Raw genomic sequence first — 144,179 nt, 5'->3', positions numbered from 1 at the left:
ATTTTCAGAGCCGGTGCTATTCAGAGAGGTTCAGAGAGGTAGTTGACTTTGAACCTGTTATTTGGTTACATTTTGGGCCTCTGTTGTAGTTTGGCTGTACTGTTTGTGCATTCTGTCGTTGTCTGGGGTACTGAGTTCCACCCCAGGCCAACAGGTGGCAGCAGTGGGGTCAAGTGTAGTTGGATATCTCTTCCCGGCAGCCATTCAGGAGGGTTGATCGCCTCGCTGTGCATGCTGCGAAGGGGTATTTTAACGGGAGACGCCTTTGGTTCGGGGTCGCTTTGTTCCCGCCCTTGAGCTGGGCATTCATCCCACCACCCCCATGTGTGGCCCTCCTGGCCGGGGTGTGTGCATGTGTGTGTGTGTCGCAGTGTTCCTGGCTCCGGAACCACATTGGCCCGGAGTGCATTCATCCAGATTGTGGATCCAGTGAGTCGACTTGGTCCCTAATTTGCCAGATGGTCTTGGGCTGTCGGCAATGGCGTCCCTATGGGGGGCCAGAGGGGGCCCTGGCCCCCCAACATTATGCTGTGCCCCCCCTCAAAAAAAATAGTATTTTGCTCGGGGCCACCGCTGGAGTAACACAGTCCCCAGAGCGTCCCCCCTCCCGCTGCTCGCTGACACTGAATAATGCGAGTGCTCACACAACCACAGCCGCCCGATCTGCTCCTTCCCCTGCATTCTCATTGGCACGGAGAAGAGCGAGTTGCAGGAAGGACTCCACTAGCACTGTGGGGGGGGGGGAAGCCTTCATCTCAGTCACTGAAAAGTTACCTTAGGGTAGGAGAACCAGCCTGTAAATTCCGAGAGTGGTGACTGCAAGCTGAGCCGAGTGTCAGTCTATGACACTCTTTCACAGCCCAGTCCAGCCACCCCCCCCCACTCTCCTTACATACGAGCAGGGAGGAATACAGCTTCGCCTTCTCCTTCCAGTCCACACTATCCCGGCATGCTGTATCTGAAGAGAGGGAATGTGTGGGCAGGAAATATGAAAATCAGCAGCATTCCTGGCTGTGTGTGAATGATGCCTGAGATTCTAGCTTGGATCGTGGGTAAGTGTGTGCACTGCCGACTGCAGTACACTGTAATCACTGAACTGCATTATCTCCATCCCTTCTCTCCCCCATCTGTCTCCCTCCCCCTCTCCTTTTCTTTCAAGACATTCACAATTTACTTTCACTTTCAGTTAGGCAGATAATATATACAGTGCAAATTTCTTTCCTGCATCCACAGATTGCAGGAAAGAAACTTGCATAATTCCCCCATCAACACAGACAGTGGTGACAGGGGAATATCCCTCCTGCCCAGCAATTGTATTCTTCAGACAAACAGTGATTATCACTAGTGGCTACAGCAACCACTAGTGATAATCATAAGAGAATCTGCTCATTAATGGTTCGAATCTCAGCCAGTTCCTGCTGAACCAGCTGAGATTTAAACTGTCTATGGTTGGTCTTAGTTCTTAGGCAGCCCGTACATTGATGATCAATGTATGAAAAAAAGTGATCAATGAATGATCACTTTTTTTCATTCAACTATTAGGTTGAATGAAAAAAAAAAAAGAATGATCTAATTCCCCCATCTACACATTATAGGTGGATGGGGGAATCCTCCCAGTGTGGACCAGTGCTGAAACAAGCAGAGTTGCTGTCCTGTCCCGGCTATTCACAGCGCTGGTCTTTGTCTCCACGGCAGCGGGGGCAGCACATTGGAACGCAGTGCTGGTTACTTTATGGGGCTGATGTACAGGAAGGCCAGCACAATTTGTCGTTAGAGATGGGCAGGGCATGTTCAAAATTCCACATGCCAGAGCCTGCCAGGAAGCCCACACTGCACAGCTCCAATCACAGGCAGTGAGACATTTCCCGGTTCCGCAGCTCTGCACAGATCAGGAAATGTCTCACTGGCTGTGATTAGCACTGTGGAGTGTTGGCTTCCTGGCGGGATCGGGCATGTGGGATTTCAAACACACCCGAGCCCATCTCTATTGGTTGTAGACAGTTGAGCTCCCTGTAGGTTGCTTAGCAGCAGTGGAGCCTTCTCTGACATGCTGATCGGGATGCAATCCAGGTGATGTTCCCAGTCAAATCCTAGTGTTAAATATCAGTGATTTTATTGATCAAAGCCCACACTTTACAGGCATAGAGCCCACATGGCTGCTGATCATACGGTTGATTATATATATATATATATATATATATATATATATATATGTGGTTGTATTCTTGATGCTAATAAATACTGTGTTTATTAGATCTGACTGGGAGCATCACCTGGATCACATCCCGATCAGCATGTCAGAGAAGATTATACAGCATTGTTGCTGCTAGGTGACCAGCTGGGGGCTTGGCTCTCTATAACCAATAGTGCCAGCCTTCCCCCTGCATGCACCCATAATGTCAACATTGGGAGTCACGTTGTCGCGGCTCCAGCCACTCACATGCATGTAAATGTGAGAATTCAAGCCTCTGCAGTGCTCCATCGATGTGAAGATGTAGTCTCTGAATACTCACCTACCAATCTCTTAATACTTCCTAGAATACTGATCTAATGTAAATATCCTAAATGGCTGGAGCCTATACCCAACCCCTATATAGTATACTGCAATACTATAATAGCAGACATACAGCAATGGTCTAATAGGTACAGATATGATAAGTAAAACAAACCTTTTACACCAGACTCTGGTAAAGATGAATCTTCCACTGTTCTGACGTCACTGTCACCATCAGTGTGTTCACCTATTTGTTTTTTCTAGGCTTGAATCACCAAACTTTAGTCTTCTCTTCTTGCACTTCCCTTTAAAAAAACAAACAAAAGGGTGTTGAAACATTTTGGGATGTGAATTACAAATGTGTTTGTACATGCTAGGGTACCTACACATTATCTTCTGTGCTGTCATCATTTTCTTCTTGCTCCAAAGAGGTATTTGGCAGATTAGTATGGCTTCTTGTTTGCATCTCTCTCTTTTTGGCTCTATACTTTAAATGTTGTCCTGTAATAAGAGGAAATAAAAGAGAGAAATGTTAAATTCCACAACAATTTAGAGGTCATACATGCATAGACACTATTATAACATTGCTTCCATCCATTGTTTTTACCTCGCATATCCCTAAAATAGATTCTTTTTTAAAGGGGTTGTAAAGCTTCGTGTTTTTTCACCTTATCCTACGCATTAAGGTGAAAAAACACCTTGCAGTCACCGCTGACACCCCCCCCCCCCCAGCCACCGTTTTACTTACCTGAGCCCCGAATCTCCTGCATTGTCCGAGGATGAAAGGCGTCCGTGATTGGCGGAACACTGAACACAGTGGGCCAGATTCAGATAGGAGATACGACGGCGTATCTCCTGATACACCGTCGTATCTCTAAGGCCGGCCGGTCGTATCTATGCGACTGATTCATAGAATCAGTTACGCATAGATATCCCTTAAGATCCGCCAGGTGTAAGTGACTTACACTGTCGGATCTTAGGCTGCAATTCCAGGACCGGCCGCTAGGTGGCGCTTCCGTGTCTTTTACGCGTCAAATATGCAAATGAGCATTTACGCCGATTCAGAAACGAACGACCGCCCGGCGCTTTTTTTTTTTACGTCGTTTGCGTTCGGCTTTTTCCGGCGGAAAGTTACCCCTGCTACAGCAGGGGTAAGTGCGGCGTATCCTATGTTAAGTATAGCTGTCGTTCCCGCGCCGAGTTTTGAATTTTTTACATCGTTTGCGTAAGTCGTTCGCAAATACGGCCGGACGTTATTTACGTTAACGTCGAAACCAATGACATCCTTGCGACGTCATTTTGAGCAATGCATGCTGGGAAAATTTGCGGACGGCGCATGCGCTGTTGGATTGGCGCGGGGACGCGCCTGATTTAAATAGTACACTCCCCCTAGCCGCGGAATTTGAATTCCGCCGGGGGATTTTTGATACGCCGCCGCAAGTTTTGAGGTAAGTGCTTTCTGAATTAAGCACTCGCCTCAAAAACTTGCGGCGGCGGATCGTAAATCAGATAGGTTACGCGGATCTAAAGATCCGCTAACCTATCTGAATCCGGCCCAGTGTCTGCTGGGAAACTGAGTCCGAGGATCAGAGAACGTCCGTGATAGGTGGAACTGTGTCTGCTGAGAAACGCCTATCACGGAAGGGACAAGGAGGAGACCGCGACTTTTAATCAATGGACGCCCGCAGCCTGTCAATAATTTCAGGTACACTGACTCGAGTATAAGCCTAAAAAAGGGGCTGAAAAACTTGGCTTATACTCGAGAATATATGGTATATGCATTTTTAACCTAATGTTTTATGTCATTTTTGAACTATATGTTTACAGTGTATGTCATATAAATAAAAACTGGTGATAAAGGATTTCCAAAGTAAATTGGGTTATGTAAAGAGATAGCGCAGCTTTAGCATCCTGTTTCCTGGCTTCCTTTGACAGAATTTTTAGACTGAACCATCTGATCAGGGGGGTGAGTCACTCAGATAAATCATTCCTCTTATGCTCTAATTTGCAATTTTAGCTACAAGATTTCCTACTCTCAAGAGTTTTACAGCAGACTGCTAGCATTCCCTTGAAAAATGAAAAGAGACTAAAGTTCCATCTGCTGGAACCAATGCAAAATATTAAATGCAATATCTAGCATTTACCCGATTAAAAGAAAAAAGAAAGACATTTTATAAAGTCAAAAGACTGGTAAAAAGACAGAGGAGAACAGGAGTTCCATTTACCACGGCCACAGATGCCTAAAAAACCATGGTGGGGCAATAAGCATATTGAGACCTTGACTCATATTGAGGTAAAATAAAAAGGAGTGATTTGCAGCACAAACCAGACCTCTGTTTTGGATGACTTCCTTCTGATAATTTCAAGGCTTGTGATTTACTGTTTTCTGGTCAGTTTGAACCCCATGGGGAGGGAGACTCACGGGGTGTGGATCTGGGTGTAAGGTGCATGCTCATATTTGTCTTACTAGGACCACCGCTTATCTTCAGAACTGTACTCCCAAAGTGTTATCCTTCTATCCCTAATATGATCAGACGGACCTATAAAAGTTGGTCAGGTTTAAAATGGACTGACAGGAGTGCTGCTACAGTATGGGATTTGCACAGTGCTTCAGGACAGGATTTTCCCCGACCATAATAATCTAACATGTTCAAAATCTCTATAGATTTGCTTTAACCACTTTAGCCCCGGAGGATTTGGCTGCCCAATGACCATTTTTTTGCGATTCGGCACTGTGTCGCTTTAAATGACAATTGCCCGGTAGTGCGACGTGGCACCCAAACAAAATGTACTTCCTTTTTTTCCCACCAATAGAGCTTTCCTTTGGTGGTATTTGATCACCTCTGCGATTATTATTTTTTGCTCTAAAAACAAAAAAAGAGCGAAAATGTGTAAAAAGCTATATTTTTTACTTAATGTTATAATAAATATCCTCAACAAATATATATATATATATATATATATATATATATATATATATATATAAATAAATAAATAAATGTCCTCAGTTTAGGCCGATATGTTTTCTTCTACATATATTATTGGTAACAAAAATCGCAATAAGCGTATATTGATTGGTTTATAGCGTCCACAAAATAGGGGATAGATTATGGCATTTTTATTAATATTGTTTTTTTACTAGTAATGGCGGCGATCTGCGTTTTTTTTTTTTTGCGTGACTGCAACATTATGATGGACACATCGGACACTTTTGACGCTATTTTGGGACCATTGTCATTTATACAGCGATCAGTGCTATACAATTGCACTGATTACTATGTAAATGACACTGGCAGGGAAGGGGTTAAACACTAGGGGCAAGAAAAGGGTTAAGTGTGTCCTAGGGAGCGATTTTAACTGTGGGGGATGGGCTACCAGTGACGACACGACAGTGATCACTGCTCCCGATGACAGGGAGCAGTAGATCACTGTCCTGTCACTAGGCAGAACAGGGAAATGCCTTGTTTACATAGGCATCTCCCCGTTCTGCTGCTCCGTGAGACAATCGCGGGCACCCGGCAGACATCAAGTCCACGGGACCCGTGGGCTAGGGTGACCACATTTCCAAACTACCTTTCAGGGACACCCCCCTTCCCAAAAAAAAGGAATGTGCTGTAACGAATCACAGCACGGTGATTGGACACAAGAGGCGGGATTCATGATTTCTCCAATCACAAGCAGAGGCGGGGACTGTGCTCCTCCATGCATTTCCGGACAGGACAAGTACTGTCAGTGAGTAAAGTGGTGATGTGACAGCCTTTTTTGGGGGCATTAGTTAGGCTTGGGGGGTGACTGTGTCAGTTTCATTCCGGGACACTGTATTGTCCTGGAATGAAGGTGCCCGGGACAGACCTGCAAAGTGCGGGACTGTCCCAGGCAATCCGGGACACGTGGTCACCCTACTGCGGGCATCAGGGGTCAAGTCCTGGGGAAAAAAGTGTGGGAACTCCCACCCAAGTTCCACTCCCCCACCAAAAAAAAAAAGTGATACGCTCATATGCATAATTACTAAACCACATGTTTTTTTTTTTTTTCGATCCACTGTACCTTAGTAATCCTTTATGTTACTGGCCGCTTCCTGTATATGGATTCATCGGGTAGTGTGCGGGTATTCCGTCACTTCCTCGATGCCGCAATGTCTCCTGGGAGCTTTTGTCATTGTTCCCAGGAGACATAGCGGAGGTCTGCCGCGAGTTATGGCGGGATTTAGAAAGAACTTGCTTCACTTGCCGCTTAGTGAAGATTTGGCTCAGGCGGCTCGGCTGCTCTAGTCCTGCAAAGGGAACCGAGTTCCTGCTGTGAAAAAAGTGCAGGAACTCCTTTCCCACACGTTCCCGTAGGACTTGAGCCCTGGCGGGCATGCTCACTGAGCATGCGGCAAGGGAGCAAATTTAAAGGTACGTCCCTTTGTGCAGCCTTCCATTCTGCCGACCTATATGTACTTGCGGCGGTCGGTAAGTGGTTAAGCCTCTCACAACTTCTTAAATTCTGATTCCTGTCATCTGACTGTTGGCTGGAGGGAGGAACTCAGCTCATTCTATAAACATCCCAGACATCAGATGGAAGTTAGATATTCTGGTAAAACCCAATCACCAAATATCATTAGTACAAAGACCTTCTAATGCTTTTCCTTGAAAGGAAATGAAACTCGCGAAATCAAAATAGTTTGAACTTCCATATGGCATGCTTGTCTTGGGCTAGAGAAGTCATGGTCAGGATCATACCAAAAAATGGTTATTTTTTGGTCACAGTTTTGCTAAATCTTAAACAGGTGGTACTTGACCCAAAACAAATGATCAAAGATTTACCCATCTGCATCTCTTACTTGTTGGAGGTGCGATGAACAAGTAGGTAATCTCTACCATACCCTATGGACCAGCAAAAACCTACTCAGTTTTTGGAACTCTGTATCCTCCTTCATAGCTACTATTTCCGGAAACTTAATAGAACTAACTCCCGCTATGGAATTATTGCGAATAAATCTCGAGATATACCCTACAAATATCAGAACAATTGTAGCACATACTCTAATAGCAGCAAGACTGGCTATGTCAAGCATGTGGAAATTTACAGATACTCCTAATCTAACAAATGTAATCACCAGACTGAACACCCAAGCACAATATGAACTTTTATTAGCGTATAAACTACTCTACAAATATTTTCAAAAATGAAACTTCTGCTTATTCAGTTCCTCCCCCCCTCCGGTGTCACATTTGGCACCTTTCAGGGGGAGGGGGGAGCATATACCTGTCTAATCCAGGTATTTGCCCCCACTTCCGGGGATAGATCGCCACGGAATCTGTGGCGATTTATGCCATGTCCAGCCCCTTCTCAGCCCCCCCCCCCCCCCCGCTGTCTTCTAGGAGACACACAGATCCCAGAAGACAGCAGGGACCAGTCAGGATGTGCAGCTAGACTCGCGCATGCGCATTAGGGAACCAGGCTGTGCAGCCGCAAGGCTTCCCTTACAGAAGATCCCGGCACCTCCACCTGAGGGACAGGTCAGCTTCGGGTGAAGACATTGCGGGCGCCCTGGACAGGTAAGTGTCCTTATGTTAACTGTCAGCAGCAGCAGTATGTGTAGCTGCTGACTTAAATTTTTTTTTTTTTTTGGGCGGACCGCCGCTTTAATCAAAAGTTTGAGTTACTAGCATACTATGTGTGGTAGAACTCCTCCTTTCTTCCTTAACGGTGGATATAAAAACTTTGGCGAGCAATCTCTGCCCACAGTTTGTTCCCATTAGGGGTGGGCAGAAATTGATTACCAAGAGCAATTATAATACCTTGTACTTAAAGCGGGATTCCGGGCATAGATTTTTTAATTTTTTTTTGCAATCCACAATACATTACATTCAATATTCTTTTACAATTTACATAAAACAGTGTAAACACTTACCTGATATCTGCTCAGCGATCTTGTGGTCGTTTTCATGTTAGCTGTGGGCATGAGAAGCCCAGTTCCTGTGTCTTTCTGGATTTCCCTAGAGAGGTGCATGCTGGGATTTTTAGGCACAGTAATGCCCAGAGACTCCTTTGAAAGGAGTGTCATCATTTCCCAGGAGGCAATGGGGTCTTACGACAGGAAGTTGAACCACCGCAGACTAGGAACTAGGCAGATTACGAAATATAATAGGAATATACTAGGAACTACAGACTAGGAACTAGCCATGTACATGTGAGTAAAAAATGTTTTTTTACAATTATTTTTTTTTTACATTAAAGGCAAGCTGTTAATAAAAAGTTTGGGCCAGATTCACAAATGAGATACGACGGCGTTTCTCCTGATACGCCGTCGTATCTCTGTTTCTATCTATGCGACCGATTCATAGAATCAGTTACGCATAGATATCCCTAAGATCCGACAGGTGTAATTGTTTTACACTGTCGGATCTTAGGATGCAGTACCGCGGCCGCCGCTGGGGGGAGTTTGCGTCGTAAACCAGCGTCGGGTATGCAAATTAGGAGTTACGGCGCATCCACAACGGTTTTTCGCGTTCGCTACGTCGCCGCTAGTCTAGTTTCCCGTTGCAAAGTTAGTCGTTTTTTTTGGTGCCCTAACTTTAGTCAGCAAGTGTATTGCTGTCTAAAGTATGGCCGTCGTTCCCGTGTCGAAATTCAAAATTTAACGTCGTTTGCGTAAGCCGTCCGGGAATACGGAAGTACGCTACGCGCATCGCCGTTCAAAAAAATGACGTCACGGCGCGCAAAGCACGGCGGGAGTTAAGAAACGGAGCATGCGCAGTAGGTCCGGCGCGGGAGCGTGCCTAATTTAAATGGCACACACCCATTTAAATTGGCCCGCCTTGCGCCGGCGTAGTTTTCATCGCAAGTGCTTGGTGAATCAGGCACTTGCGATGAAAAATTGTGGCGGTGTAACGTATCTACGATACGTTACGCCGCTGCGATTCTACGTGAATCTGGCCCATTGTTTTTAGGGTGGAACTCCGCTTTAATCACTTCTTTTTTTTTTTTTCAAATATATATTTTATTAAGAAAGCACACATGGAGAAATTCCAACATTACAACAGGGACATACATGTCCATAAAAAATAAGTACAGAGGGGTTATGTATACATTTCAATCAGCATTGCAGAGTGACACTATACCTAGACACACTTAAAGATGAGTCATATCGACATGCATGTTGCGAACTATATCAATATGAATAACATCAAAGAGCCAGAACCTCCCCGTGCTCAATTTTATCTTAGATAGAAGTAAAGGTGAGATCTAGTGTAGCAGAGAGAAAAGGAAGAGGAGGAATAGGAGAAAAAAGGGGGGGGGGGAAGGATGGAATGGGGGATACAGACAGGGCGAGGGTAGGGAGTAGATGACACCACTCCTGACCAATGCAAAATCAGGACCCTCGTAGGGATGCTCCCTCGTCTGAGAAAATAAAAACATTCCAGATACCCCAGACCTCAGTAAAGGCCTCATGTTTATGTTGCGCAGTCAGAATCAAATCCTCCATCTGTTTTGTTTCCTCCACCTTCCGCAACCAGCACCCAACCGACGGCGGGCACTGCTGCTTCCAGTGGAGGGGGATGCACGCCTTGGCGGCATTCACAAGGTGACATACTAACGATTTTTTGTAGGACTTAACCGACATCGTCGACAGGTGCAGTAAAAAGAACGACGCGTCGTCCGGGATCACATACTCCGTAAACGTCTGTGTGACACGGCGAACCTCCGCCCAGAAACTCGCCAGTTTTGGGCAGGACCAGAAAATGTGTAGTAATGAGCCCGCCTCCACCCCGCACCGCCAGCAGCGGTCCGACGTAGAGGGGAAACACTTGTGCAACCTGGTGGGCGTGAGGTACCATCTGGAGAAGAGTTTAAAGTTAGTTTCCTGAAGTCTGGTGCAGGAGGAGGACTTTATAGCTAAGGTGATGATGCGTTGCCTCTGCGCCACTGAGAACGTCCGGTTAAGGTCTGATTCCCATCTCTCTAGGCAGCGCAAGTTAGGTTGTGTGGGGGGTGAGTTTAGGAGCGAGTACATTTGTGAGAGGGTCTGTGATGCCGGTCCAGTCCCCGAGCAACATTCCTCAAAGGTCGTCAGTGGACGTGAGAACTTTTGCGGGTCAGGGATAGAGTGAAGGAAGTGGTGCAGCCGCACCGCGTTCCAAAAGGGGAGATTGTATCCACCCGTGGAGTCCGTCAATTCAGTCAACGAAGCCCAGCGTCCCAATGTCACAAACCTAGACGCCTGCTCCCAACCCTTCTCCCTCAAACCCGAATATTCCGCCAGGTGGAGACCCGGCAAGAAGTCCGGGTGACCGAGGATCGGGAAAAGCGGCGAGGACGCGGACGTCAGAAGCGCCCTCATGGTCACACGGGAGCTTAGTCTCAATGTGATACCTATCAGTGGGTGAGATTTCAGCCCCGGGGGGAGACCGCCAATGCACCACAGCGCGCTTTTAAAAGGGATCACGGTCTGGGATTGTTCAATTTGAGTCCAAAGTTTATGTGACACGTTTCGTCCCCAGTCTATTATTCTGCATAAATGGGCTGCTTGTTGGTACCGTCTGATGTCTGGCACAGCTAGGCCTCCGCTCTGCTTAGGCAGAGACATTTGGGTTTTGTTCAATCTGGGCTTTTTCTGAGCCCAGATAAAACGTGTAAAGAGGCCCTGTACTTGTTTTAGGAAGGAAGCAGGAATCTGGATGGGAAGTGCCTGGAACAGGTACAAGAATTTGTGGAGAATGCACATCTTTATGAGGTTACATCTGCCAAACCAAGAGTGTAGTCCTTTATGCCATTTGTCAAGCAGGGAGCGGGCCGTAACCAACAGTGGAGGGAAGTTAAGAGTAAATGTCTTTGACAAGTCAGCCGGGATTAACGTTCCTAAATATTTGAGGGCCGTGTCGGTCCACTGAAAGGGAAAACTCGCTTGTATAGCTGAGATACGCTGTGGGGTGATAGCCACCCCCATCGCCTCTGACTTGGAGTAGTTTATTTTGAGGTTCGAGATGGCTCCGTATGTGTGGAATTCTTTCAGTAAATTCGGCAGAGAGATTGTTGGGTTCGTCAGGGAAAAAAGGAGGTCATCAGCATAAGCATAGACCTTGCATTGCAAGGTCCCCGCTGAGAGACCTTGAATGTCGGGGTTCAATCTTATTCTGCACAAGAAGGGTTCTAGAGAGAGGGCAAATAGAAGAGGGGACAGCGGGCAACCCTGTCTCGTGCCGTTCATGATAGGGAATGGGTCCGACAAAAGTCTGTTCACTTTTACTTGGGCCGTCGGGTTGGAGTATATCCCCCTATCCAGGACATCATCCTCCCCCCCAACCCAATGTGTCGGAGGACAGAGAACATGAATTTCCAGTTGACTCTGTCAGTACCGAGGCCGAAAAGGCATTTGACAAAAACACAAGGGATGTGGTGTGTGTTTGCCAGGTGGACCAGGTTGAGGACCTTGATGGTGTTGTCTCTGGCTTCCCTTGTGGGGATGAAACCCACCTGATCGAGATGAGACAGGGACTGGAGATGGTGCGCCAAGCGGGTGGAGAGGATTTTGGTGAATAACTTCAAATCGGTATTCAAGAGGGAGATGGGCCTATAACTCCCACAGGAACCTGCGTCTTTACCCTCCTTATGAATCAATGTGATATGAGCTTTTAGGGTGTCCCTAGGAAACTGCGAACCCCCACCTATTACATTAAAGGAGACCATACGCGGGCCTAGAATCGGGAGAAGGGATTTGTAGTACTGGACAGTGAAGCCGTCCGGGCCTGGGGCCTTATTCGGCTTCATAGATCCCAGAGCAAGCTGGAGTTCTTCCAGCGTGATCGGGGCCTCAAGGTCCTCCAGGGCCTCCGGGGAAAGGGACGGCATTTGTGAAGTCAATATTTATTCGTCTATGTCCGCTTGTGGCGGGTCTCTGTTTGGCAGGTTATAAAGTGAGTGGTAAAAGTCCCTGAACTCTCGGGAAATGTGTTGCGGCAGTGTAACCCTACCTCCCCCCTGGCCAGCAATGTGGGGGATATAGGCCGCCGATTTTTGTTCCTTGACCGATTTGGCCAATACCCTGCCGCATTTGTTGCCCGACTCATAGCCTATTTTCCGGCAGATCTGTACCGCCGCTTTCGCCCTATAGAGGAGAAGGTCCGTAATTTGTTTGCGTAGGGCCCCCAATTCTGTCTCCCGCTCAGGCGTGGGCCTATGTTTGTGTAGCGATTCCGCTGCATGAAGTTTAGAAAGCAATGCAGCGAGTTGGGCATTGCGTTCTCTCTTGATGCGTGCACCATGTCTGATGAGGACACCTCGTATCACAGACTTGTGGGCCTCCCAGAGCGAACCAGGGTCGCAATCTTGGGTATCGTTTTCCCGGAAATACAGGGGAAGCTCGCTCGAGACATCCGCCAGGACCTCCGGGGTCTGGAGGAGGCTCTCATTGAGACGCCAGAACCTAGGTCTAGTTGAGGCGCCTACATCTAAGGTGTACGTTAGGTAAATGGGTGCGTGGTCCGACCAGGTAATGTGGCCAATCGACGATTCGGACACCGCGTGGAGCTGGTTGTGTGGGATCAGGAAGAAGTCAATTCTGGAGTACAATTTATGGGGTGCGGAGTAATACGTGTAATCCCGTTCCGTGGGGTGCTGCAGACGCCAAACATCTATTTGGCGCGCTTTGTGTAGGGCAGTGGCTATCCTTTTTCTTTGCGCCGGGGGTATCGTCGAGCTTCCAGATGAGGTGTCAGAGGGAGGAATCAAGGGGGCGTTAAAATCTCCGCCGAGAATCAACTGGCCCTCCATGAAGTCCGATAATTTATCTAGGGTGGAAGAGATAAATTTGGCCTGTTGGTCATTCGGGGCATAAATTGTCGCTAGAGTGAGTAATGTGGTGCCCACCAGGCCCTTCAGGAAGACGAACCGTCCTCCGGGGTCTATCAGTTACGCCTGGCATTTCCATGGCACTTTGTTAGAAATCAGAATGGTAGCACCCTTGGATTTAGCTGTGGGGTTGGTGGAGTGGTAAGTCAGTGGAAATAGTCTACTTTTTAAAATGGGCAGTTTGTCATGTTTGAAATGAGTCTCCTGGATGAAGGCGACATCCGCGTGGGACCCCTTCAAATCAGTGAGGAGCATGCGCCTCTTTTCAGGTGTGTTCAGGCCTCTGGCATTCAAAGATACCACCCGAATGGAATCCATCGCCCTGTCTATAAGGAGGGGGGAAGGGGGGGGAGGCGGTAGTAGGAGAGGGAGAGTAGAGGGGAGAGAGAGGTGGGGGAATAGAGGGTAGGGAGAAAGGGGGGGAGAGAGAGGGGTGGTGGCTTGAAGCCCAAGCACCTCTTTTAGAAGGGGATTAGTACAGTCAAAAGACCTACAAAAGTGAGTAGGTGTGGTACACTAAAAGAAATGGGCACAATTGTGCCTAGACACTCACCAGAACAAAAGCTGGTATTGGAGTGTCGTCCTAAGTGGGGGATTAGAAAGAGACAGCCAGTGAGAGGTCCACCGGCCACCCCCGGTCACCCCGCCTCCCAAGAGAGGGAGAGCATTTAATAACATAAATCAGATAAGTACACCATAACATGCATGCAAAAGAAAACATACTAACAGCAGGCAAGCGCTATTATTAACATATTTAAACCGTTATATTGCACAGATGAGAATAAGCAGTTAAACTTTGAACCATCAAAATAGCCCGAACCATTCCCCCCTCCTCCCGCTGGGGTCCGCCCGCTTAACCTCCTTCTAGGTCTATGAACATAGCACCCCTCAGTCACCGGGGGGGCAAAGAAGGGCCCGCCGTCAGGGCATCATGGTCATCCTTCACAAAGCCAACCCGCACCCCCCTCCCCCAGGGCACCCCAGCATGTCTCCTCCTCCCGATCAGCGCCCCATAACCAAGGGCTAAAACGAGTCAGCGGCTAAGCCTGAGTCCATATCAGGACACGACCGGGAGGGATCGCTAGGCATAGTCTCTACCGGTTGGAGGTCTCCGGAAACGGTGAGCGCGTCTAGCCGTGAGCTCAAAGTCAGGTCTCCTGCATATCACCCGTAACAGACGAGGACTCGCAAAGCGGGTACCTCACAGTCTAGGCGGCCCCAACAAGGGCTCCTCCGTGAGCGCGGCCAGAGACAAAAAAAAAAAGGGGGGGGTGCACAGTTTAATCACTTCTTTACGTGTTCTTTAATATATGTTTAAACAATGGAATACCCAACGATTTTATAAGTTACTAAAAAAAATCTGTGTTAACAATGTTGGAAAATGTCAACTGAGAAATTAATAAAAATGTAAAATTGAAAAAAAGAAAATCAAGTAACTGCTCTCCATGGAAAAATACAAAGGCATCCAAATAAAGGAACCTGGATTGGAGAGATAGGAACACTGGGAGCTTAGCTAATCAATGAACAATGGGGTCTATAGATGGCTACATTGAAGTCATGTCAGTCACTTTATACTGACAATTGCTGCCATGTCCACTTTGTTATCTTTTCAGTCTGACTGCATTTTATATCCATGTAATCAAAGATTAATAGGACGATTAAAGGTGTGAAAAGTGATTTTCAGATGTCTTCACTTTCCCTGAAAAAGCAAATGAATGGCATGTGACATAAAGCGTATTTCCACTTTTACAGACAAATTGGAATAACATCTGCTTCAGTTATAGCATAACTAAAAAAAAAATTTAAAAAATGCTGGTTACCCTTTAAAGTGCTTTTTAGGGTACTTGCATATGGCACTGATGTTTGAACCTCAGTAGCCAACATTTCTTGTGCTTACTCTGCGCATATTTGTGTGTATTTGCGCATAAACACGTACAAGAGTAAAATAAATCCTAGCTCTCAGAATCGATTTTTTCTTTTCTTTGAATTCAATTTTTTTTTGCATGTACTTGCGTATTTGTGTTTATTTTTGCACGGTTGTGTATAAAATCCTGAACGGCAACTCAGATTTGTTGTACTTTATTTAACTATACATAGTGCATTTTTACACGCTTGTGTGTACGGGCACATTGAAAAAAAGGGGGCTGCATTTAGATCCGATAAAAAAAAGCCTAAGGCCCGGATTCACAAAGCACTTACGCCAACGTATCTAGAGAAATGCCGCGTAAGTGTAACTATGCGCCGTCGTATCTGTGCACCGTTCCCACAATCCGAGATACGCCTAAAAATAGGCTTCCTACGACCGACGTAACTTGCCTACGCCGTCGTATCGTAGGCGTATATTTACGCTGGGCGCATTTGCCGCTCCCGTAGATTTTCTATGCACATATGCAAATGAGGGAGATACGTCGATTCACGAACGTAGTTGTGCCCGGCGCATAATATACACGGTTTGCGTAAGTCGTACGTCCGGCGTAAAGTTATTCCCCATATAGGAGGCGCAACTCATGCTAAGGTATGGACCAGGGAACACAGCCGTCGTATTTTACGTCGTTTACGTAGTACGTGAATAGGGCTGGGCGTAGGTTACGTTCACGTCGTAGGCAGTGATTCGTCGTATCTTAGGGAGTAGTTCTGACGTGATTTGGAGCATGCGCACAGGGATACGTCCACGGGACGGCGACGGCGTAGGAAACTTACGTCGGTCGGATGAAGCCTAGTTTCAGGCGTATCTTGCTTTCAGAGTCAGGCGCATAGATACGATGGCGCATGTGCACTTACGCGGTGTATCTCGAGATACGTCGACGTAAGTGCTACATGAATCCGGGCCTGCGTTTTTAGGCAGCAGTGTACAAGAGGCAATCCGTGCTTAAAATCCTTATGCCCTGTACGGAATAAACTCTGATGGTTTTTCGACGGAATTCCGCTCAAGCCGTCTTGCATACACACGGTCACACCAAATTCCGACCGTCAAGAACGTGGTGACGTACAACACTACAAGCCGAAAAAATGTTCAATGCTTCCAAGCATGCGTCGACTTGATTCTGAGCATGTGTGGTTTTTAGTCCGTCGGAATTGCATCTAGACGAACAGAAATTCAGAAAAATTGAGAACATGTTCTCTATCTGATTCCGTCTGAAAAAGTCTGGAGGGGCATACAAACGGACGGAATATCCAATGAAAAGCTTCTGTCTGACTTATACCATTGGATATTCCGCTTGTGTGTATGCGGCATTACACTCTCTCCCTGCTTTGTAATGTTTAGGAGAGGTATGTGGAGTTATGTATAGCATAATTAACCCTGTTTGTACTCTGTTCGCAGTTCTTCATTATCAGCTGTAAACAAGATTTGAACACTTGTAAGCAGGTGCTAATTGTTGCCGTTACTTTTTGCTTATTTTGCCATGTTACTGAATTCATGAGCAATTTCCTTTTAAAGCGTAACTCCACTTTTGTTGGGAAAAAAAACATTCCCCTCTGGGTGATCTATGTACATTGCAAGGATTATAACAACCTTTGTTGCAGATTCCCACCCTTTGTTATTCTGAAGAAATCCATGTGTGTTTATCTGTGCCTCTGAGTTGATCTAATGGGAGTGGTTTCATAAATAACTGTCAAGTGTGCAGCTGAATGACACTAATAAGGGAAATCTGCTGGGCCTGCATTCCTTTAGATGTGCTTCTATTGAAAGTATCTCTCCAAAAAGGAAATTTTTTTTGCAGGGGATGCCTGAAATCTGACTTGTATCTTAAGGCTCGTACACACGGTCAGACTTTTTGCCAACAAACTTCAAAATCTGCAAGTTTCAAATTTGTCGTGTGTACGCTCTATCCGACCAACTTTTTCGGGTTTCATTGGACAAAATATTCGGTCTGCAAACTGCCAAACTTTTCGGCAACAAAAGTCCGATGGTGCCTAGTCTGACCGTGTGTACAGCAAGCCATCAGACTTTTGTACAAAGTGCAAATATGCATGCCCAGAACCAATGTTAGAATCAACCAACAATAGCAGAAGTTAACCAAAGGGTGGCGGTAAAGAGCAGAAAAGAGCAGAAAAACCACGTGATGTTGGGAAAGTTTTAGAAACGTTTGCAGAAAAGTCCGAGCGTGTGTATGCTATGGGTGTGACCAGACCACTCCCTTCGGACAAAAATCCAAGGGAAAGTTTGTTTGATGTCCGACTGTGTGTACGAGGCTTTAGGCAGACTTCTGGGAAAATTGGTGAGCCAATCACACAAGCAGGAAATGATGTTTCTGGGGAGTGGTCAGTATACATTCTGTGTACAGAAAACTCCAGGTAGCCATATTTCATTGCATTCTCAGAAAATTACATTGGCTGCAGATTGAAAAGGAAAGGTAATTTTTAATAACATTCAATTACAATATGATTATTGTCACAATTACATGCGCTATATTATTATTTTTTTATTTGCTTTTTTTTCCCCCCACGAAAATGGAGATACCCTTTAATTATTATTTGGCTTATTGCTACATGGGTCAGGTCGTGTATGACTTCTTCACCTGCAGATATGTCGCATCCTGTTGGTTTGGGGGCATATACGTTCACAGGCCACTTCATTAGGTACACCTTGCTAGTACCGGGTTGGACCCCCTTTTGCCTTCAGAACTGTCTTAATTCTTTGTGGCATTGACTCAACAAGGGGGCGGTAAAGGTAGGCTATTGAGTGACAGTTTTACTACCCACCTAAACAAAGACATTCAGCCGCTCAGGGCTCTTATACCCTCACCGGACACTTTATTAGGTACACCTTGCTAGTGTAGCACTGCTCCTCAAAGGTTGTTTTGTAATGCATGTTCTCTTATGTTGCCTTGACCCTGTGAAGACTCCAGTCCCTCTGACACTCTAGGTTCAGACATGTTATGTACACCTTTAAGTAACACACAGACACAAAGCAAATCATTTCAACTCTCTCCTGCTTTACTTTGAGATGAAAAGTATAAACTAAAATTGTTCAGTCAAATCCTGGGTTAAGCCAAGACTAGGTTAAAATAACACTGGTAACAATAGCAATTAGTAGTGACACATGGATGCAACAATATACACAATCACCATAGGGTATTATAGAGAAGCTGTCAATGAATGTAAGGAAAGTGTCCAATTTAAAGGAAAACTCCAGACTGACCTATAATACCTTTATCCTATTGAGAGATAGTATTCTATAGTGACCAGTTAAGTGTCCCCTTTAAGAGTACTAACACTGGGCCAGATTCTCAAAAGAGTTACGACGGTGTAACTCAGGAAACACCATCGTATCTCTGTTTTTGGCCCCGGGTATCTATGCAAGTAATTCCTAGAATCATTTTCTCATAGTTACACCGTCGGATCTTAGATGTAATGCGACGCCGGCCGCTAGGTGGTGTTTACGTTCAATTCTCATTTGACTATGCAAATGAGCCCGATATGCCGATTCCCGAACGAATTTGCGTCGTGTAGTCGTCGCGTACGTCGTTTGCCATGTTAAGTATGGCGTCGGGTCCCCGTCGGCTTTTTCCGTCGGTTACGTCGTTTTCCTAAGTCGTTCACGAATACGACTTTACGTCAATGACGCTCACGTCGGCGTCATTGACGTTTTCCGTCGTGAGCTGGAGCATGCGCACTGGGCTATTTTTCCGCCCGGCGCATGCGCAGTTTGATCGTCGCGGGGGCGCGCTTAATTTGAATACAAGCCGCCCCCTTTGAATTACGCGGCCATACGCCGGGCCATCTACACTACGCCGCCGCAAATTACGGAGCAAGTGCTTGGCGAATACGGCACTTGCTCCAGTAAGTTGCGGTGGCGTAGTGTAAATGGCTTACACTACGCCAACGCCGATTCTATGAGAATCTGGCCCACTGTCCTAACAGCAAGGCCTTAAACTGTCTTCACTGGCAACGATGGAGCTCATAGAACAGAAATTTCTGGCTGCTGCAAAGAGATGATGAACAATGCAAGATAATACATCCCAGTTGATAGCAATACTATTTGTAATCCAAGAGAATGTTGCAGGTGTTCTGTGTTGAAAGTGTAGTACTTGGCAAAACAATGGGATCTGTGAGCATAAACCCCCTTACCAATCCTAATAGACCTCAGAGCCTCCCGTTGGAACCAACAAACGATTCTTCCTCTTACATGTGGGCCAAAACAGGGATCTGTCTGTGGACTCATCGATCTGATTCCGAGACTGGTGAGGCATGAGACTGGTGAGGGATGGAGCTTACACCCCCATCATGTAACTGGTAATCGTAGAAACACAGAAAAGTAATAGCAGAAAAAAGACTGAGTGGTCCATCGAGTCGGCCCTTTTTGGTATTTTTTTTTTCATTAACTTTTTTGTCAGTATACAGTGAGGGGGGGAAAGTATTTGATCCCCTGCTGATTTTTTTGCCCACTGAAAAAGAAATGATCAGTTTTTAATTTTAATGGTGGGTTAACAGTGAGAGACAGAACAACAACAAAAATATAAGTTATAAATAGATTTGCATTGTAATGAGTGAAGTAAGTATCTAATCCCCTATCAATCAGCAAGATTTCTGGCTCCCAGGTGTCTTCTATACAGGTAACGAGCTGAGCTCCTAATCTCAGCTTGTTAACTGTATAAAAGACACCTATCCACAGAAGCAAGCAATCGGATTCCAATCTCTCCACCATGGCCAAGACCAAAGAGCTGTCCAAGGATGTCAGGGAAAAGACTGTAGACCTACACAAGGCTGGAATGGGCTACAAAACCATCGGCAAGCAGCTTAGCGAAAGGGTGACAACAGTTGGTGCGTTTATTTGCAAAGGGAAGAAACACAAAATAACTGTCAATCTACCTCGGTTTGGGGCTTTATGCAAGATCTCACCTCATGGAGTTTCAATGATCATGAGAACGGTGAGGAATCCAGAACTTCACGGGAGAATCTTGTCAATGATCTCAAGGCAGCTGGGACCATAGTCACCAAGAAAACAATTGGTAACACACTACGCCACACATGAATGACTGAAATCCTGCAGCACCTGCAAGGTCCCCCTGCTTAAGGAAGCACATGTACAGGCCTGTCTGAAGTTTGCTAATGAACATCGGAATGATTTAGAACAGAACTGGGTGAAAGTGTTGTGATCAGATGAGACCAAAATCAAGCTCTTTGTCATCAACTCATCTTGCCGTGTTTGAAGGAGGAGGAATGCTGCCTATGACCCCAAGAACACCATCCCCATCATGAAACATGGAGGTGGAAACATTATGCTTTGGTGGTGTTTTCTGCTCAGGGGACAGGACAACTTTACTGCATCAAAGGGACAATGGACGGGGCCCTGCACAGTCAAATCTTGGGTGAGAACCTCCTTCCCTCAGCCAGGGCTCTGAAAATGGATCATGGATGGGTATTCCAGCATGACAGTGACCCAAAACACACAGCCAGGGCAACAAAGGAGTGACTCAAGAAGAAGCACATTAAGGTCCTGGAGTGGCCTAGCCAGTCCTCAGAACTTATTCCCATAGAAAATATGTGGAGGGAGCTGAAGGTTTGAGTTACCAAACGTCAGCCTTCGAAACCTTAATGACTTGGAGTGGATCTGCAAAGAGGAGTGGGACAAAATGCCTCCTGAGATGTGTGCAAACCTGGTGGCCAACTACAAGAAATGTCTGACCTCTGCGATTACCAACAAGGGTTTTGTCACCAAGTACTAAGTCATGTTTTGCGAAGGGGTCAAATACTTCACTCATTAACATTCTGTCTCTCACTGTTAAAAAACACATACCATTAAAATTATAGACTGATCATTTGTGTGTCAGTGGGCAAATGTACAAAATCAGCAGGGGATGAAATATTTTTTTTCCTCACTATAGATCCGTGTTTGTCCCAAGCATGGTTAAAGCCATTTACGGTTGACTGCCTCACTACCTCTGCTAGAGATTAGCAGAGGTAGTAGGTCGGCTCTCCTGCGCGAGAGCCCTTAGCTCTACGTCGGCAGTTGGAGCGGCCCCTGCTCGCTCCAGACTCCCGCACGCGTGCCCGGCGGTCACGATCACCGCCAGGCACCCGCGATCGCTCGTTACAGAGCGAGAAGCGGGAGCTGTGTGTGTAAACACACAGCTCCCGGGCCTGTCAGGGGAGAAATGCCTGACCGTCTGTTTATATAATGTATGAACAGCGATCAGTCATTTCCCCTAGTGAGTCCACCACCCCTACAGTTAGAACACACCCAGGGAACATACTTAACCCCTTCCCCACCCCCTAGTGTTAACCCCTTCCCTGGCAATGGCATTTTTATAGTAATCAATGCATTTTTATAGCACTGATCGCTATAAAAATGCCAATAGTCCCAAAAATGTGTCGAAAGTGTCCGCCATAATGTCGCAGTACCGAAAAAAAATCACTGATTGCCGCCATTACTAGTAAAAAAAAAAATATTAATAAAAATGCCATAAAACTACCCCCTATTTTGTAAACGCTATACATTTTGCACAAACCAATCAATAAACGCTTATTGCGATTTTTTTAATGAAAAGGATGTAGAAGAATACTTATCGGCCTAAAATGAGGAAAAAAATCGTTTTTTATATATTTTTGGGGGATATTTATTGAAGTAAACAGTAAAAAATATAAATTTGTTTTCAAAATTGTCGCTCTATCTTTGTTTATAGCGCAAAAACTAAAAACCGCAGAGGTTATCAAATACCACCAAAGGAATGCTCTATTTGTGGGAAAAAAGGACGCCAATTTTGTTTGGGAGCCACGTCGCACCACTGCGCAATTGTCAGTTAAAGCGACGCAGTGCCGAATCGCAAAAAGTGCTCTGGTCTTTGACCAGCAATATGGTCCGGGGGTTAACGGTCCGTTTTCATCAGACGAACCGATCGTGTGTGGGCCCCATCGTTTTTTTTATCCATCGGTGAAAAAACTAGGAACTTGTTTTAAAATTATCTGATGATTAAAAAACCGATAGAAAAAAAATCGCCTGTGGGCACGTCCATCGGTTAAAAATCCACGCATGCTCAGAATCAAGTCGACGCATGCTTGGAAGCATTGAACTTCATTTTTCTCAGCACGTCGTTGTGTTTTACGTCACCGCGTTCTGACACGATCGTTTTTTTAACTGATGGTGTGTAGGCAAGACTGATGAAAGTCATCTTCATCGGATATCTGATGAAAAAATCCATCAGACCGTTTTCATCGGATGAACCGATCGTGTGTACAGGGCATTAGACCCCTTTCACACTGAAGCGTTTTTACAGCATTTTAGCATTAAAAATAGCGCTATTAAAATGCTCATAAAACGCTCCCCATTCATCTCAATGGACCCTTTCACACTGAGTCCTGCAAGCAGCATCTTTGGGGCAGCTTTTGGGGCGCTAAAAAAAACGCTCCAAAAACGCCCCTCTCCATTGAAATGAATTGAAAGCGCTGTAAAAACGCCTTACCCTTTCACACTGAGGCACTGCACTGGCGGGGCGTCGAGAAAAGTCCTGCAAGCAGCATCTTTGGAGCAGCTTTTGGGGCGCTAAAAAAAACACTCCAAAAACGCCCCTCTCCATTGAAATGAATTGAAAGCGCTGTAAAAACGCCTTACCCTTTCACACTGAGTCACTGCAAAATCGCCCTAAAACATTAGGGTCTTAGCGGTGCTTTACCAGCACATTGGGATTGCAGATGAGGCTTCACTCGAATAACGCTCGAATAACGCCCCAGTGTGAAAGGGGCCTAAAGTGGCCTGTGTATCTCAGGCACAAAGGGCAACATATCTGGATTAAACACGGTCAGTCTGTTTCCCTTTAATCCTGAAATCACAGACAATGATCATGTGAGGTAATAGGCCAAAAAAAAAAGATCACTTTAACAATTATTGTGAGAGCTCCCCTTTAAAAGGTAATCAGTGGAATCACTAAATTGCCAATACTAAAAGCGTAAGGCCCCTTTCACATTGGAGCGGGAGCCGCAGTGGCGGTATAGCGCTGCTAAAAATAGTGGCGCTATACCGCCGGGATTGTCGCAGGAATCAGCCGCTAGCAGGGCGTTATTAACCCCCGCTAGCGGCCGATAAAGGGTTAATACCGGAAGGAGCGGTGAAGGAACGGTATACATGCCGCTCCTCTCACCGCTCCAAAGATGCTGCTGACAGGAGATTTTTTTTCTCTCCCGCCAGCGCATCGCTTAAGTGTGAAAGCCCTCTGGCTTTCACATTGAGTAGGCAGTGACGGAGTTTTTCAGGCGGTATGGCAGCGCTATTTTTAGCGCTGTACTGCCTGAAAAACTCCACAGTGTGAAAGGGGTCTAACAGAAAGGGTCCTCACAATGGAGATATCCAGGATCTCGGCTAGCCTGGCGTTCGTATACTTGGTGTACTGTTGAGCAGGATAAACAAAGTGTACTTGAAAGTATCCTGGTAAGGCAAAGTGGAATGTAGAATGGAAAAGAGTACCGCTCCAAGCCCTGCGACCTATGCTGTGCTCCCGCCCTGTAGTACTGACAGGTGCAGACTGCACTGATCCGTGGAAAAAAGAAATGTTCCTGGACTGCCGCACTCTGATAGGCGATTTATTGAAACAAAATGAACAAAGGATAAAATCCAAAGCTGTATAACATCCAAAAATTCATGCAACACTGCAATCAATGGTAGAAAGTGGACATAGGGGACAAAAAAGCTAACATGTTTCACATCATAGATAGATGCTTAGTCATAGCTGTCTGTTGCTTAAACAGTTTTTTTTCCCAGCAAGAACTCATCTATGAGCTCTTTTCTTATTGTTTATAGCTTTTTTAACTTTGGTCGTGAGCCACATAGGTTTTATTTTTAGCCTTTTGACCACTTGTCTACCAGCCGCCGTCGATTGACGGCGGCATAGTTGCTCAGTTGTTCTGACAGGACGTCATATGACGTCCTCGTCTTTTAAAGCCGCTAGGGGGCGCGCGATGGCCGCCGGGCACCTGCGATTGCCCAGTAACTGAGCAGGGACGTTTGTAAACACAGAGCTCTATGTCCTGTCAGGAAGAGGAGACCGATGCTGTGTCCCTTGTACATAGGGACACAGATCGGTCACCTCCCCCAGTCAGTCCCCTCCCCCTACAGTTAGAACACTCACTAGGCTACACATTTAATCCCTTCCTCGCCCCCTAGTGTTAACCCCTTCCCTGCCAGTCACATTTATACAGTAATTAGTGCATACTGTTCACTGTATAAATGTGAATGGTCCCAAAAATGTGTCAAAAGTGTCCGATGTGTCTGCCATAATGTCGCAGTCCCAATAAAAAATCGCAGTAAACTACTAGTAAAAAAAAAATAATAAAAAAAAACATAATTATGTCCCCTATTTTGTAGGCGCTATAACTTTTGCGCAAACCAGTCACTATACGCTTATTGCGATTTTTTTTTTTTACCAAAAATATGTAGAAGAATACCTAAACTGAGAATTTTTTTTTTTTTTTTTTTAAATGGGATATTTATTATAGCAAAAAGTAAAAAATATTGTGGGGGTAATGCACAAAGATCCGGCGTAACGTAAATTTTCCCATTTAAGTTACACTGCCTTAAAATTTCTACCTAAGTGCCCGATCCACAAAGCACTTACCTAGAAATGCTTGTGACGTCATTTTCCCGACGTGCATAGCGCGAAATTACGTTACGCCGAGCTTTGTGGATCGCGACGGGTCAATAAAGTTGCGTCGGGAAAAAAAAAAGATACGGCGAAAAAAAAATAATTCAAAACAAAAAAAAAATCGCGTCGCTGGACAGAAGGGTCTGTTTTTACATGGTGTAAACAGTTTACACTTTGTAAAAGCAGCCCTAATTTTGCGTTTGCAAACTAAAACTTACGGAGAAAAAACGAAGCTGAAAAGCTTTGTGGATCTCCGTAAGTGCTAATTTGCATACCCGAGGCGGCATTTCGACACAAAATGCCCCCAGCGGCGGATGCGGTACTGCATCCTAAGATCCGGCAGTGTAAGTCCCTTACACATGTCGGATCTTCTGCCTAACTATGGAAAACTGATTCTGTGGATCAGTTCCATAGTTAGAAACAATGCACACCAAACTGAGCACGTACAGAGTGACTCCAAGGCTCTGTCTTATCCGAAGATGAACTGGGGATGGTGGACGAAGGGGAGGATCAGAGAAGATGGGATCAAGCAGCCTTTTTACACAATGCAGAGGATTAACCTCTTAGGTTCCACAGTGAGTATAACGAGCATGCTTTACTTAATATACAGACTGATTTTACTGTTGTGGGTTTAGTAACACTTTAAGTTATTTAGGGCCAGATCCACAAAGATCCGGCGTAACGTAAGAATTCCCATTTAAGTTACACTGCCTTAAAATTTCTACCTAAGTGCCCGATCCACAAAGCACTTACCTAGAAATTTTCGGCTGTGTAAATTCCGCCGGCGCAAGGCGTTCCTCTTCAAATGGGGGCGATTCCCATTTAAATTAGGCGTGCTCCCGCGCCGGCCGTACTGCGCATGCTCGTGACGTCATTTTCCCGACGTGCATAGCGTGAAATTACGTTACGCCGAGCTTTGTGGATCGCGTCGGGTCAATAAAGTTGCGTCGGAAAAAAAAAAGATACGGCGGGAAAAAAAAAATTTAAAACAAAAAAAAAAACCGCGTCGCTGGACAGAAGGGTCTGCTTTTACAAGGTGTAAACAGTTTACACTTTGTAAAAGCAGCCCTAATTTTACACATGCAACTTAATACTTACGGAGAAAAAACGAAGCGTAAAAGCTTTGTGGATCTCCGTAAGTGCTAATTTGCATACCCGAAGCGGCATTTCGACACTAAATGCCCCCAGCGGCGGATGCGGTACTGCATCCTAAGATCCGGCAGTGTAAGTCCCTTACACATGTCGGATCTTCTGTCTATCTATTGGAAACTGATTCTGTGGATCAGTTCCAAAGATAGAAACAGGGATACGACGGCGTATCAGTAGATACGCCGTCGTATCTCTTTTGAGGATATGGCCCTAAGGTTTTTAGAATACTTGGAAAAAAATTCATTTTTTTGGGAAGAAGAGTAGGTAAATAAACAAGGAGCATTTTAGCCAATCCTACTAAATAAGTTTCTTCATGAAAGAGCAGAATGTGATTATTTCTAGTTGTATGTTTTGTGTGAGGGGAAATAAGGTACAATTCCCAGTACTCCCCAGTATAATCCTTCAAGTGTCTAGGTGCTGCAGTTCACCCTTTAAACCTTTCTATACAATTGTAGAAATTATACATAACTACTGTATATGATAAATGTAAGAAAATAAAGATATGCTATACAGGAAAGTAATAACTCATGTTATTTATAGCAACTGTTGCAAGGTTCAATAAGTACAGAATGGTCTAAATATGACCTACATTATATTGATCTTTAGAGGCCAAAAAAGAAGACAAAGAGAGAATTTCTTCGGGGGTAAAACATGTCAGTTCTATAAATGTTTATTAAACAAAGAGGTTCTCCGTGTGTATAAATCCCCAGTGGAAGCAAAATAGACGGCAACACACAAAGGGAAGGTCAAACCCTACCAGAACTCCCATAACAAAAACCAAGGCCTGGAAATATAATATAAACATGTCATCTTTCTTTGAGACATTACTGCTACTTAGCATTGCTATGGTGATATGATAATGGCCATTCAAATGTTTCTATATTTATATATACTTATATTTATGTACAATCTTCAGTTTGGCTCCAAAGCAATTTTGTTTATGTGTCGCATACATGTAAAAATCTGAGGCCCAGATTCTCGTAGATGGGTGTAAATTTGGGCGGGCGTAACGTATCTGATTTACGTTACACCGCTGCAAGTTTTTCAGGCAAGTGCTTAATTCACAAAGCACTTGCGTGTAAAGTTGCGGCGGCGTAACGTAAATCACCTGGCGGTATTCAAATTCGGCGGGTAGGAGGCGTGTATCATTTAAATGAAGCGCGTCCCCGCGCCGAACGAACTGCGCATGCGCCGTCCCTAAAAAATCCCAGCGTGCATTGCTCTAAATGACGTCGCAAGGACGTCATTGGTTTTGACGTGGACGTAAATTACGTCCAGCACCATTCACGGACGACTTACGCAAACAACGTAACTTTTTAAATTTTCGACGCGGGAACGACGGCCATACTTAACATTGACTGTGCCTCATAGACCCAGGGGCAACTTTATGCCGGGAAAAGCCTAACGTAAACGTCGTAACTTTACTGCGTCGGCCGCGCGTACGTTCGGGAATTCATGTATCTAGCTAATTTGCATACTCGACGGGGAAATCGACAGAAGGGCCACCCAGCGGGCAAAAAAAATTGCATTTAAGATCCGACGGCGTAAGACTTACGCCTGTCGGATCTAATGAATATCTATGCGTAACTGATTCTAAGAATCAGTCGCATAGATACGACGGCGCTAGGCAGAGATACAACGGTGTATCTGGAGATGCGTCGTAGTATCTCTTTTGAGAATCTGGGCCTGAATTTTTTGCAAAAAAATGACCCCCAGAACTATCCAATAAAATTATATATTTTTTTAAATCCGAGGTCCTGTAAAATAAAAAGTTTTTTTTTTATGTCACATGATATTTGCGCAATTGTTTATTAATTGCAAATTTTCAGGAAAAAAATTGTTTAGTGCAAAGAAATAAATAGAAAATTATTGCAAAAACACACCACATAATACCCATTTGTGGTTAAAATATAAAAGATGAGGTTGCATCGAGGAAATAGATACCAAACACTCCATGTCTTAAAACTGCATGTGCTTGTGATATTGACAAAAACTATGGTGCCAAAAAATCCCCATAGGTGGCGGTTTAAAAGTCTTTACAGTTCATCAGTTTAAAGTTAACTAGGAGCTCTTGTGCTAGAATTCTTGTTCTCACTCTGACTAGAGTTGGGCGGATGGTTCAGCCCAAGTATGAGTTGGGGCCGAACATTGGCTGTTAGCTCGTTCGATAAACACCCGATTTATTGGGGCAAATTATTGGGGCGTTCGACCGTTTGTTCGGCCCGCCGAATGGCCACAATGCACTGCGCTGCCGCACAGGTCATTGGAAGCTGGGATAGTCTAAAGCAATTAAAGCTTTGCCCAATCACAGAGCACTGTCAGAGCCATGATTGGAGAAAGTATTGATGTCTCTATTCAATCATGGCTCATTGCTCTTACTCCTGCCCCACACTATAAAAATATTCTCCCCATAGCGGCCATTTGCAGTCTGATATTGACGTGGAAAAAGATAGAACAGAGCTCTGTTCAGTGTTACTAGTGAGTTAGTGTTCTATTGTGCTTCTATTGTCAGTTTAGAATATCAGTTTAGTGTGAATCTAGTGATAGTTCAGTGTGAGTGTAGTGTGACCATTCCTTTTTACTTTGGCGACAGTTTTTGTGAGTGTCGTGTGACCATTAAAGAGTAAGTAAACCCTGATGGGTTTTACTTCCTCTTTTGCTCCCTGCAAAACCTGCCAATTAAAAGCATAATGGGCTAGTATGAATCGCTCTTTAATTCACCGGAGCCGCCGCAACGTCACTCCCGCACATAAGCGCGAGAGCCGCCAGAAACTGAAGCATGCCGTTGCTTCAGTGCGCATGTGCTGATGTCTTCGGCACATGCAGATACAGGGGATATAGCACAGTATATATCAGTTCATTACTGCACATTTAATGCAGTAAATATCAGTGTTTTACTGCACGTTTAACACAGTATATATCAGTGCATTACTATACGTTTAATGCAGTATATACCAGTATACGTTACTGGTATAACAGTATATATCAGTGAGTTACTGTATGCTTAACGTAGTATATATCAGTGTGTTACTGCACGTTTAACGCAGTATATTTGAGTGCATTGATGCACGTTTAATGCAGTATATATCAGTGCATTACTGCATGTTTACAGCAGTATATTTCAGTGCATTTCTGCACGTTTAATGCAGTACTGTATATATCAGTGCGTTACTATACGTTTAATGCTGTATGAACCAGGACACGCAGTATATATTAGTACGTTACTGCACGTTTAACATAGTATATTTGAGTGCATTACTGCAGGTTTAACACAGTATATTTGAGTGTGTTACTTCACGTTTAACGCAGTATATATCAATGCGTTAATGCGGTATATTTGAGTGTGTTACTGTACATTTAACACCGTACATATCAGTGTGTTACTGTACGTTTAACACAGTATATATCAGTGTATTACTGCAGGTTTAACACAGTATATATCAGTGCATTACTGCATGTTTAATGCAGTATATATGAGTAAATTACTTCATGTTGAACACAGTATATTTGAGTGCATTACTGCACGTTTATCGCAGTATATATTAGTACGTTACTGCACATTTAACGTAGTATATTTGAGTGCATTACTGCAGGTTTAACACAGTAAATATCAGTGTGTTACTGCATGGTTAATGCAGTATATTTGAGTGCATATATGCATGTTTAACACAGTATATATCAGTGCATTACTGTGCGTTTACCGCAGTATATATCGTTGTGCTACTGCACATTTAACGCAGTATATTTGAGTGCATTGCTGCACATTTAACGCAGTACATTTCAGTGTGTTAGTGCACATTTACCACAGTATATTTCAGTGCATCAGTGCAGTTTTACTGCAGTATATTGTTGTGTGTCATTGGAGTGTGTCTGTGTAGTGAGTACTCAAGTTAAAGTGCACCAAACACCACTTTCCATTGATTAAAATCTGTCCATGTACACATTTCCACATCTTTATAACATTTTGTCAAAAAGCAAACACCCTCATGTTCCCCTGGCACTGTGAGGGGGCCAGCAGCATACGTGTCCACAGGCAAAGGTGGGCATGGTTAGTCCTCAGACAGGGCATAATTTCCTCTGTTTAGTGATGCTGCCTGTTCCATCCGACCACAGCATGCAGAGGAGGTGGTAGACTGGCTTATTAAACCAGCATTATCCTTCTCATGCTCTGTCACCTAAGCAGAGACAAGTGCGCAATCCACTGCAGCTGCCAGTATGGCTTATTCTCTCTCCTTGTCCACAGCTACTCCTGCCATAGTCCCAGAATCAGGCATGAAAGAGCAGTGTTGTCAGTAACGGCGTTAAAATAAACGCTGTTACCTAACACAGCCACTTTAGAGGGTAACGAGTAATCTAACTGATTACTCCTCCCCTCGTGGTAACTGCGTTCCCATTACTTGGGCGGCGTTACCGCAATTACATCTACCGCCACTAGTGGTGCAACGGATCGTCACCGAACCGTTCGGCACACCACGCGATCCGCGGAGCGCTCCGGAGCCTCGGCCGTAGGAAAGTCCCCGGCTTTGGCCTAGCTCCGGAACGGCGGCCATCTTGCTCCACCCCAGTGGAGACAGTGTGCTTACCAGTGCACAGCGTGACACTCCTCACCCTCAGCGTGCTGACTACAGACCCGGGACCACCGACTGCAGACATGTGGAGACAGCATCTGAGATTTACAGCTGCCGGTAGGAGAGACACCATCACCCGGGGAGCATGGCTGTCTGTACTGAGCGGAGGAGGGGGACACCACACCTGTGACACCAGAGGTGTATATACTGTATATAAGCACAAAGCGGCGCTTATGTGCTTATATACAGTATTTGTATTGATATTAAAGATGTTATAGAACGTAATTGCATTGTAGAATATTAAAAAAAAAAGTCACAGTTACTTTGCTGAGTAACTAATTACTTTTTCAATGTAGTAACTGAGTCACTAACGCAATTACTTTTTCGGAGAAGTAATTTGTAACTGTAACTAATTACTTTTTTAAAGTAAGATGAGCAACACTGTGGAGGAGTCAGCTGAGTTATTTGAACACAGCTTCAGTCACTTGCACCTTGACGATGCACAGCCATTACTTGATTCAGATATTGAATCTGAGGTTGAGGAAGGTAGGAACATAAGCCTACAGAGAGGGGAGAACACTGGTAAACAACAAATTGGCAGTCATATTTTACCCAGCCACAGCGTATTGCCAAGTTTTTTCCAGTAATAATGAGGAGGGAGGGGATAACAATGATGATGATGATGAGGTTTGTAACGCGACTTGGGTGCCAGAAAGTGAGGGTGAGGCACAACCCCAAAGAGGCAGCCATAATGGAAGAACTAGAGATCAGCCACCCTCTTCCACCAGATTGTGGAGCTGTTATCTCCCAGATCACTTCCCACAGCTCATCTGTTTGGACTTTTTTTTAGCACATGTGCACAGAGATGTATTATGGCCGCAAAGTGGCGCAGTCACCCAGGACATCGTTATGGGCAAGGCCAAGCTAGCACCATGTCCTGAAACCACCATTCCAAGATTGGAATTGTAGTACTAGCAGTAGAACTAGCAGAACTTATTACATCTAATGCCGCATACACACCATCACTTTATGTGAACTAAAAAACAACGTTTTTGAAACTTAAATTTTCAAAGACGAAGTTGCCTACACACCATCGTTTTTTCACAATGCTCTAGCAAAGCGAGGTTACGTTCACCACTTTTTTCCATTGAAGCTCGCTTCATAACTAGCTTCTGGGCATGCGCGGGTGTAAAAACGTTGTTTTAAACGTCGTTTTTTGCTACACACGATCAATTTCTGTGAAGTAAAAAAACGACGTTTTGAAAAACGACACATAAAATTGAAGCATGCTTCAATTTTTTTTGTCGTTTTTCACAAGACATAAAACGACGTTTTCCCCCACACACGGTCATTTAAAGTGACGTTTTTAAAAACGTCGTTTTTTTTTCATCACATAAAGTGATGGTGTGTACGCGGCATGAGATGGATCTAGAACTCAAGGACACAGAGTTTTACACAGACAGCAAGGTAGTGTTGGGCTACATTTACAACGAAAGTAGGAGATTCTATGTCTATGTACACAACACAGTCCTAAGAATCAGGAAGTCTACACAGCCCACCCAGTGGCGTTCTGTCTCAACTGATCATAACCCAGCAGATCATGTCACAAGGTCTGTGCCAGCATCCCGTCTCAAAGACACTACATGGCTCACAGGACCACCCTTCCTGTACAAGTCAGTGCCTACCACTCCAGAAAAGGAGACATATGAACTGTTAGAACCTTAATCTGACTCAGACATCCGTCCTCAGGTTTCTACACTACATACAACCATTTCTAACCAACTGTTGGGATCCAAGCGCTTCCATAAGTTCTCCACTTGGAAATCCTTACAAAGAGCTACAGCTTGCTTGGTTCATATAGCCAGATCCTTTAAAGGGACCCCTACAAGACCAAGTTGTTGCAAAGGTTGGCATTATTGTCACAAGCCATATACAGTAGATGAGCTCACAGAAGCAAAAAATGCAATCATCCGCTGTATCAAACAAGAGACTAACACTAGAATGTCTTCAAATTTACAAGAGCATTCCAAAGAACTGTCCTCTAAGGAAACTCACACATGAGACTCTGACAACCTTCATGGCTGAAGTATCAGCTATAATGAATGCCAGACCCTTGACATCTATACCCAATGATCCTAAAGATCCTTTCTTGCTTACACCTTTCACTTTGCTCACTCAGAAAGTAGAGGTGATCACTGCTCCTTCAGTCAATCTGGACCCAAAGGACTTATACAGATGTCAATTAAAAAGAGTACAAGTGTGAGCTGACACCTTTTGGAACAAGTGGAAGAAACAATACTTGTCTAATCTACAGACCAGGAACAAATGACAAGACAGCAAGCCCAACTTAGAGCCTGGTGCCATTGTCCTCATGAAAGACTCTCAATCAAGGAGAAACCAGTGGCCTTTGGGTCTGATAACCCAAGTGTTTCCCAGTGAAGATGGACATGTCAGGAAAGTTGAACTCAAAGTCATTAGGCAAGGCCAGCCTAAACTTTTCCTCAGATCTGTTTCTGAACTTATTTTGTTACTCTCCTCCGGAGTGCCATGATGTGTGGTATCCGTGGGAAACCAGGCGGGGAGTGTCATGCCTTCATTAACAAGGCTTATAATCTTTACATTGACTTTGATGTAACTAAATTAAATCTACGCTGCCATCTAATGGCCATTTTGTTTAACTGCACTATTTATGTTACAAAGCAGTCAGTTAGAATAGCTGGTTAGGTTTGGCCCATGCAAGCCTCCGTATTTCATTCCCAGCATGCCTTGCATCTTCCTCTTCAGGCCTTTTCCTTTTTCACTCTAGAAACAAGCAGGTGGACTGCCGAGTTCTGTTCTACGCTACCCATCCAGATCCATCTTGGGTATGTTTACCATTTGTGTCTCTAGCTAGATAGTTAATTAGGGAGGCACTAATTATATGATCATTTATTCATTTATATTTGTTTGTATCTATTACAGTTTTACTCTATCTTGCACTAATAAAAGTTCAAAAGGATTCTGCGCCTACTGGAATGCATTGGTATGAGAGGAGTTAACAGTGTGCCCGAATACACCTCAGTCACGTGTAGTGAGGGGCATAACATACTCCTTCCTGAAGAAGAAGATGCAAGGCATGCTCGGAATGAAATACGGAGGCTTGCATGGGCCAAACCTAACCAGCTATTCTAACTGACTGCTCTGTAACATAAATAGTGCAGTTAAACAAAATGGCCATTAGATGGCAGCATAGATTTAATTTAGTTAAATCAAAGTCATTGTAAAGATCATAAGCCTTGTTAATGAAGGCATGACACAGTGTTTCCCCTTAAATCAGGGTTCCCAGAGCATCCCTTATGTTAGAGTCCCCAGAGTTCTCCCTTACATCAGAGTCTGCAGAGTCTCCCCTTACAGTGTAAGGAAACTGTCCGCATTCAGAAGTAAAAGGGGAACTCTGTGGATTCAGATGTAAGAGAGGAACTGTGGATTCAGATGTAAAAGGGGAACTCTGTGGATTCTGATGTAAGAGGGGAACTCTGTGGATTCTGATGTAAGAGGGGAACTCTGTGGATTCTGATGTAAGAGGGGAACTCTGTGGATTCTGATGTAAGAGGGGAACTCTGTGGATTCTGATGTAAGAGGGGAACTCTGTGGATTCTGATGTAAAAGGGGAACTCTGTGGATTCAGATGTAAGAGGGGAACTCTGTGGATTCAGATGTAAGAGGGGAACTCTGTGGATTCGGATGTAAGAGGGGAACTCTGTGGATTCGGATGTAAGAGGGGAACTCTGTGGATTCGGATGTAAGAGGGGAACTCTGTGGATTCGGATGTAAAAGGGGAACTCTGTGGATTCAGATGTAAGAGGGGAACTCTGTGGATTCAGATGTAAGAGGGGAACTCTGTGGATTCAGATGTAAGAGGGGAACTCTGTGGATTCAGATGTAAGAGGGGAACTCTGTGGATTCGGATGTAAGAGGGGAACTCTGTGGATTCGGATGTAAGAGGGGAACTCTGTGGATTCGGATGTAAGAGGGGAACTCTGTGGATTCGGATGTAAGAGGGGAACTCTGTGGATTCTGATGTAAAAGGGGAACTCTGTGGATTCAGATGTAAAAGGGGAACTCTGTGGATTCAGATGTAAGAGGGGAACTCTGTGGATTCGGATGTAAGAGGGGAACTCTGTGGATTCGGATGTTAGAGGGGAACTCTGTGGATTCGGATGTAAGAGGGGAACTCTGTGGATTCGGATGTAAGAGGGGAACTCTGTGGATTCGGATGTAAGAGGGGAACTCTGTGGATTCGGATGTAAGAGGGGAACTCTGTGGATTCGGATGTAAGAGGGGAACTCTGTGGATTCGGATGTAAGAGGGGAACTCTGTGGATTCGGATGTAAGAGGGGAACTCTGTGGATTCGGATGTAAAAGGGGAACTCTGTGGATTCAGATGTAAGAGGGGAACTCTGTGGATTCAGATGTAAGAGGGGAACTCTGTGGATTCAGATGTAAGAGGGGAACTCTGTGGATTCGGATGTAAGAGGGGAACTCTGTGGATTCGGATGTAAGAGGGGAACTCTGTGGATTCGGATGTAAGAGGGGAACTCTGTGGATTCGGATGTAAGAGGGGAACTCTGTGGATTCGGATGTAAGAGGGGAACTCTGTGGATTCGGATGTAAGAGGGGAACTCTGTGGATTCGGATGTAAAAGGGGAACTCTGTGGATTCAGATGTAAGAGGGGAACTCTGTGGATTCAGATGTAAGAGGGGAACTCTGTGGATTCAGATGTAAGAGGGGAACTCTGTGGATTCGGATGTAAGAGGGGAACTCTGTGGATTCGGATGTAAGAGGGGAACTCTGTGGATTCGGATGTTAGAGGGGAACTCTGTGGATTCGGATGTAAGAGGGGAACTCTGTGGATTCGGATGTAAGAGGGGAACTCTGTGGATTCGGATGTAAGAGGGGAACTGCTCTGTAACATAAATAGTGCAGTTAAACAAAATGGCCATTAGATGGCAGCATAGATTTAATTTAGTTAAATCAAAGTCATTGTAAAGATCATAAGCCTTGTTAATGAAGGCATGACACAGTGTTTCCCCTTAAATCAGGGTTCCCAGAGCATCCCTTATGTTAGAGTCCCCAGAGTTCTCCCTTACATCAGAGTCTGCAGAGTCTCCCCTTACAGTGTAAGGTAACTGTCCGCATTCAGAAGTAAAAGGGGAACTCTGTGGATTCAGATGTAAGAGAGGAACTATGGATTCAGATGTAAAAGGGGAACTCTGTGGATTCTGATGTAAGAGGGGAACTCTGTGGATTCTGATGTAAGAGGGGAACTCTGTGGATTCTGATGTAAGAGGGGAACTCTGTGGATTCTGATGTAAGAGGGGAACTCTGTGGATTCTGATGTAAGAGGGGAACGCTGTGGATTCTGATGTAAAAGGGGAACTCTGTGGATTCAGATGTAAGAGGGGAACTCTGTGGATTCAGATGTAAGAGGGGAACTCTGTGGATTCGGATGTAAGAGGGGAACTCTGTGGATTCGGATGTAAGAGGGGAACTCTGTGGATTCGGATGTAAGAGGGGAACTCTGTGGATTCGGATGTAAAAGGGGAACTCTGTGGATTCAGATGTAAGAGGGGAACTCTGTGGATTCAGATGTAAGAGGGGAACTCTGTGGATTCAGATGTAAGAGGGGAACTCTGTGGATTCAGATGTAAGAGGGGAACTCTGTGGATTCGGATGTAAGAGGGGAACTCTGTGGATTCGGATGTAAGAGGGGAACTCTGTGGATTCGGATGTAAGAGGGGAACTCTGTGGATTCGGATGTAAGAGGGGAACTCTGTGGATTCTGATGTAAAAGGGGAACTCTGTGGATTCAGATGTAAGAGGGGAACTCTGTGGATTCAGATGTAAGAGGGGAACTCTGTGGATTCAGATGTAAGAGGGGAACTCTGTGGATTCGGATGTAAGAGGGGAACTCTGTGGAATCGGATGTAAGAGGGGAACTCTGTGGATTCGGATGTAAGAGGGGAACTCTGTGGATTCGGATGTAAGAGGGGAACTCTGTGGATTCGGATGTAAGAGGGGAACTCTGTGCATTCGGATGTAAGAGGGGAACTCTGTGGATTCAGATGTAAGAGGGGAACTCTGTGGATTCAGATGTAAGAGGGGAACTCTGTGCATTCGGATGTAAGAGGGGAACTCTGTGCATTCGGATGTAAGAGGGGAACTCTGTGCATTCGGATGTAAGAGGGGAACTCTGTGCATTCGGATGTAAGAGGGGAACTCTGTGCATTCGGATGTAAGAGGGGAACTCTGTGGATTCTGATGTAAGAGGGGAACTCTGTGGATTCTGATGTAAAATGGGAACTCTGTGGATTCTTCTTGTGATTAACTTCATACAATTAGAAATGTTATTTACTAGCAAAATATATGTATAGTTTATACTATAAAAATAATTGCTGTGCACTGCTAAAGTGTTCGGGTTTGACTTGAAGAAGAGGTGGCAACCCTACATGTCACAGCTTATGTATAGATGTAGTTTGATGGGAATTCTGTATTGTGCTGACCTCTAAATTTTGTTCTCATGCAATTTCTTCATTTGCTGAGCTTTCCTATAATGTCATCGTAACTGCCATCATCTTTTTGGTCAATAATGCAAAGACAAGTGAAAGACAACCCATGCGCAAAGCACTATAATAAGCCTGGTTGTTGCTGACCCATATTACCCTGACTACTTAGGCTGCATGCATTGACCTCTGCTTGGACCTGACTATGTTCTCTTGCTGGCCATGTGCCTTGACCCCTGCCTAGACATGACTGAACTCTGATCTGCAGCCCTTTGTACAGTCTGCACACCATAACCTCTTCCTTTCAGCCACCCCCTTGGTGGGGAGATCCTCAAGGCTTTGCATGGTGAAAGTTTGCAGGACAGTACACCAGGACCACTAAGGTTTCCAGACCATCTCTACCTTCAGGGACTCTTGGGAAAATCAACTGTTGGTTAGACCCTGTGCCTTGGGCAAGTTGTGTCATCTGCCAGGGGCATCACAACCCTTATAGCTTCTTTGCTCATACAGAAGACAGTAAGCCTGTTGCAAATCCCATGAATAATACCATATTCATATTTTACTAAGGCTCTCTGATAGTAGTATGTAAAGCTGGTCTTATTCTAGTTGAATTAAGTTTCAAAATTCTGAATCATTTATTTTAAGAATCATTGATGAAGTAAATTTTACATTCATTGTTAATTCCAAAACTGACTAGTGTACGGTACTCCAGCAGACTTTTATATTCTAGACTTTTTTTCCTCCCTTAAGCCCCTTTCACACTGGGGCATTTTTTGAGCGTTATTCGAGCGAAGCCTCATCTGCAATCCCAATGTGAAAGCCTGAGTGCTTTCAGAGCCCTTTCACACTGCCAGCGCCTGAAAAACGCTGGTAAAGCACCGCTAAGACCCTAACGTTTTAGGGCGTTTTTGCAGTGCCTCAGTGCGAAAGGGCAAGGCGTTTTTACAGCGCTTTTCAATTCATTTCAATGGAGAGGGGCGTTTTTGGAGCATTTTTTTTTCTTTTTTTTTTTTTTTCGCTCAGACTTAACGATCTTGGCGACTTTCTCATGGAAGATGGACCCCCATCGTCTCCGTAAAAGTTTAGCATCATATGCGGGAAAATGATTGCTTTTAAGTAAATTTTTTGTGCTTGTCACTTTTTTTTTTTTAAAAAGTATATAGACGCAAAAATAAAAAGTGAGGATAATTAAGCCGGCATTTTTCTATGTACCATGTCTGGGTAGGATTAGCAACTAACCCTGTAATAAAATTACACCAAGGTTCATCTTGTAACAGACAAGCAGAGCACTTTCCCTGGGAAGATGTTAAAATGGGGGGGGGGGTCCGGGGGGGGGCGGAGGCCCGACCCAACTTGGCTCAACTGAGCGCCTCACCCAATCCTTAAGGCTCTCAGACCAGCCCACTGCGGCACTGTGCTGCTCCGGGGGATATCCCGATGGATGGATGCCCCGCTATCTCCTCCGTACCGTGGTCGCCGCTCCATCAGCTGGTCTCCACTCCAGCATCCAGTACAGGGCAGAGTAATCGATTGGGGAGTCGTGTGGCTCTGTGGTCTCCTTCGGCCGGATGCCCAGGGACTCGCTCACACGCCGAGTCTCCTAGGTGCGTTGGGTCTTGAGCGGGGCTGAGTCTCCCGCACGGTCCTCGGGACGTCCGCCTCTCATACAGACGTCTGTCGGTCTGCTGCTGGTATCGCCGGATCGTCAGCGCGACATACGCCGCAGCCAGCCATGGAGCGCTCCGGCACCTCCCACCCTCACGCACGTCACGTCCTCATCGCGCCCGTGGAGCATTTTTTTAAAGCGTCAAAAAGCTGCTCCAAAGATGCTGCTTGCAGGACTTTTCTCAACGCCCCGCCAGTGCAACGCCTCAGTGTGAAAGGGCAAGGCGTTTTTACAGCATTTCAATTCATTTCAATGGAGAGGGGCGTTTTTGGAACGTTTTTCTCAGCCCCCAAAAGCTGCTCCAAAAATGCTGCTTGCAGTGTGAAAGGGTCCATTGAGATGCATGGAGAGCGTTTTACGAGCATTTTATATCGCTATTTTTAACGCTAAAATGCTGTAAAACGCTTCAGTGTGAAAGGGGTCTTAATAAAATATTTTTGGAGCTGACTTTGCTTACAGAGACAACATCTTGCTGGAAAAGAGAGGGATCCTCACCAAATTGTTTTTTCAAAGTTGGAAAAACAGAATTGTGTAAAATGCTAATGCTAATTACCGTATTTATCGGCGTATATCGCGCACTATTTTCCCCCTAAAATAAGGGTAAAATCTTGGGTGCGCGATATACGCCGATAGCCGCTTCCCGCGCTCAGTTTGAAATCCTGCGCCGACATATACCGAGTGCAGTACACTCGGGTACATTCGGCCAGGCTCGGCTTCGCTCGTGCTCACGCATAAACGTCACAGAGCGTGAGCGCGAGCTAAGCCGAGACTTTCCGAATGTACCCGAGTGTACTGTACTCGGTATATGTCGGCGGAGGCGTTCGAACTGAGCGCGGGAAGCGGGGACTCGACGTGAGGCGCGCGCTGGAGAAGGCGCAGAGGCCGCAGACGGACGCCGGACCGGACGATGGACGCTGGGAAGACACCAAAACTGTAAGTAATAAAATCATATAACTTTTTTTTTTACAGGAATTTCGGGGGCAACATTAGGGGTGCGCGGTATACGCGGGAGCGCCTTATACCGTGATAAATGCGGTATAAGCTGTAGAATTACCAGTACCTTTCACTTGAACCACCTGAACTCAAAACATTTCGGAGGGGTATCCACATACTTTTTGGCCATATTGTATACCTTAGATGTAGTGGACAGGTTCTCTTTCAAGAAGAGCTCCATTATTTATTTCCAACACTCTTGAGACTTGTTGAGAGAACATGAGGAGTTTGAATTCTCTTGATTGCTGCAGGCACATGTAGTACAGGCAATCAGAGTTGACTTATTTCCTAATTTACACATACAAATAGAGGTAATCACTGACTGTACACAATTAGAGGGTCATATTATACCACAGCAGTAATCTACTGTAGGGAATTGCACTGACCCCACTTAGCCGTCATTGATGAGTATATTGATTTATTTCTAACTTCCCATATTGTTTCAGCTGAGGCATGGATTGTACTTTCATTCCACCTGAGGATGTTTAGTCCCACTTGCTGATGCTATTTCATTTAATTAAAGGGACACTTCAAAGTTAGAAATAAAGCCTTGAAATGAACAGAGAAATTCAAGACCTTTCTGCCCACAGCTTCCATTAACTAAAAACACTGTACAAGAAGTGCTGCACAAAAAATAGATGAGATAGTACAATTGTGAATCTGAAAAGAATCATACAATGTGCAAACACTTCACATATAAAGTGACAAATACCGATAAATTCAATATTGTAACTAACCATGACTTATACCATGATAACTGCAGTAATCATAGGCTTAAATGATCCAATCAACATAAAATGACACAATAATGAATGAATGAATACAATATGTGGCAAACAAAAAAAAAACTCCACATATATGGTGAAATAAATGAAAAACTGTGTGTAAACTCCAAATGAACCTCCACCACCATGCTTCACACAGAAAGGCTTACCAGAAATATACGACCCTCTGATATAGAGAAGTCATATAATGCATGGATCAACCACTGCTCTGCCAAAAGTCTTCTCCGGTTAACAGACAAATGACCAAATGGATGAAAACACAAAGCGCATGAGATCAATGCTGCGCCAATTGCGCCACGCTGCTGTCTCAACCAATGGGGAGGGGAGTCCTGGGCAGCTCCTGTAACATCGCTGGAACTAGATGGGGCTCAGGTAAGCATTAGGGGGGCTGAGGGGGCTGCTACATACCAATTTTTTTTTATCTTAATGCATATTATGCATTAAGATAAAAAACCTTCTGACTGTACAATCATTTGAAAAAATATCCCAGGCTAGGAAAACCTCCACCAAGTTGGAAAGTCACCTATTCAAAGCAATCCTTTATTTGGCCACCATTAAGACAGAGATCAACTACAGCCATGTTTGAACTGTGGGTTTCCCAGATTAGGTAGAAGAAGAACTATTAGTTTGTATAAACTACTTAAGGGTTTGTGACCTCTTATATTTAATTAATGAATAAATAATAATGAAGCAAAGTCCAAACAATAATAAATAAATAATAAAGCTCAAAAGTTGATACCTTTCACTCAAGTAGCCAGATGGACAGTTGTTGCAAGCTTATAGGGATTTGCAATGTCAATGTGATGCACAGCTCTGCTGAATTCCTGGTCCAGCAGCACTATTAGGCCTCGTACACACGACCAGACATGTCCGATGAAAATGGTCTGCGGACCGTTTTCATCGGACATGTCTGCTGGGATCTTTTGGTCTGATGTGTGTGTACACACCATCAGACCAAAATCCCTGCGGACAGAGAACGCAGTGACGTAGAAGACACCGACGTTCTCTAACGCGGAAGTTCAATGCTTCCACGCATGCGTCGAATCAATTCGACACATGCACGGGATTTCGGGCCAGCGGACATGTCCGATGAGTCTTACTAACCATCGGACATGTCCGACGGACAGGCTTCCAGCGGACAAGTTTTTTAGCATGCTAAGAAACTTTTGTCCGCTGGAAATCTGTCCGCTAGGCCGGAAAACTGTCCGGTAGGCCCTACACACGGTCGGACATGTCCACGGAAACTGGTCCGCGGACCAGTTTCAGCGGACATGTTCGGTCGTGTGTACAAGGCCTTAGTAGGGATGGGGAAAGTCCATAACTACATAATACATAGAAGCTAACAACAAGGGTGCACAGCCTAGTGCAGTGGTCAACAGACTGTGGCCCTTTGCTCGCCTTTATCCGGCCCTTGGGGTATTTTTCCTCCCACTGATACAAAACACTATTCCTTCAACTGATGGTAGTGTCATAAACAATGAGGCACTATTTCTCCCATTGACACCAACAATGGGGCACTAACCTCAAACTGATGCTAATGATGGGGATCTAATCCACCCACATATACCAATGATGGGGCACTATTCCTCCCACTGACAGCAACAATGGCACACTATTCCCCCCACTGATACCAATGTTGGGGCACTATTTCTCCCACTGACACCAGTGATGGCACACTATTCCCCCCCACTGACACCAATGACGGCACACTATTGCTCCCCCTAATACCAAGGATGGGGCATTATTCCTCCTACCTTCACAAAGATGGAACACTATTACTTATTCCTCTCACTGACACAAATCACGGGGTACTATTCCTCCATCTAATACCAAAGATGCATTTTTTACTCCCACTGGCCACAGTCTGGGCCCCCTAATGTCTGAAGGACAGTAAACTGACCCTTTGTTTAGAAAGTTTGGAGACCCCTGGTCTAGTGCATTAAGCATACTGTAATCAATCTTTCATAATAATAAAAGCAAAGGTAATGTACTGACAGGGGTTCAGTAGTACACAAGCTCCTGTCACAGCCTGGTAAAAAGGTGTTTAACCCATGCCAACCATGACCATGCTCTCTGGCACAAGTCTCGTCTAGAGGACCCATCTGAGCATAACTCCCAACTTTCTAAGATGGAAAAGAAGAACATCCTTTAGCACAAAGTAGGCAAAGGACACATCCCCTTTCATGAATTAAGTGTGACACAATCAACACAACCTCTACTCAAATAATAATAGATCAGTATGTGACTCCAAATAAACCAAATAATAATAGATACACATAAATTCCAAAATAATATGCAATGCCTAATCCTAAAGGCAGCTGAACTGCTGCTCGCACTCAACAGTGTTTTCACAACCTACACCCCAATACTTGTAAATAGTATATATAACAGTGCAGTGCAATTCAATCATATAACTTATAAAATATAAAATAAAATGAAATAAAAGTCTCTCTTAGACCCCATACACACTATTCGATTTTCTGCAGATTTTTGTCTTCAGATTTACCAAAACCATATAATATGAGGTCAAACCTTAAAGCGAAGCTCCACCCTAAAGTGGAACTCGCGCTGATCGGAACCCGCCCCCCCTCCGGTGTCACATTTGACACCTTTCAGGGGGGAGGGGGGTGCAGATACCTGTCTAAAGACAGGTATTTGCACCCACTTCCGGCCACACGTCTCGGGCAAAAGACGGGTTTTTCCAGACTTCCCGTCTGTCCCCTGTTGTGTGCTGGGAACACTCAGCTCCCAGCACACAGCGTGTGAGCCAATCGGCGGGCGCAGCGCGACTCGCGCATGCGCCGTAGGGAACCGGGTAGTGAAGCCGGAGCGCTTCACTTCCTGGTTCCCTCAGCGTGGATGGCGGGGGGAGCAGCAGAGAGATGAGCGATCGCTCATCCTCTGCTGCGGACGGCGCTGGACTCCAGGACAGGTAAGTGTCCTAATATTAAAAGTCAGCAGCTGCAGTATTTGTAGCTGCTGGCTTTTAATATTTTTTTTTAATGGCACATCCACTTTAAGGGTATTTTCACACTGAGGCGATTGGTGCGCTGGCAGTAAAGCGCTCTCAGGCTTTCACACTGGATAGAAAGGAGCGGCTCTTTCAGGGCACATTGCAGGCGCGATTTTAGCGCAATAGCGCCTGCAAAGCGTCTCTGTGAAAGCAGCCTAAGATTTTCAATTTGTATGTAATCAGGCAGGCCCTTGCACTACATGGTTTTGGTAAATCCGAAGACAAAAACATGCAGAAAATCTAATGGTGTGTATGGGGCCTCAGTCTCATGACTATATGTGCCTAAAAATATCCTCCCGTTTGGCACCACTGTATTCAATACGTGACAAATGAAACAATCTTCCAAAAAAATTGTTCAGTGAACTTCCACCTTTTATACAAAGTGCCCGCTCACCTCCTGCATCAGACCCCACTACAGAGTTGAATACACCTTATCAACTCCTCCTCTGGATGTCTCCGTATCCTTCTCCTGGATTTAAATCTGGGTGGTCAAAGTTAACTTTTACTCATGTGACAGAATCAGAACCTCTTATGTCTAAAATCATCCTATGTCCACTAGGGGCATTGGATGACTGAGAAATGATATCTTGGACTACCTGAGATGGGATTATTCTGTAATTATTATCGACAATATATTCCAGGATATCTGTAAATAACTATTTACTGGTTGTTGATTCTGAACTCAACGGGTTAATTGTAAGAGTGACTCATGCATACTGTTAGATGCTAATGTCCTCACCTCCAGCCATCTCTCTGTTCTCTGTGCTAATTGACCCTGCTATTGTGTGAAGATGTCCTGTGTTTACACTTATGATAATGTGTATTGTATAGCAGGTGAGAGGGGGCATGACATCTACCCTGAAAGGTCATATCTATGAGTCGCCTAGTGTGGGTAAATGATTAGATATTTAGCTCATGTTAATTTATGTTCTGGTTACCTCCTCTTTAAACTGTATATAAGGTTGCATTCTTGGTTCTATTAAACACTCCATGTTTAGCACACAAACAAATCTTGTCTTGTTGTGTGTTGAGGGTAGCTGGAATATCTGATATCTATATCCAGACTGATAGGAAGCGGTATATGACAGAAGCACTCAATCGGAGTGTGGGACGTTCCGTTACAACTCATCTTCCGGAAAGTGTACCATGAAATAAAAAGGGGGGAGAACCATAGTGCTCTCTGTATAACCTTTTATTCACTTTAAAAGGGATAAAAGCTTACTTACAAAAAGACTTTAAAAACAAGCATTACAAATCCTCAGCTGACCACTGATACTGGAACCTTGTTGTTATGACGTCACAGGCTCCCACCGAGGTAGGGGGAGCTGGGCCTGTGACATCATACCAACGAGATTCCAGTATCAGCAGTCAGCTGAGGGTTTGTAATGCTTGTTTTTAAAGTATTTTTGTAAGTAAGCTTTTATCCCTTTTAAAGTGAATAAAAGGTTATACAGAGAGCACTATGGTTCTCCCCCTTTTTTATTCCATGGTACACTTTCTGGAGGATGTGTAAAAGTTAACTCTGACCACCCAGATTTGGATCCAGGAGGAGGAGGAGAGATAGAGACATCCAGAGGTGGAGTTGATAAGGCGTATGAGACTCTGTAGTGGGGTCTGATGCAGGAGGTGAGCGGGCACTTCATATAAAGGTGGAGGTTCACTGAACACATTTTTTGGAAGATTGTTTCAATTATCACGTATTGAACACAGTGGTGCCAAACAGGAGGACATTTTTATGCACATATAGTCATGAGACTAAAGCCTCGTACACACGATCAGTCCAGTTAACCGATGAAGCTGACTGATGGTCTGTCGCGCCTACACACCATCGGTTAATTAACCGATCGTGTCAGAACGCGGTAACGGAAAACACAGCGACGTGCTGAAAAAAACGAAGTTCAATGCTTCCAAGCATGCGTCGACTTGATTCTGAGCAATGCGCGGGTTTGTAACCGATGCTTGTGCATACTAACGATCGTTTTTGACCTATCAGTTAGGTGTCCATCGCTTCAATTTTAAAGCAAGTTCTAATTTTTTTGACCGAAGGTTAAATAACCTATGGGGCCCACATACGATTGGTTTGGACTGATGAAAACGGTCCTTCAGAGCGTTCTCCTCTGGCGATCCTGTACGAGGCCTAAGAGAGACTTTTATTTCATTTTTTTTTTATAAGTTTTATGATTGAATTGCTCTGCACTGCACTATATTACATTTCCTGCCATGCCTTTGGTTATGGCCCAGAAAGAATTAGTTCGAAAAAACATTTTTCATCACTATGTTTCCTTTGTTCTGGCATCCTGTGCATAGACTGTATAAAGAAAGATTAATGAATGTAGAGCTATAAATAAAAAACAACAATTATTATATAAAAGCTATAAGAGATGTTTTACATTGCTAGCAGACATACTATTAAGGATATAATTTTTCATATGGCCACTAGATGGGGTATATACTGTACACATACCAGTATTATTTGTAAATTTATGACTTGTCTGTGTTATTTTAATATGCCATATACTTTCCCTGGGCATTCTATATAAAACCTAAGCATTATACATGATGACTAGTACTATTTAGGCAGAATGCCTAGGAAATATGTGAAATATTAGACATTTTATACTTTGGCGTGCCATTTTCACCATTCTTTGTATTGCCTAGACATTATATATTATGCCTAATTTCACACATTGACAGTAGCATATATAAAGGCTTACATGTTTATTTAACATGTATCTTACGCCAATGTATAAGAAATGTTTAAAGAATATACAAGAAAATACCAAAATAATAGCTGTGATAAATGGTAAACTCATATAATAATATGTGTGAAAACTCTGCAATATAAACTTATAGACCGTACACGCCTTATAATATGGGGCCAGATCCACAAAAGGGATACGACGGCGTATCTACTGATACGCCGTCGTATCCCTGTTTCTATCTTTGGAACTGATCCACAGAATCAGTTTCCAAAAGATAGGGAGAAGATCCGACATGTGTAAGGGACTTACACTGTCGGATCTTAGGATGCAGTGCCTCGGCCGCCGCTGGGGGCATTTCTCGTCGAAATGCCGCTTCGGGTATGCAAATTAGCACTTACGGAGATCCACAAAGCTTTTACGCTTCGTTTTTTCTCCGTAAGTATTAGTTTGCAAACGCAATATTAGGGCTACTTTTACAAGGCCTAAACTGTTTAGGCCTTGTAAAAGTAGACCCTTCTATCCCGCTTCGCTGTCTTTTTTTTTTCCAATTTTTTTTTTCCCGCCGCAACTCGTATTTTTTTTTACGCCCGTCGCGATTCTCAAAACCCAGCGCAACGTAAAACCGCACAAAGCACGTCGGGAAAATGACGTCGTGAGCATGCGCAGTACGTCCGGCGCAGGTGCGGGCCTAATTTAAATGGGACTCGCCCCATTTGAATAAGAACGCCTTGCGCCGGCCGGATTTAAGTTACACAGCCGAAAATTTCTAGGTAAGTGCTTTGTGGATCGGGCACTTAGGTAGAAATTTTTCGGCAGTGTAACTTAAATGGGAATATTTAAGTTACGGCGGCTGGCTGTGGATCTGGCCCATGGTTCCTAGATCTAATTTCTTATTTAGGCCATAAGAAGCCATGGTGTTTAATGTGTATATCCAATATGTCTCCTGGCTGCAGAGTTTTAGAAGTCTTTCTGTTTGTGGGGGGGAGACACAAATGTTTTCCAGGACCACACACTAATATATCGAATCACCAAATAATTGATCACAAAATGCCTTCAGCTGTCTCTCCACCTATCAGGAAAGCTGAGCTAACATTTTTCACTCATGTAGTGTCTAATCATAGAGACTTGAAGAAAGCCTTGAAGCTTGTGGGCCTCAGTGCAAAAACTGACCTGTCTACCACCACCCACTGCTTCTATTGCATGACAAAATACTCCCACAGTATGCCAAGATACTACAAGTGGCTAAAGAGCTATTTCCATGGGCGGAGCTTGAGGGGTCGCTAATGCGCCAGGGGGCCTGTGTGGCCTTCCTGTTACATTAGGTTTTACACTATGTCACTGGGGAAAAGCACTTGTGCATCACCCTGCATAGGTAAGTCAGTAGGGCCTGAGCCTGTCCTGGGCCCTCTGAGTTTCCGGTTTCACCTATAAAGGGTGAAGGGGCAAGTCCTTTCCCCACATGGGGCACTCTCTGCTCAGGGGCACTTTCTGCTCAGCCCATTGACTTCCAGGTTCACAAATCCCACCACTTTCAACCTGCTAAGCATAGAGTGGGCACAGGCTTACTGAATTACCTATGCAGGATGACACATCAAGCACTTTTTCCCAGTGACGGTGTAAAAGAGGGATATTAAATCCAAATTCACAAAGGTCTGGTCAATAAAATTTTCTTCCAGCAGAAGTCTGAATTGCATTTTTAGGTGATGGCTCAGATCCTTCCCATCACAGCTCAGCTCCCCTCTTCTCTTATGCTAGGTTCCCATCTCAGCAGCTGGGAAATGCACTAAAAATTTCACATGTTTCCGATCCACAGAGGAAATTTTAGCAGATGCACAGGGTTGCCATTAATTCCTAACGCCACCCCCACACATCGACACCTGTGAGACATTTTCGCACAAGCCAAACTGTATGTTGCCGCAGCATCATGGGGCTTGGTGCAACGCAATTTAAAAAACGGGTCGAGAAATTCTTTCAACACAGTACCCTTCCCTTCACATCAACCCCCTTCACAGTGTCCTCAGCTATCCTTTCAATCAACCCCCTCCAACCCTTTTAGTAGTGTTCTCACACTTCCTTGATATCCACCCCCCAACAGTACTGTATGTACAATATATATATATATATATATATATATATATATATATATATATATACATACACACACCAAATAAATAAATACACACACAGCATAGCTCCCAACTGTCCCTGATTTTGAGGAACTGTCCCAGATCTCAAAAAGTTGGGAGGTATGCACACAGTTATTTTCATAATATTTGTCCATAACAGTAATACTATGCTGAAACAAGAAAGGGGGATGGGAATTGGGATTATATCGGTGCATCAAAAATGAAAATTAGAAAGGTACCCGGTTGGGTGGCGGGGTGTCTGTTGGGGGAATGGGATGTTTTTCCCGGGATGGAATACATTATGATCCATGTCGCATCGTCAGTTTAATACATTGAAGTATGTAAATTATTAAAATTATAATGTATGATGGTCAAGATTATTTAATATGTTGTATTTCTGTTTCTCTAGAGCTATTTACACAATACTGGTTATGATTATTTTCCCTGAAGAAGCCAACGCTTGGCGAAACATGTAGGGACTATTGACCTGTATTGTAACCTTAGATGGCCACAAACACTTTGGCCAGTATTAAATATTACGGGCCAGATTCTCAAAGAGATACGCCGGTGTATCTCCTGATACACCGTTGTATCTCAGAGTTAGGCCGGTCGTATCTATGCGACTGATTCATAGAATCAGTTACGCATAGATATGCCTAAGATCCGACAGGTGTAACTGTGTTACACCGTCGGATCTTAACTGCAAATTAAAAATGGCCGCTGGGGGCGTTCTCGCTGATTTACGCTGAATAATATGTAAATCAGCGAGATACGCCAATTCACGAACGTACGCGGGCCCGACGCAGTCACTTTACGTCGTTTACGTAAGCGTTTTCCCGCCGTCATTGGGAGCAATGCACGCCGGGAAAATTCGCGGACGGCGCATGCGCATTTAAATCGGCACGGGGACGCGCCTGATTTAAATGCTACACTCCCCCTAGCCACGGAATTTGAATTCCGCCGGGGGATTTAAGATACGCCGCCGCAAATTTGGGGGTAAGTGTTTAGTGAATTACCCACTTGCCTCTCAAACTTGTGGCGGTGGATCTTAAATCAGATAGATTACGTGGATCTAAAGATCCGCTGATCTATCTGAATCTAGCCCACTATCTTTTCTCTACTGTTTTTATGCATCCATAATTGTATTGTATGTCAATAATATTTTTGTAATAAAACAATATACGGTACATTTTTAAAAATTTCGAACTTTCATTTTTGAAATCCCAATTCCCATCCCCCCCTTTCTTGTTTCAATTATTATTCGGGATGAGGTGCCATATCTATTGAGTACACTCGTACCACATTCCACTAGTAATCCTATGCTGTATGGCTACTGGAAATTACCTGCAGCCCCTTAAACATGTTTTCTTATTTATAATTGTCTTCAATGCTGCAATTTAAAAGAAGATGTAAAAGCTTTTGGCTCAATACACATGTGATGACCCCATGGCAGAGACAAGCAAAGTCATTTAGCAATATCAATAAACACATTTTTTTCGCTTTGACATTTCCTGACTGCTTTCTGCACGTGTTCAGGTCAAGAGGGGTGACTTGCGAGGAAATAGTAAGCATTTTCTCTCCTATATTATTCTATATAAGCATGTTTTTTGTGCTGCAAAGACAGCGGGAGCAATTCCAGAATATCGCCAGCAAAGTGGATTCTAAAACATTTAGGGCCTGATCAAAGCATTGCAATGTGAGTTAGGTGCGTTAGTATAATGTGTTGCCTTGGGGACCCCAGTGCACCCGAACAACAGACATGTTGCAGCGCAACACAAATCAAGGTAACGCACTGCTGTGTGTTGTAATGCACTGCTTTACAAAAAAAATTGCACATGATCCTTTTTGGTGTGATAGTCCATTCAAATGTACAGGTTACTTTAACGCAAAACACATTATTGACCTCTATTATGAAGATTAAAAGGCCCCACTCACACCGAAGCTCCAAAACACTCAGGCCCAGATTCACGTAGGGTGGCGTTACATTGAGCGTGCGTAGCGTATCGTATTTACGCTACTCTGCCGCAACTTAGAGAGGTAAGTGCAGTATTCACAAAGCACTTGCGTCCTAAGTTACGGCGGCGTAGCGTAAATGTGCCGGTGTAAGCGAGCGTAATTCAAATGATGAAGAGGTGGGCGTGTTTTATGTAAATTAAACATGACCCCACGTAAATGACGCTTTGAACGAACGGCGCATATTCAACGCAGAAAACAACGGAAGCGCCACCTAGCGGCCAGCGTAAATATGCACCCCAAGATACGATGGCGTAGGAGACTTACGCCGCTCGTATCTTGGCCAAATCTATGCATAACTGATTCTATGAATCAGGCGCATAGATACGACGGCGGCCATTCGAACTTACAACGGCGTATCTGGAGATACGCCGGCGTAAGTGCTTTGTGAATCCGTGGACGTATCCCAGTGTGCATGCGTCGGATAGAATGCCTAAGATACGTCGAACACTGCCTACGACGTGAACGTAACTTACGCACAGCCCTATTCGCGTACGACTTACGTAAACAACGTAAAAAGATACGCTTGTTCCGACGTCCATACCTTGCACGGGCTGCGCCACCTAGAGACCAGCTTTAACTTTACACCGGCGTATGTCTTACGTAAACGGCGCAACTAATTGCGATGGGCGTACGTACGTTCGTGAATCGGCGTATCTTGCTCATTTACATATTCGATGCGGAAATCAACGGAAGCGCCACCTAGCGGCCAGCGTAAATATGCACCCCAAGATACGACAGCGTAGGAGACTTATGCCGCTCGTATCTTGGCCAAATCTATGCGTAACTGATTCTATGAATCAGGCGCATAGATACGACGGCGGCCATTCGGACTTACGACGGCGTATCTGGAGATACGCCGGCGTAAGTGCTTTGTGAATCTGGGCCTCAATGTCTAAAAATCCCATGGTTTTCAATTGCGTCTGTTGTGTTTGTTCACACCTGAGCATAGTGCCACTGGAAGCTTGTAGCTGGAAAAAGGACGCAAGCTTATTTTGAGCTTCAAGCCCCAAGAATTTTTGGCCACAACATATTTTAATGGAATTGCCTGAAAAATGTGTGAACCTGTGTAACAAGAAGTGTGTTTGTATTCTCCAGTAATAAGCTTCCTATTGGCTAAACAAGTGTAGCGCCCTGCTCCTGTCGACCAGGCGCTATTATTCAAATTTAGTGGGATATCTGAAATGTAGTTATTTCAGATTTGTGTTTTATGGCTAAATTGGCCTTTGTTCCAGCTCTGACTGAGTTGGATGTATTTCCCACAGGTGTCGTTGTCCCCTCTGGTACTGTGTTGGAAGTTACAGCCAGTCAGAGCTGCACAGCCCAGGCATCGTTGTGGCAACTTATTTCTCCTTTGGGCCATGGATTGACAGCTCAGCAGAGAGGAGAGAGGAAACCTGATTGGCTGCATCAATGGCCATACTTTTAGCCCCACCCACTGGACACACAGTGCAGGCTGTATGGTGCAGGGAGCTGGAGAAAAGAGAGAAAGCTGCAGAGGGATGAAGAAGTGTGTGCAAAACAGCAGGACAAGCGGAGAAAGTTATGAGGTAAGCTGTGCGGGAAGAATAGAAGTCCAGTGGCCACTCTGTACCTTGACTTTGAATGACATGCTCCTTACCACTACACCCTGTACACTGGACTGTATATGACTAGCTCCTGACCACTGCACTCTGCACACAGGGCTGCATATGACATGATCCTGACCACTGCACTCTGCACACTGGACTGTATATGACATGCTCCTGACCACTGCACTCTGCACACTGGTCTGTATATGACATGCTCCTGACCACTGCACTCTGCACACAGGGCTGTATATGACATGCTTCTGACCACTGCACTCTGCACACAAGGCTGTGTATGACATGCTCCTGACCACTGCACTCTGCACACAGGGCTGTATATGACATGCTCCTGACCTCTGCACACAAGGCTGTGTATGACATGCTCCTGACCACTACACCCTGTACACTGGACTGTAGATGACATGCTCCTGACCGCTGCACTCTGCACACAGGGCTGTATATGACATGCTCCTGACTAGACATGTGCACAGAAAATTTTTTCGTTTTTTTTTGTTCTGTTTCGTATCGTTCCGTAGGTTCGTTTCCGTTCGTTTTTCGTAAGACGCCCGTTTTCCTGTTCGTTCCCGTTCGTTTTTCGTACGACGAAATTTTTTCGTATTCCGATCGTTTCGTATTTTCGTTACCGTTTTATTTTCGTACATGCGGGATGGTTCGTTATTCTGTTTAATTCATGTTCATTACTTGTTAGACAATAATTTTCGGGAATTTTCGTCAATGATTTGCATTCTGTGTTTTGGATTCCTTTTTCTGTTCGTGTTTTCGGTCGTGTGTTCATATGACATCTATGACAATTTGTTGTGGATGTCATGTGGGCATGCGACTGAAGATACAAACAGAAAAAGGATTTTCGTCATTTTGTACTTTCGTAAATATATCGCGGGGATTCGCTGCACTTTCAACACGCGGCTCATCCATATTAACTATTGTTAAGCCCCATACACTTGGTCAGACTTTTTTAACAACAAACATAAAAACGATAGTTCTCCGTTCGTTCTCAGAAAATTTGTTCGTTTTTAAACTCCATCAGAAAACCATTTTTGGGTTCAAAAGTCTGGCCAACTGATCTCCCTTCAGATGAAAATCCACAGAAAAGTTTATTTGGCTTTACTGTACTACTCAGCACAAAAGAGAAGCTGCTTTACTAACCACACTCACTGCCCATTCAAAAAAACGAAAATGACAAAAGATAAATATAATAAAAGATTTCTATTCTGTATTTTGGGTCCTTTTTCTTTTGGTGTTTTCGGTCGTGTGTTCGTGTGACATCTGTGGCAAAAGATTTGCATTCTGTTGAATCCAAAATACAAACAGAAAAAAGGAATTCAAAATACAGGGTGCGGGACTTTTGTTGTGGATGTCGTGTGAGCATGCGACTGAGGATACGAGCAGAGAAGGGATTCAAACAGGATACAGAATGCAAATCTTTTGTTATAGATGTAATTTTTGTTCTTTTGCCGTTTTCGTTTTGTCGTATTTTCGTCAGATTGTTCGTTCGTATTTGCGGTTGTTCGTTATGCGGCTCATTCGTAATCCTGTCGTTTTCGTATTTTGGTGCTTTATTTTTTTCGTATGTACACATTATTCTGCGGGTACGAAAATGAACATTTTCGTATGAAAATAACATTCGTACGAACGGGAATGCACATATCTACTCCTGACCTCTGCACACAAGGCTGTGTATGACATGCTCCTGACCACTACACCCTGTACACTGGACTGTAGATGACATGCTCCTGACCGCTGCACTCTGCACACAGGGCTGTATATGACATGCTCCTGACCACTACACCCTGTACACTGGACTGTATTAGACATGCTTCTGACCACTGCACTCTGCACACAGGGCTGTGTATGACATGCTCCTGACCGCTGCACTCTCCCCACAAGGCTGTGTATGACATGCTCCTGACCACTATACTCTGCATACTGGTCTGTATATGACATACTCCTGACCACTGCGCTCTGCACACAAGGCTGTGTATGACATGCTCCTGACCACTACACTCTGCACACTGGACTGTATATGACATGCTCCTGACCACTGCACTCTGCACACTGTACTGTATATGACATGCTCCTGACCACTGCACTCTGCATACAAGGCTGTTTATGACATGCTCCTGACCGCTGCACTCTCCACACAAGGTTGTGTATGACATGCTCCTGACCACTGCACTCTGGACTGTATATGACATGCTCCTGACCACTGCACTCTGCACACAGGGCTGTGTATGACATGCTCCTGACCACTACACTCTGCACACTGGACTGTATATGACATGCTCCTGACCACTGCACTATGCACACGGAACTGTATATGACATAATCCTGACCACTGCACTCTGCACACAAGGCTGTGTATGACATGCTCCTGACCACTGCACTCTGCACACAGGACTGTATATGAAATGCTCCTGACCACTGCACTGCATTTAAACCTCACCCACCTCTCAACAAGATTCGTTTTCTGAGCCCTGATGCTGTACAGGGCTGCTACCGTAGGGCTCAGAGCTGTGCCCAATCTGTGGACTACCTATTGACTGTCTGGGAGCCTGTGTATCAGAGAGGAAGTGTGTTTCTGGGAGGTGAGTGTGACAAATGTGCTGCTGTGAGAGCTGCAGATATCACATGCTGTGCTATGGCTTCGCTAGGAGAAGTGCTGCTGTGAGAGCTGCGGAGATCACATGCTGTGCTATGGCTTCGCTAGGAGAAGTGCTGCTGTGAGAGCTGCAGAGATCACATGCTGTGCTGTGGCTTCGCTAGAAGTGCTGCTGTGAGAGCTGCAGAGATCACATGCTGTGCTGTGGCTTTGCTAGGAGAAGTGCTGCTGTGAGAGCTGCGGAGATCACATGCTGTGCTATGGCTTCCCTAGGAGAAGTGCTGCTGTGAGAGCTGTTGAGATCACATGCTGTGCTATGGCTTCGCTAGGAGAAGTGCTGCTGTGAGAGCTGCGGAGATCACATGCTGTGCTATGGCTTCCCTAGGAGAAGTGCTGCTGTGAGAGCTGCAGAGATCACATGCTGTGCTATGGCTTCGCTAGAAGAAGTGCTGCTGTGAGAGCTGCAGAGATCACATGCTGTGCTATGGCTTCCCTAGAAGTGCTGCTGTGAGAGCTGCGGAGATCACATGCTGTGCTATGGCTTCCCTAGGAGAAGTGTTGCTGTGAGAGCTGCGGAGATCACACGCTGTGCTATGGCTTCGCTAGGAGAAGTGCTGCTGTGAGAGCTGCGGAGATCACATGCTGTGCTATGGCTTCGCTAGGAGAAGTGCTGCTGTGAGAGCTGCGGAGATCACACGCTGTGCTATGGCTTCGCTAGGAGAAGTGCTGCTGTGAGAGCTGCGGAGATCACATGCTATGCTATGGCTTCCCTAGAAGTGCTGCTGTGAGAGCTGCGGAGATCACATGCTGTGCTATGGCTTCCCTAGGAGAAGTGCTGCTGTGAGAGCTGCGGAGATCACATGCTGTGCTATGGCTTCCCTAGGAGAAGTGTTGCTGTGAGAGCTGCGGAGATCACACGCTGTGCTATGGCTTCGCTAGGAGAAGTGCTGCTGTGAGAGCTGCGGAGATCACATGCTGTGCTATGGCTTCGCTAGGAGAAGTGCTGCTGTGAGAGCTGCGGAGATAACACGCTGTGCTATGGCTTCGCTAGGAGAAGTGCTGCTGTGAGAGCTGCGGAGATCACATGCTGTGCTATGGCTTCCCTAGGAGAAGTGTTGCTGTGAGAGCTGCGGAGATCACATGCTGTGCTATGGCTTCGCTAGGAGAAGTGCTGCTGTGAGAGCTGCGGAGATCACATGCTGTGCTATGGCTTCGCTAGGAGAAGTGCTGCTGTGAGAGCTGCGGAGATCACACGCTGTGCTATGGCTTCGCTAGGAGAAGTGCTGCTGTGAGAGCTGCGGAGATCACATGCTGTGCTATGGCTTCCCTAGAAGTGCTGCTGTGAGAGCTGCGGAGATCACATGCTGTGCTATGGCTTCCCTAGGAGAAGTGCTGCTGTGAGAGCTGCGGAGATCACATGCTGTGCTATGGCTTCCCTAGGAGAAGTGCTGCTGTGAGAGCTGTTGAGATCACATGCTGTGCTATGGCATCGCTAGGAATAGTGCTGATGTGAGAGCTGCAGAGATCACATGCTGTGCTATGGCTTCGCTAGGAGTAGTGCTGCTGTGAGAGCTGCAGAGATCACATGCTGTGCTATGGCTTCCCTAGGAGAAGTGCTGCTGTGAGAGCTGCAGAGATCACATGCTGTGCTATGGCTTCGCTAGAAGAAGTGCTGCTGTGAGAGCTGCAGAGATCACATGCTGTGCTATGGCTTCCCTAGAAGTGCTGCTGTGAGAGCTGCGGAGATCACATGCTGTGTTATGGCTTCCCTAGGAGAAGTGCTGCTGTGAGAGCTGTTGAGATCACATGCTGTGCTATGGCATCGCTAGGAATAGTGCTGATGTGAGAGCTGCAGAGATCACATGCTGTGCTATGGCTTCGCTAGGAGTAGTGCTGCTGTGAGAGCTGCAGAGATCACATGCTGTGCTATGGCTTCGCTAGGAGAAGTGCTGCTGTGAGAGCTGCGGAGATCGCATGCTGTGCTATGGCTTCGCTAGGAATAGTGCTTCTGTGAGAGCTGCAGAGATCACATGCTGTGCTATTGCTTCACTAGGAGAAGTGATTGTGATTATTGCCAGCGGCTATAATAATAATAATAATGTTTACACTTATATAGCACCAATTACAGCGTTGCCGCTGTGTCTAAGCGCTGATAATGGTTGTCATTATTACCCAACTCAATGGTACTCATTTTACCGACCTCGGAAGGATGAAAGGCTGAGTGGACCCCGTCGGGATCGAACCTGCAACCCTTGGGACACAGGCAATCACAGACTGCTGCAAGGAGCATTAGCCCCCTGCGCTATCTTACCAGCTTCAATAGCACCCCCACCCCCTCTGGGAGAACACAATAGCTCCATGGGAACACGGTTAGTGCTGATGGGGGAATGAAGAACATCACATAATCTATGGCTATGTTCAGAGGGAGCTGTGCTTTTCCCTTACAGTAGATTTCAAATCTCCCATTTGGCGCCAATGCCAGCAACAGGACTATATTGAGTGTTACCATGCCCAGTGTAATTGTGCCTCAGTACTGGAGATTAGGGATGGTCCGAACAGACCCCTGTTCGTTTCGCACCAGAACTTTCGAACACCGTGAAAGTTCAGACCTGAATAACGAACCCCATTAAAGTCAATGGGACCCGAACGTCAAATATCAAAAGTGCCCATTTTGGAATCCTAAATGCAAGTAATTGGGCATACGATGGTTATAGGGGTCCGGGTCCTGCCCCGGGGAACATGTATCAATAAAACAAAAGTTTGTGAAAAATTTCATTTTTAAATGAGCAGTGATTTATTTATTTTTTTTTAAAGTGAAAGCCTAAAAATAAAAAAAATCCTTCTTCCAATATAGTGCCTGGGGGGTCCCCTTGGTCTAAATGTAAGGTGCCAGATCTGTACCGTGTCTAGAATCTGCTGCAGCAATAATTGCATTTATAAAGCCCACAATGAGATTTTCCTGCAAGCTGCCTTTATTTTGCTCAGCAACAGCTGGGGAGCCAGTGAGTATGATGAGGCCACAATGTAGTGCACTGGAAACAAGATTCAAGATTATTTGGATACATTCTGGTGTCACTTTGACTTTGGATAGAAGTAACGGGTGCGTTAAAATTGGTCTTTGGGTGTCATGGTGCCTTCCCTCCGTAACCCTAGGCTATACAGTTAATCTTGATGAAAGCAAGAATTTGCCTTGCTGTTAAAATTGCAATGATATGCACCTGTCAAACGGGTGCTGAGAAACTGGTCTTTGGGTGTTGGTGGCGCCTTCCCTCCGTAATCTTATAGAGATAATTTTGATGAAAGCAAGAATTAGCCTTGCTGTAAGAAATTGCAATGATATGCACCTGTCAAACGGGGTGTGCCAATGGAAATGTCTGCCTCTCCTTGTTGTCCTCCCAGACATTATTGGGAGGGAGGTGCTTATAAGCAAATGTAAAGAAGAAGTTGAAATCTGTACGTAGATGCACTTTAATCAATGTAAAGAGGTTTGGTGCCCTTTAATTTGAAAACTCACACTACACAGACACACTCCACAGATACACTATAATATACTGCAATATAATTGCGCCAAACGTACAGGGACACATAGAACTATATGGCGTTAAACTGGCAGTAACACACGCAAAACGATATGGCGTTAAACTGGCAGTAACGCACACAGAAGTAAATGGCATTAAACTGGCAGTAACGCACACAGAACAATATGGCGTTAAACTGGCAGTAACGCACGCAAAACAATATGGTGTTAAACTGGCAGTAACGCACACAGAACTATATGGCGTTAAACTGGCAGTAACGCATGCGAAACGAGATGGCGTTAAACTGGCAGTAACGGACGCAAAACTATTTGGCGTGAAACTGGCAGTAACGCACGCAAAATTATATGGCGTTAAACGGGCAGTAATGCACACAGAAGTAAATGGCGTTAAGCTGGCAGTAACGCAATCAAATAGACAGTGTTCAACCGTCACTACACTGACGCTATCTCAACTGTTTCCACTCTAGCTATAGACTAATGTCAAGATTACTGACGGTTTTACTACACTACACTGAAACTATCTGAGCTGTCCCTACTCTACACTAATGTATGTAGGAATGACACAGTCTCACTACACTCGCACTATCCCTAGACTGACACTAAACTAATATTCTACACTGACAATTGAAGCACAATAGCACAGTATAGCACACTAACTAACGAATAGCACTGAACTGTTCTATCTCTCTCCCATCTCTTTGAACCCCATCTCTGTCCAGGGTTTGTCCACAAGTGTCTCAGCCACCTGAGACTCTCCCTCCTGATTGGCTGAGACACAGCAGCGGCGCCATTGGTGCCTGCTGCTGTCAATCAAAGTTGGCCAGCCAATCAGGAGAGAGAGAGGTGGGGCCGGGCCACAGCTCCGTGTCGGAATGGACACATGGAGCTGTGACTCGGTTCGGATGCCCCCATAGCAAACTGCTTGCTGTGGGGGAACTCAACAGGAGGGAGGGTCCAGGAGCACAGAGGAGGGAACCGAGAAGAGGAGAATCTGGGCTTCTCTGTGCAAATCCACTGCAACAGGACAGGTAAGTATAACATGTTTGTTATTTTTATAGAAAAAAAACAGGACTTTACAATCACTTTAAGATAAAACGCCTTCTATGTGTAGCAGCCCCCCTCACCCTCACCCCCCCTCCTTATACTTACCTAAGCCCCATCTTTATCCAGCGATGTCCACGATGTCCATCCTTGACTCTCCCTCCTGATCGGCTGAGACACAGCAGTGGTGCCATTGGCTCCTGCTGCTGTCAATCAAACACAGTTAGCCAATCAGGAGGGAGAGGAGGAGGTGCCAAATTGCAGCTCCATGTCTAAATGGATACACATTGCTGCAGCTTGGCTTGAGTGCCCCAATGGAAAACTGCCTACTGTGGGGGCACTCAACAGGAGGTAGGGACCAGGAGTTCCAGCCAGGGACCCGAGAAGAGGAGGATCTGTGCTGCTCTGTGCAAAACCACTGCAACAGGGCAGGTAAGTATGACATGTTTGTTATTTTAATAGAAAAACAACAAGACTTTATAATCTCTTTAAATATTGTGGAGCCTGGCCAGCAGGGGAGTTATGTGGAAGATGGAGTAAGGAAGTTGTGTTGTGTAGCCTGGGAGGGGACCCCAGGCTGCGGCAAACTCTGCTTACAGGCTGGGAACTGAGTAAGGAAGAAGTACTGAGAGATCTCCACTATCCCTTGCTCTCGGTTGGGAGACTCCCTGGCTTGCGAAGAAGGACCTGTACAGTAAGTAGGTGGCCTGTCATCTCTTCTAGGGCAGCAGGATTTCTGGGGACAGTGTGAGTACTTCTACATTCCCCAGAGCAGAAAAGGTTCAGCTTTTCTGGGACTGTGCTAGCAAGCTGTGACCCAATCCTGGGACATTTCGCTAAGCAGCCAGGTGGGCTGGTATTTTCAAAATGGGGGACATAGGGCTCCTGCACGTAAGATTCTGCTACAATTCTACTCTGGGAAACAGAGCACCTGTAAAGGGCGATTTATTTGCCAAGTTCATAGAGACTGTTGCGTGTCTGGAGGAAATCCAGTCAAGGGAATCCAGGTTCGCGCTGACGGGGAGAGCAATCAGCGGCTTTCCCTGTCAGAGGGGGGAGGGGTCTGCGCTTATAATCAGCACATTGATTATCAGCACACCCCCCCCCCCCATCAGATGTGCCTATCAGCTGCCAATCAGTGCCCATCAGCTGCCAGTCTGTGCCCCATCAATAATGCCAGTCAGTGCCCATAACAGTGCCAATCAGTGCCCATTACCGTGCCAATCGATGCCCCATTAGTAATGCCTGTCAGTGGCCTTTAGATGCCGCTCAGTAATGCCTGTCAGTAGCTCCTCTTTAGTGCTGCCTATACAGTGCCACCTATCAGTGCCCATCAGTTCCGCCTATCACTGCCAACTATTAATGCCCATCAGTGCCCATCAGTGCTTTATATCAGTGTAGCCTATCGGTGCCCATCAGTGCTGCATATCAGTGCCATCTATCTGTGCCCAGCAATTCTACATATAAGTGCCTCCTTATCAGTGCCACCTCATCAGTGCCCATCAGTGAAGGATAAAACACAATTTTATAACAGAAACAAAGAAACATATTTTTTTCAAAAATTCCGGTCTTTTTAGTTTGTTTAGCAAAAAATAAAAAACCCCAGAGGTGATCAAATACCACCAAAAGAAAGCTCTATTTGTGGGAAGAAAATGATAAAAAATTTGTTTGGATACAGTGCTGTATGACCGCGCAATTTTCATTTGAAGTGCGACAGCGCTGAAATTTGTCCTGGGCAGGAAGGGGCGAAAGTGCCTGGTTTTAAAGTGGTTTAGTCAAGTTGGGCATCTCATAATCCTGATACCCTATCCAAGTTATTTCCCGAATAAAAAAAAACAAAAACAAGCCCATAGACTGATTCCTTGGGCCAGATCCACAAAGGAGTTACGCTGGCGTATCTATTGATACGCCGCGTAACTTCTAGTTTGCTCCGGCGTATCTTTGTTTTGTATCCACAAAACAAGATACGCCTGAAGCTGGGCTAGATCCGACTGGCGTACGTCTAAGTACGCCGTCGAATCTAAGGTGCATATTTACGCTGGCCGCTAGGTGGCGTTTCCGTCGATTTCCACGTTGAGTATGCAAATTAGCTAGATACGGCGATCCACGAACTTACGTCCGGCCGGCGCATTTTTTTACGTCGTTTCCGTAAGGCTTTTTTCGGCGTATAGTTACCCCTGCTATATGAGGCGTATCCTATGCCAAGTATGGATGTCGTTCCCGCGTCGAATTTTGAAAATTTTACGTTGTTTGCGTAAGTCGTTCGCGAATAGGGCTTTGCGTAGAATGACGTTCACGTCGTAAGCATTGGCTTGTTGCGGGTTAATTTCGAGCATGCGCACTGGGATACCCCCACGGACGGCGCATGCGCCGTTCAGAAAAAACGTCATTTACGTCGGGTCAAGTAAAATTAACATAAAACACGCCCACATCTTTAACATTTGAATTCCGCGCCCTTACGCCGGCAGATTTACGCTACGCCACCGTTACTTTAGAGGCAAGTGCTTTGTGAATACAGCACTTGCCTCTCAAAGTTGCGGCGGCGTAGCGTTACTACGATACGCCGGAATAAAATTACGATCCGCTACGTGGATCTGGCCCCTTGTGTCTGAAAGAGAGTTGAAAATGTGTGTTGCCTGGCTGTGCAGGAATAGGGGGATCCAAAATCCAGCGTCTGTGTGTGTGTGTGGGGGGGGGGGGGGGGGGTGGCGCTACCTTTATAAGGGTTTACAAGTAAGCATTGTCACCCTAGGCAGGATCACCAGGTAAAAAAAAGGACAAAAAAGCCTAAAAAAATAAAACATAAGTTTACATGTAAGGACTGGTGAGCTCCCATGTATTATATTTTGTTCTCATACACTTGTACAGAGAACTCCCCATGGGCTTTGGGTAAGGTTCATACGTCTCTTTTTGTATAACAGTATGAGTTGTAAGATGTTCTGCCCCTTTGATCACTCATGCCTCATCTACATATATGTCACACACACAATTGTATGGCAGCCCCCTCCTCTCCGACACAGCACACATCCTTCTCTTATAATCACTTGTTTCCAGCAGTCTGAAGGATTCCGCTATTCCTCCTGACAGCAGCGTGTTTCAGTAATGTTCCTCTCCGTGTAGATTCCCCCCCTCCGCCTGCTCTCCAGCCAAGTCCTTATGATTACAGACAGGATCATGAATGCAGATCCATAGCACAGGGCTTCCAATTCCATCCCCACAGCGTGGACCATGGAGGACAAATATGTGTCTACTCTACATCCACTGGTGGACTATGCAGCTGGACTATTCTTGGTCATTATAGGTAAGTGGACTGGGGACACCAAAGGAACCACACACCTTACAACATCACATTGTACAATCTACCTAACATAGTACAAAGTTTGGCGTCACGTCCAACGGTAAACCTGCCATCCGCTTGTCCGAAAATGGAAGTTGGGTTAGACAAAGAATTTTCTTTTCTTGAGATCTAATCAGATTGCACAATGTGTCTGTCGTGATTACTTGGATTTTCTCAGAACTTTATGTGTATTTATTGACCATCTGGTTTTTATGTGGGCATTCTTTATTGAAGAGTTTTTCATTTATTAGGACGGGCTGACATCTGTCTATGTTTATGTAGAAGCAAGAAGAAGTCATTTCTTTTATGAGATTTTTAAAGTTTTAATATATTTGTATATAGTAGAAAATATTGATTTGTTTTTTCATAGGTGTCTATAGCCTTTTGACATTAAGCCCAAAACCAAAAATGGAATATACTGCAGCTAACCAATTACAGTAAAAACTTGGTTTGAGAGCGTTTTGCAATGTTTTAATACATTTTGCCTTGATATACAAGCGATGTCTTGATATAAGAGTAGCGTCATGTCACAACTGAGTATAAAAAAGAAGAGAGGAGCCTCTAAGTGTAGCAATATGGTTACATTAAATGAAGGCACAACATTTAGCAACTTATTGCTACACTTAGAGGCGACTCTCTTCTCTTTTATACCCTGTAAAAAAAATGCTTTTATATACAAGTGCTTTGGATTACAAGCATGTTTCTGGAACGAATTATGCTCGCAAAGCAAGGTTTTACTGTATTTGATGTGGTGCTTGCATTCGTTTTCTTTTTTAGCCATTTTTCCTCTCTGTTTTCCCCTGGTGATGCGACCAGTATCACACCTTCTGTATAAAGCTGGATATTTCTGTAGATTTTTCCCTTCGGATTTACCAAAACCATATAATAGGAGGTCAAAACTTAGGCGTTTTAATTTCACTACATGGCAGGGCTGGGACAAGGGGTGGGCAGGAGGGTGGGTTGCCCCTGGCGCAATGGTTTATTGCAGGGATGGGGGGGCACCCAGATCCTAACCCTAAGGCTGCATTCACACCTGAGCATTTTGTCGCCTGAAGCGCGACGCTCAAAAACGCTAGAGGGGAAAAAATACATTACTGTCTATGGTTCACATCTCCACTCCAAAATGCCAGAAGCCGAACGCCTGAAGCTCAAACAAGTTCCGGACCCTTTAGGATGCATTAAGGTGAAAAAACACGAAGCTTTACAACCCCTTTAAATCCACTATTACTGGATATACTGTAACTTTATTGGATAAGTCCCCTGTAAATACTTGTTGCCCATGAACAGGTAGCCTAAAGTTTTATCCAAGCTTAATTGAACAAGCTAACGCCTGAAGCTGATTGGTTACTGTGCACAGCTGCACCAGATGATCTGTGCACCAGTTTTAGTAAATCTCCCCCATTGCATAGATAGAAAGTTGCAGTGTAATGGAAGTTGGAGTTGTGTTTAGCGGGATTTATTCAGTATCATCTTTTATTGATGTCCCCCTGACAAAGTCATCGTAACTGTCCTCTATTTTAAACCAAAAGCCTTCTGGCTCAACCATCCTTTTTTTTAGATTTGAAATATAGACCTATATAAATAAATATTAATTAATAAAAGAATACTAATTAGCTGCATAACATTTTTATATTGCACCAACATTTTTATCAAGCATTCATGATTTTATATGCTAAAAATAAAAGTATTCAGAACTAGTGGATTTAAGGCTGGGGCTTTAAAGAGCAAAGATAATTGCCAATGTCGCACAAATTATTATTGTTATTATTATTATTTCTGGACATCTCTGCAATTTGAGATTAATAACACTACACTAATAATATTGCAGTTTTATTGAGCAACCTGCTTGTGTGCCTTTAAGAAGGTGAGCTTGATCTTAATGTATTCATTGATTTTGATGTCTTATACTTATTTTTACCTACTTATTTATATTTTTATATTGGTATTTTTATTCATGTGGTTGTCTTGATTTTGCTATTTTGTACTAAAATCTCATAGGAGTAATTTGGAGGCATGAAGTCAAGTACAGAATCTTGTTGGTCTTAACTTGATGACTTTTTTTTTTGTAATTTATTATTTCCCCACTCCACATTACACACCTTTCTAGTCAGCAATATACGAATTGAACACTTACTATTTGTCTTTTTTGTATTGAGTATATACACATGTAAGATATGCAGCTGCCTTAAGAGGGTCCTTACATGTTGGTGTGCCTTTAAGAAGGTGAGCTTGATCCTAATGTATTCATTGATTTTGATGTCCCGGTGGGTGAGGGTGATCCTAGAGATTAGAGCAAAAAGCACGCTGTATATCGACACCATGATTCTAGTTTATTCTAGTATTGTTGCTCATACTCAACACATTGGAGTTAATTTAATGTGATTAAAATTACTACTACTACTAATACTACTACTGCTAATATTATTATTATTATTTTTAATTTTATCCTTATACCTATTTTTACCTATTTATTTATATTGGTATTTTTATTTATGTGATTGTCTTGATTTTGCTATTTTGTACTAAAATCTCATAGGAGTAATTTGGAGGCATGACGGCAAATACAGAATCTTGTTGGTCTTAACTTTTTTTTTGTAATTAATTATTTCCCCACTTCACATTGCACGCCTTTCTAGTCAGCAATAAACACATGAAACACTTACTATTTGTCTTTTTTGTTATATTGAGTATATACACATGTAAGATATGCAGCTGCCTTAAGATGGTCCTTACATGTTGGTGTGCCTTTAAGAAGGTGAGCTTGATCCTAATGTATTCATTGATTTTGATGTCCCGGTGGGTGAGGGTGATCCTAGAGATTAGAGCAGAAAGCACGCTGTACATCGACACCATGATTCTAGTTTATTCTAGTATTGTTGCTCATACTGAACACATTGGCCCGGATTCAGAAAGATGAGCGCATCTTTCTGCGGGCGTAACGTATATCCGATACGTTACGTCGCCGTAAATTTGGGCGCAAGTTCCGTATGCAGAAAGAACTTGCGCCCTTAGTTACGGCGGTGTAACGTATGTGTGGCGGCGTAAGCCCGCCTAATTCAAATGGGGATATTGTGGGCGTGTTTTATTTAAATTTCACATGACCCCCTACGTTTTTTGTGAACGGCGCATGCGCCGTTCGTGAAAAAATCCCAGTGCGCATGCTCGAAATTACGCCGCAAAGCCTCATTGGTTTCGACGTGAACGTAACTTACGCAAAGCCCTATTCACGAACGACTTACGCAAACGACGTAAAATTTTCAAAACTCGGTGCGGGAACGACGTCCATACTTAACATTAGCTACGCCTCATATAGCAGGGGTAACTATACGCCAAAAAAAGCCTAACGTAAACAACGTAAAACAAATGCGCCGGCCGGACGTACGTTTCTGAATCGGCGTAAATACCTAATTAGCATATTCCTTGCGTAACTATACGGAAGCGCCACCTAGCGGCCATCGTAAATATGCAGCCTAAGATACGACAGTGTAAGACACTTACGCCGGTCGGATCTTATGGAAATCTATGTGTAACTGATTCTCTGAATCAGGCGCATAGATACGACGGCCCGCACTCAGAGATACGACGGCGTATTCGGAGATACGACGGCGTATCCGGAGATACGCCGTCGTCTCTCGTTTCTGAACCCGGGCCATTGGAGTTAATTTAATGTTATTAAAATTACTACTGCTAATATTATTATTATTATTTTTAATTTTATCCTTATACCTATTTTTACCTATTTATTTATATTGGTATTTTTATTTATGTGATTGTCTTGATTTTGCTATTTTGTACTAAAATCTCATATGAGTAATTTGGAGGCATGAAGGCAAATACAGAATCTTGTTGGTCTTAACTTTTTTTTTGTAATTAATTATTTCCCCACTCCACATTGCACGCCTTTCTAGTCACATTAAACACATGAAACACTTACTATTTGTCTTTTTTGTTATATTGAGTATATGTTGGTGTGCCTTTAAGAAGGTCAGCTTGATCCTAATGTATTCATTGATTTTGATGTCCCGGTGGGTTCCTAGAGATTAGAGCAGAAAGCACGCTGTACATCGACACCATGATTCTAGTTTATATTTTTCATGTATTTTCAAATATATACAAATTTAGACTTTTAATTTTGTTGAAATAATATAAAAAAAAGTTTTATTTAGATTTCCAGTGCTGGGCAAAAAAGGCAGATTACTTGGAAATGTTTGCATTTTGTCATCTTCCCAGTTGACAATAAATCAATCAAGCCCTTCTAATTTTGCCTTTTTTTTTCACACTGTCCAGCAACCAATCAGAATTTATATTTCATTGTCCTGATAGGTGAAATCTAGTAGCTGATTGGATCCTATAATGCATCACTTACTGCAAAGCATCATTTGTTCTTTGCTCGCTCGTATTAAGGGAAACTGACCAGGGCTAGAATTTGTCATCATAGGAAGGGCAGACCTTCACTGACGGTTAGTAACTGTGCTTGTTGTTAGTCCTTTATTTGCCCTATTGCTGCAGGTAGTGTTGGGATATTAGGGACTCCTAGTATAGAGCATTGAATGGCAAAGTATGAAAATGGTGGGTAAATGTGCACTAAGCTTGTCTAAGTAGAGCTTGTTAGGAACATTGTTAATGTGTTATACATTTTTCTAATGACAGGTTTGGTTTAAAGCAGGGGTGTCAAACTCAATTTCATTGTGGGCCGCATCAGCATTATGATTGCCCTCAAAAGGGCCGGTTGTATCTTTAAGATTAGATGTCCAGCACATCTCCTCCCCTTACATTAGATGTCAAGACCCACCCCAACATCAGAAGTTGAGTCCCCCACTCTCCCTTACATCACAGTGCACCACCCTTTCCTTATGCTGCTGCTGGAAAGAAGCTGGATGCATTGCTTGAAAGCAGAAAGTAAGGGTCTGGAGAAGGACCAGAGGAGGGCTGAAGCGGTGCAAGGGCTACATGAAATGGCCTGGAGGCTCTAATAGGCATCAAAATAGGCAGGGCTCAGGGCTCAGAGCACTGTGTCCGGAGTCCACCCAGGTGTGCTGCAACAGAAAATTAATATTTGCTGTTGCAAAACTGATCCTCCTCCTGGCTAGACGGGAATCGGGTATGAAACCCAGGGGATGGGTTGTTTGCTCCCCCCCAAAAAAAAAAACACCAGCCACCACTGCTTTGCAGCTATAACAGCTTCAACTCTTCTGGGAAGGCTGTCCACAAGATGTTCTTTTAGGTTTAGATTTACTTTAACGTCTTTGCACAAATTTGACTGCTTCTCTTGAGGCTTCAAAATCTTCTTGGTGGCACTGGGTTCTTGTTAACCTTCATGGAGGTGTAATGATGACACATGATATTGGAGGTTCAGTATTGGGGAAGGTTGTCTGCGAAGACCTGAAGCTATTAACCTCCACAGCACCTGAAGTTCAGAAGCAGGAAGAGGACAGGGCAGTAAAATGTCAGTAAAATGTCTACAGAATCCTTTGGCATGCACATTGTGGAGTAATAATAGTAATGTAAATAAAGCTGTAGTGAAAAAAAGATTTTTTTAGCCAAACGTTGGCTTTGAATTCAGTATAGAAAACTCAGGCCACCATCTTGGTTGTGCTAGAAAAGTGCTGCTCACAAGCTCTAAAATGGATTTACTCATTGGACTGATGGGTGCCGACACTGAAAGGAGCTTGCTTGTCCCACCTCTGAAGATCCACCACACAACAGAGAGAGACTGGCTACACACCAGACTATTCTAAAGAAAGTGAAGAAATTCATTGAACTTGGCACAATACACCAGAAATCCTCATCAGGGGAGGTCTTTACCCACAAATGGGCTTAAACATAGAGATGAGGAGGGACAAGAAGGAGAGAATTTTATAAATATATGAATTAATAAATGAAAAACACTGAAAGTCATGCAAACTACCAAAAATTATAGGACTGAATTAAACAAAACCATCCCATAAAATGTCACTGGGCCAGATTCAAGAAGCAATTGCGCCTGTGTAACCATGGTTACACAGCGCAATTGCTTACTTGCTCCGGCGTAGCGAATGCTCCTGATTCAGGAACATCGCTACGCCGACTGCAGCCTAAAATCTGCATGGCATAAGGCTCTTATGTCACGCAGATTTTAGGCTGCATTCTTGCGTTGGCCGCTAGGGGGCGCTCCCATTGTGATCTGTGTATAGTATGCAAATTGCATACTAACACCGATTCACAACGTTGCGCGAGCCCTGCGTACGCAAATTACGTAGTTTGCATACGTCGTCGCGTTTCGCGTAAGATTACACATCCTAATAGCAGGCGCAGCCAATGCTATAGGATACCCACGTTCCCGCGTCGCGATATTTAAAATATACGTCGTTTGCGTAAGTGAATCGTGAATGGCGCTGGACGCCATTCACGTTCACTTTGAAGCAAATGACGTCCTTGCGACGTCATTTGCCGCAATGCACGTCGGGAAAGTTTCCCGACGGAGCATGCGCTCTACGCTCGGTGCGAGAGCGCGCCTAATTTAAATGATTCCCGCCCCCGGCGGGATCATTTACATTGCGCGCGCTTACGCCGGGCAATTTTGCCGGCGCGCCCTCGCAATTTACGGAGCTACTGCTCCGTGAATCGAGGGCAGTGCAAAATATTTGCGGGGGCGCAGGGCAAAATCGTTGACCTGTGCCTACGCAAATAAAGCGCAAATGTACCTGAATCTGGGCCACTGTTTTCAATAATGTCAAGCTCTTGATCAAGTTCTCACCCAGGATCAGTTAATAGGAAGAAGGAAACTTATGGATACATTTTCTGATGATACCAAACAAAGTAAAATAAATACACTCAAAAAAAAGAAAAAAAAGAAAATGGAAAAATTGAGATGGATTGGATGGAGAAGGAATGGAAACCAGACATTCTGACAATGGTTTGCTGACTATATATTTTTAGAATTGCTAAAGTTATGATTTGACACAACCATAGATTGATGTTTTATCTCTTGGACTAAACTTGGCATCTTCTTATTATTTTGATTTATTCATCCCTTTGATAGACGATAATAATTTTACATGCAAAAATACACTGAGGGAGCATTATAATATTGGTAATTTTGTTTTCTCCACTAATGACTTTTCAGATTGCACCAAAAATCGAATTGGGATGATTTGAATTTTTTCCATAAGGGGAAAGGAGGACCTCAGTTATGAGGAAAAACTACAAACATTAAACGTATTATCCCTGGAGAATAGACGGTTGAGGAGCTATGGTAGTGATATACAAATACCTCAATGGTGCTTCCAGCATAGGGAGGAAACTATTCAGTCTCAGGAAGTGTAAGAAGACACATGGTCACTCAATTAAATTGAAGGAGAAACGGTTTAACCTTAAACTGCGTAGGTTTTTTTTTCCACTATCAGGGAAGTAAGGATGTGGAACTCACTTCCACAATCGGTGGTGTCAGCAGGAAGTATTGATAGTTTCAAAAAACTCCTGGATGAGTATCTTAGCGAGCACATTATACAGGGATATGATTTTTGACATGAGCAGGTTGAACCAGGTAGACTGTCTTTGTTCACCCCTACCAACTATGTTTCTGATAATTATTCAATGCATGTTTTTTTAGAACTCGATATTGATTTAGGATCAAGGCCTTGGGAACCAGGCTGTTATGAAATATCAGTTTAGTGCCCAGGACAAAGCTGGCAACCCCCACAACCCCCCATCCCAGGATGCTTAAAGCAGCTTCTGAAGTGTGCCATGATAAAATGTATGTAACGTTTGTGGCACATACTGAAAAATGAAAAAAAATTCTCTGCCTCTGTGGTGTCAGTGTAAAGAAAAAATATCCCTGTGTCTGTGGCGTCGCTGAAAATAATAAAATGTGTCTGTGGTGCCACTAGCAATGGCAAGAAAAAATATCCCTGTGTCAGTGGTGTCACTGGAAAGAATACATTTATTTGTGTTTGTGGTATCACTGAGTCAGTGGTGGTGTTAAGACATAAAAAACTGCCCCTGCATGAGTGGCATCTATGTAACTGGAATAAAGGAGGGAGTAGAGGAGAGCAGGGAGGTGGGTTCTATGGGGTGCATGGTAGTAATGGTGTAGCGCCCCCTTTGCTTTCAGCATGGGCACTACGCAATGGGGAATGGGAGAGTTACTTTGCTCCCATTCAAGATTTGTTCAAATTCTGGACTTCTGTCATTCCAGAATTGTCCACTGGGTCAGTCTGTGGTCCAGGGATGCAGTGCCATCCCTGGCCAGCAGTTGGCGCTAGAGGGGTTCTGGCAGAGCAAGCTTTCCCAGCAGCCAATTAGAGGAGTTTTTCCTTGCAAGGCATGCTGGGGGAGAGTATATCTGTGACAGGGGTCATGTGTTCTAAAACCTTCGCGGGGTCCCCATTCCAGGTGCGGTACCCACCTTCAGGGTACGCGCATCCATGGACCCCGCCAGCGCGGCCCACCTGGCCAAGGCTCAATACTGCCTTAAACCTCATCCGGAGGAAAAGGTGGACTTCAGTGTTTCGCTGGATTCCAGGACCTATTGAAAGAATCCCAGTCTGGGATCGGGTGTTCAGACCACTGACAGGTATGCTTGCTGTCATCCGGGGGCCTGTTTAGAAAAAAGTCTACTGGGAGGAGTTGCTCTTTATTCACCTAAGTTCTTTATCAAAATTGGCCTGTGACCAAGGCCCTAGAGCCGGGTCTGTGAGACAGACCCGTTCCTCCCAGACAGTTCAGAGTGACACTTCGGCTGCCAGGCCTATCATAGGGGTCTGTCTATGGGCACTTTACCCACTCTGAGTAGAGTGGCGACGAGTTACAGAAGTTTTTTTTTTAAATCAGAAATGTTTATTGAGAAAAACAAAAAAATAAAAAATTTTAAACATAAAAGAAAATCACAGCCAATACACAGCACATAAATACATCACCGAAACATTCCACCAGTGCGAATGACAGTTTACCCATAAAGCACCGCAGACTCCCATATGGCATAAAACCTCAGTCCGAGGTCACTATTCAAAAGGCACTAGCCCCACCGGAGCACCTACATCCCCCAGCTCACATACAAACAGTAAATCCATTGGATCCAACTCCCCACCCTCTGACTGCCCCCCATGGCTGATTACCCCCCTCATCTACCTAAGCAACCTATCCATGACCAGATCTACCGGGGACAAGCCAGGGGAATCTAACCATGGGGCCCACACTTGCTCAAACTTTCTCGAGCAACCCGAGTTACAGAATTTGGTACTATACAGAGCAGTACTGACTGCTCCATTGTTATACAGGCCTAATACCACAAGGTTTTCTCCTCCTATCCTTTCATCAACCTTGTCCTTCCAAACTGATGTTGATGTTGGCCATGTTGGCCTGGAATAAAGCATTGAAAACCCTTCAATTACTGTCTGGACCTTCGCTCACTATTTGTCCTACCACTGCACCCCTGGAGCCATGTCAGGGTAACATAATTTGCCGATCCCAAAACAATCTGCGGATCCTTCGGGGGTGAGCGCTACAATGGGATCTAGGTGGGCTCTGAGGGAGGAAGGGTAGTTGATGGGCTCTAAGGGAGGGAGGAGGCTAAGGTGCTCTAGTTGAGTTTTAAAGAGGAGAGGGGGGGTCTAGAATGAATGAATGAATGAAAAACTTATATAGCGCGGCACATGCGAACTGAATCGCCTCTGGGCGCTTGATGTTTCGTGTCTCATGACATCAAAAGAGCAGAGTTTTAATCTGTCTTCTGAAAGTCAGGTGGTTTTCCTCCAACCGAGGTCTAGGGCTGAGTTGTTCTACCACCCTCTGTGTACTCACCCAGTTCAGAACTCCTTCTCAGTACAAAACTTGCTAAGAATGAAGGCAGATTCTCTTTCTTGTCTCAAGTCATGTAATATGTCACATGATTAGGTGAGACAAAAAGAAGGGCAGTCTGCCCTCGCTCCCCAGTGGTGCTCCACCAAGAAGGTGTATTCTTAGCAGAAAGTTGCTGTTAGAAGGAGGAGAGAGCAGAATCCTCCCTCCAGCAGCTATCAAGGTTCATGCTCCTTCTGAAAGGAGTGACGCTGCAGTCTCTCCTGTAAATTTGGTGTCGGAGAAAAAGAGCGACTAAAGCTCACAGCACCTTCGCCCCTTCACATATAGCTAGTTTCATTAGCAGAGACAGTAAAATCATATTTTAAAGGCAGGAAGAACAAAATGAGCATCACGACCAAAGAGAACTATAATATTACCATCAAGGTGGCTGCTATGGGAACTAAGAAACTCATTCCTCATCAGGTCCACTTTTCTTTTGATTGACAGCACATGGCAGTGGATAGATCTATAGCCTCTATTCAGTTTATAGCAATTTTTTATTCTGCCCACTGCTGTCAGTCAAAAGTAAAGGGGACCTGATGGGGAACTAAGCTCTCAATTAACCTCAGGCTCCACCCACCTAGTGACATATCAATGACCATTTTTGGAAAATGACCTATTTGAGTAATGGCATCACCTGTAGCCCCATATACATTTAGCTTTTGGCTTAGGAATCTCCTGGCTAAATGCTAAATGGAGCCAGGACTACAGCTCAGTAGGGAAAGCTGTTGCATTCAGGAAATCTTCCCAGCACAGGCACAGCCCACTTTAAGTATGGCGTACATCTGTCTGCTCGGAGTCGATCTTAATTACTGTTAGGTTCCCAATCCAAGAACTGGTAGTAATTCTTCGGGAATTTGTTGTTGCCATAAGTGTTGAGAAAAACTACCTGAATATTACCAATACTGGCAAAAATGCTTGCCTGAATTTTCCACAGGTCGTTTTTAAGGGAACTACCTCCATAAATCTGTCAGGTGGGCTATTTAGAATTCTCCCTTATAGCCATCTGAATGGAGAACCTACTGAGGGATTTAATAAAGAATTAGAAGCCATCATTAATTTTGCTACTTCAGTAGGAGTCAAAGATAATGATCTTGCTGAGAAACTGGTGTCTGAATTTCTATATTTCTGATCATCACTTCCCAAAAGTTCATAAGAGGACCTCCCCTTAATTTGGTAGATCTATAGTGGCTAGTAATTTTTCTCTTTGTGAACCTTGGGGAGATTTAAATGATAGTGGAGATAACCTTCTTAGCTGTAAGATACCAAACATATTATTCAGAAACTTGAAGGTTAATAATGGGAAGGGAATAACGCATGGTTGTCCTGTGGTGGCCTATAGTCATGTATTCCCCATGGAATAGGTCTCAGAGCTTTAAATTATCATCTGAAACATCATACTGATTATTTTGTAGGTTTAGATCATACCAATCTTTAGTCTAAGATTAAATGACTTCCCAATTTTTTTTATACACAATTAAAAACAGTTTTAAGCACTTTAAAGCCGCTAATTAATACAATATTCATAGAATTTAATTATTGTTTATTTCACAGAAATTAAAATCATCTTTTGTAAAAACACAAAGTCATAAATTGACTTGTTTGTTCAACAGAAATAGTTCAAAAGTTTCATGTTACAGTGGATGCATCAATCTTGACACGTTTCGCCAAACAATTTTTCGGCTTCTTCAGGAGTTTATATTATCTACAAAGAGAAAAATAAGTAAATATGTGTAAAGTTGTCCAAAAGATTATTTCTTTTATTTTAACAAATATATATATATATATATATATATATATATATATATATATATATATATATATATATCTCACTATAATCACTATAAACATTTTAGGATCATATATTCTTTTGGTATATTTATTTATGTTACATTATCGATACAGTATTGGCTGCTTTATGGTTATTGTGTTTAAATTGCATACCTGTTAAATCTCACATAAAATCTATACACACTTGCAATGGTAAAGGGAGCACATAGAGCGACGGCCTAGGCAGCTGGGTAGACGGCCATAGGGAGGAAAATGGCACAGGCTGATATGAAAAATCATAATTGTATTACAAATTTGAAAATATAGCTTTAGATACATTTGAATATAACCAAATATATATTTGGAAATTTGGATATATTGCACGACCATATTTATCAACATCCCTCTAGTAAAAATCAAAAAATTAGATAAATGCCTTTACTTACAAAGGGCCTAGTTTCCAATAAATCAATCGGGACCAATATTCTGACAAAATCTTTAACTTGAGATGTCCAAAAATATGAAAGGGTGTACATATACATAGACCTAAATATAATATAATATTATGAGTTTATAGACCATTCTTTTATGTTAAATTCATATATTTAATTGGAAAATTTGGCTACTGTTATCTAAGTAATTAGTTCCCTGGTTTCCTTTCATCCTAGAAGGTGTGCTTTTTCAGTTGGCACACAATATTTTCTTTTTTGATGGGGTTTGCTATCTGCAGGGATGGCACTTCTATGGGAGCCACATTTGTTCCCAATCATGGATTATATGGGTTGGTGGAAGGAGTGCCACATCTTCAGAGATAGTAACTCCTTTAGATCCAATATAAAGTTTATTCCAGATATATAGATGATTTGATTTTCATAGTAGATTGCAATATTTCAACAATAAATTATATAAAATATTTGAATATTCAATATTATAATGTGAGTTTTAATTTTCAGGAACAGGAAGTGTACCACAACTTTTTGTATTCCACATTATGTGGGTCATTTGCAGATAACAAGATCTCTATATTATCTTATTGGAAAACAATCTAAAAAAACTCTCTTCTCCATGCCAAGAGTAGTCATCTTAGTTATAAGAGTTATACCTAGGAACAGTTCATAAGAGTTCAACAGGACTGTTCCAATATTGAAGATTTTGAACAAGAAGCTAAGGAGATAAAAATAGGTTTTGTGATAGGGGTTATAGGAGATAAAGTACAGTATATTGTACTGTTACCCTATTATCATCCAATACCGTTTTTAGTTTAAATGTATTAAGAAAATGTTTTATTAGTATTTACTATGATTGCACAGGCATCCAATTTTGAACACTTCGGGCCAGATCCAGAGAGAGAGTACGCCGGCGTATCTACTGATACGCCGGCGTACTTTCAAATTACCCTTGTCGTATCTTTAGTTTGAATCCTCAAACCAAGATACGACGGCATCTGGGTTCGATCCGACAGGCGTACGGCTTCGTACGCCTTCGGATCGCAGATGCAATACTTCGGCGTCCGCTGGGTGGAGTTCACTTCGTTTTCCGTATCGGGTATGCAAATGAGCTTTTTCCGACGATCCACGAACGTACGCGCGGCCATCGCATTCTCTTACGTCGTCTCTAGTCGGCTTTTTCAGGCGTATAGTTAAAGCTGCAATTTTGCGGCGTATAGATAGACTTGCCATGGTAAAGTATGGCCGTTGTTCCCGCGTCGAAATTAGAATTTTTTTTTTGCGTAAGTCGTCCGTGAATAGGGATGGACGTAAGTCACGTCTAAGTTCAAAATATGACGTCGTTGCAACGTCATTTCGCGTAAAGCACGGCGGGAAATTTCGAAACAGAGCAAGCACAGTTCATTTAAATGAATCACGCCCCCTAATCGGCGATTTGAATTCTGCCGCCAGAAATACACTACGCCGCCGTAACTTACGGCGCAAAATCTTCCTGGATTCGACTTAAAGCCAGGTAAGATACGGCGGCGTAGCGTATCTCTGATACGCTGTGCCTATCCAATTCTATGTGGATCTGGCCCCAAGACTGCATTTGTTGAAAAATACTGTATAATAAAATAAAATAACCAGATATTTGAATTGTTTTGGTGCATGGCCTATTCAGTATTAAAAAATAAAATGCCACTGGGTTACATACCACTGGATTTTTCAAATGCAGCGCAGCCAGATGCTGGAGTTGTGCTTCTTCATGTGATGCTCTCATAATAATTTCATTCAGCAGGACTAATTCTTTTAACATCAATCAAATAGTTAACCACCATACTAAATATGTGATTCATGTTTTTTCATGCTATGCTAAGCATGTCACATGCAATATGTGGGCAGTACAACCATTGATCATTCCATGACCATTTGTCCCAAATTAGAACAAACAAAAAAAACAACATGGCTAGGCACTTTGTAAAACATAACTCCAGGACAGATTGTCATATGCCGCGTACACATGATTGGAAATTCCGTCAAGAAAAAGTCCGATGTGAGCTTTTGGTCGGAAATTCCGACCGTGTGTAGGCTCCAACGGAATTTTTCTGTCGGAATTTCCACCAAGAAAAACTTGAAAGCTGGTTCTCAAATTTTCTCAAATCAAGTTGACGCATGCTCAGAAGCATTGAACTTAATTTTTCTCGGCTCGTCGTACATCACCGCGTTCTTGACGGTCGGAATTTGGTGTGACCATGTGTATGCAAGACAAGTTTGAGCCAAGATTCAGTCGGAAAAAAATCCACGTTTTTCTTGTCGGAATTTCCGATCGTGTGTCCACAGCATTAGCGTTTAAATTGTAGAAAGAGTGGATATTTCCATTGAGGTTAGTAACAGACTTTCACTATTTAGTAGAAGAGAAGTGTATATCTAATACACAAAATACTACGCTGAAAACAAATTAATAAATAAATTAGTGCTAGCATAATCTGCTTTTCAAATGAATGTGCATATCAAAATTAACAAAAAAGTCCACTGTGAAAAAATGAATTAAAAAAATTCAACAAATGTCCAAAGCAATATAAAGTCAAATGGAGTGCTACCTAAATCTTCCCTCCACCAAGTGTTTCTTTCCAGGTGCTTGAGTAAGTTACATCAAAAAGTGCTCCCTCCACCACAATCAAGTGTTGTACTTACCAGACCCATATGCCTATCTAGGAACAGATTAGGCAAACCAAGTTCATGTCAGGTACTATGGCCCAGATTCACAGCCAAGATACTCCGTCGTATCTCTCAGAGTATCTATGCGACTGATTCATAGAATCAGTTACGCATAAATAGCCCCTAGATCCGACAGGTGTAATTGTTTTACACTGTCGGATCTTAGGATGCAATACCGCGGCCGCCGCTGGGGGGAGTTTGCGTCGTAAACCAGCGTCGGGTATGCAAATTAGTAGTTACGGCGATCCACGACGGCTTTTAGCGTTCGATACGTCGCTGCTAGTCTAGTTTCCCGTCGCAAAGTTAGTCGTCGTTTTTGGTGCCCTAACTTTACACAGCACACGTATGTGCTGTACAAAGTATGGCCGTCGTTCCCGCGTCGAAATTTGAAAATTTTTGCTTCTTGCGTAAGACGTCTGGGAATACGGAAGTACGCTACGCACGTCGCCGTTCGAAAAAATGACGTCACTTCGCGCAAAGCACGGCGGGAAATTCAAAAGGGAGCATGCGCAGTAGGTCCGGCGTGGGAGCGCGCCTAATTTAAATGGCACACGCCCCTTTGAATTACGCGGGCTTACGCCGGAGGCCGCCGGCGGAAGTTTTCTCGCAAGTGCTTTGTGAATCAGGCACTTGCGATGAAAACTTGCGGCGATGTAACGTATCTACAATACGTTACGCCGCCGCACTTCTACGTGAATCTGGGCCTATAGTTGTTATCCACTACTTCCTCTGCTCACTCTTCATAAATTCCCTAGATGGATACATAAAAAGAGCACAGGAGAACCCCCAATGGTGGGATAACTTCTGGATCATTTTATTAAGGACACTAAAAAACTATTCACATAGACTGCAAGTGACCAGTCACATTGAAACAAGATTTCCTGTGAAGGGTAAATGCAGCAGCATTGGACTGCTCAAGAGACACCGATCCAAAGCTCTCCCCAGCAACAGGCTCTGTTCCCAACGTATCATCTGTAAATAATTTTTTAAGGGGGGTCCCCCTAACTAAATTATTAATATTTGCTTTCAGCACTGTATTTTGTGTATTTGATATTCACTTTGTGAAGAAGTTCAATGTTGGGGTTTGTGAAAACTGCCATTTAACTATATACTGGTTTTGGCATGGATGTGGCACAATTTGGCTGAATTTAAACCACACTGTTGTTACAAAAAACCTGCCAGTGAGAGAGGCAGGGCTTTTTTTCAGGGGGAACTTGGGGGAACTCGGTTCCACCACCTCTGGCTTAGACCCTTTGGTGCCTGCTCACCACAATCACTTGTAAACACAGAAGTCTGGTTTCTGTGTTACAAGTGACAGCTTTGTAACCCCCTGAACTCTGCACTCTCTATGTAATGCAATTCTGGTATTTAATGCCCCTTTAAGACCCTTCTACTGTTTGTGAAATCTAAACAGGTCGTGGGTGAGTTCCTCCACCTATTTTCTGAGAAAAAAAGCTCTGGAGAGAGGTATTGTATAATGCAAACCTACATCCCTGACGGCTAAAGATACAGTACATCCAATCCCTCACTGTTCGCCAGAGTTTCACTCACTAAGGGCTTAATCGTAAAGGATGATGTACCACATCATCCATCATCCTCTACAATTAAGCCCTTAGTGAGTGAAACGTGTTTAGATGGACTTGTTTTCTGGACCCAAAGGCAAGGTTAACGTGGAGTCTTGTTCTCCTGCTTAGTCCACTGACCTAAAAAACTTGAAGACCATTGGTGTATATTTTTAGCAGACCTAGTGAGAATGGTGTCTGGGAAAGCTAGAGGTGGCATCCATAACTGTATTTGCCAATACCAGCTGAGGATGTAATTTGCATTAAGTTAGGCATCTGAGATGGACTTTCTTCTATGTTTCCTTTATTTCCCAAGAGTTTAATCCTCAGCCATTGAAATTATGTGAAGGTGCATGTCATTCATTTTGTCACTTTACATACTTTTTAGCAATGAAAAGTTTACTCCAAAATGGGGGTTGTACGGGCTGGGAGTCAACTGTTGAATGTTCAGTCTATAAAACCGCCTTTTTTTTAATCATATCACCAGATACATTTTTGGACTACAGGAAAGACACAAGTAGTTGCATTGGCTAAAAATAACCAGCTTGATGGCCTATTAATCGAGAATGATTGGCAGAGATTACCTTTTGCGTACAACAGTCGTTACTCAGACTAGGTGACAAAGAAAGTATTACCTACACCTCCATTCAATCCTAGCTATCAGGTCCAATTCTGTATCCATGCAGGTTAAGGGCAGGAGCGAATGCTTGCACCCCACTTTGGTCCGGAATCCTCTGCCACAGGATTCAGCACTCGGATCTCTTTAGCTTTGTTTCTTTAGAACTTTTAAATCCGACAGGCGACACTGTCAAGCCTCTGTGTGTATTGTACATCCTTCGATTAAGTTTCCAGGCCTTCTCCCAAGGTACCAGCCTCTTTCATGGCACTCTCCAGGATAGGTCCTCCCCTAGCTTCCTTCATCAAGTGGCTTCCTCCCGCAGGACGGACAGCACAGGATCACCTTTGAAGTAAAGGCCCCAGCCAGACAACTGGGCCCTTCAGATGAAGCCGCAGCCCCGGACCAATGTGGTCCCAGAACCAGGATTCAGCACACGTACCTCAGGCCAGGCGGGCCACGAGGCGCGGACAGACAACAGACCCCGCACCAATGGTGTCTGCCCTTAAGTACCCCTCTCCAGCATGCACAGCAGTGCAGCCACTCCCACTAATTCGCTGCCGAGAGGGACACTCAATACACCTTGACCTTGCTGCTGCCACCCTTGGCCTGGGGTGGTAATGACACCCCCAGGCGAGCAATGGTGGATACTCTTAGCACAGCCATGGCTGAAACAGAGGCTAAATTGCCCGTAATCACTCTGGTCTGAGCCAAATAACAGCTCAGACCCTCATTAAATTTAAAGCAGCGCCTGTTCAACAGGAGCAGGGCACTACACCAACATCACATGACTTTGTTTACAAACATTCCATGCTGGACGGAAATAGAGATTTGAAAGCACGAACCTGGTAATGAGGGAAAAAAGCTAGCACTGCCAAGTGAAATCTAGTAAGCTCCCAGTTATGCTTACAGGCATGTGGAGATCAAGAACTCTGGTTGTAACAAGTTTATTGTTAGTGTTTGCATACACATACGTCTATGAATGGTCTTCAAATGGTTAGTTAGTCAAAAGTTATATTTTAGTGATGTGTGGAGCCTGATCCTTCAACAGCAAGCTCTCCTTTCTATTGCAGTGCAACACGGAGGAGCCAGACCAGTTTCAGCGGACATGTTCGGTCGTGTGTACGGCCTATCGGACAGGTTTCCAGCGGACATTTGTCCAGCCGACCGTTTTCCAGCGGACAAAAATTTCTTAGCATGCTAAGAAACATGTCCGCTGGAAGCCTGTCCGTCGGACATGTTCGGCCGTCTGTACAGACTCACCGTACATGTCCGCTCGGCCTAAAGCCCTCGCATGCGTCGAAGTGATTCGACGCATGCATGGAAGCATTGACCTTCCAGGGCCGCGCACGTCGCCGCGTCATCGTCGCAGCCACGTCACCGCGTATCGTGTCCGCGCGGATTTCTGTCTGATGGTGTGTACAACTATCAGACAGAAATCTCAGAGCGGACATATATACCGCATATACCGCATATATACAGTATATACCGTATTTATCGGCGTATAACACGCACTTTTTTCCCCTCAAGATCAGGGGAAAATCATGGGTGCATGTTATACGCCGATCCCTGCCGGAAGAGGAGCGAGCACCGCTGAATTACAAAAAGCCACAATCTAATGTTTACCCGGCGCTCCGTCACATACAGCCACGCCTCCTGGTTCCGCATTGGGCCACTGTTCTGTCTATCATATGAGCAGGGCCAGGAGGCGTGGCTGTGAGTGACGGAGCGCCGGGTACACAGATCACGGCTCTGTAATTCAGCGGCGCTCGCTCCTCCTCTTTCCTCGGAAACAGCAGGGATAATCTGACACTGGCGAGGCTGCAATTATGGCAGGTCAGTGTTTCCAAGATATGACCACCATTGCTATAACTTTACTATTCCATGGATAGAGCAGACACCAGCTATTTATAAATCCAAGCATAATCTTCAATTCTCTGTCCTGCTCCCATTGTACCAATACAGGCTCCTTTCGGGTTTGGTGATAGGGTGAAAGAGAGACAGGGAAGAGATTTTTAAAGTTTCTCGACTTCTTTCATAAGTTATAGGATGGAAAGTAGAAGATAGAAACAATTCAGGGTGTTTGCAGAGGCTGATATACAGAAATACACTGCACACTCATCTGATCCATTGCTGCCCTCGCCCTTCCTATAGTTAGCATAGGATAATATGAGAATATTTTTTCGGGGGCTTCAAAGTTAAAATTTCTTTATTTAAAATGTTTTTTTCTTAAACTTCCCTCCTAAAATTGGGGTGCGTGTTATACGCCAATAAATACGGTACATATTTATTATAGTATGGTCATGGACAAATATTGGATATTGGATTGATGATCAAAATGAGATAAGAGATGGGATCGGACCTGTGTGTGATGTCAGAAGTAAATTATATAAGCAGCAGTCTTGTGTGCCATTCCCCAATATACTGTATGTAGACGTTATAACTTTTGCTCAAACCAATCAATATACGCTTATTGGGATTTTTTTTTTACCAAAAATATCTAGTAGAATACTGTAATGGAACCCCAAATGGGACAGGGTTTAAAGCAGTTTAGGATATTCCATTTCCGCACACAAGGCAGCTATCGACACTCCACAGTTCGGCGAACATGACCCATACGAATTCCCCCATTAATGAGACACACAGCTCTGTTTGAGGTTCAACAGGAATAGACCATCTTTATTGAGAAAGCAGGCTCTTATATACACAAAAAGAATACTGCAGTAACCAAATAAACAATGACCCAACTCCACCCACAACATCACACAATGGTTCCTAACGAGCCCCAATACACATCCTTTAGTAGACATCCTGACTCCTACTCCTGACATAATTTACATGAGCTAATTAACTACAGCTGATGATTCATACACCTGACCTTTGGGCTGTCTGCTAACTTACAATACACATTACCATCAATAGACCTTCACACAATACAGGGTCAATTAGCACAATCCACAATGAAAGATCCTTAGAAGTTAGTCGGGATTCATTTACATCCCAACAGACAGACAGGTGGGCTGCAGTCCAAGACATATTCTTCATGTCCATTATTTTCTGGCTCAATCTGTGCCCAAAAGTGACTCCCGTTACAAATACATATTGGCCTAAATTGATGAAGAAATTCGATTTTTTACTTTTTGTTTTGGAAGTGTTTTATAGCAGAAAGTAAAAAACATTTATATGGGTACAGCATCGCACGACATGCAATTGTCAGTTAAAGTAACGCAATGCTGTATGGCAAAAAAAATGGCCTGGTCATGGAGGGGGTGGGGTTAAACCTTTAAACCTTTCGGGGGTCAAGTGTAGGGCTAAAAAAATGAGCTGATCTTGCCTAGGGTGCACAATAGTCTAGCACTGGTCCTGATTGTGATTAACAATAGTTAACATAACTGAACTGCTTTTACCTAGCAAAAGTATTTAACGACAGTCCTAACTTGCTATAACAATCCTTGTTTTTTTCCACTGGTCATAGTTGAAAAAAACGTTGGCCGTCATAGTGGGGGCCGTGAACAAAGTACAACAGTTTCCAGCAGACAACAGATTGCCTTGTACAATGTTAATCTCTTACCAGACCCACGACACCCTTCTCTGGGTCTCCGGACATGCGCTCTAATTTAGTTGCTGTGATTTTAATCCTGCCGAGACAGTCCCTCATTTCCTTCTTTACAAGTAGCGGAATGATTTATAGTACAGTCTGATCACACCAGGAATCCCCTCCACACTTCACACACTCCGAGGGCGAAGGTTCCCGGTCTCTTAGGCAAGGTTACGTGCAATGAGCAGTCTCTTTGCTTCAGGGAGGTATTACCCAATGGTGGTCATCTATGGCAGGGTGCAACAGCCCAGTCTTTTCTGACACCCCTGTTTAGATTTGTCACTGTCACCTCTTTTTTCTTCCAGGAGCCAGATGCACACCGACACCTGATTGTGTCTCTCTCTCCCGATTCCTCCTTTTCTTTCGATTCCATGAGCCAGTAACAGTCCTCCAGGATTGATCCAGACCCAGCCAAGATGGCTGACCCCTACTGAATACACTGCATAGACTAGCATTTCAAAGTGGTCTTTTTAACCACTAGAGGTCCATGCTATAGCCAACTGACGGCCACCACACGGACCTGAAAATCCGGGAGGCCATTAATAGACGTCCTGCCCTTTACACTCGCAACGTGCGCCCCTTGCAGGGCACGCGCTGTGATCATCGAGTCACTAAGACCGGTCCCAGCCCCTTACCATGTGATCCGCTGTCAGCTAATGACAACTGATCACATGATGTAAACAAAGGATCGGTAATCTTTTTTTTTTCCTCCTCACGCTGACAGCGTGGGCAGAAAAAAAAAGCCAATCACCAGCTTATGTACAAGGAACATCGGTCCCCGAAGAGGAAGGAGGCAATTCTGCCTCATCTGTGCCCACCTGCCAGTACCACCTGCGCCAGTGCCACCTGCCAGTGCCCACAGTGCCACCCATCAGTGTCCACAAGTGCCACCTATCAATGCCCACAAGTGCCACCTATCAATGCCCACCAGTGGTGCCAATCAGTGCCACCTAGTAAGGCTTCCTATTAGTCTAACCTTCCAGTGCCGATCAGTGGCCATTATTGTCACCCATCAGTGCCCATCACTGCCACCCATCATTGCCACCTATAAATGCCACCTATTAGTGCCACTTCTCAGTGCCCACCAGTGACACCTATCAATGCCCTTCAGTGCCACGCATCAGTGCCACCTCTCAGTGCCCACCAGTGCTGCCTATGAGTGCCCACCAGTGCCGCCTATCAGTGCTCATCAATGCAGCCCATCGGTACCCATCAGTGCAGCCAATCAGTGGCCATCAGTGCAGCCTCATCAGTGTACATCAATGAAGGAGAAGAATTGCCTGTGCAAAATTTTATAACAAAATATAAAAAATGTATATATTTTTTTAAATCTGTCTTTTAATTTTTTTAACAAAAAATAAAACCGAAGAGGTGATCAAATACCACTAAAAGAAAGCTCTATTTGTGGGGAAAAAAAATATAAAAACGTAATTTGGGTACAGTGTTGTATGACCGCGCAATTGTCATTCAAAGTGTGACAGCGCTGAAAGCTGAAAATTGGTCTGGGCAGGAGGGGGGTTTAATTGCCCAGTGAGCAAGTGGCTAAAGCAGTATTGAACACAAAAACAAACATTTAATATATTGCAGCTTATCAATTCCTAGATGTGATGGATGTATTAATTTTCTTTTTCAGGGCTTTTTTTTCCTTTGAGGAAATGAGGTCAAGCCTCATTACCATCAAACACGCCCCCCTCCAAGATATTTGAATTCGGCACCCTTACGCCCGCCCGCTTTAGGCTACGCCACCGTATATTAGCAGGCAAGTACATTGAGAATCATGTACTTGCCTAGCTAACTTACGGCGGCGTAGCCTAAACAGGCTAAGCTACGCCGCCGCAAGTTTACACCCAGGTACCTGAATCTACCTACAAGTGTAGCCACCACATCTGATTATTGGTAAGATGCAGTTAGCTTACATTTGTGGTTTTGGATTTAATATCACTTCAAAGATGGCTGCTGCATTAATGAATATGCAGTTTAACCCTGTCCACACTGCAGAGGGATAATACAGCAGAAACAAAGGAAGAATCACTCATACACGTTATCGTTCATAGAATCAGTTACGCATAGATTTCCCTAAGATCCGACCGGCGTAAGTGTCTTACACCTTTGTATCTTAGGCTGCATATTTACGCTGGCCGCTAGGTGGCGCTTCCGTATATTTATGCGAGGAATATGCTAATTAGGTAGATACGCCGATTCAGAAACGTACGTCCCGGCACATTTTTTTACGTCGTTTGCGTTCGGCTTTTTCCGGCGTAAAGTTACCCCTGCTATATGAGGGGTATCCTATGTTAAGTATGGACGTCGTTCCCGCGTCAAATTTTTAAAAAAAATAAACGTGGTTTGCGCAAGTCGTTCGCGAATAGGGCTGTACGTAAGTTACGTTCCCGTCTAAAGCATTGACGATTTGCGGCGTAATTTTCGAGCAAGCGCACTGGGATTTTTTCACCGTTCGTAAAATACATTAAATAGGTGGGGTCACAGTAAATTTAAATAAAACACGCCCACATCTGAGATACGTTCCGCCCCGCCGAAAGATACTCCAATGTATCTGAATCCGGCCCAGTCAGTGTAGAATTTTTAAATAAAATTCTGAATTACCCCCCCATGCTCTGCTGCTCCCACTAGCTTAGAGGGGGGATTATCTGTGCCCCTTTCTGATGATCATGTGCTGGTCGGAGCAGAGGGAATATTTCTTTAGTTTCGGGTGCATGCCCATTCAGCTCCGCTCGCATGTTCTTCTGCCTTGACTCAAGTCCCAGACCGCCGCCTGCCTGTTTTATCTCCTTGCCTTCCCTGGGACGGGCGATGGCAGTGATGGGCAGAGAGTTGCTGATTGCCGCCATTACTAGTAAAAAAAAAAATATGTCCCTTAAAGCGGGAGTTCACCCATAAAACAATTTTTCCCCTTAGATGGATGCTCGTTTTGTCTAGGGGAATCGGCTAGTTGTTTTAAAATATGATCCGTACTTACCGTTTTCGAGATGCATCTTCTCCGTCGCTTCCGGGTATGGGTCTTTGGGAGCGGGCGTTCCTTCTTGATTGACAGTCTTCCGAGAGGCTTCCGACGGTCGCATCCATCGCGTCACGAGTAGCCGAAAGAAGACGAACGTCGGTGCGGCTCTATACTGCGCCTGCGCACCGACGTTCGGCTTCTTTTCGGAAAATCGTGACACGATGGATGCGACCGTCGGAAGCCTGTCAATCAAAATCGGAACGCCCAGTCCCGCAGCCCATACCCGGAAGCGGCGGAGAAGATGCGGTAAGTACGGCTCATATTTTAAAACAACTAGCCGATTCCCCTAGACTAAACGAGCAGGAATCTAAGGGGAAAAAGTGTTATGTACGGGTGAACCCCCGCTTTAAAAAATCTGGTCACCTTATCCTAGGTAGGTGCTAGAGAGTGTATATAGGTTTTGTCTTTTCTGCTTAACAGATAGGTAAACAGGTAAGTGTATGTGCTGTCTGCTTAACAGAGGCTAAGTGTGCTCTGATGCTGCTCATGCTGTATTGGAGATTTCGCACGGGTCCAATAGTAATGAGACAGTGGGAGGAAACCCAGCAGGTGAGAGCATGGATGACGATACAGCCCTGGCCAATTAGAAGGGGATGTGCCCCAAGGAATGCTGGGTGCCTGGATTTAAATCTGAAGAACGAGTGGAAGAGTGTGTGCACCTGGTTGTGTGGAAATACCGTGTTACTGGCTGCAGGATAATCAGTAGGAGAGCCAATTACAAATATTCATGCAGCTCCTACGAGATTACCGCCACATGGAATTTTTGTTTTCTTCGTTATAATTATACAGCACCAGATTACGATGCAGCATTTCTCATCCTGGTCCTTGAGTTAATAGCCGCAGCAAGATATCAATAGGAAATTTACACAACCCTTGCATGCAGTTCAGAAGGGATAATTGCATATTCATTGGTTGCAATGCTTCATATGTTTTCCCTCTGATCAGTAAACTACAAATTGAATGCAGTCTGGGAAACTGTTTTCAGAATTTAATGAATGAGATAAAAAAAGAAAAATGAAATGAGGTCAGGGATAAACAGAAAAGTCATTGGATAAATGACCATCCATGCCCTTAGCCTAGTCCTGGGGTGTGCGGTGATCCTCTAGCAGTAACAATTTTTTCAATCTAGAAATTTTTCATCTTTTTAAATAATGTTGTCATTATGAAATGTTTATGCTTTGAATTAATGTATTAAAAATTTATACTTTTATGACCTAGTTGTCACAATTGCTTTTTGGTTGCCCGAAAAATCCCACCTCGCTTAGAGGTATCCATCTTTTTCATTTGATACAGGGATGTTGGCAACTTCATGCCTCCATACATGAGCCAAATCTTTTCAACAGAAAAGTCATTGTGCCTGAATGCAATTCTGGTTAAAAAAATACAATAAATATCTGTCAGACAGAAGAAAGTAGGCCAATCACATCCACATTTCAAGTAAATTAAAATCACTTAACATAAGGTGTCCTCTTTTACAGCAGGTGTCCCCATCAGAGTCCCCCCTTTACAGCAGGTGCCCCATCAGAGTCCCCCCTTTACAGCAGGTGTCCCCCATCAGAGTCCCCCCTTTACAGCAGGTGTCCCCATCAGAGTCCCCCCTTTACAGCAGGTGCCCCATCAGAGTCCCCCCTTTACAGCAGATGTCCCCCCTCCCCCCCCCCTCGTACTCATAGCAAGTCGCTTGTCATCCTCCTTCGGATGGCCGGGATGAGTCAGAGAAACTGGACGTGAAGGCACAGGACCCACCAATCACACACCACAGCAGCAGTGGTGGCTGGTTCTCAAAATCTTTGGGGGGGTGCAAACAAACTGAAAAAAAAAAACATCAATTGCCACCACTGTGCTCATTAAACGTAGTCAATGTGCCCATCAAACGCCGCCAGTTTGCCCCCTTAAATGCAGCCAGTTTGCCCCCAATGGGCGCCAGTTTGCCCCCAGCCCGGCACTTACCTTCCTCGGGTCAGCGCCATCCTCTCAACGCTCCCTCGTTATCTTCTCCCGCCCTCGATGTCGCTTCAGCCAATCAGGTGACCGGTAACCAGACACGGTGCACCTGATTGGCTGAGAGGCGGGTCAGTGTTAGGAAATCAATTCCCTAACACAGCACTGTTTAACCAGGGAACGCACAGCCTGTGCGCCCTCTGGTTAACCGATTGGAAGCCGATTAGAGCTCACATGCTCTAATCTGGAAGCCTATTAGAGCATCTCAGGCTCTAATCGGGAAGCCTATTAGAGCATCCCGTTCTAATGAGGCACTTCCAAAACACACCCACTGCTGTTATTCAGATGGCCGGCACTCAACAGGGGGCCGGACACCTGAAAAGTGGGCGGCAGCGGCGGCAATACATAGATTCAGGAGCTGCTGGTTTGATTTGGGTGGCATGTTACCTCTAATTCTCCGCCGTCTAGGGTACTGGATGAGAGCTGTAAGAAAGTCAATGTCCACACTGTAGGTAACTTTTTCTGTGCTTTATTACCCAACGGGGGAAAAATGGTAAAAGTAGTAGTAGGTGAGAGGATAGAAGAAGTGGTAGATAATGAATTCAGGCAGAGTGGGTATAGGGCTTCTGGATAGGCCACTCTAACCGGCCTAGCAGCCAGAGTGTCACACAGAACTTTAGCAAAGTCTCTGCCACAGACCTTCCTAAAGGTGGAGATATTCTCCGTCCAAAATCCTTCTCAACACTGGATTAAGCACCGGAATCTCCCTTGAACAGCTTGTTTTATTTTAGGACTGATAGGCGACCATCGTCCAGCCTCTCAGAAACGATGTGTCCTTCGATGAAGCAGTAGGCCTCTCCTGAGATACCAGCCTTGTGCTCGGTATTCCATCAGACAGGTTCTTCATCGGTCGGGTTCCCCCCTCGGGACGGACAGCACAGGACAACTCTTCAACCGCAGACTTAGTCTACCCCCCGAGCCTACAAAGCAGATTATTTGCTCTGGACCAACGTGGTCCAGGAGCCAGGAACACTGCAACACACACCCCGGCCAGGAGGGCCATACACAGGGGTGGTGGGACGACTGCCCAGGCAGATGGCAACGACGACCCCAAACCAATGGTGTCTGCCCCCTAAATACCCCTCCCCCAGCATGCACATCCAAATAAACACAGTCAGAGGCATCTAAACTCTCTGACCACCCTCTAAATTTACAGCAGCACCAGCTATGAACAGTAGCAGGGTGCTACACATACAATGCATGAATCTATGTATTGTTGATTGATGGGTGCAGGAGAGAGTGGGCGGCGCTCCTGCGCCCACTATGGATGCACTGCCACTGCATAGCAGGGAACAGTGCTATAGAGGGAGTGTTCAGGGTGCAGAGCTTAGCGCCCCGAGGACTTTCTAAAGGAAGCCAATAGAGCTTCTTGTATTTATAGAAGTCGGATTTATAGCAGTACATAATTAATGATCTAAAAAGACATCAGTGACATACAGTACCCATATGCGTAATAGTCTAGACTCCTAAATTGTGCAATATGGAGCATGAGGTTGGAAAAAAAAGAGAAGAAAAATCAGTCAATCAGAAGGGAACAAGAAACAGAAACGAAAGTGTCAAAGGTGGATAAATGAAGAATAGAAAAAAGGTTTAAAGCGGAGGTTGACCCTAAAAAAACAACTTTCTACCATGCCATCCAGCATACTAGCGTCAGCTACAGTATGCCTTTATTTTATTTTTTTTGCACTGTACTCACAGTTTAATCCATTAGTTTAGTTTCAGACTCCCGCGGGGAGTAGGCGTTCCTATGAAGAGGGGAACATGATTGACGGCCGGCTATGGCGCGTCACGCTTCCCGAAAATAGCCGGAGGAGGACTCGGCTCTTCACGGCGCTATACGGCGCCTGCGCACAGACTAGGAGCTGACTGCGCATGCGCTGTGAAGAGCCAAGTCCTATTTCGGCTATTTTCGGGAAGCGTGACGCGCCATGGCCGGCCGTCAATCATGTTCCCCTCTTCATAGGAACGCCTACTCCCCGCGGGAGTCTGAAACTTAACTAATGGATTAAACTGAGTACAACGAAAAAAATAAAATAAAGGCATACTGTAGCTGACGCTAGTATGCTGGATGGCATGGTAGACAAAAAAATATGTTTTTTTTAGGGTGAACCCCCGCTTTAAAGAGTACCAGGATATATGTAACCTCAGTAATTGTCAATACTCTTTTGAACAAACGTTACAATTTTCTTATTTCTTATCCGCAGATTGTGGATAAAACACTTTTTTTGGTCCTGTGTTTCTTTTTCATGAAACCTGGATTCTATTAATCTGCTGACACAATTCCATGGATATGCCAGTGCCTCTGGCTTACCAAGGTAACTTCAGTTTCTCTTGTTTGATATGTTTATTAAACATTGGGAATATTTGAACGAAACTTTCATTAATTCAGCTGCCTTATCGCTATTGTTACAATGTATTCACTATTTAGTTAAATGTTTTGCTTTTCCTCTCACCACTTTTTCCTATCCCCTGGAGCGAAATGTTTTGTTTTTCTCCTCATTTTTCTTATTTCATTTACACTTCTCATTTACACTTGCATCATTACATCATCCATACAACACCCCATATGGGTTTCACATGTATATATTCACACAACCTTCACACATTTTATGCTTTGCACATTGTTCAATACATTATTTTCTTCCATAATTCTTCATAAGGGTTTATCACCCGTTTACACATGTAATTCACATCATCTAATCTCACTATGCTATCTGAATATATATTCACTCATTCATTCTTTTACCTTTCACTTCACACATTACACCTAAAAACTAAGGGCCATATTCTCAAATAATTTACGCAGGCGTATCAGCAGATACGCCGACGTAAGTCCGATCCTATGTTTAAGTGTATTCTCAAACTGAGATACACTTAAACATGCCTAAGATACGACGGCCTGCGCCGTTGTATCTTAGGCTGCAATATTTACGCTGACCGCTAGGTGGCGGTCAGCGTAGAATATGCAAATGACTAGTCACGCCGATTCTCTAACGTACGCTTGCCCGCCGTAGTGTTTTAACATTGTTTCCGTAAGCGATACGCGGCGTAAAGATAAACATGCCCCCTAGGTGGCGTACTCAATGTTAAGTATGGCCGTCGATCCCGCGTCGAAATTTGAAAATTTAACGTCGTTTGCGTAAGTCGTCCGTGAATGGCGCTGGAAGCCATTTACGTTACAGTCAAAACAAATGACGTCCGTGAGACGTCATTTAGCGCAATGCACGTCGGGTAATTTACCCGACGGAGCATGCGCATTACGATCGGCGCGGGAGCGCGCCTAATTTTAATGATCCACGCCCCCTACCAGGATCATTTGAATTAGGAGGGCTTGCGCGGGTGGACTTTACGCGACGCCGCCGCAAGTTTACAGGTAAGTGGTTTGGGAATCAGGCACTTGCCACTTAAACTTGCGGCGGCGTAACGTAAAGGACATACGTTCCGCCGCCTCAGATCTTTAAGAATATGCCCCTAAATCTTGAACCAACACCTAATTAAAATAAAAATAATTGTTTTTAAAAAAAACATTTTTAAAGAAACATAATCAAAATAATTATATTCAATAAAAATAAAAAATAATACAAACCTATATTTATATAGTCCCTGTGATTTATGTATTGATGTATCCTTTTGGACTACATGAAATAAAATCACGTGTAGTGTTCGTATAAGGGGACTTCTATGATAGCCCTAATTTAACTATATATTTATAATAAAGAAAAATAATTACCCGTGTTTCCCCAAAAGTAAGACCGGGTCTTATATTAATTTTGTCCACAAAAAACACACTAGGGCTTACTTTCGGGGTAGGGCTTATTTATTTACGGAATGTACATTTTTTTCAACGATTCTGTGTCCCCCTGTCACCCCCCCCACCCGTCAGGTCAGGAGTCATTACGGTATTTTGAGAAAAACATCTTGGCACTGTATAAGGTGCAGTACCATAGGAAATACCTTTTACCGTAGGGTATACAGCTCCCTGGTGTACCGGTATTCACCTGCTCTTCTTTCGTCATCCGGGAGGAGAGAGTGAGAGAGAAGAGATCTCGCTGACATCAGTGCGCTCCGTGCGCTGAGTAGGAACGTGCTGAAGACGTCAGGCGGGAAGAGAGAAAGAGAGAGAGGAGCCGAGGTCACCTGTCATCGGCTCGCTCCGTGCAGTAAGAAGGGGTGGGCTGAAGATGTCAGGGGGGAGGAGAGGAGGAACGAGAAGAGCCGGCCCGCTGCTTACAGTAAAGAGGGACGGGATGCAGACGAGGCGAGAAGAGGACGGATCAGCAGTGGCTTTAAACATAACGGTACCATATTTTTTAACACAGTAATAAACGGAAACACTGCAGCAATGTATAGGTTTGAAAAAATAGATTTTTAATGAACTTTGACTAGGGCTTACTTTCGGGGTAGGGCTTATATTACAGCCCGCCCCTATAATCACGCTAGGGCTTACTTTCGGGGAAACGCGGTATATGTTTTAATGCTTTGCTGCAGGTGTCTGATCCTCCCCCTGGCCTAATATCATCAGGTGTGCTACCCATATTCGGTGACTCCTTGTAAGTTACATGTGACCATCCATTTATTGGGGAGTGACCTGGTTTTGGGGTGTGGAGAGGTCGGGACACCAGCCTGTGGATACTTTTGGGGCTCTCGTTACTTTGATGGATGCGTTCAGTGCAGATTGTTTCATTCCTAACCATACATATTGACTTGGAAATTTTTGTTAATCTTTCTTATAAAGTAGTTTGTGTTTTCTTCTTTCCCCTGTCCTTTCCCCTTTCAAATTATGGGGATATGGCAGGTAGGATATCTGTAGAAGCATCTAATAATTTTTGTAATTATTTTCCAGTTACAACAAAACCTCTGAAGAAGACCTGCATAAAGGTCGAAACGCGTTAGAAATTGTTCTATGCTTGTATATACACGTCAAGCTGTTCAACAGTAGTTGTTTTTTGTTATTTATTTATTTATATGTATGGGAATTTTAACCACTTTTTTACCTTTGTAACTCATATCTTAACTATTTGAATATCCCCCTTGTATGTGTCATCACACAATAAAAACTTCCTTCTTTTTACATACGTTGTCTATAATCCATTAATTGAGCTGCCCAAAAACCCCATTGGGGGAAATACCCTTGACATAGAGCTTCTTGTTTGCAATCACGTGATTGCAAACATGTCATGCTTCCCATAGCAGCTGTGTTCCCTGCGCCCTGCACACACTTAAAGGGCCTCTTTTTATGATGAGTAGCTTTGAGGGGGCAGCGCCCCTGTGCCACCTATGGGCATGCCGCCACTGGGCTAAAGCATCCTGTTACTTTCAATTTGGAAACAGTTGGTGGGTCTTTTTTTATAAAAAAAAAATGTTGTGAGAATGTCTCAGCATTCACACAGCCGTGGTGAATGATCCCCGTAAAGCAGGGGTATCAAACGGGCAGCCCTCCAGCTGTTGCGGAACTACAAGTCCCATGTGACATTGCAAGACGTGGTTACAAGCATGACTCCCACAAGCAGAGAAATTATGGGACTTGTAGCTCTGCAACAGCTGGAGGAAGTGTAAAGGTAATGATAAGGGATATGTAATTATTAAAGTGGATGTAAAGCCACTCTCATCCTGTCTAAACTACTGCCATAGTGCTGATCTATAAGGATATAGATGCCTCCTGCATGTATCCTCACCTGTCTAATGTCTCCCCCTCTGTCTGTTATAAGAACTGAAAAACTGCAGATTCTGTGGGTGGATCTGTTGTCTAGAGCTCGGTGGGTGGAGTCGTGATGTCAGTAGACTCCCCGCCCACCTCTACACTCCCCTTGTCAACATGCATTTTTTCCTATGTATTCCTTACACTAAATTCTGCTATGATCACTAACATCCAGTCAAAATCCAGAAAAGTAACCACATGACTTCAGAAGTGGAGTGGGGGGTGGGAGTTAAAAAATAATGCCTGTCTCACGCTAGTGCTTGAGATATGTAAATAACCTGTCACTCACAGCAAGGGGGAAGAACGGAAAAAAGATTTCTCCTGTTTGTCCATTTATCGCACTGAAAAAATAAAAAAGAGGATTGCTCAGAGCTGGATTAACTCTTTGTGGCAAGACTGGGCACAGATGATAGGAAATCGTATACTCTACATTGTGACAGCAATTGCTTACATCCACTTTAAAGGTTGGTCAGAGGGGTTTGTTTGCTCTGGAAGTGGAGAAATGTGCACCCAAATGCTGATCATGACCTAAAAATAATGAAAAACACGCTCATGGCTGTCAGTTCTTTGGATTAAGTAGAGCCGTGTCAGCCTGTCATCCCTTAGCGGAAAGCAGATCTGTTCTAGTCTTTCCATGTGTGCCCTGCAGCTGGACTCATGCTGAAAGTGACACTAGAAGGGCACAGTCTGTCACTTGTTATACTTGTCCTCCAGCAGGCTGTGTGTGATGAGCACTGGCCTGTGATTTGCATGGTGTGTGTACTCCAATTGAAGGCATTCTGCCGTACACTGATCTGCTCTCCGGTCCAGAGTCCTCGGGGTCAGGGTGCACACATTGTCTTATGTTTGTGGGTAGAGGTGGTTGGTGCTAATTTTCCCTTACACAACATTAAAGACAGCATTGTGTTTAAACGTGCCTTACGTAAGATCACGTCAAGTGCAGGAATAAAGAGTGAAGAGCATAAACACTTTAAACTGAACTCCTTCCGGTGTATTGGTGGCCAATACAACAGCAGCTGGTGGTCACAACTTTGGGGGTGGCGGTGGCAAACAGACCTGGCCCTCTCAGTCACACTAGAAAAACCACCCTCCCCCCACGGCTCACGTACGATCGATCAAAGTGGTGATCCACTGAAACACAGAGGAGTTTAGCTCAGCTTTAATGCTATCCACTTGTATGTATGCACATTTTGCTCAATTGTTTCATATGTACAGCACAGGTCTTATGCAGGACCTTGCGCACCAGATACCATGTTTTGATAGGGTCATGTACCCAGAGGCGTATCTAGTGAAAATAGTGCCTATGGCAAGCACGAAAACTGCGCCCCTGTCGAAACATTTGAAACCCATCTTTCAGATAACCTTAACAAACAAAAACAGCTAACAAAACTAGTGATATTTATCATCTCTTATGATACCTTGAGTAGTGACATATCCTCTTTATGGAGAAATCTGGGGTTTATTAGACCCCTGATCCCTCCTCTGCCCTCCAAGGCCAGGTAAATGCAGAACCAAAACTGGAAGTGATGAAATCTTCATCACTTAAGGCCTCTCCTTCATCACAGAGGAGAGGGAGAAACTGATGTTCCTCCTTCTTCTTTGTGCACTGCCAATCCGACCAGATGGAATGGGAGATCCTGGGAGAACAGGGGAGGGCTGTGGCTGAACGCAGCAGGGATAGTGCTGCCATTGTCCATTAGCAAAGGTGCTGAAAAGGAGATTCTGCCTAAGCTCGGGAGGAGGGAAGAAGAGACCCTCAGACCCTGGTAAGTGCCTTGCCGCCCAGCCACCCAACAGCGCCCCCTTCATATGGCGCCTATGGCACTTTCCATGGCTGCCATACCCTAGATACGCCACTGCATGTACCCTAAAGCCAGGTGGTGAACATAATGCCATAGAAGAATGTGATAGAAGGATATCATCATCTGCCCTCCCCCAGAGAGGATGTCTGGCTCCTACTCCTCCAGTCCCAACTTTCCCAGCTCCCTCCTCAAAATTCATCCACCTTCCCCTCCATAGACCCCCTATTACCCCTGAAGCTTGTGCTAAATCTGCTGGAGGCTAGCAGTCCTGTGCATGTCCTGGAGGGAGCTCCGAGCCATGAAGACGCGCCAAACTCCGCTGACAGACCGGCTGCATGTGTACAAGAGCCAGGCTCATCCTCCTTATCCACTCCTGGGGGGGGGCTGGATGCAGCACATAAGTGATCCGGGAGATCCTCTCCGGGTTGGCCAGCAGCAAGGAGGAGAGGCAGAGCAGAGCACACATCAAAATGGACAAGCTTGCTGCATATTTTTTTCACTTTGATTTTCAGGGTGTCTTTGAATTCAGCCTTCTGTAGGTGGATAATTTTCATTTCCATCAAATGATGTGCCATCCTTTCATTCCTAACACATTACCCAGTCCATATCAGTATAGATATCCAGCATGAGATTGTTGCTCGTTGAGATCTGATATGTTTTCAAAGTGTTCCTTTAATTTGTTTTGAGCAGTGTACATAATTCATACACTGACTCGTCATTATCCTCTGAGAATTACCCTGGAGCTGGGCATGTAAGAGCTTCTTTCTTGAACCTTTTGCTTTGTCCCGATGTTTGAATCTTGATTTTTATCTCCTTCACCAAAGCCTCTTTCTTCATTAACTCATAACTTCCGACTGTCCCTAATTTTGGTGGACTGTCCCTCTTTCCTCCCCATTTGTCTATCATTTTTGACTGTTATCAATTTATATAAAACGCACTATTTATCTATCAAAAAGTGTTTTACAGTGGTAAACCTTTTATCCAATTTCTAAGTTGCTACATTTGTAAATTCCAAAAGCCAGAATAAAGCAATAGTAGTGGTAAAAAGCACTTTTTTTGTACAATTTTCTTTTAAGGGGGTGTGGCAGTGGCAGGGTTGAGACATGTGCCTACATACTTTTGCTAATAGGTTAAGGTAACCATATTTTTAAAATAAAATCCGGGAACATTTTTTTTTTACTAGTAATGGCGGCAATCAGCGACTTATAGCTGGACTGCGATATTGCGGCGGACAAATCGAACACTAATAGTGATCAGTGCTAAAAATATGCACTATCACTGTACTAATGACACTGGCTGGGAAGGGGATTACAGCTAGGGCAATCAAAGGGTTAAACGTGTGCCTAACCAGTGTTTTCTTACTGTGGGGGGAGGTGCTTTTACTAAGGGAAGGCATAGATCCCTGTACCTGTTTTGCAGACACACAGGATCAATGTCTTTGATACTGACAGACCACCGTTATGCCTGTGTACATAACGATCAGCGGGTAACAGTGGACATTGAGTCCGCCAAAGTGACTGATTGGCTCTCATACCCAGAAATGCAGGATCATGTATATATGTGATCCTGCGCAGGGCGGCCGCCCTGTAGCAGTAAATCTGATCAGAATTATGATAACTCACAGGCAGCAGGCACTCTGTCAAAGTGTGTCACATAACATGGCTGCTGGGTGCTGATACTTACAGGAGCCATGTCATGTGACACCCTGTGACAGAGCCAGCCAGAGCCATGACAGAGTGCCTGCTGCCTGTGTGTTCTGATCAGTGGCGGTGCATCCATAGAGGGCACAGGAGCACCGCCCCCTCTCGCTCCTGCACCGCCACTGAATACAATACATGGATTCATGCATTGCATGAATCTCTATGTATTGTCGCTGCCGCCCACTTTTCAGATGGCTGGCCCCCTAATGAGCGCCAGCCATCTGAATAACGGCAGCTGGTTGGCTTTGGAAATGCCTATCAAAGCCAGCGGCTGTAATCGGCTTCCTAATAGTTAACCAAGGGATGCAGGGGAGTGCGTTCCCTGGCTAACACTGACAGGCGTCTCAGCCAATCAGGTTCACCGGTTCTGGGGGGGAAGGGGGCATTTTACAGGGCACAGTGGCGACAATTGATGGGCAAGCTGGCGACAATTGATGGACACAGTGGTTTTGTTTGATGGCATGGCACAGTGGTGACAATTGATGGGCGCAGTGGCGACAATTGATGGGCACAGTGGCGACAATTGACGGGCACAGTGGCGACAATTGATGGGCACAGTGGCGACAATTGATGGGCACAGTGGTTTCGTTTGATAGCATGGCATGGCACAGTGGTGACAATTGATGGGCACAGTGGCGATAAATGATGGCACAGTGGCTGCGTTTGATGGCATGGCACAGTGGCGACAATTGATGGCACAGTGGCAACGTTTGATGGGCACAGTGGCTGCGTTTGATGGGTGAGGTTGCGCTTGTTTTTTTGTTTGCGCCCCCTCAAAAATTTTGAGCACCAGCCGCCACTGGTTCCGATACCATCCATTATTCCAGAGAGACAGACACAGTGCAATGTAGTCTATTCAGACACCCACAAAGCACACGTGTGTGGAAGCCTTGAAGGCACTGGCAGCCCAATGATCGGAACCTCTTCCCCTCTCTGTTCCTGCTGCTAGACACCATCAGCTGAGCTCAGCTGCCTCTCTCTGCCGCTATCCACCTTACAGCCTGTCAAGTCTCACTCTACGGGCCCCCGGCTACTACTGGGTGGGGAGCAGAGGAAGATCACTCCACCAGGGAAGGCAAGGAGATAAACAGGCAGGCGGCTGGTCGGACTTGAGCCAAGGCAGAAGAACATTCGAGCGGAGCTGAATGGGAATGCACCCGAAACTGAAGAAATATTTCCTCCACTCCGACCAGCACATCATTAGAAAGGGGCCCAGATAATGGGAACCCCCCCTAAGCTTAAAGGCATGGCAGAGCGCGGGGATTGGGGGGGGGGGTAATTCAGATTTTTAATTCTGCACCGAATGTCTTTGAAATTGCCCCAGCCCCTGTTCAAATCCAATCCAGGGACAAAAGCTGGGGACAGACTTGGTCCGGGGACAGTGTCCTCAATCCGGGGACTGTCCCCAGAAACCGGGGATGTCTGGTCACCCTATAATAGGTATCCCTTATTCCCATCTCAGAATGTTGGGAGGTATAACTCTGGATAGGTGGGAGCATTTTTCAAAGCCCTTCAGGACAAACTTTAGGACAACAGAATGGTTTGGACAAGCTCCCTATAAGATTTGGTCGAGCTGGACTCTGTCAGCTTCTTGTAACTTTATCCTTTTTTTCTTCTGGATGATCTGAAACAGAATCTTGACTAATTGGGTTATGTAGTCAGCGAGTTTCTTCCTTCTGTATTAGTATGTTGGTTTGAACTTGTACATACGATTGGAAAGTTTCTCAACTTTACCGAAACACAGCAGTGCCTCAATGTAGTCTGAGGCTGTACAGTCCCCGCTTCCCTAGTTTTAGGTTACGATTTACTACAGCAGCTGTTACCCTCAGGCTGTCATTTTAGCATCTCAGGGATGTTCCAGACCTCTAAGGCTTGGGAGGCATGGTCCACCCAGCCTTCCTGGTGGGACAGGAATTCTTCCTAAGAAAAGCAACTTCCTATATCCATGGTGCTTCTCAAAGGTCTCCACCAGCTTTCCCAATGTGAAGAAGGCAGGAGGGAACCCTGAAGTTGACGCAGAGGCTGTAACGACTATCTTGGTCTCTGGTGTGGTCTAGCTGGAACTTTCTGGATTGGCCTCTTAACTGTACCAAGTAGACCTCAATGTCATTGGTTAACGGTAGGTTAGCCCCCTTGAAACAAGCAGGAATTCCTCTCTCCACTCGAACAGTACATACAGTTGCCACAAAAAGTATGTGAACCCTATTGGAATGATATTGATTTCTGCACAAATTTGTAATAAAATGTCATCTAAGTCACAACAATAGACAATCAGAGTCTGCTTCAACTAATAACACACAAAGAATGAAATGTTACCATGTTTTTATTGAACACACCATGTAAACATTCACAGTGCATGTGGAAAAAGTATGTGAACCCTTGGATTTAAAAACTGGTTGAACCTCCTTTGGCAGCAATAACTTCAACCAAACGTTTCCTGTAGTTGCAGATCAGACGTGCACAACGGTCAGAAGTAATTCTTGACCATTTCTCTTTACAGAACTATTTTACTTCAGCAATATTCTTGGGATGTCTGGTGTAAATTGCTTTCTTGAGGTCATGCCACAGCATCTCAATCGGGTTGAGGTCAGGACACTGATTGGGCCACTCCAGAAGGCGTATTTTCTTCTGTTTAAGCCATTCTGTTGTTGATTTACTTCTATGCTTTGGGTCGTTGTCCTGTTGCAACACCAATTTTCTGTTGAGCTTCAGCTGGTGGACAGATGGCCTTAAGTTCTCCTGCAAAATGTCTTGAAAAACTTGGGAATTCATTTTTCCTTTGATGATAGCAATCCGTCCAGGCACTGATGCAGCAAAGCAGCCCCAAACCATGATGCCCCCACCACCATACTTCACAGTTGGGATGAGGTTTTGATGTTGGTGTGCTGTGCCTCTTTTTCTCCACACATAGTGTTGTGTGTTTCTTCTAAACAACTCAAATTTGATTTCATCTGTCCACAGAATATTTTGCCAGTACTGCTGTGGAACATCCAGGTGCTCTTGTGCAAACTGTAAATGTGTAGCAATGTTTTTTTTTGGACAGCAGTGTCTTCCTCTGTGGTATCCTCCCATGAAATCCATTCTTGTTTAGTGTTTTACGTGTCGTAGATTAGCTAACAGGGATGTTAGCATATGCCAGAGACTTTTGTAAGTCTTTAGCTGACACTTTAGGATTCTCCTTCACCTCATTGAGCAGTCTGCGCTGTTCTCTTGCAGTCATCTTTACAGGATGGCCACTCCTAGGGAGAGTAGCAGCAGTGCTGAACTTTCTCCATTTATAGACAATTTGTCTTACCATGGACTGATGAACAGCAAGGCTTTTGGAGATACTTTTATAACCCTTTTCAGCTTTATGCAAGTCAAAAATTCTTAATCACAGGTCTTCTGAGAGCTCTTTTGTGTGAGGCATCATTCACATCAGGCAATAGTTCCTGTGAAAAGCAAACGCAGAACTGGTGTGTGTTTCTTATAGGGCAGGACAGCTGTAACCAACACCTCCAATCTCATCTCATTGATTGGACTCCAGTTGGCTGATACCTCACTCCAATTAGCTCTTGGAGATGTCATTAGTCTTAGGGTTCACATAGTTTTTCCATGTTCACTTTGAATGTTTACATGGTGTGTTCAATAAAACATGGTAACATTTAATTCTTTGTGTGGTATTAGTTTAAGCAGACTGTGATTGTCTATTGTTGTGACTTAGATGAAGATCAGATCACATTTTATGACCAATTTGTGCAGAAATCCATATCATTCCAAAAGGGTTCACATACTTTTTGTGGCAACTGTAGGCGTGAAAAGCGACTCAATACATTTCCATGTCCAGTATTGACTGTCGCTGGTCAGGAAATGGTGCCATCACTGCTTGATGGAGCGGCTCTACTGCCCATGTGTCTCCGGGGATATCAACCATTAAGCTTGACCCCTGCCTGCCATGTTGTTCCTCACACCACTGGATTGTAGCAGCAGGATCCATGTTGACCGTTTCTAACTCATTGTCTTGCTCGCTTGCAGAACATACATATCCCACGACTGATTCAACTTTCTCTCCTGGATATATCTTATTGTGCTGCAATATAGGTTGTTACAGAACAATGTTAAAGAACTAGGTGTGTCAGAGGGGAAAACGTGGTTTATGGAGTCATGGTAGTGAAAAGAGGACCCATCAAACCAAGCAGCTTAGTTGAGCTTTAACTTCAGTAAAATGAAATCAAATGGGTTTTTAAAGGAAAAAAATATAAAAAAAAAATGGGCAAAGACTACACGCTGCTTTGTGCCTTGCTCAATAAGCCTTAGAGCTTTGTACAATAAGGAATATATTTATAAATCAGTGAATGTGGCTTTCACCAAACATTTACTGATGGTAAGGATTTACCTTCAGATAATCCGCTTTATAAATATCCATCATAAGAGTATTCTATCTGGAACAGGCAGTACATAAACGCAGCATACTGGTGTGGGTGTTGTGAAGGTTGGGTGATTTCTTACAGAAAATGAGACAGATAATGAGACCAGTGGGAAACTAAAGATGAAATAAAGAAATTATGCTAGAGAGGGAAGAGCGCTTTCCTTTGGAAAATATCATTCAGTTCAATGAAATCTTGACTTAATAGCTCTCAGCTGCACTCCAGCATTCTTCTAAAAAGAAAGACACACTATGTAATAGAGTGAGTAATGGGTTATATGCAAAATCAGAAATGGATGATGCTGACATGCCTAAGGTGAGGTCAGCCCCAGCTACCACACAAGAATGAACCACATAACAAGTTATACCATGGATAGAGAAAAGGCTGCAACCAGGAACGCTTCACTAGTCATCACAAGTGTGTAGCCATTGGAAGATTTCCACCCTATACCTGTTCTGGTGGCAACTCAAAACTTTGGATTTTCCTTTATATTCAGTACCTGGCTGCGACTATGGTCACCACAACAAACAGGGTTGCTGATCCTCCTAAAGCTAAAGGGTCTGTTCATAGCTATATGCACATATGGTATGTGTCAAATGCCTAGGTGTAAATGGGTACTTATAAATTTTTATTTAATTGCAAAACATATGTATAGGTTATACTATAAAAAAAAATGCTGTGTGCCGATAAAGTGTTTGGGTTTGATTGAAGAAAATGTGGCAACCCTACTCTCCTCCCTCAGCCTGTGTTTACTACCTACCTTCCCTCTGCAGCATCTGTCAATATCTTTGGTTTCCAAGACTTCATGTAGTGTAAGATTGCCATGGTTCCTTCCTTTGACCCTCACATTATTACAGGACTTAATATAGCCACAGTATGCAACCCAGATAGTAAGCAATTGAGCTTCAAGTTTTAAAAATGACTTGCTAAACTATTGCTAGACTTGCCAGGCTTCACAAGTTTGTTGCACAATTGCAGCAAGTCCGCATTGCATGACTCCAGATCAACTTTCTTTGCAAACATTCTGCAAGTCTACTGCAAGTTCTGGTTCATTTATGTTGTGCAATAGTCATCCCACCACAGGGGGACACCGTGGCTGAATTTTCAAGCTGTAGACTCAGCACTGCAACTTTGCTCTTGCTTGAAACCTGCCATGCAAATCTGCTACAAATTGGAAAAAAGACAACCAGAACTTGTGCATCAAGTGCTCTGCAAGTGTACAACTTGCCAGTGAAAATGTGCAGCAAGTTAACAGACTTACAATTCAACACTGCCACAAATTTCTGGCAAGTTATCCTTGCTATCTGGGAAGGGGACACAACTATCCTGGGCCAGGACAAGGGCGGGAAACAAAAATGGCAGCTGACCTGGGCAAAGCACTGTCACGCATGAGGGGGAGAGGGGTCATGTGGTGAGCAGCACGATCCATACTACATGCAGGGGTGATCAAATGTGTTACCCAAGTGTGCTTTCTAACTGTGTGGGGGATGGACTAATTGCATGAATAGAGATCTGTGTTCCTGATTGGCAGGAATCACAGATCTCTCTGTTCCTGTCTCACAGAACAACAATCTGCTTTGTTTACATTGGCAGACCGCCATTCTGTCATTGACCTGACTGATCGTGGGATGGCCGCTGGGCCTGCTGATTGGCTCTCGCTGTGTCCAATCACAGCGGAAATGTGTCTCCGGGGGCGAGCCCCCCCCCCCAGACCAGGTTGCGCAAAAATGTTCAGGTACGTTGTTTCGCGCAGCCGGGGCGCCCTGCCACAGTATATTTGTGGTGGGTGGTCCAGAACTGGTTAATAAATGATTTCTGAGACTTTATGTCTGAAATTTTTCTCTGAAGACAAGTAAATCCCGAGCTACAGCTCATGTAACACTGAATTTCTCAAAGCAGTTCTCAAAATAAGAGAAATGTGCATTTCTGCCACTAAGGGCACTGCAGGGGAAATGCTCCAGTTCCGTTGATCAAAATTCAACCACTCCCTGCTGGATCAGCCAAATTTCAATGAGTGTATGGTGAGCTTAAAGGGGAGTTCCAGGCTTTTTTAATGTTTATTAAAAGTCAGCAGCTACAAAAAGTGTAGCTGCTGGCTTTTAATAAACATGCACTCACCTGCTCCACGGTCCAGCTACGCGCCAGCTGGAGCTCCGCTCCTCTCCCCCCTTCTCCGGCCGGCATCCTCAATGTGGCATGTAAGGGGGCAAGGAGTGGATTAAGCGGAAGTTCCACTTTTGGGTGAAACTCCGCTTTAAGTATGTAGACTGCCCCTCGCTGGCTCTGCTTCAAGCTTGGGAGACCAGTGGTCCAATGCTCCAGTCTGTGTCCATACCGATCAGTCACCCCTTTGTGGTTCATCACTCTGTGCAGTCTTCTGGATCCTGAGAGTACCATTCCACTGAACAAGCAATAGGAAGTGTCCATGTCACCCAGGCAGCGGCATGGACATTCAAAGAAGGACCATCCTTTGCTGCAGTGAAGAAAAAAGAAAACACAGGACTTGGCATGTCCCAAGACAATGGATTTAGGTAATTAAAAGGGACCATAGGCGTGAGCACAGGGTGTGACTGGGCACACCCTAATCACCCTGTGTGGCTTAGATTCCCCTTGTTTAAACCTCTGATATTTCACCAAAGCCCCCTAACGAGCCCCCTACAAAATAAAAGAAATATAAAGTTGTAAAAAATACAAACTACTGACATCATCCACTGCCCTACTGACACCATCCAGTGCCCTACTGACACCATCCACTGCCCTACTGACACCATCCAGTGCCCTACTGACACCATCCACTGCCCTACTGACACCATCCACTGCCCTACTGACACGTCTACTGCTTTACTCACACCATCAGTGTATATATACACATGCATATGTGTTTGAGATTTGAGGTGCATAATAGGCTGCGCACCCCTATGAAAGGGACTTTTAGCTTAAGATTGTTTTGTTAAAGTAAGAAGTTCTACTTTAATTTGCAATTTTGCTTGCAGTGTGCCATTGTGTTATCGCACCAAGATCAATCAGTCTCTATATCCTGCTGATATCAATGCCAATATTTTTTCAGCCTTAAAACAGATGTCAAAAACTAAAAAAGCAGTAAAGTTTTTTCTCTAAATATATTTTGTCGATGGGGGGGGGGGGGGTAGAGGAAAATACAGCGTGTAAAGTCATATGATATTCATCAACTATGATAAGTTTATTTAAATTACAGTAACAAGGACATTATTTGATTTCCTTAATCTGCGTTATGTAAAATAATCTTTAAAGTGAACCTGTCATAATAGTGATCATAGCCCAACCATTTCTGGCTTGTTACCTGGCTGAAATGCTTATACTCTTTGTATCTAATACTTATGCTTTGCATTGTGATCTATTAACCTAGAATATGTATACAGCTAGTGATTTACAACCACTAATTGTACTGTGTGTAAAGCCCTTTGGTACAAAACACTTATTGGCATCTCTTTTTTTTCCTGCAGCCATTTTAAGCGCGGTGGGTAATCTGGCTGTACTCGCCACAGCCGTAAAATGTTCATCCCACTTGAAGTCTCCGGACCTGCTTTCAATAAACCTAGCCATAACGGACTTTGGTATGGCCATCACTATGTACCCCCTGGCTATTGCCTCTGCTTGGAATCACGCCTGGATTGGTGGACAGCCGACTTGCCTTTATTATGCTCTAATGGGATTCTTCTTTGGAGTAGCCAGTATGATGACTTTAACGGCAATGGCAGTGATTCGCTATCTGGTGACCAGCACAACCACAAGCACCCGTAAGTAAGAACATTGACCGCATAACATCATATATGGTACCAACCTAGATGTGAAGTGGATATACAATACTTGTAGGGTGGGGTCCCTTCCTAGAAAGACCTCTGGGTGATACCCTCACTAAGGTCAGCTCAAAGGGCATTACTTGTGAAGTTGGAAACACAAAGAGACCGTAAAGGAAGTCTGGTGCATATTTAGAAAGAAAGTGTGCAATGGTGAGAATGAGGAAAGGAGCACAGTAGTACTTCATTGGATGGGACCTATCACAGATAAAATGATTTTCTTAACAAAAAGGTTTAGATTTTGTTGAAATTGCATTTTGGTTACCCAAACAGTGGTATCAATCAAATATTCATCTGTGATGATCGCACAAAGCATGCACACAGATGGTCCATATTGTACAGCTGACTTCACCCATTCATGTCTATGGGCAGTTGTATGCATTTCCAGGACAACCTTGCCCCAGAAATACACACTGGGGTAGATTCAGCTAGGGGCGCGCACTGTTACGGCGGCGCAGCATACCGTTTTTACGCTATGCCTCCGTAAATTACTGGAGCTACGCTTCATTCACAAAGCATTTGCTCCGTAATTTGCGGCGGCGTTTCGTAAAAGGGGCCGGCGTAAGCGCGCGTAATTTAAATGATCCCGTAGGGGGCGTGGATCATTTAAATTAGGCGCGTTCCCGCGCCGAATGTACTGCGCATGCTCCGTCGGGAAAATTTCCCGACGTGCATTGCGGTAAATGACGTCGCAAGGACGTCATTTGCTTCGACGTGAACGTAAATGGCGTCCAGCGCCATTCACGAACGAGTTACGCAAACGCAAATTTTGAAAATCGCGACGCGGGAACGACGTCCATACTTACCATTGGCTGCGCCTCCTAATAACAGGAGCAGCCTTACGGCGAAAACGACACGCCAGTGCTACTTAGCAATTACGCTCGTATCTATGGATACGCAGGCATAATTGCTTGCTGAATCTACCCCAGTGTATTTAGGCTGGACGGCCAAATGTGTCCATGTGCTTGAAGCTATTAATGTACACCAAGCAAACAAACTATAACACTGTTGAGGGTGTCTGATACGGGCAAAAAGGGAGAAAGAAAGGCGCACCAGCCTCGTGTACTACCGTTTGGCAAATTTTAATGGAATAATAAAATAATGAAAACTACTCACAAACATGAAATGATAAAAGGCTTGTCAAACGATAATTGAAATACCCCTCAAACCACACTCCAGACTGTAGGGGGGGTGGCGAGGTGCGTTGCTGCTGGCTGACGCGTTTCGAGGTGACAGAGACCTCTTCCTCAGAGCCCAGCAGTGACATGACCATCCACTACCACTGATTAAATAGGAAAACATGTAGGTCCAGGCACCGCCCACCACCAACCACAGAAACACTCCCAGGGGCCGTCCAGACTCCACCCCCAAACAAGCAAAAACAAAGATGAAAATAACAATAAAAAAAAATAAAAAAAAAATAAAAAAAAATATAAAAAAAAAAAAAAAAAAAAAAAAATGAAAATGAAAACAAAAATAAAAAACAGGAAAAAGAAAAATAAATGAAGAAAAAAAATATAATGATAAAAATGAAAATAAAAATAAATATAAAAATGATGATGGTGGTAGCTGGAAGTAATGCTAATGGAGCCGAGGAAAAATGTGCGTAGCAACAATGATAGTAATAATGATGCTAAAGAAAAAAATGTATAAGGTTAAATGAAATACATAAAAAAATGTATATATATAAAGATATATAAACAAATATATGGTAATACTCAACCATCACTATTTGTAGTGACGGTGAAGTGCTGATAAGATGCACAGGGTGAGGAAGGTGTACTGTAGATCCGACGATAAGGACTACAAATGCACCCGCTACACAACATAGTCCACAGTAAAGTGATCACTGGTGACAAATGGGAGGGAGATGTACAAAAGGGGAAAAAACAAGAAGTACACATGAGGAAGGGGAGAGATGGGCAAAGAAAAACAGACAACTTACATGGATGGCTTATACAAAAACGGGTCTATGGGGCCGATGGGCTAACATCTCTCCTGCTAGGGAATCGTCACCGCTACCGAGGTAGCCAAGCAGGAGTCTGATACGGGCCTCTGTCACACTTGTTGGACAGATTAATCTGCATGTTATATACACTATATTGTCAAAAGTATTGGACACCTGCCTTTACACGCACATAAACTTTATTGGCATCCCAGTCTTAGTCTGTAGGGTTCAATATTGAGTTGGCCCACTCTTTGCAGCTATAACAGCTTCAACTCTTCTGGGAAGGCTATCCACAAGGTTTAGGAGTGTCAATGGGAATTCTTCCAGAAGCGCATTTGTGAGGGCAAGCACTGTTGTTGGACGACAAGGCCTGGCTCGCAGTCTCCACTAATTTATCCCAAAGGTGTTCTGTGGGGTTGAGATCAGGACTTTGTGCAGTCCAGTCATGTTCCTCCACCCCAATCTCGCTCATCCATGTCTTTATGGACATTGCTTTGTGCACTGGTGCGCAGTCATGTTTGAACAGGAAGGGGCCATCCCCAAACTGTTCCCATAAAGTTGGGAGCATGAAATTGTCCAAAATGTCTTAGTATGCAAATGCCTTAGGAGTTCCCTTCACTGGAACTAAGGGACCAAGCCCAACCCCTGAAAAACAAAGTCACACCATAATTAGCCCTCCACCAAGTGATTTGGACCAATGCATAAAGCAAGGTCATAAAGACATGGATGAAGTGAATGAAGTGTCCCTTTTTGAGACGTTTTTTCTTTGTTTTTCCCCTGGTGATCGAGCCAGTGGCATAATTCTTGTCTTAGGGTGTCTGCATTCTGGATGGAGGAGAAACAAAGACACCTTTGGACAGCAGCATTGTGAATCTGTGTAGAGTATAGTGTTGGATAGACAAGCAGATTTAGGCTTGACTCACACCTATGCATGTTGCTTTTGAGCGTTTTTGCAGTGCTTTTTGTGGTGCTTGCTGCGTTTTTTGACTAGCGGTTTTACCGCGTTTTTACAGCGATTTGTGTTTTGCGTTTTTTTTTCCCCATCAATTTTAATTTTTGTACATTTCCTTTAACAACCAGCTATAAACAGGTTAAAAAAAACGCAAAACGCAAATTGCGGCAAAATCACGGTAAAAACACAGGAAAAACGCAGTACCTGCATTTTGGATGCGGGTCCATTGAATTCTATTACATGCAAAACGCTGCTTTTTTGCTTTCCAAAAACGCAGAGGCACAAAAAAGCATTGATGTGAACATGTTCCATAGGAACCCATGTTAAAAAATGTCCCTGCTTTTCGGCAAAACGCAAAATGCACCAAAAAACGCATTAGTGTGAATCGAGCCTTAGATGGACCAACAAACCAAAGCCAAACTCCAGCTAACACTTTATAAGCAGTAACAGTTTTTTCCTTTTGGGATAAAGGTTTTACATGAATAATAGTGGACCATTGTAAGCACCCCCCGCCAGTTTTAAATGATTTGTCTCATTCCTTTAATCTCCCTGGCGGAATGATTATGTCTGGAATTTTGTACCAAAAGCGGTACAATTATTTTGCATGGAAATTTGGCGTTTTATACTGTAGGCCTGCAATTCTTAGGAATAACTCACTTAAATCTGTCCAAACAAGAGTCTAGTAGACATCCCAGGTATGATAAAGTTTGAAGCACAAAATCATAAATTATAATATAATAAATAACTATAAATAATTACTACAAATAATAATGTAATTATAATAAAAACTATTCAATAATGTAATCAAAAACACAGAAATTTGCTCAGTTGCAAAATTGTCGCGGTCATTATTTTTATTGTTTGATGACGAATTTCCCCACAAATCGCTATCGCTCAATTCTGCAAGTGATTCGAATTTATTATCGCTGTTTTCTAGCTGCTCTAAAAGCACTTTTGATGTAAAGGGACACTTTTTGGTTGCTATGGACAATGTCCAGTTTCCAGGCAGAAAGAACAGTTTTTATTTTATAAAAGTGCATGCAGAACACTGGGCAGACCACTAGGGACAAAGGGGGTGTGTATTTATTTCATACAGTACTGTAATCTGTAAGATTAAAGTGTACTGTATGTGTATTGTGTTTTTCACTTTTTGAATTAGGCGCCAAACTCCGTCCCCGTGCGTCGTAACGTCACAGGGAACGGAGCTCGGCGGCACTGTGAATCGAGCGAGGAGACACAGCGGAGGAGCCCGCACACACAGCGGAGACACATTGCAGGATCCAGGGACAAGGTAAGTAACTTCCCCCTGTATCCTGCAATGCAATCCCGAGTCTGGCTCGGGGATACCGCTTTTGGTATAAAAAATTCACCCCGAGCCAGACTCTGTATTACCGCTAAGGAGGTTAACCGCCACTTTTGCTTGACAGCTTGGTCTATTCTAGAAACTTAAAATCGAACAGAATTACTGGCCAGATCACTAGGTGAAAATAAAGTCAAAAGGCCTAAAAAACAAAAGCAGCCACAACATCCAAGAATTGGTAAGCTCCAATATAGTACACTTGTGTTTTTGGGTTTAATATCTTACTAAATCCTCACTGAGATGAGTAGTATGGTGGTTTTGAGAAAGTGACTGCAGGCAGGATGTGGTGGAACAGCCAACACATATAAGGAGACTCCAATTGTCTTATAACTAGGCAGGAGGCTGAATGTTCTGTTCTGTATGGATTGTGCGAACACAGACCCCCTGCAAAAGAAACAATTTGTTTCACGCTTGATGCAACGATGATGAATAACACTGGCCATGGGATCCTTAAACACACTTTGACATCTGGACTACTTCTCTGCCCTTATTTTACAACATTCTTTTTCTGGCAGAGCTTCTAAATGTTTTATATTGCTATGTCCATCTTTACATGCAAATTTTTTCTAATAAAAATGTAAATACAAAAGAAAAATCCTCAGGTTTTCCATTTGAATCATCAACGATTTTCTATACTTTTATGTAGCAAATTAGTTGGTGTAATCCAGTGGTGGCTGGTGCTCAAATTTTTTTTGGGGGGGGGGGGCGCAAACAAACGTGCCCATTAATTGTCGCCACTGTGCCCTATCAAACGCAGCTTCTGTGCCATAAAATTGTCGCCACTGTGCCATAAAATTGTCGCCACTGTGCCATGTCATCAAACGCAGCAACTGTGCAATGCCATCAATTGTTGCCACTGTGCCCATCAATTGTCGCCACTGTGCCATGCCATTGTCGCCACTGTGCCCACCAATTGTCGCCACTGTGCCCACCAATTGTCACCACTGTGCCATGCCAAACGCAGCCAATTGTCACCACTGTGCCATGCCAAACGCAGCCACTGTGCCATGCCATTGTCACCACTGTGCCATCAATTGTCGCCACTGTGCCATGCCTTTGTTGCCACTGTGCCCAGCCAAACGCAGCCACTGTGCCATCAATTGTCGCCACTGTGCCATGCCAAACGCAGCCACTGCGCCATGCCATTGTCGCCACTGTGCCCATCAATTGTCGCCACTGTGCCATGCCATTGTCGCCACTGTGCCATGGCATTGTGGCCACTGTGCCCATCAATTGTAGCCACTGTGCCATGCCATTGTCACCACTGTGCCCATCAATTGTCGTCACTGTGCCATACCAAATGCAGCCACTGTGCCATGCCATTGTCGCCACTATGCCCATCAATTGCCACCAGTTTGCTCCTAAAATGCCACCAGATTGCCCCGCCGGGCACTTACCTTTCTCGGTCGGCCATCCTCGGATCCTCCTTCACGATCCCTCAAAGGAGTCCCACCCTCGATGTCGCTTCAGCCAATCAGGTTACCGTAACCAGAACCGGTGAACTTGATTGGCTGAGATGCCTGTCAATGTTAACCAGGGAACGCACACCCCGTGCGTCCCCTGGTTAACTATTTGGAAGCTGATTACAGCCCTCAGGCTGTAATCGGAAAGCCTAGCCGCTGGCTCTGATAGACACTTCCAAAGCCAACCAGCTGCCGTTATTCAGATGGCCGGCACTCACCAGGGGGCCGGCCATCTGAATAGTGGGCGGCAGCGACAATGCATGAATCTATGTATTGTTTTTCAGTGGCGGTGCAGGAGCGAGAGGGGGCGGCGCTTCTGCGCCCTCTATGGACGTACCGCCACTGGTGTAATCCATATTTATCAAAATAGCCCAGTGAGGACTAGAGTGGATCTTTCAGTAACATTACAACTCGGAGTATGTCATTTCTTACAAGTTACATTATACAATACAGTGGAACCTTGGATTATGAGCATAATCTGTTTCAGGATATCAAAGCGAGTTTCCCCATAGAAGTTAAAGCGGGAGTTCACCCAAAAATCAACTTTCTGCAGTTATATCCAGCATACTGCTGACATCTGCAGTATGCTGGTCTTTTTTTTTTTCTTTTGGTACTTATCGTTTTAGCAGTATTTCTTCTATGGCTCCGAGCGGGGATTACTTCCTGGTATAGGCGTTCCCAAAGGCAAGCAAGTTGATTGATGGCCTTCGATAGAGCGTCACGGCTTCCGAAAATAGCAGAGGTGACACTTGGCTGTTTACGGTGCCTGCGCCTGCCGTGTAGAGCTGACTGCACAGGCGCCGTAAATTGTAGAGTGTCACTCGTGTGTATTTTCGGAAGCCGTGACGCGCTATCGAAGGCTGTCAATCAACTTGCTTGTCTTCGGGAACACCTATACCAGGAAGTAATCCCGCTCGGAGCCATAGAAGAGATACTGCTAAAACGATAAGTACCAAAAAAAAAAAAAGAAAAGAAGACCAGCATACTGCAGATGTCAGCAGTATGCTGGATTTAACTGCAGAAAGTTGATTTTTGGGTGAACTCCCGCTTTAATAGAAACAAAAATAATTTGTTCCGCATTGACTTCTATGGCATGCAAAACCGCATGTGGCCAGAGGTGGGGGCGCCGGAGAGCCTCGGAAAAACTCGGAAAGGCTCAGGGACAGCTCGGCTGAACTCGGAAAGGCCTGGGAACGGAGTATTTATGAGTTTTTCTGAGTATTTCCGAACGGCTCGGCTCCGGTGCCCACACGCCTAGGGCCACACCAATGTGGCTTGAATCTTGCTCATGTTGTGAGACAACACTCGCAAGTAAGTCAGAATTAAAAAAATAAAAAAACTTGTCTGTTAATTCAATTTAAAGAAATGATCTGTCCACACAAACAATAACCCCCCTCCACCCTCCGCTAGGAGATTGCATTCTGACAGCGGCATTCAAAATTTGATAAGTCTATGGCAAGCTTCAAATGATTGTAAACGATCACCTTGTAAAACAACTCACTCTGTTTAAAATAGAAATGAAAGGCAAAACATTTGTGTATAGAAAGAAATGTAACGACCGATCTAGCCTGCACATTTAACCATAATCTGAGGTTTATAGCTAGCTTAGGAATTGTTAATTTTCACTGAATCTTCTGATAACTGTATCTATCACTCAGAACTGTTAATTGTGTTTTCCAGGTAATACCATTAAGAAGCAAGCGATCTACATCCTAATAGCTGGCATATGGTTGTACGCATTGCTGTGGGCAATATTCCCGTTGGTTGGCTGGGGCCACTACGGGCCAGAACCATTTGGGATCTCTTGCACCATCGCCTGGGCTGAGTTTCAGAATTCCACCAATGGATTTTCATTTATCATTAGCATGTTCATACTGTGCACCATCGCTCCTGCTGTGACCATTATTACCTGTTATACCAGGATAGTCTGGAAGCTTCATAAGGCATACCAAGAGATCCAGAACTATGACAAGATCCCCAATGCAACCAGAATGGAGAGGAAGCTCACCCTGGTAAGTTCCTATAGGGACCCAATAAGCCTAAAATGCAAGCAGTCTTGATAGTTACACGCTTAAAGGAATTATACCTTAAAGCAAACATGTGCTTTGCCCATGCAGGACAACACAACAAAATTGCTTCACTAACCCCTTCCTAAGCAGTATTTTCTTTACTTTCCTTCACCATCACTGCTTTCATTGAAGGTTGAAGAAGATACAAAGTACCTTTAGGAGGAACATGTGACAGCACTGGTGCTTTGTGATTGGCCCAGCATGGCCACATGAAGGTGGGAGGAGTCTTTCAACCCTCTGTAAGCTCTGACTGAAAAGACTCAGTTTATATAGGGCTTCCTCTTCTCTCTCCTGGTGGCTGATTGGTGTGGCAGGAGAGTGAAGGTAAGGAGGGGGTAATAAAGAGATCCAACAGCTTTGCCCTGCATGTTCAAAGCACACGTTCATTTTAAACCAGACCTATTCTCAAATGTTAAACTATGCTGAGAGGAGTACCTTTTCCAGAGGCTAGGGGCGAACTGACAACTCATGGGGCCCCCAGGAAAAAGGAGATCATGGGGCCCACTCTGTCCCTGCCCTCACTCAAGCCACACCCACATCTCTCTATCTCCTGATTTCTAGCAGGCTGAACGATAAAAAAAAAACTTAAGATCTATTGTATTTTGACAGGGAGAGCCCCCCACCAGAACATACCGGCTAAGAGCGCAGATCCGATGCCGATCAGCAGACCTTTTTCGGTCATGCCCCCCTGTCGTACACATGGGCCAAATGTCAACCAGTTTCTATTGAACTGTCTGATGCTGTCCGATATTCAGCCCGTGTGTACGCCCCTAAGCACTTGTGCACTCTCCCTCTTTATTCCTTAATCTCCCTCTTTCCATCTCTCACACCCTCTCTTTTTCTCTGCCTCTTTCTCTCTTCCTTTTTCTGTATCTCTCTCTTTCTATCCACCCCCCCCTTTTTTCTCTCTCCCTCTATCTCCATTCCTATTTCTCATACTCTGTGGCAGGGGAAATAGTCCCCAGTCAGGCAGAGAAAAAAAGGACAGGTGGGGGAGCGAAGCCCAGACTGAGCTGATAGTGTGATCAGATTGACCCCAGAGAGGAAAAGACACAGCTGCCCCTGAACACAGCAGACAACAATGGGCAGGCTCCCTCCTCATTACAGCTCACCTCTGCACCTCCCAACCACAGCTCTCCTCTGCGTCTCCATCCACAGCTCTCCTCTGCGTCCCCATCCACAGCTCTCCTCTGCTCCTTCCAACCACAGCTCTCCTCTGCTCCTCCCAACCACAGCTCTCCTCTGCTCCTCCCAACCACATCTCTCCTCTGCTCCTCCCAACCACAGCTCTCCTCTGCTCCTCCCAACCACAGCTCTCCTCTGCTCCTCCCAACCACAGCTCTCCTCTGCTCCTCCCAACCACAGCTCTCCTCTGCTCCTCCCAACCACAGCTCTCCTCTGCTCCTCCCAACCACAGCTCTCCTCTGCTCCTCCCAACCACAGCTCTCCTCTGCTCCTCCCAACCACAGCTCTCCTCTGCTCCTCCCAACCACAGCTCACCTCTGCACCTCCCAACAACAGCTCTCCTCTGCTTCACCATCCACAGTTCACCTCTGCACCTCCCAACCACAGCTCACCTTTGAATCCCAGTCCACATATCACCTCTGCGTCCCCGTTCACATGTCACCTCTGCGTCCCCGTTCCCATGTCACCTCTGCGTCCCCGTTCCCATGTCACCTCTGCGTCCCCGTTCCCATGCCACCTCTGCCTCCCCGTCCACATGTCACCTCTGCGTCCCTGTCCACAGTACATCTCTGCACCTATTGGACATCTGAAGTTTGCCTTCTTCCACATCTCACTTCTGCACTTACTTTCTATAGCTCTCATCTTTGCACACTATTCCATCCACAGCTCTCAACTCACACCCCTCACCCCATGAACAGCTCTTTTGTTTGTTGCTGCACACTTCAAATTTAATATCCCCTTCTAGGGCTGACCACCCGATCTATTAGGCAGCGGCCAGCTCGGGTTCAGCACACTGCACACTGGCTGCTCTCTCTCACACAACAGCGCTGTACAAAGTAACCTGGCTGGCCAGCCGGCAGCAGAGGCTCCCAGGGCACCAGTCTAGCTTCTGTCCAGTGTGCCGGAAATTGCAGCTCCTCAGCCCCCCCAGCTCTGCAGTAAGATTATTATCCGGATTGGTCCCCCCAAAATCCATACCAGACTCGTATCCGAGCAGCAGCCCGGCAGGTCAGGAAAGGGGGTGGGGATGAGCGAGTGGGCCCCCCCTCCTTAACCATGCCAGGCCGCATGCCCTCAACATGGGGAGGTACCCCCCACCCCAAAGCACCCTGCCCCCATGTTGATGAGGACGGGGCCTCTTCCCGACAACCCTGACCGTTGGTTGTCGGGGTATGCTGGCGGGGGGCTTATCGGAATCTGGGAGCCCCCTTTAACAAGGGGGCCCCCAGATGCCAGCCCCCCACCCTAGGTGAATGAGTATGGGGTACATCGTACCCCTACCCATTCACCTGGAGGAAAAGTGTAAAAAAAAATAAACACACTACACAGGTTTTTAAAATAATTTATTAGTCAGCTCGGGGGGTCTTCTTCTGACTTCTCCGCTCTCCGGGGGTCTTCTTCTGACTTCAGGGGTCTTCTTCCGTCTTCTCCGCCTCTCTTCTTCTGTTCTCTGCGCTCCCCGGTTCTTCTCTCGCTCTCTGGTGCCTTCTTCAGGGCTGGCTGCCTCTATCTTCTTTGTAGCTCTCTTACTAGCGGCGGCCAGCCCGGTCTTCTTCCATCGCCTTCTTCTTCCCTCTTCTTTTCTTCCGGTGTTGACTCAACGCTCCCTCCCGCTGTAATGCCGGGTGCGCGGCTCGCACCGATTTATATAGACCTTTATATAGGTCACCACCCGGAGCATTCTGGGACTGTGACGTCATAAGAGGCCTATATAAATCGGTGCGAGCTGCGCACCAGGCATTACAGCGGGAGGGAGCGTTGAGTCAACACCAGAAGAAAAGAAGAAGGAAGAAGACCGGGCTGGCCGCCACTAGTAACAGAGCTACAAAGAAGATAGCGGCTGCCAGCCCCGAAGAAGGCACCGGAGAGCGGGAGAAGAATCGGGGAGCGCAGAGAACAGAAGAAGTAAGCGGAGAAGACGGAAGAAGACCCCCAAAGTCAGAGGAAGAGCCCAGGAGAGCAAAGAAGTCAGAAGAAGACCCCCGGAGCTGACTAAAAATATTTTAAAAACCTGTGTGGTGAGTTTATATTTTTTTTACACTTTTCCTCCAGGTGAATGGGTAGGGGTACCCCGACAACCAATGGCCATGCGGCCTGGCATGGTTAAGGAGGGGGGGGCCCGCTCGCTCATCCCCATCCCCATCCCCTTTCCTGACCTGCCGGGCTGCTGCTCGGATACGGGTCTGGTATGGATTTTGGAGGGACCCCCACGCCATTTTTTTTCGGTGTAGGGGGTTCCCCTTTAAATCCGCACCAGACCCATGGGCCTGGTATGCCCTTGGAGGGGGAACCCATGCCGGGTTTTTTGTTAAAATTTGGCGTGGAGTTCCCCCTCAAGATTCATATCAAACACAGTGCCTGATATTGGCAGGGATCCAAGTCGGATCCCCATCGGACTTCAAGTCGCAGGGCAAAGTCGGATCAAAAGTAGTATCCTGTTCATGAAAGTCAGATGGATGTAGGATCAATGTAGGACCAATGTCGCAGAGCAAAGTAGGATGAAAGTCGTGTAGTATAGTGTGAACCCAACCTCAATGAACAAATTATTACAAAACTTTTTATTGAACATTTGTTTAGCTCATTACATGAAAGTAAGGTTAATAATATCATTTAGATTCTAAAATCTTTAGTTTTACTCATATTGAGGCAAAAATGAATACACCCCATGACAAAAACTACTCTATCTAGTATTTTGTATAAGCTCCGTGATTTGTAAGGACAGCACCAAGTCTTCTAAACCTGGAATGAACAAATTGGAGACATATTTCAATATCTATCTTTTCCCATTCTTCAAGAATTACCTCTTTTAGAGCCTAGATGCTGGATGGAAAGTGATGCTCAACTTGTCTCTTCAGAATTCCTCATAGGTGTTCGATTGGGTTCAGATCAGGAGACATACTTGGCCAGTAAATAACTTTCACCCTGTTTTCTTAAGAAATGCAACAGTAGCCATTTAGATGTGTGTTTTGGATCATTATCATGTTGAAAAAGTGCACAACAACCAAGGGCACAAAGTAATGGTAGCATCTTCTCTTTCAATATAGAGCAGTACATCTGTGAATTCATGATACCATCATTGAAATGCAGCTCCCCTACACCAGCAGCACTCATGCAGCCCCACAGAGGGACACTGCCACCACCATGTTTCACTGTAGGCACCTTGCATTTTTCTTTGTACTCCTCACCTTTGCGACGCCATATAGTTTTAAAGTCATCCTTTCCAAAAGCTTTTATTTTGGTCTCATCACTCCAGAGTAAAGAGTCCCAGTAGTCTTCTCCTTTTTCAGTATGGGCCCTGGAAAATTCTAGGTGGGCTTTTTTTTTGTGCATGGGCTTTAGGAGAGGCTTCCTTCATGGATGACACCCATGCCATTCCTCGGCAGTGTACGCCATATTGTGTCATGGGAAACAATCACCCCAGTTTGGCTTTTTACTTCTTTAGCTAACTGTAGTGAACTTGTCAACCCTTCTTATCAGAAGATGCTTCTGTCGCAGTGATAACGACGGTCTGGACGTCTCTGAGAGATGGTTGCAGATCCAACTTTGTTAAATTTTTGTATCACTTTTGCTACAGTATTCTGACAGATAAGTAAAGCTTTGCTGATCTTGTAGCCTTCACCTTTCTGTAAAGAAATAATTTTCTTTCTCAGGCCTTTTCTATTATATTTTCTCTTCCATGTGGTGCCATTGCTGACAGCATGAAGCGCTTCCGGGGTTTTCTTTAGGTAACACCCTTTTATAATAAACTGTCTGCTGGACACCTGTTTAATGAATAATTAGACTCACCTGTATTTGAATTCTTGGTAATTGGGATTTTGTTGTCTAAAATTTAGCTCTGCTTTTGTGGGGCCTTTTCACACGGGCGGACTGTTAGGCCCGCCAGCCAGTTTTTTAGGCGTACCTAAACGGGTGCTCCGTGCTCCTCTATGGAGCCACAGATCTCAGTGGTGACATGCCCGCTGACATCCGACCCACCAAAGTGTGACGGAGGAAAATCCTACTTTTTCCTTCAGTCTGGCGGATCGTGACATCTTTTTTGAGCATCTTGAAAATATAAAGAACAGTTTTCCACTTTCTGCAGAAAGCATAATTTCTGAACATACTAAATAAAAGTCCCATGCAGTGTTTACATATTTCCTTCATGTGAGTGGACAGGCATTATATTTCAAAGACATGCCAGGAAAAAGACCACACAATCATCGCATAATCTCTCACATCAAAGCAGTAAATCAATCATGAAGCTCTGCTAAATTAATTGGATTGCTGTAGAAAGCCCTGTACTGCATTAGATAGCTTGTCGAGTCTCTGGAGTTTAATTAAGAATATTGTCCTCACAAAATACTTAGGCTACCACTACTGAAATCTCCTTTTAAAAATGCTTGCTGTCTGGCTGTTATTCTAATCCAAAGGTTTGACGATTATTCTAGGTTTCCTTAAAAGTTAAACTTAAGCACAACTGAATTCTAACACCTTTTTATTTCTTTGAGACTCTGTACATCTGTGTGGCATGATTTGACACTGACTTTTTAGCTCGGAAATGTATTAAAATTCCTTTTTCTTTCATTACAAATGATGCTTCCTTCCCTCACACTGTAGTGGTCTTTGCTGGCATAGCTGAGTGACAGCCACTCCATTAGCATAAGTTTCCATAGATTTGTATTGAAGACAAAAATGGCATGTCTGACCAGTGTGCTGTCTGATTGAGTGTATTAGGTCTAACTGGTGCCTATTGGATAGAACAGTCCTATTTAGATACCCTACAGTCCTATTAAGACACAATGGCCCGGATTCAGATAGGAGTTACGACGGCGTATCTCCGGATACGCTGTCATAACTCTGAGTGTGCGGGGTCGTATCTATGCGACTGATTCGTAGAATCAGTTACGCATAGATTTCCCTAAGATCCGACTGGCGTAAGTCTTATACCGTCGTATCTTAGGCTGCATATTTACGCTGGCCGCTAGGTGGCGCTTCCGTAGATTTACAAGAGGAATATGCAAATTAGGTAGATACGCCGATTCAGAAATGTACATCCGCCCGGCGCATTTTTTTACGAAGTTTACGTAAGGCTTTTTCCGGTGTAAAGTTACCCCTCATAAAGCAGGGGTAAGTCATGTTAAGTATGGATGTCAGAAACGACCGAACAGCGTCGTATTTTACGTCGTTTGCGTAATTCATTCGCGAATAGGGCTGTACGTAAGTTACGTTCACATCGAAAGCATTGACAGTTTGCGGCGTAATTTGGAGCATGCGCACTTGGAAACGTTCACGGACGGCGCATGTGCCGTTCGTAAAAAACGTCAAATACATGGGAATTTAAATAAAACACGCCCACATCATCCACATTTGAATTAGGCGGGCTTATGCCGACACATTTACACTACACCGCCGTAACTTAGGGTGCAAGTTCTTTCTGAATACGGAACTTGCGCCCTAAATTACGGCGACGTAATGTATCTGAGATACGTTATGCCCGCCGAAAGATACGTAAATGTATCTGAATCCGGGCCAATGTTTTTCAGACTACTTATCTATTTTATATCTATTTTAATTGTGATTTTATTTAGCACCACAACGTGTTAGTTGTGGCAATTTGTAGTTAGTAGTATTTTGTGAAATTCAGCCTAACAAGTATAGCTAAAATGACGCTAATTACTAGTAACCATACCTTGATCTCAAAAAATGAGAACCTTCATGGGCATATTGGCAATTTAAATTTATTTGAAAAACAATCTGATATAAGCAAGAAATTCCAGATACAAAAATAGTTAAAAAACCAAAATGTAAAAGAGATTAAAAAAAAGCTGTAATATAAAATGCCACGTTAACAACAATGTTGCCCTAATGTATTTTTTAACAGGTTGTTTATGAAAAATAGTTAGCCGGAATGATTTTTTTTTTTTTTTTTTTTTTTTTTTACAGTTTGTCAGCCTTGATGAATACATAGGGGATAGTTGGCATCAATATTGCCTCATGAGATCTCAGTAATTAACTTGTTAAATAATGTGTCAGTGGCATCGCTATGGGGGTTCGGGGGGTGCACCCGAGTGACACACGCCAAAGGGGTGACATCAGTGCCACCTATATGGGGGTATCACAGGGGGGGGGCAGAAGCAGGGGGGGATTGGTGCGGCGGGGCAGGAGGACATTTACAAAATTATGCTCTGTGTCTCTTCCTCACCCTCTCCCACCCACTGGCTTTCAGCTGCTGGAGAGAGAGACACAGACATAGTGCATCATTCTATAATTGTCCTCCCGTACCGATCCCCTTTCCCTGTGCTACCCAGATCTGAGTCCCCCCTGTATGCCTGGGCCCCCCCTCGTCCCCCTGCAGCACCGTTGACTTCCCTTTCCCGCAAACTGATGCAGGCACACAGGCGGATGTAGAGTGGGGGAAGGGACTGGTCAATATGTCATTGACCGAACCCTTCTTTTTCTGAATTGGACACAGTGTGTAAATTGTACAGTTCGCTCCTGTGTCTATTCAGAGCATAGTAAACTGTAATTACTATGCCTCAGTTTATGAATGAGCAGGAGCCCCCATCTCCTGTTCACTCATCTTCAGTGCAACTGAGGCTACAGAGAAAGGAATTGAAGAATCTGTGCCCTCAATTCCTCTCTGTCTCAAAGGTAAGATGTTAGAGGTCTATTTAGACCCCTGATATTTTAATCCAACCCCCCTCCCCCCAACAGCATTGTAAAAATAAAATAGTAAAAAAAAAAATGTAAACTAAAAATATTTTTTTAAATTGTAAAAAAACAAAACAAAAAACACCAACCCTAGTGAGGCCACTGTACTGTGTTTTCCCAATAAGGAGATCATACATGTAACAAGTACCAAAATACATAAAAGAGCATAAGTGACAAAACAACCTAGTATAAGCTAGAATTCCCAGCTACAACAATGTTTAAAAAAAAGGCATAACATAAAATGTTTGGATACTCCAACAGTGGGGCCCCCTGCTAAAATGTCTGTCCATCTGGCAGTCTAAGGTGTTTTGGCCTTAAGCCACAAATTAATTACTTAATATTGATTTTTTTTTAAGTGAAAAATAGTCAGCAAGAATGTGTTTTTTTTTTTTTTTTTTTTACTTTGTCAGTCTTGATGATATAAAGAAAGGGGATAATCAGCATTAATATTGTCTCATGAGATCTCAAACACTAATTAAATTGTTAAATGCTGTGTTTTCCCAGTAAAGAGACAACAACTATATAAAATAAGATAATAATTAAACTTGAAATGTGCTAACTTAATTAGAAGTTCTGTAAATTTAAAAAGAAGTGTATTCACAATGTGAAGAGACTGGTGTTTGGTTTCCTTTTAGTATTAGATGGTATTTGGCCAGAGGCAGTGGTTGCTGTCACCAAGACTAGGAACTGTAAGGAATGGCCTAATTAAAATGAATGTATAATAACTGCAGAGAGAGAGGTGGTCTGGAGATTAGAGTCTATCAATTACTGTCAATGGATTATAATACGCCTGCCTATTTACAAAAATACATATTTTCTGCATGAAATAATTCTGAGCTATTTATCTCTATATGGTCTAGTCATCATAAGTGAATTTTTTTATTATTTATATAATAATAATTTACATAATGTAACAGGAAGAGCTGGAATACACAAAGTAGTCCGAAACACCCCAGACTGCCAGATGGACAGAAATTTTAGCAGGGGGTCCCACCGTTGGAGTATGCAAAACATACGAGAAGCCAGGGATGACTTTGTTTTCCTGGCTCCAATAATTAACATAACACTTTTTAGGTGAACTGAAAACAAAAATATGGCAGAGCAGGCATGGAAAATGTAAAAGTCACAAAAAAACTTTTGTGGACCTCCTGATCCTTTCTATCATCAAGTATGAGGCACGGATGAGCACTGATGTGGCATGATTGAGGCACAGATGGGCATGATTGAGGCACAGATGGGCACGAATGAGGCACGAATGAGGCACAGGTGAGACACGAATGAGGCACAGGTGAGACACGAATGAGGCACAGGTGAGGCACAAATGAGGCACAGGTGAGGCACAAATGAGGCACGAATAAGGCACAGGTGAGGCACGAATAAGGCACAGGTGAGGCACGAATGAGGCACAGATTGGCATGATTGAGGCACAGGTGAGGCATGAATGAGGCACATATGGGCATAAATTAAATACAGCTAGGCTAGAATGAGGCATGGATGTGCTGCTGCAGTCTCTCTCCTCTGCTTGCTCGCTGTACCGATCGGTATGTACAGCATGTGAGGAGAGAGCTGAACTGGGCATGTGCCGGTTTGTTGACAAGTGATCGCCCCATTCATCGGACAGAGCGATCATGTGGTAAAGGGCCGCTGTAATTGGCACTTTACCGCGATCCATGATGCGCCGGGTCCTGTGAACCTGGCGAGCAGAAACACTTCCGTGTGCATGTGGGAAGCGCGAGTCTGGGAGGACGTCATTGTACGCCCTCCCAGAATTAACTGACCAAGCTGTAGCCGTCATTCGGCTATAGCTCAGTCAGCAAGTGGTTAAAGGTTCTGTTGATGTTAACATACAAGAAACTAACTATAGTAGATGGTACTGCAAGCTGTCACGGCTCCAAAAAAAGTCTGTCTCCATCTCTAACACCTGCTGAAGGTGCTCACAGAAGATAGACAACTTATCTGTAGTCAGCAGCATAGGAAGTGAAGGAAAATTTGTTTGTGGGGCAGGGTTGGTGTACCAGGGAGGTCGTCACATCCTCCATGTTTCCCTCCTCATTGGGTGCCAAGCAAGGGTCACATGAGAAGTCTACCCCAGGGTTCTTCTGGGCTATGCTAGGCACTTTGTACATGCTCATTTGCCTTGAACACGGTGTAGCTTTACTTGAGCAACTCTCCTGACTCGGTAGATTACAAGCATGAATAAACTCTAGTAAACGCTCTGGATGTCATGTACACCAACATGGTAACTTGTGCAATTAGGAGAGACATACAGAGCCAATGGCCTCTCCGCCTGTCCAGCGTATCACCACTACCTTACTCCCAGTAACGGTATGAGGTCCCACCATGCACCTAGCACGGATTCCATGTGTGAACTTCACTTAAATCTTATGCCACGTACACACGATCCGGAAATTCCGACAAGAAAACTGTGGATTTTTTTCTGACAGAATGTTGGCTTAAACTTGTGTTGCATACACACGGTCACACAAATCTTGTCGGAAATTCCGACCATCGAGAACGCGGTGACGTACAACTAGTACGACGAGCCAAGATCAGTGAAGTTCAATAGGCAGTTCGGCTCTTTAGCCCTGAGCAGTGGTAGTGGGTATTAGTACTAGCACGCTACATACTGCCACGCATGTTAATGCACAAACATTTACAAGCGTACATCATTAATTACAGCAAAATAGTCTCTAAACACTGTTAGGCCCCTTTCACACGGACGGCTGTTATGCCGCAGTTAAAAGCACTACAAATGTTTTGTGAAATTCAAGGCTCCAGGCACTGCGATTAGCTGCATTTGTACATTGCGATTACGTGCGGTTACATGCGGCCGCGTTTAGCTGCGGTACTCATTTCCATGGCAACCATGTCCTTCCTGTTCTTTTTTTTTTTCTCACGCCGCTATCCGCAATTGACAAAAAATACTGCGATTACCTGCGGTTATGTGCATATAGCTGTGCTACATCGCACCTGGACGCATTCAATTAAATTTTTTTACATGCGTACCAAACCGCATGTAACAAAATCGCAGGTAAACGCTGTGTGTGAATGAGGCCATAGGAAAACATTGTGTGCTTTTAGCTGCGGTAGAAAAATAGGAAATCCGCAGCGAAAAGCACCATTCTATTCGTCCTTGTGAAAGGCCCCTTAAAATTTACAATAGATGCATTCAGATGCACACAAAACAAAATGCAAGCAACACAGAAAGTATTTACCAGTACACTTAAAACCATGGTTTGCAAGCATAATTTGTTCCAGAAACATGCTTGTAATCCAAAGCACTTGTATAGCAAAGCATTTTTTTTACAGGGTATAAAAGAGAAGAGAGGCACCTCTAAGTGTAGCAATAAATTGCTAAATGTTGTACCTTCATTAAATGTAACCATATTGCTACACTAAGAGGCTCCTCTCTTCTTTTTTATACTCAGTTGTGACATGACGCTACTCTTATATCAAGACATCGCTTGTATAGCAAGGCAAAATTTATTAAAACATTTTGCTTGTCTTGCAAAATGCTCTCAAACCAAGTTACTCTCAAACCAAGGTTTTACAGTATATGTGGAAGTCACACTGCCTCATCAAGGATCCACTAGAAAGTGTGCTCCTAGCTCTAATCTATGAGAGTCCCCATGTTAAAACATGTATAGCAGGGATTAATTGTTTCAGATGACTGAAACAATTCCTTGGACATGCAAATATCTTGGAAAAAATACAGTGCAGCGCATATAAAAATCACAAGACACTCCTACAAATATTCAACATATATTGCAAAAATATAAAAATCAAAAATAAAATCACAAATAAGTGTATACATATAAACTGAGATAAAAGTCCCACTGAAGAACCAAAAGTAATTGAAAAATCTTCACTGTGTGTAATAGAAGAAATTGTAGATTGTGAATCCCAGAGAGCATCAAAGCTTTTCAACAATAGGACCACCACAGTGTGTAAAAAGTGGGGGCGACGAGGGAAAATAACAAAGGAGGGGGGAGGGTGGAAGAGCAGGTCAAAAGATCCAGAAGGAAGACTGAGGAGAATACAGAGGTGAGTCCAGCTGACAGACCTGAGGTAAATGCTGACTCCGGACAGTGACAGGAGTGGACATAAGTACAAGGTTACACTCATTGGCTAGACGTTTCCCGCCAAAAGATTTTTCACCAATCCAGTGCTCAACAGCTGAGGTAAATCTTCCTAGCACCAGCAGGCAACTTGTCACCTGAAACAAAAAAACAGAAAGAACCATCAAAGCAGCCATAGAGAGACATGTACTTAACAATCATCAAAGCCCTCTGTTAAGAGTAAAATTGATTTATAAAACAAATGGGTGTTAGAGGTGACAATCCTATGGGGCCACTTCTCTATTTTATTCTTTTGTGACCCTGACATTCCTTCTTTCTTGACGGGTCCCTATACTAAGGTGACCAGATTTTTTAAATGAAATCCGGGGACATATTTTTTCTTTACTAGTAATGGCAACAATCAGCGACTCTCTGCCCGTCGCCTCCGCCCGCCTCACAGCCTGTCAAGTCTTACTCTTCGGGCCCCGGCTACTACTGGGTGGGGAGCGGAGGAAGATCACTCCGCCAGGGAAGGCAAGGAGATAGGCAGGTGGCTGGCCGGGACTTGAGCCAAGGCAGAAGAACATGCGAGCGGAGCTGAATGGGCATGCGCCCGAAACTGAAGAAATATTCCCTCCGCTCCGACCAGCACATGATCATCAGAAAGGGGCACAGATAATAGAAAAAATAACAACCCCCCTATGCTAGTAGGTACGGCGGAGCGGGGGGGTGTAATTCAATTTTTTATTTTAATTCTGCACTGACTTTCTTTGAAATTGCCCCTGCCCCCTATTAAATCCAATCTGGGGACAAAACCAGGGACAGACTTGGTCCGGGGACAGTGTCCTCAATCAGGGGACTGTCCCCTGAAACTGGGGATGTCTGGTCACCCTACCCTATACCCCTTTTCAAATTCTCGTTGAGTCCAGGCAATGGTCAACTGCAATGTTGTCTGGAACTCCACTTCTGACATGCAATGCTAGCTCCTCGGAAACCCTTTTTTCTGTGGCGTATTTATGTAAAATATAATTGCCTGTCGGAGGATGTTCCTCCTCTTTTGTTCATAATGTGTAAGTCTGGGACTTAGTTATAAGTTTCAGTTCTGTGGTTTGGAAATGCCGATCCGTGGCTCCCCCCCCCCTCTCCCCCCTCTCCTTTTTCTTTCCCCTTTTTCCCTCTTTCTTTCCTTTCTATCCCATTCTCTCTTCTTGACTTCTCTGTCTCGGCTACCTTGTTATATCTTTATTGGTATGACCGGATTAAGCCCATGTAGGGTTTCCTAGGCTTTGATATCCTCTTTCCCGGCTTATCCACATTGTACGATCGTTGTCGGTCAATGATTCGAAGCTGAGGGAAATATTTGTTCATAGATAATCTATGCATTCTCTATTGGATTTAGTATTTTTTTTTTTATCCTTTGATGTTCTCCTGGTATTCCAACTGGGAGCTTAGGGCATCGAATCCCTCGGTATTGGAATTCCATATGCTGTTATGACTGTACAATGACCAGATATGTTTCTTGAATGTCTATACCATTTTATCCTTTCTAATAAAAAACATTGAAACATAATGTGTAAGTCTGTCTTTACCTATGTTGCCAGCCCTGGCCTCTGTGTGGGTGAACTAGAAGCTCCTCTTTATAATTTTGTTTTACTGGTATACTCTAACAAAAATGTATGAACAAGAAAAGGTTGAGAATGACTGCTCTAAGCTATGGCTTGGCCCAATAAAATGTCCAGCTGGTGTCTTTCACTTCTATATTTTTTACCAACTGAGCTGGTTGCACTTTCTAAGGACCATTGATGGACCATATTTGGTAGGTACTTTATTTGTATGTAGTCTAAGATGGGTTATTGTTCCCTAAAAGCTTATGTCAGTTCTTTTTTTCTTACTTCAAACAACAATATACAACCTTTGATCCTTTCCAATGCAACATTTTAGCTTGATTCTGCTTGGTTCTAATGACTTTCATTTACATATTTAAAATCACAACCTTTCTATCTCTCCACAGATGGCAATACTGGTCAGCGTTGGTTTTTTGGTTTCCTGGACCCCTTATGCGGTTGTCAGCTTTTGGTCTATGTTTCGTTCTAGCACAAGCATACCCCCAACTGTCTCTCTGCTGCCCTGCCTGTTTGCCAAGTCCTCCACCGCCTTCAACCCCATCATCTACTACACGTTCAGCAAGACCTTCCGGCAGAAAGTGAAACAACTGAAGTGCTGCTGTGGGTGGAGAATCCATTTCATGCAGTCAGACAACTCCGTGGATAATCCAGCGGTCTCTGTAATCTGGTCAGGAAGAGAAAACATACAGCTCTCCTCTGCTCTACAACTAAACAAAGGACAGACCAGCTCAACAATAACACAATGAGCAATGTTTCTGCTATGAGGGTAGTAGAGGGCACCTGTTGGTTACAAAAATGGGCATGTCCAAACATGGCTGATGGCAAAGTGCAGTAACCCCCAGCATCCAAACAGAATTGTTCTGGAATGGGACCCCGACCAGGGCTGTATTTATCATAATGGTACGCATGGGCCAGTGCCTAGGGCATCAGGGTTTATAAGGGTTGCATCAAGCGCCATCATTAATATGTTGTGACAATTTTTTTCCATACCCATTGCCATCTTTTAAACACCTCTGGACATTTGTGACTTATTGTCCACCATCACAGAAGCAAGCTCTTTCTCTTATTCAAACCCCACACATGCTCTTTCTCTCCCCTGATGCAGTAACTCAGAGTTTAGCATTTGAGAGATCACTCCTTTAATGGTGAAGGTAAACAGTAATGCCGCATACACAGGTTAGGAATTTCCAACAACAAATGTTCGATGTGAGCTTGTTGTCGGAAAATCCCACTGTGTGTATGCTCCATTGGACATTTGCTGTCGGAATCTCCGACAACGTTTAAAGGTTGGTTCTCAAATTTTCCGACAACAAAAGTTATCGGAAATTCAGAGCGTGTGTACACAATTCCGACGCACAAAATTCCACGCATGCTTGGAATCAAGCAGAAGAGCCGCACTGGCTGTTGAACTTAATTTTTCTCGGATCGACGTACGTCTTGTCCGTCATCGCGTTCTTGACGTTCGGAATTTCCGACATTTGTGTGACCGTGTGTATGCAAGACAAGTTTGAGCCAACATCCTTCGGAAAACAATCCACGGTTTTGTTGTCGGAATGTCCGATCGTCTGTACGCGGCATAACACCTAGGGGCCAGATTCAGAAAGAATTACGTTGTGCAGCGGCGGCGTAACGTATCCCATTTACGTTACATCGCCACAGGTTTACAGCGTAAGTGCCTGATTCACAAAGCACTTACCTGTAAACTTGCGGCAGTGTAACGTAAATCCACTCGGCGCAAGCCCGCCTAATTCAAATGGGGCGGGCACCATTTAAATTAGGCGCGTTCCCGCGCCGAGCGTACTGCGCATGCTCCGTCCGTCAAATTACCCGAAGTGCATTGCGCTAAATGACGTCGCAAGGACGTCATTGGTTTGACATTAACGTAAATGGCGTCCAGCGCCATTCACGGACGACTTACGCAAACGATGTAAAATTTTAAATTTCGACGTGGGAATGACGGCCATACTTACATTGCTTAGACCACCTAGGAGGCAGCCTTAACTTTACGATGCGTATCGCTACGGAAACTACATAAATTTAGATCGACGGGCATCGCGGACGTTCGTGAATCGCCGTAACTAGTCATTTGCATATTCTACGCCGATTGGTGTAACACTAGTTACACCTGTCGGATCTTAGGGCTATCTATGCGTAACCGGTTCTATGAATCAGTCGCATAGATCCGACAATCGTATCTCAGAGATACGACGGCGTATCAGGAGATACGCCGTCGTATCTCTTCTCTGAATCTGCCCCCTGTGTCTATTAGTAATGTCTTTAGCAAAGTCCTGGGAGCTTTCCAGTGAGGTTCGTAAATGGCATACACCTATAATAAGGACATTATCCAACTTTGGTCAAAGCTGCACTTTTGGTTTTATTTACACGCCTTATCTGCATATTCAGTTTTTTGGTAAAAATTAACTAACCCTTTTATGACAGGGGCATCATAATAAGTACTATAGTAGGTGCTAAACAGGCCACCTAAATTTGAGGTTCCAATCAATCCGTTCCTTTGGGGTACTGTTATTTCTAGTTAAGCCTGTGCATAACACCATAGTTTGCACAAAAGCTAGCCTCCAGATCACCTCCAGTAGTGCATTTTAACAATTATTTTACAATAATCAGGTGGCACAAGGAGAAGAGCTTATACTGTACAAGGGGGTGCCTAGTGCAGTGTGATGGCCAAGCACAGTCCTGGATAAGACTTCTTTAATATAAGCCTTTCCTGAGAAACACATGGGGACTTCCATCACTGACCTCTTTCTGAATATGCCATTTGCCTGACTATTGACCCCTTGGCTTCACGTTGGATTGGGAATGCCAGGGTTCTTTATCGGAATGTTTGTCACAAGTCAGTGACTCAAAGTAAGTGAAAGACAGTCTACTAGTATCTGTAAAAAGAGAAACGGCAATGGCAGCCTCCAGGTTTCTTTCAAGCAAGGTCTACTTGAAATTATTTGTTGCTGGGGGTGACTGCATTTTGTAAATCTTCATTGCTCTTTGCATTGCCTTATTGAAGTGCACTTGTGGTTTTGCTTTGGAAGATATGCTGGTAAAAGAAGGAATAATAGACACCATTTTGGTTTTAGTGGAATACTAGTACATTAATGTAAAGCTCTAAAGCTCCACCTCCCTTTCATTTCATCCCCTCCCCTTTGTCTACTTGCATTGCTATGGCAGCTATAGGAAGTTAGGTTGTTGGGGAGTTATGGAGCAAGGTAGTTCTAAATTGAATACACTACAAAAAATATATATATAATTCTCCTAAACTTGGCCGGCCATTGATTCCGGGCTCCCCAATTTATATAAATTTGGGAGCCCAGGATCACCGACCAGCCACGTTTAAAAATAAACCTATTATGTTATCAAACACAAGCACACAAAACAGCTTTCCTCTGTAAAACAGTCCATAATTTGGGTATAATGAAAATGACAAGTTAACTCACTGCTATTATACCAGTCCCACACCAGGGTTTAGGGTTCTGCTTCAGGGTACCGCAAAGGCCGCAAGGAGTTCATCAAACAATTACTCATTTGCCAGATAGTTTACACTTTCTCATAGCTGTAAACCACTCTACCGCTGTTTCCTGTTCCTTTACTGGCCTCTCCTGCAGATGGGTTAACCCTTATACAACGAAGTCCCTGTATTCATGATTGAAGGCTCTTTCCCACCCAAGGTCTCTCCAAGCCTCCAGATTCCACATGCCGAATGAGGACTTACCAATCCAGAGAGAACTGTAAATCAGCTTTCTCCTCTCCAAGTAAGTTACCCTGAAAACCTTCACCCTGTATGGGTTACGACCCCCCCCGAGTACACAAAACATCTTCCCATTATCCCCCTTAAGCGAACTAAAACCTAAATAATGGGAATATATACCTCCTGTCCAGAACCCAGCACCTGGTACAACCCTAGTGTCTGGTACAATATACAGTATATAATATATACATGGGAAATCAATACTAAAACCAGACGGCAGGGCTCAAATAGCTTCCACTCTCCTTTGCTTCCTCTCTGGAGCATGGGAGTGTAGGCCGTACCAGACAACTTAACTTCTAATGATTTGAATAAAACATAGACCAAAATAATTTAAATAACTTTATTGAATAAATAAATAATTTATTACAAATTTTTTTTTTTTTTTTTGGTAATAGAAATGGCCGCGGCACCGTTATTGGTATAAATAAATCTATATAATCATAAATATTCCATTTAATATTACTAAAATTCTAATAGTAACATTTTTAATATTATTTAAATTCTTAATATAACATTTTCCAAACTTTAATCATCTCTTAAGATCTCGCTCAGTCATAGAACTCGAGCGAATACCATAACTAATAAATACAAAGTCCCCCCTTGATTTTAAGGGTGACATACCACATAAGGTGCTGCGACAGGGAGGGAGGGAGGGGAAGCACACTATGCCGTACTAGGCCCTGACTGAAAAAACCTTCAGAGCAGTGGGCTTATATAGCCCCCCGCACGTGTACAAAGCCCGGGAAACATGTGATTTTAAACACATGCAGAAAGCCCGGGAAACACGTGAGTTTGAACACCTGCTAAAAGCCCGGGAAACACGTGACTCAGAAGCCTATTTTGCCCAGCAACATGCCTCAGCCTTTGAAAGTCACGTTTTTCCCGCCCAAGCTGCCAGCTACAGTACTTCTAGTTGACCATTTTTTTTTTTTTTTTTTTTTAATTCATGGTTGTTCCGCCGGCCACAATCCCATGATGTGGGCACTAATTAATGCCCCCTTTCCATTCTCTCTCTTGCCAGAATTGTGGTTGAGTCTTTCACACCTAACTGTTCCACAAGCTAACTGCCTAGCGCTGCCTTAGTAACAGCCAAACACCATGAAGGCACAGGGGACCTCAGCAAGCCTTAAGCCATGTCATTGCCAGAATTCACTATACCTTCAGTATTGTAAAAAAGTGCAGTATCTCACACCACTACTCTTCTCCTTCACAGGATCATGCTTCCTACTAACTCAAACATGCATGTTAAATAAGCACATCAGTGGAGGCCATTTTGAAAACTGAACCAATACTCATGAAAACACACCCTTTTTAGTTCGCTAGGATCTAGTGACCCCACATGAGGACAATCACGAGTCACTGGCCCCTACTGAACAATTATTATTTCTACCTCAGTGATATACCAAGTTCTCATGTTATTGCTTCAGTTAACCAAATTTTGGCTTCCACAGCGTGCAGGTAAATTGTGTGCTTTGTTTAGGTGGACCCGATTGTGAATAACATGTGCCGATGCAGGAAGCAGTTCATTAACACTGGTCAGTAAGTGCCTCAGCGCTGCAAATGGTTTACAGTGATTTTGTAGTAGAAGGCTAGGCCTCATACTTACTAATATTAGTTTGGACTAAAAAGTGTCTGTATACTGAAAATGGGAAGCGATGACCAAACAGTGATTTGTTGGTATTCCACTAATTATTTTCATTAAAGTGTAAAATTAATCAAAAATGCTCTAAAAAGTTTTGGATACAGTAGACAAGAGTTAAAAGCCCTGTCCAGTTTTTATTGCTGTCTGAGGTCCCATTGGGAAGATTTCCCTTCACTTCCTGTTCAAGAAAGTGAGATCAACTCTGCAATGGGAATCCAAACAGCAATAAATGGCTGACCGGGAATTCTGTCTTGTATTTTACTACCAAAAAAATACTCATATTGCTGTCTGTGTCCCTAATGAAAATTTACTTTTACTTTCTACCTGCTGTGGACACAAAGGTATCAGTTGGAGAGGAAGTGAGGGAAAATCTCTGCAAGGGAGTGCTGGACAACGACAAAAAAACCTGATAGGGGTTCTAGCCCCTTTCCAACTTTATGCAAAAAAATAAATAAAAACATTTTGGCTGGAGGTACATTTTAACCAAGACAATTGTTTTTTTCAATTATTTCTAAAAAATTATCACCAAATGCGATTTTGAAGCAAAACTGCTGTTAATGAGCTGAGCAGTGTGTACAGCATGTAAAAATATATTTATTATAACACAATTTCAGATGCGGTGCAATAAAACCACACTTTACAAAACCTAATTATAATAGTCATGTTTTTTTTTTATTATGCATCTATGACAGAGGATCTATACTTCAAAATACCACATGACTTTTAAAGTGAAACTTAAAGCGGAGGTTCACCCTCAAAATGAACTTTCTATTTCCCTGTTTACAAAAGTTTTTATTGGATAGTACAAAAAAAAAGTAAAGTACAAGCATAGGTATACAAAAGCATAGAACTTTTAAAAGGCATATCAGGAAGACGGTAATACATGAGGTATTATAACAATAATTGACAATATTTAAGTGGTATACAATGTTGTGTAGCACAAGAGCTAAAAGTGTACAGAGTTGTCAAAAAACTATTAATTGTAATCTACCAGTATGACCATTTCGTTTCGAAGATGTGAAGGCTGTCATTGATTGTGTGAAAGATTCGCTCTGAGATCTTCAAAAGCTCCATCCTATCAAGCACTTGTGACCATATTACTACATTAGACCTCCAGTTAAGTGCTATCATCCACTGAACCGAGCTGCACAGTGAGTGAAGGAGTCTAGAACATGGAAGGGGAATATCAGGGATGTTATTGTATAGAAGGCAGATTAAGGGGGTTAGGGAAATTTTTTGTTTGGAGGAGTGCTCAAATCTTTGAGCAACCTCCAACCATATCTGTGAGAGGCAAGGGCAGCTCCAGAATAGGTGGAGTAGGGTACCCTCTGATCCGCAGCCTCTAAAGCAGGCCGAAGAGGCCGAGGGGTAGAAGGAATGAATTTTCGAAGGTGTGAGATACCATCTTGTAAATAATTTGATAGGGGATTCTCTGAAGGAGATTGCCTTATTGCTCTTCTTGAGATTTTCTATCATAGAGTTCCATGTCTCCAGTGGGAGTTCTACATTGAGATCTGACTCCCAGTGAAGCATGGGTTGGGTTTTTTCTGGGGTAGAAAAATCATTGAGGTATGTGTATAGTGTGGAGATCATGCCCCTATCCCGGGATGAGGATTTGCAGATTCTCTCAAATGATGTTATTTGGGTGTTCGTGGAGATAGAGTAGTATGTTTGGAAGAAGGATTTGATCAGTTGGAATCTTTCCAATTCTGATGGGGGGAAGTTAAAGTCTTTTTGAAGGGATTCGAAAGATCTGAAAGTCCACTTGGATTGCAGTGAGCCCAAAGAGGTCAGGCCATGGTGAATCCAAAGAGAGAATAGGTGTTTATTTTTAAATGCAAGGGGGAGTCTAGGGTCACCTAAGAATGATGCGTGTGGCGAGATATCAGAGGATAGTGCAAAAATATCTCTAGAACCCTGCCAAAGCTTAAATGCGTGAGCGACTATAATATTTCTTTTGATAAGGTCTTTGTAGAGGACATATTTGGACCAGAGAACTCCCTGTAAGTGCAGTGGGTGTATGGATGAGGTTTCAAAGCTCAACCAGGGGATATTTTTATTTGGGGAGAACCATTGGGAAATTTGTGATAGGCGCGCGGATAGGAAGTATTTCCATAAGTTAGGGAGACCAAGTCCACCTGCAGATTGAGATCTAAATTGTAGAGCATAGCTATATCTTGGTCTTCTATCCGCCCAAATGAATTTGTTGATGAGTCTCTGTAGGGCTTCAATTTTAGATTTGGGAACATTGATTGGTAGTGTACGGAAATGGTACAAGAGTTTGGGGAGAATATTCATTTTAATTGCGCAGACTCTGCCTAAGAAGGAGATATGGTAAGTGGACCAGTGTTTCAAGAGGGAGGCGATGCGTGTGAATAAGGGGATGTAATTAGTTTTGAATAGGTCGCTATGAAGTGGGGTGATGTTAATGCCCAAATACTTGAATGAGGATGTGATCCAAGTAAAAGGGAAGTTGGATTGTAGAAGGCCAAGGTCAGTTGGGGGGATGTTGATTGACAATGCTGAGCTTTTGCTTAAATTGATTTTAAGTCCTGAGATTTTATGGAAGAGGTCTAGTTGTTGAAGAAGTATAGGTAAGGAGAGATGGGGGTTAGTGATGTATATCAGTGCGTCATCCGCATATAAACTAATCTTGTATTCTTTTTGATCTTTGGTGTAGCCTTTGATATCTGGGTTGGTTCTAATTGCTTGGGCTAAAGGTTCCATGGCCAAAGCAAAGAGGAGTGGGGACAGGGGACAACCCTGTCTGGTGCCTCTACCAAGAGGAAAGAAGTCAGAGTTGATGCCAGGTAAACGGATGCAGGTTTTTGGGGAGCTATAAAGAGCATTGAATCCCTGCAAAAATGCTCCAGAGATACCAAATTTGGGTAGTAGGTTATTCAGGTATGACCAGCTGACGCTGTCGAACGCCTTGTGAATGTCAAGACTAAGAAGACATGTCTGACGTGAGTGCAGGTTAGCATCTTGAATAATATTGGTAACAAGCCTGATGTTATCTGTGATCTGTCTATTGGGAATAAAGCCCGATTGATCAATGTGTACTAATGGGGAAATTACTTGGGCAAGCCTGTCAGCTAGGATCCTACCGAAAATTTTAATATCATTATTTAGGACAGAGATGGGACGGAAGTTTTGGGGAAGTGAATGATCTTTGTCCGGCTTGGGGATGAGGGATAGGTTGGCTAATAGCATCTCATCTGGGAAGGCGTTGCCTCCCAAGACTTGATTAAATAGATTTTTTAGATGGGGGGCAAGGAGGGTAGCAAATTTTTTGTAGTATGCGGAAGTATATCCGTCAGGGCCTGGTGCTGTGGAGGATTTAAGTGACTTAATGGTATGTGTGATTTCTTCTGTTGTACATGGTGCATTAAGAGAATCCAATTGCTCCTGATTCAGGGAAGGGAGATTAAGGTTATTTAGCCATGACTTAGCGGCGTTACCTGGGGGAGTGTTAGGGTCTGACATGAGATCTCGGTAGAAGGAAGTAAAAATTTCAATTACTTTCTGTGGATGGGAGACTATGTTGCCACTGTTATTTCTAAGTTTGTAGGTATGAGTGGGGTTACTATCCTGTTTAAGCTTCCTTGCAAACATCGCCGAGTGGGAGTTGCAGTGAAGCATGTATTTAGCCTTGGAAAATCTGAGAGACTTTTCAACATTGGCGGAAAGGATTAAGTCAAGGGATTTACGTTTGTCTTGGATTTGCTGAGTTATGGAGGGATCAACTGTGTGGTGTAATTTGATATATAGATGATGGAGCTCATTAGTAAGGCGTTTAATATCCGCCTGCCTTTCTTTGTTCTTGGATGCAGCCAGACTGATGATGTGGCCCCTAAGGACTGCCTTGTGTGCTATCCATATTGATGTAGGAGGGGTTTCTTCATTGATGTTATCAGAGAAATAATTTTCTATATGAGAGGAGATTGTGGCTTTACTAATGGGGTTAGTTAGTAGGGAATCATTGAGACGCCAGTTGAAGGGGGAGGGAGTTAGGCCTATGTATGTGGTAGTGAATGAGCATATGTTATGGTCCGACCATGGGCATGGGTGTATTTGGGCTTGAGAGGAATTGGCTAGCAGAATAGGGGTGGAGAATACATAGTCCAGTCTGGCGTAGCAGTCATGTGGGTGTGAGTAGTGAGTATAGGCCTTAATACCTGTGTTGTGGGCTCTCCAAGTGTCTAATAATTGTGATTTGTTCAATAGGCGGTTTATCGTTTTAGAAAATGATTTAGTATGTGGGGATATGATACTTCTATCAAGGGTTGGGTGGGCTGCTAGATTAAAGTCACCACCAATTATTGTATGGGGGGAGTGATATTTGTCCATTGTCTCAAAGAATTTGATGAAAAAAGAGGTATGGGTATCGTTGGGGGCATATACCGAGGCTATGGTGATCTCCCTGTTGTTAATGGTTCCCTTTAGAATGATATACCTACTCTCAGGGTCCCTGAACACATGATGCACATCAAAGATAATAGAGTTACGTATAAAAATGGCGACACCTCTTGTTTTGTTGGCATATGAGGTGAGGTACACCTGATTGTAGGACTTATGGAAAAATTTAGGGTGATTAGCGGATGCAAAATGGGTCTCCTGGAGGAGAATGATATCAGCGCCCATCTTCTTATATTGTTGGAAGGCCTTTTTACGCTTATTGGGGGAGTTAAACCCATTAGTATTATGTGATATTATTTTAAGACCCATCACTAAATAAGCAGCATCCTATGAGTAGGTCCGCAGACCCTATCAGGGATTGATGAGACTGTAGGACATAGAAGCATATCAGGTATACTTCTTCAGGGCCTATACCTCCGTAGCATTGTGAAGAATACTGAGGGCTTGAGGTAAGTCTGTTTGACATCAGCATTCTTGACATACCAGAATATGTGCAGTGAGCACAGAAATATAACATATGAAAGTAACCATGTATACCCATGTATGTAGACCGACTGAGATAACCGTACACTATGCCTGTAATAAAAAAAGTTATTTTTTTGCATAAAGAACGAAATGAGATAACATTTCTGATGTTAAACAAGATCCATAGGAGGGGTGAGAACCCCTTCGATCTGATTTCAAACTGCATTAAGATAAAATAAGAAAAAAAAAACATTAACATGAAGGACCAAAGAAAATGGTCCATTTCCCGCATCCGATCTCTCCAGACCACCAAAAAGTGGGGATCAAAAGAGGGATCGAGGCGGGAGTGGGGACAATCCAGCAACGGCGGACACACCCGGTCTTAAGGAGAACCGGTTCAACTGTAAAAATAAACATCATAATAAATGTGCATGGCAGGATTAAACTGCAGTGTGGCAACTTAATACTCTAAGGTTAGAGAGCACGGCCATAATCATCTACTGTAAATGTATGCTGTCAGGTTAAGAGCATGATAGGGAAGTGACAAAATAATTTGTGTCCAAGATATTTCAGCAAAGCGGGAGATATCCAGGTGAGATAGGTGGCAGTCCTGTTTTTCTGTGGGGGGATATAGAAAGGAAGCCTGGGAGGGCCCCCCCAGAACCCCTGTAGATGAATGGGACTACAATATCATCCCATTCAGAGGCATGGGAAATAGGACAAGATCAGGTTGGAGGATTGGACCATTGCCTGGAAGGGATATCCATAGCGAAGTGTATTATAACTTGGGGTGAGTGTTGGACGAGTGTCCTGGTTGTAGTCGATCCTCAGTGCACGTTGACAAAGAAATCCCTCTGCAGTGACTATAAGAGGTCGCAAAAATATGACTCTTGGTTGTACCAGGGTATAGGGCTTGGATATATTACAGTGGAATATCAGTTTATATTGTAGGTGGTGCTATTTCTTAAGGTGAACATATAGAAAGCACCCAGGTTAGTTTTGATGTGGGTTGAATAATCTCCTCTGGTCTCGTTGGCTGCGTCTGTTGGAAGGAGTAGACCAAATAGGTGAGGGTCTTGGGGTGGCAGGGAGCCGAGGATGGGGCTCAGGGGGCAATAGACCTAATTTGATCAGTAGTTCCTTGCCTTCAATTACATTATATACAGTGTATGTAGAGCCATTATGAGGAATGGTCAGTTTAAAGGGAAATCCCCAGCGATATCTTATCCTGGCTGATTGCAGGACTGAGGTGACCTCCTTCATCCTGCGTCTCCTATCGAGTGTGGCTGGGGAGATGTCGGGGAAAATCTGTATGCGTTTCCCTTCAAAAGATATGTTAGGTGCATTTCTGGAGGCACGCATGATGTCTTCCTTCACCAGGAAATCCTTCATGCACATGATGACATCCCTGGGGGGATTTTCAGGTGGGGGTTTGGGACGGAGAGCCCTGTGAATCCTGTCACAGGAAAAGGCTGATAGTTGTTTCTCTGGGAGAAGATTGTGGAATATCTGGGATGCTGCTGGTAAAAGATCAGTGATAGTTTCTGGTATACCGCGCAATCTAATGTTCTGGCGGCGATTGCGATTGTCCAAATCCTCAACTTGGGCCTGCATAAAAGCGAAATTATCAGCTAGGTTTTCATAGTCTTTTCTCAGGTCATTTTGAGCCAGGGAAAGTTCATCATGTTTTGTCTCCAATAAATCGGTGCGGCCACCTATACTAGCAATTTCATGCGATAATGCAGCAGTGGATTTGTGTACCTCAATTTCAATCTTTTCCACTAACTTGTTAAAGATTTTTGTGAGGCTTTCATCCAAGTCCGCCTTAGATAGGGGGGAGTTGTACTCACAGTTCTGTAGAGTTTTAGAGGGCTGTGAGACGATCTCATCTTCTCCCCACACGCTGCTGCAGGCGCCATTTTGGGACGTCTTCCCTGTTCTCTGCTCCATGGTCATCAAAAAGTTTGTCAGCGTGTGCTGCTGGCCGTGAAATTTTTTCTTTTTTGTGCCAGGCATGCACCTCGTATTCCCGCAGGGGTGCTGGTGGTTTTGGTCCGGAAACGAGCGTTGTAGCCCTGGGGAAACGGCCGTTATGTGACCGGGTGTGGAGGAGATGTGTCTAGGCACTTCCCATCAGCATCGCGCCGCGCATGCGCCCGAACTTTCTATTTCCCACTACTGCAGCCTTAATAAATGCCTATACCGCTGTCTTTTTTTTTTCAGATTGATAAGGTTACCTTTATTCTGTTAGATTCAGCTCACTTTCGGGTCTTGTTTCCTGCGGAAGTGGGCGTGTCGCTCCTTTTCCCCCGACGCCTCAAGGTTGGTTGCAATGTCTCCTGGGAGTGACGTTTCAACACTCACATCCGAAGTAGCCTAGCGTGGAATCTCGCGCTAGCTCGAGTGTCACGTGATGCAGAAAGCGGGTCACATGACTCGCAAACTCACCGTATCCCGGAAGGATTTGCTTGTGTGCCTCACATTGCCCACAAGCAAGATGGAAACGTCCATCAACATTTTTTATAAAATATCTTTTGCGGCAGATTGACTATCCTGGCGGCTGCAATACTAGGACAGGTGAGTACCGGATTAGCAAAGGTAACAGCGGGAAAATCATCTGAAAAAAAAATGTATTCCCGTGGAACCCCCGCTTTAAAGCGAATCTTCACTGCATCTGAGCACCACAAACCAAAAACACCATCTAATAAATTTGTAATATTCAAAGCAAGCTCCCCCATCCATCCAGGTCTCTGTGCTTTATTTTGCTGAGAAATCACTTTGAAAAACACCCCCTAGCAATTCCGGCTGTGGCCTTCTTGAGTAAGGGCAAATGATTTATGTAGCATTTATTTCCTGAAATCCATCTGCCCTTCGCTCAAGCTCATGCATTTAGAAAAATGTGCTTAACCACTTGCTTACTGGACACATAAACCCCCTTCGCTCCCAGGCGAAATTTCAGCTTCCGGCACTGCGTCGCTTTAACTGACATTTGCGCGGTCGTGCGACGTGGCTCCCAAACAAAATTGACGTCCTTTTTTCCCCACAAATAGAGCTTTCTTTTGGTGGTATTTGATCACCTCTGCGGTTTTTATTTTTTGCGCTATAAACAAAAAAAGAGCGACAATTTAAGAAAAATATATATTTTTTTTACTTGTTGCTATAATAAATATCCCAATTTTTTTTTAAAAAAAAACATTTTTTTTTCTCAGTTAAGGCCGATACGTATTTTTCGACATATTTTTGTAAAAAAAAAAAAAAAAAATCGCAATAAGCGACTGGTTTGCGCAAAAGTTATAGCGCCTACAAAATGGGGAACAGAATTATGATTTTTTTTCATTAGTAATGGCGGCGATCTGCGATTTTTATTGGGACTGCGATATTGCGGCGGACGTATCGGACACTTTCGACACAAAATTTGGGACCATTGACATTTATACAGCGAACAGTGCTATAAAAATGCACTAATTACTGTATAAATGTGACTGGCAGGGAAGGGGTTAACACTAGGGGGTGAGGAAGGGGTAAAATGTGTAGCCTGGGTGTGTTCTAACTGTGTGGGGGGAGGGAGGTGACTGGGGGAGGTGACCGATGCTGTGTCTCTATGTACAAGAGACACAGATCGGTCTCCTCTCCTCTAACAGCACGTGGAGCTCTGTGTTTACACACAGAGCTCCACGTCCCTGCTGTTACCGGCTGTGTCACCGACGATCGCGTGTACCTGGCGGACATCGCGGCCGACAGGTACACGCATCGGCTCCCCAGCGATGCGGCGGCACAGTGGTTACCCGCCGCGCGCCCCCCCAGTGGCGCGCGCGGGTAATGCATTTCAAATGACGTCCAGTTGACACCTGAGAGCCGCGCTGTTGACGTCTTTTGTCAATAGCGCGGGTCTCAAGTGGTTAAAACAGCCTTTTTCAACCAGGGTGCCCAGGCACCATGGGGTGACTTGAAGTTCCTTCAGGGACTGCCTTGGCAAAATGCCTAAAAATTGCCCAAAAATTGTATACAAACTGGCATGTGGATGAAGCCTGCCTTTTAGTTACACAAAGTCACATTACAACCTTCTAGCTGCTGACGACCTATCAACCAATGGCATGATCAGTTGTCCCCTGCATAGCATTCTTGTTTGACCCTAACCTGCCCCTCTCCATCAGCATTGGGGTCATATTAGCTGAGTGATGGACACAAATTGAGGGAGAAGAGAAACATTGGAATACAGTACTAGTCAGTACAGGTTTGCAAAAGTGTATGGACTTTGGGAGAATAAATCACCTCCAAGTTTGGGTGTCATACCTGTGTGGATGTAAAATTAGAATAGTTTTTACATTTTAGAATGGGGTGCCTCAAGACTGTCCATAATTTCTAAAGGGTGCCTCAAGATTGTCCATCATTTTTAAAGGGTGCCTTGACTGATAAAAGGGTTGAAAAACACCGGCTTAGACGAGAAGCCCCTCCTCCACCTCTCCTCCTGGGTTTTCCAAAAAAAGCAACCCAGTTGTTGACCCTCCTGAAAACTTCTGAGATGTGACATCATTTGCCTAGACAAGAAACCAGGAAGTAACTGGAGAAATGTAAAAAAAAAAAAAAAGTTAAATACAAGTAAATATGATATACTTTCCTATTTACTAATGCTAGCAGCATGAAAAAAATAAAAATAAAAATATTTAATGTTGATTGAGAGAAGTTCCACTTTAATTGCTCCTAGGAGTAAATGATCCACCGCATGTGTGCACATGCAATATAAACTTGTGGCTCAGTAACATACTGTTCCCTGGGAGGCTGTGAAGTCTCAATCCCGGGAGGCAGAAGGTCCCAGCCTAGGTAGGACACCTAAAAATGCTGCCTTGCAGTAAAAAAAAAAAAGTAAAAAAATATAGGACAAAAACTTATCGCATGTCTGTAAAAGGGAGAACGGAGGGACAAAGAAAGAAGTAGCTTTTTATGCAATTTAAGCACTTGAAGACCAGGCCCTTTCTGGCACTTTATTTGTGTCTATCAGTATTTTTTGCTAGCAAATTACTTATAACCCCCAAACACGATATGTATTTTTTAGTAGAGACCCTAGGAAATAAAATGCCGATCCTTGCAATTTTTTATGTCATACGTTGTTTGAGCAGCGGTTTTTCAAATGCAATTAAAAATAATATATATATATATATACATTTTAATGAATAAAAACAAAAACATGATATATAACCCCAAATCTCCATAGGCACAGCTTTAAACGCCATGACAGTTTACCTGTTTAGAGTTACAGGGGAGTTCTAGTGCTAAAATTTATTGCTCTCACTCGTTCGCTGTGATACCTTACATGCATGGCGCGAACACCATTTATATACAGTACCGTATATACTCGAGTATAAGCCCAATTTTTTTGTGCTGAAAATGCCTCCCTCAGCTTATACTCGAGTCACCTTTTTTGCGTCTGATCTCCTGGACTTTGGGGACCCGGTACCGGCCGGCTGTAGGTCCCCTGGACCCCACCTTGGCACACATGTAGCCCCACTCTTCCTCTACAAGTGTGCAAAGTTTGTTGTCTGGGGGACCTATGGCCGGGGAGCACCGATTTTTCAAAGCCGGGCACCCCTTCCATAGACTCCAAACGGTAATTTCTCTGGTGACTTTTGGGACCCGGTTCCGGACGGTCGTAGGTCCCCTGGACCCGGAACTTGGCACACATGTAGCCCAATTTCTCCTCTACAAGTGTGCAAAGTTTGTTGTCTGGGGAGCACAGATTTATCAAAGCTGGCACCCCTTCCATAGACTCCCATGTTAAAAATCAGTCTAGGCATGAGCACAGAGAGGCATGGACACAGAGAGGCATGGACACAGAGAGGCATGGACACAGAGAGGCATGGACACAGAGAGGCATGGACACAGTGAGGCATGCACATGGACACAGTGAGGCATGGACACTGTGAGGCATGCACATGGACACAGTGAGGGATGGACACAGTGAGGCATGCACATGGACACAGTGAGGCATGGACACAGTGAGGCATGCACATGGACACAGTGAAGCACGCAGATGGACACCCTAGGCTTATACTCAAGTCAATACGTTTTCCCATTTTTTTGTGGTAAAATAAAGTGCCTCGACTTATATTCGGGTCAGCTTATACTCGAGTATATACAGTATATGCGTGTGTGACTTACGTATGCGTTCTTTTTTATTTTATTTTTACACTGTCCCTGCAGTGGTGACGGTGATTTTGCTCAAAGACAAAGGCAATCATACTTTCAGCATTGCGGACCAGATAATAATCATAATACAGAACCAGAGTGAGAAAACGAGACGTATTAAACGCCATCCAGCTGTATTGAATGTAACTGGTGAAAATAAAATAAAATAATAAAATTATAACTATAGACACTATGTAGAGTCCATATCTTATATTAATATAAAAACCTGATCCATGGGTCCATATAAGGTAGGGAATAATAGATGTAGTGAATTGTTTACGGGGAAAAAATTCCATGTAGATATATATATAAATAAATAAATAAGGGCAATATGAATAATTAATTATAAAAATATATAGTACAAATATATAAAATATATATCAATTGAGAAGACATGCTAATAAAATTATCGCATGTATAAATATCTAAAAAGGCCCTCAAGGGAGTCAGCCTAGCATCAGATAAAAAAAGGGGATGGAATAAAAATAGAATGGTGTCAAAAATAGAATGGTGTCAACAAAATACACTGGCGCTGAACAATGGTAGTATAATTAAAAAATAGGAACCTTAAGGAATTTATCACTCCTTAATCCCGGTGCTGCTTGTTGATGGATAATTTTTTCCTTATCCTGTAACATCCCATTTCTATCCATAGAACATGTCGGTAAAATGGATAGAAATGGGATGTTACAGGATAAGGAAAAAATTATCCATCAACAAGCACCCCCGGGATTAATCCTGGATTATAACTCCCAGTATAAGGATGTTGCCAAAGTAATTGCACGACATTGGCACATCCTAAGAAATGATAGAGACCTACAG

The 144,179-nt window shown here is 44.1% G+C and overlaps 1 protein-coding gene across 1 annotated transcript; it reads left to right on the top strand.

The window, feature by feature from the left end:
- Positions 1–62,186: 62,186 nt before the first annotated feature.
- On the top strand, positions 62,187–128,120 carry LOC120936231 (opsin-5-like). Its single transcript, XM_040348430.1, has 4 exons — positions 62,187–62,532; positions 105,188–105,481; positions 112,945–113,276; positions 127,278–128,120. The coding sequence occupies exons 1-4, from the start codon at positions 62,460–62,462 to the stop codon at positions 127,635–127,637; spliced, it is 1,059 nt and encodes a 352-aa protein (XP_040204364.1). The 5' UTR covers positions 62,187–62,459; the 3' UTR covers positions 127,638–128,120.
- Positions 128,121–144,179: the final 16,059 nt, after the last annotated feature.

This window comes from Rana temporaria, chromosome 4 (assembly GCF_905171775.1).
Source record: "Rana temporaria chromosome 4, aRanTem1.1, whole genome shotgun sequence".
Classification (NCBI taxonomy): Eukaryota; Metazoa; Chordata; class Amphibia; order Anura; family Ranidae; genus Rana; species Rana temporaria.
The sequence above is the reverse complement of the archived record's forward strand: the minus strand, read 5'-3'. Positions and strand labels throughout refer to the sequence as shown.

Coding starts and splice junctions, on each gene's coding strand:
- LOC120936231 (XM_040348430.1), top strand. CDS start 62,460: ATGGAGGACAAATATGTGTCTACTCTACATCCACTGGTGGACTATGCA. Junction 105,482..112,944: donor CAGCACAACCACAAGCACCC/GTAAGTAAGAAC, acceptor TGTGTTTTCCAG/GTAATACCATTAAGAAGCAA. Junction 113,277..127,277: donor TGGAGAGGAAGCTCACCCTG/GTAAGTTCCTAT, acceptor ATCTCTCCACAG/ATGGCAATACTGGTCAGCGT.